Here is a 140,586-nt window from a genome sequence, read left to right as displayed (position 1 = left end):
CAAATGGCGAAACGGTTGGTCTGTTCGAATTTGGAGACGCAACTCGAGGAGATTGGGGTATTGGCTCTCTAGAATTGGGGGCCTTGTCAGTACTTTGAACTTTTAAATGGGTCATCTCTTCCTTCATGCTCGCCATGTCGCGAGTAAGATTTTTCAGCATCTCTTGAATAGCTATCATAGGATCAACTGGGTCAGCCATTGGATGAACCTCCGATAATTCAAATAGCTCAGACAAAGAGAGTAAAGGTATTCTCGATGTAATGAGAGGATCAACTGAGTCTAGATATCGAAGATGATCTAGACCAAGCAGGTTAGGCTAGGATTGTCTTTTGAGGGTGATAGTGACAATTGCTCACCTTAAGAATCCTGAAATTGAGGTTAAAACACTAGGTTAAATGAAAGATAATGGAGATAAAATATCCTCTACAAATAGAGACAAGAATAATCCTAAACATGTTTGGATTACAAAACCGATAAGTCAATCTACGAAGGTCAAAGACAGGTAGGCATTGATAACATGACCTACACCAACAGGATCTCAAGGAATCTTCAATTTATCCCTTTAAGTCTTTTTGAGATATGGCTGCTCTCTTTTGAGGTATGAAAAAGTTAAGAATGATAAACACCCCTAATTCTAAATGAGTTTAGACCTCAGCAATAATCATGCACTTGCGACAGATAGGCAAGATTTAGCCAATCCATCAACGATCATGGTATAAGAAGGGTAAATCCATGACGGAAAATATGAATCAATTATATGCACAAAAGATAAAAAATAAAATAAATAAAAATAAATTATGACAAAAGTCAAGAATCTGATGATAATCCACAAATGGATAAATAGGAATAAACAAAAAGATCACGATACAACAAACTCATGATCTATCCCTGACTTTGAAGAATAGCAGTTACGCTCAAAATGCTCCAGGTAAAATCCGGCAGCATAACGGCTATACAAGAAGATCGAGGTAAGGCAAACTCATGGTTTAACTAACTATAAAGGATAGCGGTCATGCAAAAATATTCTGGACAAAATCCGGAAGCATAACGACTAGACAAGAAAGTCCAAGTAAGGTAAGCTCATGGTTTAACTAACTCTAAAGGATAGCCGTCATGCTTAAAATATTCTGCGAAAAATTCGGCAGCATAACAACTAGACAAGAAAGCCAAGGTAAGGTAAACTCATGGTTTAACTAACTCTAAAGATAGCGGTCATGCTCAAAATATTTTGGACAAAATCCGGCAGCATGACGACGCTAGAAAGGATAGCCACAACTCAACCAAAGTTATATGAATAACGGTGGTAAGATAAGCTCGGAATATGGTTACCAAAGAAAGGTGACCAAATGAAAGACCGACTAACGGTGAGAACATACGACAACGGGTCAAATCCTATAAATAACAGATCGAATGACAGATCATGGCCAAGGTAATGGCAAGCAAAAGCCACTGACTAGATCTAGATCTGAATAAAGAATAGATATAACCAATTGAAAAGAATAAGGAACTCTAACTAAGAGGAGAGCCCTAATACACATAATCAGTATATATATATATATACACACATACATCCTAACCAAGGGCACCAGCCCTAATTCTAATCTAGCGGAGTCAAGGAAGTCTCGACTCAAGACAGACTGATGAGTGTACTGGGACCGTGTTGTAGCCATATAAAATGAGCTACCCTAGTCTACTAATGGGACAAAGTTCCTAACTCTAGGCTCCACATGTGTGAGCAACACATGTTCAACCCCATATGAATGCAATATACATATATAAACACGGGTACTTCCTAGTTGGATTTCACTAAGTCAGTACGTACATACATAATATATAAAACAAAGTAGGGCTCCGGACTCAATCTAATGGGTACTATGCGTATAAAACATACTTAATATGTATAACTCAAGTGCACCGAGTGTTATACATAGTATGCTTCATTGCTCATCGGCTGCTGTAAACACAAGTGCACCGAGTGTTTACGGCTGCAGCGCTGGCGCATAGCTTGGAAATAGATTCAACAGTACCATCAGGATGTAGTAACATCCCAGTCGGGCACGCATTGAATCTATCCCGTGGAGCCAATAATGAAAAACAATAAAAAACAATGAAAGAAATAAGAAATATGACAATGCATGATGTGCAGTGTGTGAATCCCTTGTTTTAATTACACACCTATCTGGTGCCCCTGGATTCTAACGATAAAGTTCCCATTTAAAATGATTTTAGCTCAAATTTCTCCAAAGTTAGTAAAAATGGCATTTTTAACAGAGTTAGGCAATGTTTCAAGAACTCCCCAGCAGAGTCGCCAGCCTGTGGACCCCGATCCTGAGGACGAGCGCCGAGGGACGCGAGATCCCTCCTGCGATCCTCTAAGATCTCCACAACGTGAAGGAGAGCTCTGCCAGGGAACTCTCGAAACGGATGCCACCCTCACAGCATAGCATGAGTGGCGATATAAAAGAAAGAGATACATCATGATCAGGAGCCACAGCTCGAAACCGAGATGTACCTAAAAATAACTCAGAGTCGCCATCCATGGACGCGCCATGGAACCAAAACAAATGCTCTGTTTGCAATGGATAACCAGAGATACAAAAGGTCCGTGCCTGATGACGAATGGAGAAGGTCCGAAGAGCGCCCCCAATTCGCCCGAGTGCGAACACTTGGTCTCTTATGCCATTTTCATTAACTCCAAAGAAGTTTGGGTAAAAATCATGTGAAATGGGAATAATCCTCAGGAGTCGTCTACCTAAGCATGCATTTCCTGAGGATAAAGAATATAAACACACATAAAATAAAATGAAAGATGTGCCACCTAAGCATAGCTAGGTCATGAGTGACAAACCAAATGGGTGTCTAAGTTCTGATGTGCAAACACATGCAAGCTACAGCAAAAGGTATAGGATCAGTACGAGAAAGTAAGAAAACACATCAAAACATATAATAACAACATAATAAATCCTAAGACTCTAAATTATTAGCCCGAGTCCTCGGATGGTCTGGTATTCATCCAAAGAAGCCTACGTATCCCCGCCTCCACGAGAATCAAGGCAACGTAGTTCTTCGCACCTATTCTAAGCTAGGATGCCTAAGACACCTAGACCTCTATCCTAGACTCGATCTAGAAGACCGGACCAATTATTAAAGTTTATTGTACGATTATTTAAATTCCAGTGAATTATGGATTTTAGGACACCCTATATGCCCTAACTAAATGCAGATTAGCCCTAGGCTAATGCAGGTGGTTCCTACAACCTATGTGTAACTAGGCTGTGTTTCTTAAGGAAAACCAAGGGTGGACTAGCGTATCCTACTCTAGTCATCAGTCGGCGATGTGAATCGCCAACTGACCGGACGGAGGCGCTCCTATAACTCTAGGACAAACCCCTAACTCTAAAACAATCACACAACAAGCAAACAAACAAACAACCTATCAAAAGACACAACCTAACTCTAAAACTCTCTATCTAGGAGAAACTCCTAACTCTAGAGGAAGATCTTTTGAAAATGAAGGTTTTAAAAGTTGCTTATTCGAAAAGATTTAAAATGCTATCTACAAAAGTTTGGCTGGACTTGGGATATAAATCCCAAGCTGCACTACGTACCTCGTGGAAGAGGATCAAGCCAACGTAGTTCGAAACGAACTCTCGAACTACGCTTCTAAAAGAAACACTCAACACTTTATATTTTTTTAAGGTTTTTTATATTTTTAAATGTTTTTGATATTTTTAAAGTTTTCAAATGTTTTTGAGTTTTAAATTTCTAATGTTTTTGGATTTTAAAGCTTTTCCAATGCTCAGGACCTTTAAATGTTTTCAATCTTAAAGGGAACACGCAAGTAATACCACAAACTAGGGCAAAGCCCTAAAGCAAAAGGGGAAACCCCGGATAAGCAACTAGCGTCTCAAAGAGACAAACCACAACACGTAAAGAAGTGTCCCAAGAACAGAGAAAACAATCTAAGATCCCAAGCAGGGAAGGCTCTATATGACTGAGTTAGTCTCAAACAAGGATGAATGACAACAAATTTAAAGACGAACTACTAACTAACACACTAAAAAAAAAAAGTACAAATGAGTCAGAGACTCACTAAAAACACCACCAAGAAAGGGGTAAAAAAATGAGTCAAAGACTCGCCAGGAGGAAGGGTTATTCTAACATGAGGCTAGGTAAGCCTCCTAAAGGGGAAACTCTCTACAGGAGACAAGGCTTGTCTCCGAGACACAAATGACGTAAAAAGGAATAAGAGACCCTGTGCATATTTGGCAAAGGTAAAACACCCAACCGGGCCGGACAGCTACCTAGCCCTAGGGTGCAACAAATGTGCGACCCAATACCCATAAGGGTAGGGGTATGAAGCCAAGCCGAGTAGGATGTTCTCCCAAAACCAAACGACGCACAAAGAGGAGGTTTAGCAAGAGAATGAGACCGGGCGGGTCTAAAAGGAATAAGAGACCTTGTGCATATTTGGCAAAGGTGAAACACCCAGCCGGGCCGGACAGCTACCTAGCCGAAGGGTGCAACAAATGTGCAACCCAATACCCATAAGGGTAGGGGTATGCTGCCAAGCCGAGTAGGGTGTTCTCCCAAAACCAAACGACACACAAAGAGGAGGTTAAGCAAGAGAATGAGACTGGACAAGTCTCCTATATACAAAGGAGGGGTATGCTACTTGGACTGAGCAAGTCCCCTAAGGATGGGCTTGGGCTAGCGCCTTCATCGCCCTCGCAATGAGAGGGGATTCTAGTATCTAAAGAAAATTAACAGAAATCTATAAGACTGTGTTAGTCTATCAAAGAGAGAAGAAAAGGCTACCAGATAATCTCAAATTTCCAATCAATTATTATAAGAACAAAACAAATATCCGCAAAGTATGATTTACAACTAAAGAGTGCACAATCTGTAAGAATATCAACCATAAAATGGTAAACAACATTAATTAGTCCAGACCAGCCGCTGGATAGCCTAATAAAGCAAGAAACAACATTAAACACTTCTATGCCCAACCACAAGTACCACTGCCCCAATATGGGGGTGAAATCAGATGATGCTAAAGTAATCATCTGATATCACAAATACACAGGATAATATTTCTAAGCCCGCCTTGAGATCAGACAGTACTCATGTCGATAATATCGAATAGAGTAGTCATCTGATCTCCTTCTTTCCTAAAACAATTTATTTAAATAAAAGACAAGTTTATGAACCTCAAGAGAGTCTCACCTGAGCAGTCCATTTATTATCATCTTCAAAACCTAACTCAAAGATTAGTACAAGAGAAGAATATATATAAAAAAAATATCAAAAGATTATGATAATTCCAATTTATTAAAAATTTCAGTGCATACATGGGACATCAACTTGTGCAGATCCAAGTGTGAAGCGGTGAGCCATAAAACATAAAGACGGGCTCCAAGTAACCTTATCATTGCCCTGAGAAGGGTTCTAACTGGCTAAACACTCTAAGAGGAGAGAATCCCTTAACCTGCGAAAACTCTAAGGCAGGAAGGGAAGAGGTTGGCTCAAGAAACGTTCCATCGTCGCCAAAGCCCGACAAAGTGTTCCCAAAATCGATGGCGATCCTGAACCTCGAAAAGGATCCCCAGGAACGTGCGAAGAAACTTAAGAACCCGAACCCCAAACCCTATTGTTCGAATACTCACACTAGAGATCAAGGTATGAAGTTAAGGACATGGCAATGAACCGAGCCCTAACTCCCTGCCATTGGAATACATACAAACCAAGGTGAAAATGAGACTTAAAATACCATAACCCAGGGATCCAAAAGGATTAACAAAGATTAATACCCAAGCATGATCATGATCCAGTGATTGAGCCCTCTAAAACATAAACTAGACAAGAAACAGGGAGTCAAAATCCATAAGTAGCAGAACAAGTATGAGGTCGAAACGAGAAAATCGTAATAGTTCCGGGATTAAAATATGCAATACTGAGAATGAGATGCACGGCTGCTAAGATGTGCAGACAATTAAGAGAGTGCTAAAAGTTGACATCCCCATTCTAATTGGGAAATATGAAACCAGAACCCAAGACCTAAATGAAAACTTCGAAAACTAAATCCATTAACTGCAAGGTGTAAAGCAAAATGGGCATTGGAGGGAGTCCAAAACCATTCTATACCACCTCAACAGATGACTAAAAAAAAATAACAATCAGGCTCAATAATGAAATCAGATGCCGAAACAACCATCTTAATGGTAAAATCACTTGAAAAATCAAGTGACTCTAAAGCTAATACCCCACATGCACATAGATCACTCTGAAAGAAAACAAGATTGAACCCACCAAAAATTTATCAACCTTATACAGACACACCACTATATGGAATCATTTGCATTTCTCAAGGCATAGAATGAAGGACCTTAATAGGGTTCTAAACCTTCCCAATCACGAAGTTAAAGAGGAAAATCACAAACTACTTCTCGGATTGACACATTAGGTGATTAGATGAAAAGGACAAAAAAAAAGAAAGCAATATGCCACAAGTCTAACATTTGGACAGACATACTGCCTAAGAGAACCTAAGCCATACATCGAATTAACATCACAAGGCCTCTCAGAGTAAGGGGAGCAACTCAGATGAGTTCGATTGGACCTAAAATCAAAGATCTTCCCCCAATTGGGTCGATACCCAGCTTACTGCTCATCCATGTTATCAGGCTTAGCATTTGCATCATAACCTTCATACTTGCTTCACTAGTGCTACCTTAACAAGGGAAATCACAGACAACTGAATAAGGAATTCAATACAATGAGGATACAAGCTAATCTCATACCAACAAATGATGACAGGCCATTGCAAAAGTGAAATAATATTTTTAAACACAATCTCCTTGACCCTATAAAAGTGTTCTTAAAAACTTTGCAAAGGGCTTTTGAATGAAAATTGGCAGAAATCCACAACAACGTAGAAGTCATTGACACAATTTACTCTAATAAACCCAGACTACACCATGCTTGAATTGAAATGAAATGAAGGAAGTGACCTGAGCTTCGACCGAGATATGGTGCGGGAATGGTGCCGAGGGTTTGCAGGTAGAGGAGTCAGGCACCGGCGAGAAAGGGGCCGATGAATCTTGCCGGAAAATATGATGGATCCCCTTTACTCCCTCTGCAATTTTCTCTTTTACACCCCTCTCTATTTGGTTCTCTTTGATTTTGCTAGGGTTTCTTCAGCAGAATCAGCAAGAAATGCACAGAGAGGGAAGGGTCTGTGGGTGAGAAATGCTGGTGGAACGATGAAGAAAATGAAGAAGTGTCTGTTGGGATGGGTTGTATGCTGTTGGGCTGACAGAAGCCAAAGGTAGAAAAGGAGATGGGGAAAATGAGGTTGCTATGGAAGATCGAAAAATGGGTAAAACAGGGGAAATGGGTTTGGCCGGCTCGGCTGGTCGGAGGAGGCTTGGCCGGAATGTTGCCGGAGCTCGACGGAGCTTACCTTTGCAATTTCTCTCCTTCTCCCTCAGTTCTCCCTCTCTGCTCTGTTTCTCTCCGAAAAATGGAGGGTCTGATGGTTGCGATGAAGAGGCTATGGTGGTAGATTTTGGGTTTTTCTCGAAGTGGGTTTTGCTCGAAAATGGGTTTTGCTCGAAAATGGGTTTTGGGTAGATAAAGGGGTGGTGGTCTGTGGTGGATGGTGGCCGGTGGTTGGAGATGGGTTTTGATGGGTTTGGGTTTGGGTTTTTGATGGGAAGATGGCGGCCGGTGGTGGTGGATCCAGTGGTGGCTGGATGGTCGGATTCCGGGCCAGATTTCGGAGAAGATAAAGAAATGGGGGTGGCTGATGGTGGCTGATTTGCAGGTTTGGTGGAGCTGATGGTGGTTTGCAGATGGGGTTTTGATTTGGGTGATGGTGGCTGGTGGTGGTGGTTGATGGTCGAGTGATGAGGGAAATGGGAATGGGGGTTGCAGATGGGGGAGATGATGATGGCGGTTGGTGGTGGAGTAAAGGAGAAGGTCAAAAAAATGGCCGGAGCTCCGGCAGGAATGAAGTCGGAGGTGGGGAGGAAGAAGAAGAAGAAAAGATTGCCGGCCAAAGATGATCGTCGGTGATGGCCTCTCCTCTCCCTCTATATATTCTCCCAAAAATGAAGAGGGAGCTCCCTGCAACTCTCTCTCTCTCTCGTTCTCTTCTCCCTTGCGGCTGTGGGAAGAAAAAAAAAATCCCTCCTCCATAAAAACCCTAACTCGATGGGCTTTTTAGAAGAAAAATGTGATATTTTCTACCCCCCATTTCTTCCCTAGACAGCCATTTGCAAGTGCATTTACAATAACTTTTATACTAGTAGAGGGGGGCCAAGTAAGAAATGGGGGCAAGAAACTTCTCTTCTCTCTCTCTTAATCTAAACCCTTTGATTTGATCTAATGGCCATAAAAGATTGCTTGTAGAGGAAGCAATAGAAATTTCCAAGAATGCCCTCTTGTACGGGAAATGACATATTTCACCTCCGCCCTTCTAAACTTGCACCGCAACACTATCGAGGCTTGCCCACTAGGCGAATCAGCTCAGATCTTGACGGAATTTCACAGGGACCTTGATGGGACCCTAAGCCAGCCCAGGTGCAATTTGGGGTTTTAATACACTGATTTGAAGGGGTTAAGCACAGAACAAGGAGGTGCAGGGCACGGTCAAAATGGGGTGTCTACAGGCGGGCATTGATTCAAGCGGCAAACGTACTTCTCAACGGAGTCGGGCCCGGCGTAGCCCTTGTCAGTTATACAATCCTACAGAAGCAATACAAGCAAAGTGATTCGTGACCAACACACATTCAAAGCTTCCTAAAAAATTATAAAATGAAAGTTTGGGAATGAAAAACGATTTATTCTTACGTAGAGGTAGGTGCTGATGGAAACACAGGCTCTTTCTCCAGGTTTTCTATTCTGTTCATCCCGGACGTTCAGATACTCGCCGTATACGTTCATAAGCTACGTAAGATAACATATAGATATTAGAGACGAATATCACTACTGAAAGAAGTCAGTATTAGAAAAAATAACCAAAACACTTACCGGAGAAGTTAACCACGCTACGGGGTCGTTAAGAATAACCAAGTCTTCCGCACACATGTACTCGTTGTTGATCTGTATGACTCGGTGGCTGCAAAACTTCGAATTGTTTAGCATTTACAAAGGGTAGATAACTATATTACAGAAGAGCTTCAATCCAATTTACCTTTTCGGAAGTGCAAGAAGCGGTCCGAGCAACCGATGGTTTTGCGGCTCTGTCACCGTCTGTTTATTGTTCGTCTTCTTACGCCCAATACCTCTAAACGGCGAACTAGTGTATTTAGAGGCTTTCTTCCTTCTTAAACCCAGCTTCACTACTCTCTCAATACTCCAAACTTTCCGACCCATAGGTTTTACTGGAGTGTCGTGGATGGAAATTACTACCGGCTCTATTCCCTTTCGTCGGTCTTGGCTTCCAAACATGACCAACTGCTGGTCGTCCCCTCCATCCGGACCTTCACCTTCAACCACCTCCGGTGTATCCTGGCTGGGAATGATGACCAACTGTCGGTCATCCCCTCCTTTCATCACCTCCCCCACTCCTTCATCTCCATCCTGGCCTTCGGCCTCCTGCTCCCCTTCAGCCTCCTGGTCCCCTTCAGCCAGCTTCCTCTTCAACTCAGCTACTTCATCTTCCAACTCAGCCACTTGATCTTCAAGTTGTCTTAACCTCCCCACTATGAAATTTAATTCAGCCCTGCTTATAGGCTTCTCTTCTCCATCCACTTTATTCTTTTCCTTATCAGTTTCTTTTTTTGTCCATCTTCTTCTCTTAACAGCTACGTTGCTCTGCAAAACATAAATGTGAAGTTAATAACATATGAAATATATAGTTATTGAAAATGAACTATAAAGACCGTACCAGTAGACTCAGGGACGCTATCGTTTCTTCCTCTGAAATGTGAATGTCTTGGAGACGATCATTGTCTCCAACACCTTTTCTCTTATAAACCTACGAAGATTAAAGAAAATTTAGATAACTTGAATACAATGACCCTATGTAAGCAAGAGAGTGATGTTCCTTACCACTGATATCGGAGTAGAACGTTTTCCGATCAACACATTCTCGACATCTAAGACATCATCTTCTACGACGGACTGCCGCTGTCCCTCTTCTCGAGGAAGAAGAGGATCGTCGAGATTGTCTACATCATCTGCTACGATGGATAAGAGACTCTCTTCTTCAGGAATAGGTAGTAAGCACTTCACAACCTGAAATCGAATAGTTCATTTCGGTTAGAATAAGTGAGACCTAGAGGAGTACAGAAGCTTTATGTCTCACCTCATTCTTCTTTAGCTTCCTATCACGGATCAGGGTAATGAGGGTTGTCTGCTCCTTCATCCGTGTATCGATCCTCGAGGTCCACTTCAATAGGCGTGGACGCGCATCTGGAACTGAAGGTTCCCACAGGGTAGTATGCTCGAATAGCCACACCTGGAATGAAGACGTACGATGATTAGAGAACAAAAATTTAACTTACATATCACTTATATGGTACATACTATATGTACTCTTTACCTGTAGCAGAATAGCACAACCGTTGATATATCCCATCCCCTTCTTCGAATATGAATCCAATGACTCTATGAGGAAGTCATAGACAGGGTATGCCCAACCAATTCTTCTGATGGTCTCTGCTTCTAAGTAGGGGAAAATGCAGGATTTCGTCTTGTGATCCGTGGCGTCGGCATGTGCAAAAAGCACAGAGCAGCAGAGGAGTAGCAAGACATGTCTGACTGTCGCCTGGATCGATAAAATCTCGTCCGACATGGACTCTGCCCTAATAACCTTCGCAATCTCAGCGAATCTTGCCGTTGGACTGCCGAACCTCCAACCTTCGACCTCTTCCGTCGAATGCCAGTCTATCCTTATTCTATCCCCTTTAAGGCTTAGACCTAATGCTAATGCTACATCCTTAACCTCAAAGGGGACTACGATGCCGCCTACTCTAAATGCCCTGGACTTGGGTATCCAGGATCGAACGAGGGTGGTCAAAATTGCCTTGTGCAATTTTACACCTTCTAGGTTAAGCAAGCCTCCAAATGGGCTTCTACTTAGGATATCAGTATGTACATTCCTCAACTGCAGGGACTGGAAGAAGTCGTAAAACTTGGAGGGGCAGCATCTTGACGTAACATAAGACGGCTGGAAAATAAAGCATTATTAGATATATAGCACATTACCAGAAATACAACACTTAAAAGAATAACAGGAGGCATTACCATGATTTCACGAGATGATTACTATATGCAAAAGATGAATATGAATCCAAATAATCAGATGTGGACCTGTTCAAACACAATGTGAGGAAACAAATTAACAAATATCCATTTAATTTCTTAGAAGCCTATTAGGGTGTTGAGCAAATCTCTAAGGAGAATTAAACCCCTAATTTATCTATTAAACCACTGTTAACATGAAAAATTAGGGGTTTAAACACCTGATTGCTCGCAAACTCAAACCCAATATACCACTGAAATGTCTATTCTATTTTTTAATAGCCTAGTAGGGTGCTGACCAAATCACTACGGAGAATAAACCCCTAATTTATCAATTAAATCACTGTTAACATAAAAAAGTAAGGGTTTAAACAACTGATTTGTAACAAATTCAGCCCCTATAGAGCAATGACATGTCCATTCATTTTATTACAAGCCTATTAGGGTGTTGAGCAAATCACTATGGAGAATAAACGCGTCATTTCTCAATTAAACCACTAATTTCTCCTAAATTAGGTTTTTAAACCACCAATAGTTAGTTCAAACACCTTATTTATCAATTAAACGACTGATTTCTCACAAATTAGGTGTTTCAACAAATAATTTCTCAGAAATTAGGAGTTTAAACCACCGATTTCTCAGAAATTAGGTGTTTAAACCACTGCTTTCTAACAAATTAGGGGATTATAACCATCAATAGTTACTTCAAATCCCTCATTTATCAATTAAATCACTGAGATTGGTTTAAACCACTGATTTTTCATAACCCTAACTGAGAAAACGACTAAATCACTGACTTATCAAAACCCTAAATGACAAAACCACATAGAGACTGAAAGGGAGAGAGTGACAGTGAGAGAAATGGGTTACCAACCTGTGAGATTTGCCGCTGAGATTTCCCGCTGAGATTTCCCGCTGAGATTTGCCGCTCAGATTTACCTAGAGAGAGATACAGAGAGGCCGAGAGATAGAGAGAGAGAGAGAGAGAGAGAGAGAGAGAGAGAGAGAGATGGAGAGACTTGCCGGAATTTCTCCGCCGACGCTCGTATTTGCAGCGAGAGAGAGAGAGAGAGAGAGAGAGAGAGAGAGAGAGAGAGAGTAAACAGTGGAAAGTAAAAAGTAAAAAAAAAATCAAGAGAGTAAAAACAGAGGGAGAGAAATAGAGTAAAGTTAAAACCGTGTTTTTTAACTAAGGGTATTTCCGTCCCATGGTCATCCAAACCAGTCAACATCACTTCTGTTTGGTGATTTAGAAAACAGCCCTTTTGAAATGTCATTCTCAGTAGAAACCGCTTCTATTTGGTCATTTTCCCTTTTTTAAATTATAATTTGATTGTGACACATCAAGACTCAAGAGGCAAGACTTACGTATACAAAACTCCTCTTTCTCAAGCTTCGTGGGTAACGGCACTGAATAAGCGTAGAAAACAACGGAATGCAAAATCTGCTACTCTCAGTCATCCTCAATATTGGATTCGCCAGAAAAAATGGAGGAGGCAACCGGCGAGGATAATATGCCGTGGGGTTCAACCAATAGTCTATTAAAAAAAACAGGTTTTTTGGGTTCACCACATAGGAAACTGAAATTTCGGTACAAATTCCGACCGAAATTTCGGACCGAAATAATAAACCGTTTCGGTGTTTAGTGATTTCGGTGTCGGTCTGCACCGAAATCTGAAATTTTGAATTTCAGTCGAAATTTAAAACCATGCTCCACACGCACACAAATAAACCGTTGGTGGAATGGTGGGCCCATCTTTGAACAATGTAGGCCCCGCCCATACCACACCATAGGATAATCCAAACCGTCCATTTGAGAGTGAGAGTGCTAAATACTACTGAATTAAGGAGTGTGCAACAACCCTGCCTCACAAGAAATGAAAGAATGGAGGCACCGAGAATTTTCAGTAACTAGAGGAGAGTAAACATGAACAAAACAGATAAGGTGTTCTGCAATCTCATCACTATCATGGTATCAGAGTCGACGTAAAACCCATAGAGGCTTTTTAGATTCATCAGCACCTAAGGCTCAAAAGCTTGGAGTTTCATGCAATTGTCCCATTCCTTATCAGAACCTATAGTTTCATGAGCTTGTAATTTCTCATGTGATTGTTTCATTGTGTTATGCATAGATTAGTCGTTCTTTGTAGAATGTGTATGTAGAGGAGCCCATTGCTTTCTCACTTGTTTCATTGTGTTATGCATAGATTAGTTGTTCTGGTGCATGAAGTTAGGTGGTTTCATCGATACCCAATTTTAAATGCAGTAAGGATTGCAATATCTATTCAATAATTGAAAACCAATTTGACTCCTCTCAACTCTCAAGTTCTCTCAATTTGAAGTGGCATCAGATTAATATCTATCTTATGGTTTATGCTAGCAAGAGTTGATAAGTTATTCCTTTCCATTTGTGGGTTTTCCCAATAGTTCACATCACAGTTTTGAACCAGTTGCAACGGTGAACCCTGTGGGTCGTCCTAATCAGCTACTGTATTTTTTCATGTTTTTATGCTTTTCGTCACATTTTCAACTTAAATCCTTTAAATAAATATACGGTACCTGCTCTTGATCACGTTGACAATTCAAAAAATTTCTATCATTCATGTAAGTCTAGTCTGTAGAGCAACATATTAACACGTGTCGAACAAAATCTTTTGGCATGATGAAGGCCGGATGTTACCATTGCTGCTTTATGCTTTGCAATTCATCATTACCTTTTTTCCAAAAATAAAAATTAATAACAAAAATTCAATATAAACATCTGTGGTCGATTTACAGTGCAATATGCAACCCTCAGTAAAAAGAATGTTCATATGAAAAATAGAACAATTTCTTTTCTGGAATCTATACTCTCATGACATATTTGCTTCAATCAACAACATCACCGGATATAATCATCAGTACCTTTTTCCCAAGCTCTTGGCCTTATCCTAGAGATAAGATTGTCAAGATATTTCCTTTGATTGCAAGCTTACAAATTACAGAAAGTATATATATAGGTCTCTAAGACAAAGTTTGGATAAATAAAGCTAAGATATGTGATTATGTGCCACACAAGAAAGATCGATAGAAACTTGATAATTTAGCCATCAAGAAAACCAGTATATATAAGTCTATAATACAAAGTTTGACTAAATAAAGCTACAATACGTGTTTAAGTGTCACCCTGGAAAGGTTGATAGAAACTTGATAATTTAGCCATCAAGAAACTCTCTTGTATGGAGATTCTTCTGTACATTGCATCGGGATTGAAAAACAATGAGATTTTCACTTCACCTGCCCATACAGAAGACTAATTCACTCTGGTTCAGAGTCACTACTCTCACTTTCAGCAGGTTTAAAATCTGGGAGGTCAGACTTTGTGGAGAACCTGAGCCATCTCCGTTTTTCAATGTATTTCAGACACGGTTGCAAAACAAGCCCGATCAACACGGCAGCGAGACTTATTCCCATGACCTTGAGAGAAGCAAGATATAAAACCACAACAATCAAAGCAGTGGGAGGAATGCACAGTAAAACAGCACCAACAGTTCCCACAGGTATCTTATAAGGTCGCACGGCTCTAGGGTACTTCATTCTCAACCTTATAAATGCCACAAATTCTAAGATCATCCCAAAACAGTATAGGAAATTCTCGGCGGCAACAATCTCTTGAAAACTCAGCCAAGACAGCAAAACCACACCTGAGGCGGAGAACAAAATCCCCACAAGAGGAGTTCCGTAACGAGACCTTCTGCTAAAGAATTCGGGAAGCATTCCACGTTCCGCCATTCCGAGTAGTTGGAAAGAGTCACTGCTCATTTCAGCCACAAACAGACCCATATTTGACATTGCTGCAGCCCCTTGCACCCACCATCTCAACCAAGTCCCCGCGATCATTTTTGCAACATCTGAAAAGTACCCATCAGTCCACATTTCTCTATCGAGCTTAGTAGCTCCAGTACCAATCAAAAGTGGGAAGAAATACCCGGAAACAACCAAAATCAGAGCATAAAAGAGTGCTTTGGGTAGAGTCTTCTTGGGCTCATGCACCTCCCCCACCAAAGTACTAATTGAGTCCCAATAGTTCAAATTCCAAAACAGTGTGTTCAAGTACAGTCCCCAATCCACATTGTGAATATTCACCACAAACCATCGTGAAGGTTTAAGTTTCGGTATGGAAACGAATCCCATAACTACGAAAGGGAGGAGAGAAAAGACACCGAGAAGAACGGCAACCCATCCGACTATAGTTAAACCCCTAAAGTTCATGTAAGTGAGAGCGACCGTCAATATTAAGATGGCAATAATCCTAGGCCAACCTCCCTCTAGAGCTGGAATTGCTGATTTTAGATAGTCTAGAAACAAAACTGGGTACAGAGCATTATCAATAACACCACTCAGCCATTTCATCCAACCCTGCTGAAAACCCCAATATGAACCCAAAGCAGACGAGACCCAAATGACATAGCCTCCATCCTCTGGGAACATTGTGCCCATCTCTGCAGTTATTAAGGCCTCTGGAATACTCCATATAAAGGGGAAGACTAGAAAGCCCATTAGAGCTAGAAAGGGCCCAGCTGCATTTACAGTATCCTCAACGCCAAAAGGACCGCCTGATACCTCATAGAATATCAGAAAAATTAGGGGTAAAACTGAAACTTTTCTGAAATTCTCCATTCTAGGTGTTCCTCCTTCAAGCCCTTCATAATGTAAACCATTGTTCTCTCCCATCTGAACAGAAGATTGCCCTTCTGATATTTTCCTCACTTTCTGCATTCATTATCACATTCAGAACAAAATAAACATGGGTTTTTTCTTTATTTGTAAAATAAGACCAAGAGCACAAAACTCAAACGCCGAATCAAAATATTTCCTCCATCTCTGCGTACCAAATCATTCATCAATAGAAAAAAGTTGGGGGTTTTCACTTCAAATTGCAATGTAAGAGAAACCCAATACAAGTGCAGATTTCTTCCTTAAATACTGCATTTACATTACGGATTAAAAATTTGTTTTTTTATAGATTGCAGAGAAAAGAAAAAACAAATTAAAACAGGGTTTTTTCTTAATTTGTAATACAAAATAACCATGGGCTTTTTCTTAATTTGTAAAATAATACCAAGAGCACAAAACTCAAAACTGAATCAAAATATTTCCTTCATCTCCGTGTGCCAAATTAAAATATCAATAGATGAAATTTTGCTCTTTCATTGTAAATTGAAATGTGAGAGAAACCCAATACAAGCGCAGATTTCTTACTCAGAATCTGCCTTATTTACATTACGGCTTAAAGATGTGTTTTTTATAGAATGCATAGAAAATAAAATTAGTGTGATTTTTATTGGTTCTTAATTCCTAAATTTAAGCATAGAAAATAATAAATCATAAAATAGAAAACAAGATCTAAATTTTCATCTGGGTCAACCACTTATCCTACAAAAACAATAGATTTGATTTTCCCTACTGTAGCCAGAGTACATAATAATACCTTATCCAGATTTCATCATTATAAAAAACAAAATAAAATAAAGAGTAACGAGAAAAATCAAAGAACTGGAATACAAAACTGACTAACCATTCAAACAAATAAATACTGAATCATTTTTCCCATCAATCAATAGGAGACCCAAAGAAGGAATCTGATAAAATCTTAAAACCCTATCCCTTCCGAAGAACAAGACTTACGTCGTTAAAGGGCAAAACATTAAATAAGGCCAATCTACGCAGGATGCGTAAAAGCTTAATGTACGCATACCTTTTTAAGCTTCTGCTATTTCTTAAAAATCCCAAAAAACAAATAGGAGGAAAGTACTCTTTTCTGGTTTAGAATTCCGAGAAAGAATAGGTGAGATAAAGCCTCGGTGCGCAGGTTAAGACCCTTGAGTGCCGGTGGGCGCAAGTTAGCATCCCAGGGAGTCGTTTGTAAGAAGGTCAGTAGTATAGAACATCTGTTCTGGGGAGGCTATCTAAATTGCGAATGATTGAGTGGTGGAAAAAAAATGGCACGTGGTTATTGGTGCGTATGTTAAGCTCGATAGCATGATGCGTATTATAGCCTCAATTATATCCATTGGATGAATTTCCTCACCTGGGTCTCCTGCGATCCATCGGATTCATGGCCCGGAGAAGAGCGGTTGACAGGTGGTGCTTGTATGGTTGCGTCTTCGGATCCTTTACCGGATTTATCGGACTGTTCTTGGGCCGCGGGTTGCATCTCTTTCTATCTCTTTATTATCTCTCTCGAGAAGAGAGAGACAGAGATGCTTTATGCACTTGGGAATCGGTGCCTAGTGTCTGCACTCTGCAAAAAAGGGGTGGAAAGATTAAAAAAGGGGGCTGCTATTTTGGGAAGCAAGAATGGCGAGTGGTGTCCACACTTCTTCTTCGAACTGAAGGAGATGTTATGATATTCAAATCGTGGTAGAAAAGAACCCTAAATAAAGTTGAATGGGAAGAGACGGCAACCCTGCAGCTTTCCTAGTAGGATTAATGTGCTTTATTTAAATAATACATATGATTTGGAAGCTGATATTTTTTAGGGTGAACTTGGGTCGGGTTGGCTCAACTCAAACCCGATGGGCTCAATCCGATTTTGGCTCGGGTTGGATTGGCATTTCCTTACGTTGGGAAAAGTCAACCGGATTTGATTCTGGGTTGGGTTAGGTCGAGGCCTTGCAAACCTAACCTCCATCCTCTTATTTTTATCTTGATTTTCTTTCGGTTATTGTATTTTTTTATTTGGCCCAATGTGAACCCGAACTAACCCGACCCAATTTCGAGGTAGATGGGTTGGGTTAGGGTTGAGAGATATAGAGGCGGGTTGGATTAGGGTTGACCTCCTCAGCCCGAGGCTCAGGTTGGGCTGGATTAAGGTTGAGGGAATGCTATCACTCCCCATTTTTTACATAGGGCCTGTTTGGTTGCGGGTGGGTCATTCGATTTATTGGGACTCAAAGAACCTAATAGAGTGGTGGTAGGAGGTGTCATTACCACCATATATAGAGAGAGGTCATCATTCACACGAGGCAAAATTTCACCCTTTTTTTGTGATATTGGGCTAGGATATTATAAGGGACAATTGACACATAAGTAAATATGCCATGGTTAACCAGAGACATCCTTGCGGTATTGGCAACCAAACAAGGAGTTTTGGTGATTTGGTACTCAAATGCCAACCAAAACTCCTAAGCCATCCAAGCTTTTGTGCAACCACATTCGCCGATGCTTCAATACAGATGAGTGGGGCAATAAACCATAATTCCTAGTGACTAATTGAGATATATTTTACAAAGGATTAATGTATAAAACTTTGTGGCTATGTGTAGGTACACCTGCATCCAAATGCATAATGGGACCCACATAATTGGACGATCTAAATCATTCAATTATTGGATCCCCCAGCAGATAAGTTGTGCTCGGAAAATCTTTTCTACAGGATGATCTTCGTATGGACAAGATTTTTGGTCCATGGTCTTTCTACAGTGGCCCCAACTAGTTTGGGACAAAGGCTTTGTTGAGTTGAGTTGAGAGTTGGTCTTTCTACAGCGGGGAGGGTGAATCGGTAAATGAATGGTTTAGATCATCCTATTATGTTGGCCGGATGCACTTGTTGGCTATACGTCGCAAACGGGAGGATGGAAAAACTCCACTAGTGAGAGTGGAGGGGTGAGTCGTTTGGGAAATCTACATCTCTTGGCACTTCCACTTTATTATAAACACTTTCGGTTTGGTTGTTGGTACTTTTCACTTTCTGTTGGTTGTTGATAATTTTATTCTACTGTGACAACCTATAATATAAAATTTTAAATAAAGAGAGGAGTTTCATTGATACACAAAATTGTGAATATTAATTTCCATTTCCCTTTTGATATTTTCTTAATTTTACAGATCGACTAGCAAGATCATCTTGTCTTGATAAACGAATACCATACTGATCTAATGGATATAAGTGCGATGTGATATGAACCATTGATCTGATGGGCCATCAAATGAGGACCCAATGCTTCTAAGTTTTATGCCAACCGAGTTCTCATTCACAAGATAAGGCATTAAAAAATGATTGTCTGAAACGGTGAAATACCCAATATTTAGGGGTGCAACTCGGATCGAGTTGGGGAGAAAACATTCCCTCAGCCCTAACTTGACCCAACCCAAGCTTCAGTTTGAGGATGGTCAACCCTAACCCAACCTTCCTCTAAATCTCTCAACCGAAGCCCAACCCATATACCCTAGTTTTTTCCAAGTCGGGTCATGTTGAATCGGGTTGAGTTCGGGTTCACCTCAGACCACAGAAAAATACAGGGAAAAAAATATAACCCTAAGAAAATCATGATAAAATTTGAGGACGGAGGTCATGTTTGGGTTGGGTTGGCTCGGCTTGCCAAGGCCTTCACCTAAAATTAAATTAGATTTGCTTTCCCAACCCATATTGAGGAAATTCCAACCCAACCTGAGCCAAAATCAGCTTGAGACCCACCCCAAGTTGCACCCCTATCAATATTGGGCATTCATGTAGGAAGACAATGACATGATATTAAGGATTTAAAGTTGTGATGGCCAACAATATTCATGGACGTATTCATCCTAAGTTTGTCAAAGTGTTAGTTTACAGGGAAGAATGTTTTTTTCCTAAAACAAGAGGAATGTTAAACGAAAGGGCACCCTTGTAAAAACCCAGCCGGACGTGCTATTGGATCCACATCACCCTGTTGGTGGGTCCAGCCCATGTAGGCCCCACACCCAACCAAGAATTCTATTAAAATAGGATTTCCAAGTTTCCTATTGCTAAAAGGAAACGGGCAGATTTGTTTCCGATTTGGAAAAGGGAAAGTTGCGAGTTGGTGGGGTGTGTGTGAGAGAGAACGAAAAAAAGGAAAAAGAAAAGAAAGAGAGAAAAGGAAAAAGGGAAGAGAAGAAAAAGAAAACTAGGGTTTTCTTGGTGGCTCTTTTGGGGGTTTTGATTGGGAGCGAAACCAAGGTTTTGGATGGGATCAAAACCAAGGTTTTTGAGTGTTCTTCTTGGAGATTTTCACCGCGCCATTAGATCTTCTAATTGCTCGGAAACTTTGTGAGGATTTGGGTTTCTTCGACTTGAAGATCGAAGTGGGTATTTTTTGGTGAGAAAGTGAGTTTTGTTATTCGCAACAAGATAACCCTTTTATCTCTCTTGTTTCTTGTATTGGCTCAAATTTTGGGTGAAAACTTGAGAGAAAGACGTTGTATTACTTATTTTGATTAGTGGATATTTCGTCGGATTTACCCCGTGGTTTTTCCTTCTTCGTTGGTGGGTTTTCCACGTAAATCTTTTGTGTTCTCTTTGTGGTGATTGTTCTCTTGATTATTTGGTTATTTAATCCGCACATATATTTGCTTCGTAATTTTTTGTGGGTTTTCTTCGGCGAAAAACCCAACACACCCTACATCATTAGACCATTCCCTTAATTCTGCATTTTCAGTGCAATTATAAATGCAATTGAGTGACATAGATCCAACTAGGCGCCCTTGTAGCTGGATTTTTGTTAGGGCACCCTTCAATTTAGCATTCCTCCTCAAAACAATGTTCATCCTGAAGCTTTTCTATAAAACATTGAAGATAGATTAGGAAGATGATCTTGTCTTGATAAACCAAAAAACGACCATGACTTACATATCATCCTCAAGATTGAGGCAAGCAAATATCAACGGCTTAAAAGGCATCTTGAGTAATTTTTCCCAGTCTAGAATCATCGTAGCAAAGTGGGACCCAGCGCAATAGGCGGGAAACCATATTCATCAGAACCGTTGATTTGTGGCCTTCTTTATATTTATATATGTCTCTGTTGGGCTCTAACTCGACAAGAGCAGAGCCCTCTGTAAGTTTTCTTTCCTTCATTTTTTTTTCTTTATACAACAGCATTTCCACATGGATGTATGTTATATACTTATTGTTATTGTTCATTTTCCAAATTCTATCAGCCATTGAATCTTATTAATGAAACACACTCAATGGACATGCAGAATCATTGATGTGTGTGTGGGGGTGTTATTCTTGGTGTTTCCTTTGATTTTTTTATGATTTTGTTTTTCTATGATTTTAGCATATTGTTTTTCTATGATTTCAGCACAGGGTTTATGTTCTTCGGGATTGATTTGGGTTTTACTACGGTTTCAACATATGGTTTTCTATCCTCTATTTTAGGGTACTTGTGGTTTTCTCATGAGGTTTGTAATTTTTTTGCTTCGGCTATAAAGGTTCTCTTTTTCAACACATTATTCCTGAAGTATTAGTATAAAATATAGAAAAGAAAGGCATGAGTGTGTATTACATAGTACACGTGGAAAAGAAGAGGTTTTCTGTGAGTCACTACGCTAGAAAGTATCTAAAGGTGTTTGTTTGACAAGGAAATATTTAAATAAGTGGAATCCTTGTTATATAGCTGTATCTACATTGTTTTGCCAAACATATTGAATTAAAACAGTCAAGGTAATGAGAAAATTCTGTTTGGTTAAAAGAATGATATGAATAGAAACACTTGCCAAATTCAACTTCAACTGCGTTTCTACCAGACTCTTCTGATCTGAGAAGATACTCTAATAACCCACCTAGTGTTGGTTATTTCCTTTTGTGTACTCTAATAGCTCACAACAAGCTGATTTATTAAGTGGGGTTTTTTTCTTGGTTTTTAATGTTGCAAAATGATCAATAGATGGGTTCTCAAGGCTGGTTTTTCTAGTTGCCACTTACGAAGAAATTCCCTATAAGGGTATGACAAGAATTTGTGAAACAACCAATTACTCCAAAAGCTTGAGCTGCTATGTGACCCTTCTTTTTTGGGTTGGCCGTACACGTGGCACATGTGGCCCCTCTTTTGGGTTGGCCATACACGTGGCACATGTGACCCCTCTTTTGGGTTGGCCGTTCATGCAGGTTTTTAATATCAAGGAGTTGTTGGGTTTTGAACCCAGGACCTCCCGTGAGGCAATAGCTCTGATACCACGTGAAACACCAGTTACTCCAAAAGCTTAAGCTGCTAGAGTTGGTGTTATTTAATCATTTATACTTCAACAGAATCAAATGCCGCTATATTCATCTCTTATTGATTGTTATTTCTGTACAGTAAATCAGGATTCCATTGTTTATTCATAGTGATTACGTAAGATTCAAAGATAAGTTACTTTTTGAAAGGCATTTGTCTTAGGTGATGTGGATTGCTTATTTTGTTTTAGATCAAGTGCCTCAGGGGCCTATAGTACTGCAGCATTATAAGTTGGGAAGCGTATTTGTAAGCTATGTTTTGTTTCTCTCTTATGTGTTGTGATGCTCTTGTGTCTTGCTGGCAATCATTGTAATAAAGGATGATGTAATTTATAGGATTTATAGACAATCTTAGCAGGGTAAATGCCATCAAAGTATCATTTGGTACCAAAGCATGAGATGTGTGGACCATATATCCCGCCAGGACAACTGGAAAATGCTAGCCACTAGAGAGTTGGGATTTACAGGGTTTAACGTCCAGGACTGAAGATTATTTTGTCATAACTAAGTATTATTTTTTATGATTTTGGTTCATCTAGAGTTGATTTTAAGAATTCATGATATTATGTTGTTTTAGAAACTCTGAAGTTTTTCGTTGCTTGATACTGTCACGTCTCTTCCTTTGGCTTAAAGCATCGTAGCCGGAAACTCCTTGGCCGGGTGGGAAACTCGTTTCTCCTAAAACTCATTTTGGAAACGTTTCCGAAACGTGGTGAAAAAAACAGGGGAAACATTTCTGAATTGTTTCTGAAACACATGCCAAACACGTGGAAAATATATAAGAAACTTATGTGAAACATGTAAGAAACATATGGAAAACTCATAGAAAACGTATTGAAACGTGTGGCAAACATGTGTGAAACTTACGAAAATCGTTTTAGAGAAGAAACACACCAAAAATTTGTGGAATAGATATTAAAAAGGAAAACAAATTAAACAACACATATATTGTAATAAAAAATAAGGCAGAAATAAAAATAAAATAGGACTTGCGACACTGGTTGCTTCTCATAAGCTTCTTGTTACTTTTTTCCTTTTTACTTTACATATCTAAATCTCTTATCAATATTTTTCGGAAAAAAAATTGTAATAAAAAATATAAAAAAGATAAAAAATAAACTTGAAATTAATAAATTTTAAATATACAAAACCATATATTTTGTGTTTTCCTTGTCTTTCGATTGTTTTAATTGATGCTTCAGTCGTTTCTGAAACGTTTCCCAATGCGTTTCTCATACGATTTTCTATCTATGATTTGGACTACACTTCGAATTTATTGTCGACACACGTGTCGTGTCGTGTCATGACACCCGTGTCCTCTCGTGTCGACACTCCTTTAGACTAGACCTGGCAAACGGGTGGGGTCTACCCGCGGGTCATGCGGGTGCGGGTCACGCGGGTTGCGGGTCAAAATGACCCGCATTCCTGCGGGTTAGCAACCAGGTGACCCGTGCCCAGTGCGGGTGGGTCGGGTCGACCCGCGGGTTACCCGCATGTTTTTCCAAAACAGAGTTTTTATTGGGCGGTGATAAAGTCACCCCCTTCTATGTATGAATTCACCCCCTAATTTTCAAAATGGATGGTACAACCTACACCATAGGATGATCCAAGCCGTCCATTTGATGGGCTACAACGTAAATAGATCGTGCCCCAAAAATCATTGCCATAGGACGATCTGAATCGTTCGATCTATAGAAGTTTCCATATTGTCAGTTCGTCTTTAGATCGGAGGGTTAGAATCATCCTATGCTAATGATTTTTTGGGCAAAACCTATTTACATTATGGCCCATCAAATGAGCGGTTTGGATCCCTATGGTGTGGGCTGTACCTTCCAATCCTCCATTTTGAAAAATAGGGAGTGTATTCATGCATAGTAAATTAGTAATGTCCATGAGCTGCTAGAAGTAGGGAGTCTTCAAAAAGTTAGAAGGGCTGATTTCTAGACACAAGTGCACTATTCCAGCTCAAAAAGTGAGATGCTCTTAGCCCTTGATCTCATTTTCTATTTAAAAATAAAAAGTGTTAAAAAAATCCAAAAAATCGCGGGTGCCCACGGGTTGACCCGACCCGACCCGTGTTTTTGTGGGTTGGGTCACCCGCGGATCGGTTTTGGCGGGTCACTAAAACCCTGACCCGTGCTTGGGTCGACCCGCGGGCACGGGTCGCGTTTGCCAGGTCTACTTTAGACACTTTTAGGTGTATTGCTAGAAGTGTTAGCAACTTTATATGTGTATGTATATGAGTGTGACACTATTTATGGGTTTCCATGTCAGGGACCTCGGATCCGTGTCGAAACTTGGTCGAAACTTGGCACACGAATCTCTGTCCACAAATCATGAGTATATGTACTTTTTTTTTTTTTTTTGAATAGTAACAAAATTCATTAAAAGAAGACTGAGAAGGTCTCCCTTCAGAACAAAGACACACATACAAACCAATAGAGGCTATTACACCCCACCCAATAGAGTATATGTACTTTCTATTTTAGCCGTGTCCCCGTTTCAAAATTTTGGAAGTTTGCCGTGTCCATGTCGAAACGCGACACTCGTGTCCGTATCCACAAATCATAATTTTCTATCGTTTTTCTGTTTTTTGTTCCCCCCCCCCTCGGTTTCCGTTTCACGTTTCGCTTCTTGAATTTGTTTCCCGTCCCGGTAACTATGGTTTCAAGTTATGAAGAATTTGTGCTTTCTTAGTCTTGGTGGTTAAGGTAAACTCTGAAGTTTAAACATGCAATATGGTTCTAATCATAAAGCATGCTGAGTGCATTGTCATAAAGCATGTTGAGTGCATTGCATTTCCAATCCCCTGTTGTTCATTTGAAAACTACCTCGTCTTTGTAATAATTCTGAGCTCTCTGTTATACTCACAAGTGACAAAATTCAGTCTTTTATACCTGACGTAATGCAGCAGTGAGATAACAATCAAACTATGAGCTTATTATGAAGCTTCTAACGAATCAATGTCTCCAACGTTCCAATTCTAAGTGAGTATCTCCTCATGCGCAGGAAGGTCTCAATCCAGCGAGTTATCAGCTAAGGTTAAGCTGCTACATAAGAGCCTCTTAGTCCCTCAAGAGAGTAAGAGCTTGAATACTTTGCAAACATCAACAAACATGAGTACTATGAAGTTTTGCCGTGAATGGTATGCATCTTTCATCTTCATCATCATGCATATTTAGATACATGGATACATTCACTCATACACCATCTTATGGTTCCAGCAACAACATTCTCTATCCGAAAGAAGACAAGGAACAAAAAGTCCTCCTCTATGCCTGTCGCAATTGCGATCATCAGGTCTTCTTACTTTCAGTTAATTTATTTTATCCCTCAAATACTTGTTTCTTAAATGATATACTCTTTAGGCATTGCTACTAAAGAGCTAACTGAATTTGTTCATACAAAAGTTTGGGGGCATAAAGATTTTGGGTTTTTCCATTTTTGAATTTTCAGTGGTCGTTTAGGTGTTCGATTCGGTGCTCTTGTAGAGAAATTACATTAGTTAATTAACATGATGGATGGCCAAAGTCTTAAGGATTACAGCTCCAGGATCTTCCCCTTTAAGTGGCTAGATGATACCTATGGTACACCCAAAAATAAGAGGCTTTTAAGCCCAGGCCAAATGAGGAGCATTTCAGCATCCTATTTCTTTTAGCAGTACATCGTCTTATTCCTTTATGTGCAACGTCTTATTTCTGTAAGCAGTTTGTTTTATTAGTTGGAGAACTTTATTATTATTTGGAATTATCATTAGGTTGATAGTTTGAATTGAATAGGAGTCTACTTTGAAAGGCCGTGAAACATCCTTTAGAAAGGCTTGCAAGGCATTATCCTAGACGACAGAAAATATTGAAAGAAAAAAGCTCCTGTTTCGGAGTATTCTGATTTTCTTTTGAAAGATGTGATTCCTTTACATATTGATGGGGATACTCCATCAAGACCCCTTTCTAGAACAGCGCGACACTTTTCTTGTTGGGTCGAGACTCTGCGTTTATTTATTATCTTTGTATTTTCTCTATTCCATTCGATTGTGCTAAATTTAAAACTAATTTTCTGCTATTCTGGTAAGATCTTCTTGTTTTTTGCTAGCCACCCTACATCACAACATTTATAATTTGTTTGGTTGGTCCTATATTACCTCATTTTGTGCTGCTAAACCTCGAGTACCTATTGCAGATGGATCATTTTTTTTATGTGTGGAAAAGTGAGGGGAGAAACAAGATTGTTAGTGGAACGAAGAATAAATGTTGTTATAAATTGACTATTTAACTATGAATATTCTTTCATAAAATTTCTGATTTGGTCTTCACTTCAAGCCCCTCCTGTAAGGGGTTATGACATACGGCTATTGCATCTTATGGGTTTACTTCCAACTCACCTTAAAAATGATGTAAGGCTGCAAATGCAATAACACGTGTAAGCTTATTTTACATACCATTGCGGTGTTGCTCCTTTTCTTGGAGCATTAACTTCCTATTCCTACTAGTGGATAGTTAATACTGTACCGTCCTTGGGTTAAAGTTCTTGCACCATACTAAATGACTGGTCCAGTGGGTTTTCCAACTAGCCCAGATCGGGGCATTTAAACAGAAATTAATAAAAGGGATATTGAAAGAAGGTCAGCATAGTGAATGAAAATCAAATTGGCACGACAATGAACCATCTTGTATTGGTGAGAAGGTTTGAATGGATTATCCTCATCTGTGCGTTTGTAATTGATGCGTTCAAATTTTTTCCATGTTTGCATTACTCTGTTGCTAATTTTGCAGGATTAATACCACATGCCATCTATATATTTATGATGCTACTTACACGTGGTTTAGTGGGGAAAGCTGCATACATGAACATGATTGGGGTATTCTAGGACTTAAATTGGTTTTAATATGGCTTGGAAAAAACATCCCCAGATTTGGTCTTCCATTAACCCTTAGTACTTTAAATGAAATTCTCTGATTGGAGTCCAATAGGTAATCGCAATTCTACGCTGTGAATGTCATATGCCCATTGACGAGTGTTTGGATGGTATGATTTTTTGGATTGCAGATTCAGTGACACAATACATATCGGTCATCCAAAAAATGATATTATCCTATAGTGTGATGTGATGAGTGCATCTAATTTTTGGATCTTCTGTACCGGGGAGTACGCGCGCGCGCACGCACCCACACACACACATATACAAGTGCTAGCTGGTATGTACCATGGTGATATGATCATCATTATATCAGGAGCTTCCCTGAGTCTTTTCTTGGTCAGATCAGTCAACTTTCCTCTCTCTCGTTGATAACCCTCATATGTCTCATTCTTTTAGACCAACATGATCAAACTTAAGCGTGCACATATCAACAAATTTGTTTGCTCTCAACTACATGCACCATCACACTTTTTTTTTTCTTCAATGCAAAATAGTTTCATGTAAATTCGCCAAGGATATGGACCACCAAAATGTTCAATTAAAAAACATCAATGGCAAACATACTGCAACTAAATTACTAACAATATTTTACTGTTTCCGCGATTGCAGTGGATCCTTACCACATATTAGCCATTATTTGTTTGATCTTTCATTGGATAGATTTGCTTATTATTTTTTGGGGCATCTTATGGTGTCCTATTTTTTCCTACCAAAGTAAAAAAAAAATCCATGTAATGAGATGCCAATATAAAAGTTAATCTTATGTTCAAAATCCATGTAATGAGAAGTAGTGTCGCCGAATTGGAATTTTAAGCTAGTCAACATATAGCGTTCATCAAAGTTTATGACATGGGCCTTGTATTTTTTAATACAGGAAGTTGCTGACAATAACTGTGTCTATAGAAATGAGATACATCACTCTGTTGGAGAGCACACTCAAGTCTTACAAGATGTAGCTTCTGATCCGACTCTTCCTCGTACTAAAACGGTCCGATGTGCTCAATGCAATCATGGGGAAGCTGTATTTTTCCAGGTCAGTTCTACTTACCTCTCTTCTACTGCCTTTGGTTTGGGTGTGGATAGTGTAAGCAAACCATGTCCAATTATGAATCGTGGAGAGACGTAAAAATTGATAAGAGAAACCACGCATGAACAAAGCACGTGCAATCCTCTAATTGATCATAGCAATAATGTTCCTAATCTTCTTAATGAAGTTGGAGAGCTGCCAAGGATCGAAAGAACCACCACTCATCCAAGAAATCACATTGGAGGACTTGCCTTCCACTAGCAAGCAATCACATTGAGGCCTTCTACTTTTATAGATCAACCGTACCTTTTTTAATCACTCATCTCATGCAAAAAGAATTTTTTTAATAAATTAGCCTTCCTCAACTAGACATCATAATATATAATGTTTTAGGCCAAATACATTTTCTATTTATAATTAAAAGAAAAGAAGTAATGATAATAGGTACTCTTGGTACATGAAAGTGTGCTCTATCAACAAGTGGCCGTATGATACATAAGAATAATATTTTGAAATATTGAGCATAGCGGTATTGAGTGATACAAATTACCATGCTTTAAGCCTCCCTAAGCATAAAAACCTAGTCTCCACATGTCTGTCACATTGGTTTGCTTATTATGGGTCCTCAAGACCAGCTCTAAGGAAAATGGGCTTGGACAAGGGCAACCTTGGGTTCTTGGTTGATGATGTATATTGACCTCCCAACACCATGGATTTGTAAGTTCCTTTATCCGTGGCTCCAAATCTGTGCCACGAATGCGTCTACAGTTATTTGCTTGTAGTTTCCTGTAAAAGGTATTTTTTAACCTTGTGCTGTGAAGATGCGCAAGTTGCACACACCTATTAGGAACTTAGGTAGACAATGATATGACCTTGGAAAGGGAGAGAGTGAGTGAGAATCTGGAACGGGATTTAATGCTAGAATTTGACATGTATGCCAGGCATGTCTACACGAAGGCACATGGTTCATATGGGACCATGCTTGTTCCTTGCTTTCTCATGCTACCATCTGATTTGGTTTCATTTCCATCTTCCCTACTTATTTGTTTCCTATTTTTCCTGCTTTGATCTTCCTTCCCTAGCGGACTTGCCCACATTCTTTTATTAGCATTTATACCAACAGGGTTTCACCAATTTCATCTGCAGAAAATCTTATACTGGGATGCTTAGTGAAAACAAATCAAATAATTTCATTAATACCTTAGGCCATAGTTGCTTGAATCTTCCACTTGGGTGCCACGTCCAGTTCGTGATCTTGTTCCTCCTAGATCTTCATGTTATAAAATAGCTTATTTTCTATCTGTTGCCACTCCTACATTCTTCAACTTCTCTAAACTACCCCTGGACATTAACTCAAAAGGCACGACTATGATATATATACCATGTCAATAGTAAAACAAAAACGCAAACGAATTCTTTTGTGCATGTAGCTGCTTGGAACTTAATAAGTGTCCTTTTTTATTTCTGGCATTATGTTTCTTCCTGTAGCAAGTTCTCCATTGGTGTTGATCGTCGATATACAATACCGGCCAGTATTGAAGTTATATGCATTCATGGAAATGTAGCTGTTAACTCTTTTTCATGGATTTATTTGCCCATTGAGTTCCTTTTCTGTTACAATGTCAGTTTCATTTGAGGATGTCGCCATTGTATAGCTAATATATCATATTTTGGTGAGAATATGCAGGCGACTTCGAGGGGAGAGGAAGGGATGACTCTGTTCTTTGTTTGCTGCAATCCTAATTGTGGCCATAGATGGAGAGATTGATTCAACAGAGATTCTGGCTTTTGAGAAGATGATATTGGGTTGTTTAAGCCGCTATTATTCACAATCAAGAACAGTTTAGGAACAATAGGAAGCTTTCCATACAGTTCTCTCATCCTATATATATCTGCAAAAAATATATTAAGTTGTTAGGGAATTTGTTATGTTGATGGGGAGCTCTTGTTTTCCCATTAATTAAATGAATTGTCATTTGGTAGTGCCCAGGTCATATTTGATTTTTGCTGTTTGCAGGGTTCTTGTGGATCTCCTATTTGAGTATGCCTGCAAAAGGGTAATGAAATATTCGCCCCATTTTCCACCCCCTTGATAGTGTAAAAAGAGAAGTCACCAGAGGGAGTGGCCCAGGGTAGAAAATGGGGCGAATGTAGCATTTTTTGATGATATAAAAGGTATAAGCAGGGTAAGAGCTCTGGATGGTCCACATAAAGCTCCTTGGTAAGAAAATAGTAGTCGTCTCGTCCAGTCAATGGTTGAAATGAAATTGTTTAATTGCCCTTGGTTTAGGAACAACAAAATTTTGGGCCCCATAAAAAATTCTACTGGTTAGATCAGTGGTCATGCGTAAACTAAACCTTACCATATAATTCATCCATACCAACTTTCAGAAATACATCTGAAGTGTCTGATAAATAATAATTGGAGGGATTGACTGTAGATTGATATTGTCAATTGAAGAGTGAAGAAAGGAAAATTGGTATCAACACCCAACATTCGAGACTTTCAAAATTCAGATTGGGGTTTTGAAGAATTTACTGGGGTATGTTTGCCTTGGATGAATTTTTCTCCCTAGAATATTAGCTTGCTCAATGGTCAGGGTGTGTGAGATACCGACAGTATGAACTATGAAATGTCTGAAAAACAAGGAAACAAAAAACTTCACCGAAACTATGATTGTTTTTTTCTTCTTCTTATTTTTAGCTCGCTTCTCAGCCTCTGCTCATTCATGCCCTCTCAAGTCTTTCCTTCGCACTAGGCTGTCAATGGACCCAGACCGTCTGATGGGCATCCGAATCTGAACTTAAACGGATAGGATATGGACACATTACCCGGATCCATTGACACATTTCGGGACCCTATCATAGGATCCGAAATGATTACCGCTTGGATCCAGACAACCAACAGAAGCCCGTGTGACAGACCTAAATCTAATTTTATTATACAATTTTACTAAATACCCTCTAATTTTTTATAATTAAGTTCTATTGTAGGGATCTTTTAGTAAATGTATGCCACATGCATTTTTTTTTCAAACGATTCTGTTTATTTTTTCATTCATCTCTATCAGGTTGCGAGTCACCCTCTTCTCTGGCCATTTTCAATTCGGGTTGATTTTTCTTAACCTTAACCCAACCTGATTTGCGAAAAGCTTAACCCGACCCAATCCAAATTCGGGTTGAACCCGACCCGAGTTGCACCTGTAACCTCTATAGATCTGAGGGCTAGGATCATTCTATGTAAATGATTTTTTGGGGCACAACCTATTTACGTTGTGTTCGGATTTGGATCATCCTATGATGTTGTCCGTACAGTACTTTTTGATAAACTTGCTAATTGTGCAGTAATAATATGGGGAATGCTAAACTAAAGGGTAACCTTGCAAAAATTCAGAGGGAGAGCACTCCCAGTTGGATCAACGAAGCAAAATCTGCATTTACAAGCATTTATAATTCCTTTAATCATGTGTTCTAGATGGCGTTGTAAATGTGTTTTGGCAATGTGGATCTATTGGGCGCTGGATTTTTGCAAGGGCGCCTTCACTTTAGCAAACGTTTGGGTCGCTGTTACAAGCTTTCAATGAACCAATCCCATTCGGGAAAACTGGCTGTAGACTTCTATTTCTTGACACTATAAACGGAAACCATTTTCCTTGAAAAACAACTTCCTAATTTCGCTACATGCCCAGAAACAAGTGAAGAGAAAATGACCAAAATACGCTCCTAGGGTCAAACAATTCAGAGTACGAGGAAACTCCAGACGACGTCAAAAGGTTGTAGGTGACGGTGTTGCTTGAGATGGCATTTATTTGAACATTTAACTCAAATGGAAGGGTATTTTTGTCATTATACTCTGTTGTCTTAATTTCTCTATTTTCAGCGAAGGAAAGTGTTTTCCAAAACAAAAATATACCAGAGTTTCTATTTTTTCCTAATTATTGATTTCAGGAAACTATACAATGGTATTTCCTAAAATAAAATAAAATAAGGAAATAGAGTTTCTATATTTCCAAATTATTGAGCTTCAACCTACTGATATTAGAAAGCTTCGACATTTAGAAAGTAATCCTTTTTTTTTTTATAGAGAGAAATCAAGTTCCCAATTTCCTTTCATAATCCAACTTAGAAATTTTCTATCTTGTAAGCTCATAAATAAAGAAAGTTTACAGAGTAGAACGTTAAGGGTTATTCATTATCCACTATAAGTAGAATGAGATTAGTTCATTACATGCCCATTAATTTCACAAATTTCTTCTCAATCCATTAATCCATTTAGCCCACTTCTAACTTCTTCCTCAACCCAACAATCCATTTCACCAAATTCTTCTCAATTCCAGTAATCCATTATGAAAGAATCAGCATCCACATTCAATCAGAGGAGTAATCCCTGCAACCATTCTCACTTACTCCTCTAATTCCTCCTCCATCAATGCTTAGAATGGTTATTAGAGGAGTAATCCCTGCAACCATTCTAAGCATTGATGGAGGAGGAATCAGAGGAATAATCCCTGCAACCATTCTCAGTTTTCTAGAGTCACAGCTTCAGGTATAAATTTTCTTTAAAAATCTTATAGTTTCTAGATTGGTTTGGTTTTGATAGCATTTTATGAAAGTATTGTTTCTTTATGTTTAGATTCTAATGGTGTGTAATGGAGCAGGAATTGGATGGGGAGCATGTAAGACTTGCAGATTACTTTGATGTGATTGCAGGAACAAGTACTGGTGGTCTTGTGACTGCCATGTTAACTGCACCCAATGAAAACAATCGTCCCCTATTCTCTGCCAAAGATATCACAGATTTCTATCTTATTCATTGCCCAAAAATCTTCCCACAGCCAATGTAATAGTAATGGATTTTTTTTTTGAACGACGGGGTAATAGCAAATGGATATTAGTAATTGATGTTTTTTTAATGGTTTTTTAGGTAGGTAAAACTGGGATTGGGATTGAACCTCTGAATTTAGGAACAGAGCATTTTACCAATTTATCTGTGGACTCAACTCCTGGTTTTGAAATTGCTGCTTTTTTCCTGGTGTTTCTGAAACAAGCTCTCACAAACTAATTAAATTGGATAATTGCACTAACCTCTGAATGTAGAATGCTAAAACAAAATAAAATCAATTATTTGAAAATTTACTACCATATACTATTATTTTTGCAGAGGCCCTTTTGCTTCAATTCTAAAGACGCTGGGAGAAGTATGGGGGCCCAAATATGATGGCAAGTATCTTCATGGCCTTATCAAGGAAATACTGGGAAACACACGATTGCATCAGGTGTTAACTAACGTGGTTATTCCAACTTTTGACATCAAGCTACTCCATCCCACCATCTTCTCTTCCTATGAGGTAAGCTACTCCAAACCACCATCTTCTCTTCCTCTGAGGTTGTTCCTCAATACTACATCTCTAAGACTCTTATTTCCTTCCAACTTTTCTAGTAATAATTAGTTGATTTAATTACTTACACAGATTAAGCACACTCCATCGTTAGATGCTCTTCTTTCTGACATCTGCATCAGCACATCTGCAGCTCCAACTTACCTTCCTGCACATTACTTTCAAACAGCAGATTCTGAATGTAATGTTACAGAATTCAACCTTATCGATGGTGGTGTTGCTGCTAATAATCCAGTAAGTATTGTTTTAGTTTTTGAATATCGAAAAATTCTGAAATGGGTCAAAGGAGATAATTCTTAACTTTTTTTCTTCAATTTTTCGAACCATGTTTTAGGCATTGGTTGCTATTAGCGAAGTTACTAAGGCTAGCAGAGGAAACCCAGATTTCTCCCCAATTAAACGGCTAGACTATTGTAGATTTTTTTTTCAAACGATTCTGTTTTATTTTTCAGTCATCTCTATCAGGTTGCGAGTCACCCTCTTCTCTGGCCATTTTCAATTCGGGTTGATTTTTCCTAACCCTAACCCAACCTGATTTGCGAAAAGCTTAACCCGACCCAATCCAAATTCGGGTTGAACCCGACCCGAGTTGCACCCGTAACCTCTATAGATCTGAAGGCTAGAATCATCCTATGTAAATGATTTTTTGGGGTACAACCTATTTACGTTGTGCTCCATCAGATGGAGGATTTGGATCAACCTATGATGTGGTCTGTACATTACTTTTTGATAAACTTGCTAATTGTGCAGTAATAATATGGGGAATGCTAAACTAAAGGGTACCCTTGCAAAAATTCAGAGGGAGAGCACTCCCAATTGGATCAACGAAGCAAAAACTGCATTTACAAGCATTTATAATTCCTTTAATTTTGTGTTCTAGATGGCGTTGTAAATGTGTTTTGGCAATGTGGATCTATTGGGCGCTGGATTTTTGCAAGGGCGCCTTCACTTTAGCAAACGTTTGGGTCGCTGTTACAAGCTTTCAATGAACCAATCCCATTCGGGAAAACTGGCTGTAGACTTCTATTTCTTGACACTATAAACGGAAACCATTTTCCTTGAAAAACAACTTCCTAATTTCGCTACATGCCCAGAAACAAGTGAAGAGGAAATGACCAAAATACCCTCCTAGGGTTAAACAATTCAGACGACGTCAAAAGGTTGTAGGTGATGGTGTTGCTTGGGATGGCATTTATTTGAACATTTAACTCAAATGGAAGGGTATTTTTGTCATTATACTCTGTTGTCTTAATTTCTCTATTTTCAGCGAAGGAAAGTGTTTTCCAAAACAAAAATATACCAGAGTTTCTATTTTTTCCTAATTATTGATTTCAGGAAACTATACAATGGTATTTCCTAAAATAAAATAAAATAAGGAAATAGAGTTTCTATATTTCCAAATTATTGAGCTTCAACCTACTGATATTAGAAAGCTTCGACATTTAGAAAGTAATCCTTTTTTTTTTTATAGAGAGAAATCAAGTTCCCAATTTCCTTTCATAATCCAACTTAGAAATTTTCTATCTTGTAAGCTCATAAATAAAGAAAGTTTACAGAGTAGAACGTTAAGGGTTATTCATTATCCACTATAAGTAGAATGAGATTAGTTCATTACATGCCCATTAATTTCACAAATTTCTTCTCAATCCATTAATCCATTTAGCCCACTTCTAACTTCTCCTCAACCCAACAATCCATTTCACCAAATTCTTCTCAATTCCAGTAATCCATTATGAAAGAATCAGCATCCACATTCAATCAGAGGAGTAATCCCTGCAACCATTCTCACTTACTCCTCTAATTCCTCCTCCATCAATGCTTAGAATGGTTATTAGAGGAGTAATCCCTGCAACCATTCTAAGCATTGATGGAGGAGGAATCAGAGGAATAATCCCTGCAACCATTCTCAGTTTTCTAGAGTCACAGCTTCAGGTATAAATTTTCTTTAAAAATCTTATAGTTTCTAGATTGGTTTGGTTTTGATAGCATTTTATGAAAGTATTGTTTCTTTATGTTTAGATTCTAATGGTGTGTAATGGAGCAGGAATTGGATGGGGAGCATGTAAGACTTGCAGATTACTTTGATGTGATTGCAGGAACAAGTACTGGTGGTCTTGTGACTCCCATGTTAACTGCACCCAATGAAAACAATCGTCCCCTATTCTCTGCCAAAGATATCACAGATTTCTATCTTATTCATTGCCCAAAAATCTTCCCACAGCCAATGTAATAGTAATGGATTTTTTTTTGAACGACGGGGTAATAGCAAATGGATATTAGTAATTGATGTTTTTTTAATGGTTTTTTAGGTAGGTAAAACTGGGATTGGGATTGAACCTCTGAATTTAGGAACAGAGCATTTTACCAATTTATCTGTGGACTCAACTCCTGGTTTTGAAATTGCTGCTTTTTTCCTGGTGTTTCTGAAACAAGCTCTCACAAACTAATTAAATTGGATAATTGCACTAACCTCTGAATGTAGAATGCTAAAACAAAATAAAATCAATTATTTGAAAATTTACTACCATATACTATTATTTTTGCAGAGGCCCTTTTGCTTCAATTCTAAAGACGCTGGGAGAAGTATGGGGGCCCAAATATGATGGCAAGTATCTTCATGGCCTTATCAAGGAAATACTGGGAAACACACGATTGCATCAGGTGTTAACTAACGTGGTTATTCCAACTTTTGACATCAAGCTACTCCATCCCACCATCTTCTCTTCCTATGAGGTAAGCTACTCCAAACCACCATCTTCTCTTCCTCTGAGGTTGTTCCTCAATACTACATCTCTAAGACTCTTATTTCCTTCCAACTTTTCTAGTAATAATTAGTTGATTTAATTACTTACACAGATTAAGCACACTCCATCGTTAGATGCTCTTCTTTCTGACATCTGCATCAGCACATCTGCAGCTCCAACTTACCTTCCTGCACATTACTTTCAAACAGCAGATTCTGAATGTAATGTTACAGAATTCAACCTTATCGATGGTGGTGTTGCTGCTAATAATCCAGTAAGTATTGTTTTAGTTTTTGAATATCGAAAAATTCTGAAATGGGTCAAAGGAGATAATTCTTAACTTTTTTTCTTCAATTTTTCGAACCATGTTTTAGGCATTGGTTGCTATTAGCGAAGTTACTAAGGCTAGCAGAGGAAACCCAGATTTCTCCCCAATTAAACGGCTAGACTATTGTAGATTTTTTTTTCAAACGATTCTGTTTTATTTTTCAGTCATCTCTATCAGGTTGCGAGTCACCCTCTTCTCTGGCCATTTTCAATTCGGGTTGATTTTTCCTAACCCTAACCCAACCTGATTTGCGAAAAGCTTAACCCGACCCAATCCAAATTCGGGTTGAACCCGACCCGAGTTGCACCCGTAACCTCTATAGATCTGAAGGCTAGAATCATCCTATGTAAATGATTTTTTGGGGTACAACCTATTTACGTTGTGCTCCATCAGATGGAGGATTTGGATCAACCTATGATGTGGTCTGTACATTACTTTTTGATAAACTTGCTAATTGTGCAGTAATAATATGGGGAATGCTAAACTAAAGGGTACCCTTGCAAAAATTCAGAGGGAGAGCACTCCCAATTGGATCAACGAAGCAAAAACTGCATTTACAAGCATTTATAATTCCTTTAATTTTGTGTTCTAGATGGCGTTGTAAATGTGTTTTGGCAATGTGGATCTATTGGGCGCTGGATTTTTGCAAGGGCGCCTTCACTTTAGCAAACGTTTGGGTCGCTGTTACAAGCTTTCAATGAACCAATCCCATTCGGGAAAACTGGCTGTAGACTTCTATTTCTTGACACTATAAACGGAAACCATTTTCCTTGAAAAACAACTTCCTAATTTCGCTACATGCCCAGAAACAAGTGAAGAGGAAATGACCAAAATACCCTCCTAGGGTTAAACAATTCAGACGACGTCAAAAGGTTGTAGGTGATGGTGTTGCTTGGGATGGCATTTATTTGAACATTTAACTCAAATGGAAGGGTATTTTTGTCATTATACTCTGTTGTCTTAATTTCTCTATTTTCAGCGAAGGAAAGTGTTTTCCAAAACAAAAATATACCAGAGTTTCTATTTTTTCCTAATTATTGATTTCAGGAAACTATACAATGGTATTTCCTAAAATAAAATAAAATAAGGAAATAGAGTTTCTATATTTCCAAATTATTGAGCTTCAACCTACTGATATTAGAAAGCTTCGACATTTAGAAAGTAATCCTTTTTTTTTTTATAGAGAGAAATCAAGTTCCCAATTTCCTTTCATAATCCAACTTAGAAATTTTCTATCTTGTAAGCTCATAAATAAAGAAAGTTTACAGAGTAGAACGTTAAGGGTTATTCATTATCCACTATAAGTAGAATGAGATTAGTTCATTACATGCCCATTAATTTCACAAATTTCTTCTCAATCCATTAATCCATTTAGCCCACTTCTAACTTCTCCTCAACCCAACAATCCATTTCACCAAATTCTTCTCAATTCCAGTAATCCATTATGAAAGAATCAGCATCCACATTCAATCAGAGGAGTAATCCCTGCAACCATTCTCACTTACTCCTCTAATTCCTCCTCCATCAATGCTTAGAATGGTTATTAGAGGAGTAATCCCTGCAACCATTCTAAGCATTGATGGAGGAGGAATCAGAGGAATAATCCCTGCAACCATTCTCAGTTTTCTAGAGTCACAGCTTCAGGTATAAATTTTCTTTAAAAATCTTATAGTTTCTAGATTGGTTTGGTTTTGATAGCATTTTATGAAAGTATTGTTTCTTTATGTTTAGATTCTAATGGTGTGTAATGGAGCAGGAATTGGATGGGGAGCATGTAAGACTTGCAGATTACTTTGATGTGATTGCAGGAACAAGTACTGGTGGTCTTGTGACTGCCATGTTAACTGCACCCAATGAAAACAATCGTCCCCTATTCTCTGCCAAAGATATCACAGATTTCTATCTTATTCATTGCCCAAAAATCTTCCCACAGCCAATGTAATAGTAATGGATTTTTTTTTGAACGACGGGGTAATAGCAAATGGATATTAGTAATTGATGTTTTTTTAATGGTTTTTTAGGGATTGAACCTCTGAATTTAGGAACAGAGCATTTTACCAATTTATCTGTGGACTCAACTCCTGGTTTTGAAATTGCTGCTTTTTTCCTGGTGTTTCTGAAACAAGCTCTCACAAACTAATTAAATTGGATAATTGCACTAACCTCTGAATGTAGAATGCTAAAACAAAATAAAATCAATTATTTGAAAATTTACTACCATATACTATTATTTTTGCAGAGGCCCTTTTGCTTCAATTCTAAAGACGCTGGGAGAAGTATGGGGGCCCAAATATGATGGCAAGTATCTTCATGGCCTTATCAAGGAAATACTGGGAAACACACGATTGCATCAGGTGTTAACTAACGTGGTTATTCCAACTTTTGACATCAAGCTACTCCATCCCACCATCTTCTCTTCCTATGAGGTAAGCTACTCCAAACCACCATCTTCTCTTCCTCTGAGGTTGTTCCTCAATACTACATCTCTAAGACTCTTATTTCCTTCCAACTTTTCTAGTAATAATTAGTTGATTTAATTACTTACACAGATTAAGCACACTCCATCGTTAGATGCTCTTCTTTCTGACATCTGCATCAGCACATCTGCAGCTCCAACTTACCTTCCTGCACATTACTTTCAAACAGCAGATTCTGAATGTAATGTTACAGAATTCAACCTTATCGATGGTGGTGTTGCTGCTAATAATCCAGTAAGTATTGTTTTAGTTTTTGAATATCGAAAAATTCTGAAATGGGTCAAAGGAGATAATTCTTAACTTTTTTTCTTCAATTTTTCGAACCATGTTTTAGGCATTGGTTGCTATTAGCGAAGTTACTAAGGCTAGCAGAGGAAACCCAGATTTCTCCCCAATTAAACGGCTAGACTATTGTAGATTTTTTTTTCAAACGATTCTGTTTTATTTTTCAGTCATCTCTATCAGGTTGCGAGTCACCCTCTTCTCTGGCCATTTTCAATTCGGGTTGATTTTTCCTAACCCTAACCCAACCTGATTTGCGAAAAGCTTAACCCGACCCAATCCAAATTCGGGTTGAACCCGACCCGAGTTGCACCCGTAACCTCTATAGATCTGAAGGCTAGAATCATCCTATGTAAATGATTTTTTGGGGTACAACCTATTTACGTTGTGCTCCATCAGATGGAGGATTTGGATCAACCTATGATGTGGTCTGTACATTACTTTTTGATAAACTTGCTAATTGTGCAGTAATAATATGGGGAATGCTAAACTAAAGGGTACCCTTGCAAAAATTCAGAGGGAGAGCACTCCCAATTGGATCAACGAAGCAAAAACTGCATTTACAAGCATTTATAATTCCTTTAATTTTGTGTTCTAGATGGCGTTGTAAATGTGTTTTGGCAATGTGGATCTATTGGGCGCTGGATTTTTGCAAGGGCGCCTTCACTTTAGCAAACGTTTGGGTCGCTGTTACAAGCTTTCAATGAACCAATCCCATTCGGGAAAACTGGCTGTAGACTTCTATTTCTTGACACTATAAACGGAAACCATTTTCCTTGAAAAACAACTTCCTAATTTCGCTACATGCCCAGAAACAAGTGAAGAGGAAATGACCAAAATACCCTCCTAGGGTTAAACAATTCAGACGACGTCAAAAGGTTGTAGGTGATGGTGTTGCTTGGGATGGCATTTATTTGAACATTTAACTCAAATGGAAGGGTATTTTTGTCATTATACTCTGTTGTCTTAATTTCTCTATTTTCAGCGAAGGAAAGTGTTTTCCAAAACAAAAATATACCAGAGTTTCTATTTTTTCCTAATTATTGATTTCAGGAAACTATACAATGGTATTTCCTAAAATAAAATAAAATAAGGAAATAGAGTTTCTATATTTCCAAATTATTGAGCTTCAACCTACTGATATTAGAAAGCTTCGACATTTAGAAAGTAATCCTTTTTTTTTTTATAGAGAGAAATCAAGTTCCCAATTTCCTTTCATAATCCAACTTAGAAATTTTCTATCTTGTAAGCTCATAAATAAAGAAAGTTTACAGAGTAGAACGTTAAGGGTTATTCATTATCCACTATAAGTAGAATGAGATTAGTTCATTACATGCCCATTAATTTCACAAATTTCTTCTCAATCCATTAATCCATTTAGCCCACTTCTAACTTCTCCTCAACCCAACAATCCATTTCACCAAATTCTTCTCAATTCCAGTAATCCATTATGAAAGAATCAGCATCCACATTCAATCAGAGGAGTAATCCCTGCAACCATTCTCACTTACTCCTCTAATTCCTCCTCCATCAATGCTTAGAATGGTTATTAGAGGAGTAATCCCTGCAACCATTCTAAGCATTGATGGAGGAGGAATCAGAGGAATAATCCCTGCAACCATTCTCAGTTTTCTAGAGTCACAGCTTCAGGTATAAATTTTCTTTAAAAATCTTATAGTTTCTAGATTGGTTTGGTTTTGATAGCATTTTATGAAAGTATTGTTTCTTTATGTTTAGATTCTAATGGTGTGTAATGGAGCAGGAATTGGATGGGGAGCATGTAAGACTTGCAGATTACTTTGATGTGATTGCAGGAACAAGTACTGGTGGTCTTGTGACTGCCATGTTAACTGCACCCAATGAAAACAATCGTCCCCTATTCTCTGCCAAAGATATCACAGATTTCTATCTTATTCATTGCCCAAAAATCTTCCCACAGCCAATGTAATAGTAATGGATTTTTTTTTGAACGACGGGGTAATAGCAAATGGATATTAGTAATTGATGTTTTTTTAATGGTTTTTTAGGTAGGTAAAACTGGGATTGGGATTGAACCTCTGAATTTAGGAACAGAGCATTTTACCAATTTATCTGTGGACTCAACTCCTGGTTTTGAAATTGCTGCTTTTTTCCTGGTGTTTCTGAAACAAGCTCTCACAAACTAATTAAATTGGATAATTGCACTAACCTCTGAATGTAGAATGCTAAAACAAAATAAAATCAATTATTTGAAAATTTACTACCATATACTATTATTTTTGCAGAGGCCCTTTTGCTTCAATTCTAAAGACGCTGGGAGAAGTATGGGGGCCCAAATATGATGGCAAGTATCTTCATGGCCTTATCAAGGAAATACTGGGAAACACACGATTGCATCAGGTGTTAACTAACGTGGTTATTCCAACTTTTGACATCAAGCTACTCCATCCCACCATCTTCTCTTCCTATGAGGTAAGCTACTCCAAACCACCATCTTCTCTTCCTCTGAGGTTGTTCCTCAATACTACATCTCTAAGACTCTTATTTCCTTCCAACTTTTCTAGTAATAATTAGTTGATTTAATTACTTACACAGATTAAGCACACTCCATCGTTAGATGCTCTTCTTTCTGACATCTGCATCAGCACATCTGCAGCTCCAACTTACCTTCCTGCACATTACTTTCAAACAGCAGATTCTGAATGTAATGTTACAGAATTCAACCTTATCGATGGTGGTGTTGCTGCTAATAATCCAGTAAGTATTGTTTTAGTTTTTGAATATCGAAAAATTCTGAAATGGGTCAAAGGAGATAATTCTTAACTTTTTTTCTTCAATTTTTCGAACCATGTTTTAGGCATTGGTTGCTATTAGCGAAGTTACTAAGGCTAGCAGAGGAAACCCAGATTTCTCCCCAATTAAACGGCTAGACTATTGTAGATTTTTTTTTCAAACGATTCTGTTTTATTTTTCAGTCATCTCTATCAGGTTGCGAGTCACCCTCTTCTCTGGCCATTTTCAATTCGGGTTGATTTTTCCTAACCCTAACCCAACCTGATTTGCGAAAAGCTTAACCCGACCCAATCCAAATTCGGGTTGAACCCGACCCGAGTTGCACCCGTAACCTCTATAGATCTGAAGGCTAGAATCATCCTATGTAAATGATTTTTTGGGGTACAACCTATTTACGTTGTGCTCCATCAGATGGAGGATTTGGATCAACCTATGATGTGGTCTGTACATTACTTTTTGATAAACTTGCTAATTGTGCAGTAATAATATGGGGAATGCTAAACTAAAGGGTACCCTTGCAAAAATTCAGAGGGAGAGCACTCCCAATTGGATCAACGAAGCAAAAACTGCATTTACAAGCATTTATAATTCCTTTAATTTTGTGTTCTAGATGGCGTTGTAAATGTGTTTTGGCAATGTGGATCTATTGGGCGCTGGATTTTTGCAAGGGCGCCTTCACTTTAGCAAACGTTTGGGTCGCTGTTACAAGCTTTCAATGAACCAATCCCATTCGGGAAAACTGGCTGTAGACTTCTATTTCTTGACACTATAAACGGAAACCATTTTCCTTGAAAAACAACTTCCTAATTTCGCTACATGCCCAGAAACAAGTGAAGAGGAAATGACCAAAATACCCTCCTAGGGTTAAACAATTCAGACGACGTCAAAAGGTTGTAGGTGATGGTGTTGCTTGAGATGGCATTTATTTGAACATTTAACTCAAATGGAAGGGTATTTTTGTCATTATACTCTGTTGTCTTAATTTCTCTATTTTCAGCGAAGGAAAGTGTTTTCCAAAACAAAAATATACCAGAGTTTCTATTTTTTCCTAATTATTGATTTCAGGAAACTATACAATGGTATTTCCTAAAATAAAATAAAATAAGGAAATAGAGTTTCTATATTTCCAAATTATTGAGCTTCAACCTACTGATATTAGAAAGCTTCGACATTTAGAAAGTAATCCTTTTTTTTTTATAGAGAGAAATCAAGTTCCCAATTTCCTTTCATAATCCAACTTAGAAATTTTCTATCTTGTAAGCTCATAAATAAAGAAAGTTTACAGAGTAGAACGTTAAGGGTTATTCATTATCCACTATAAGTAGAATGAGATTAGTTCATTACATGCCCATTAATTTCACAAATTTCTTCTCAATCCATTAATCCATTTAGCCCACTTCTAACTTCTTCCTCAACCCAACAATCCATTTCACCAAATTCTTCTCAATTCCAGTAATCCATTATGAAAGAATCAGCATTCACATTCAATCAGAGGAGTAATCCCTGCAACCATTCTCACTTACTCCTCTAATTCCTCCTCCATCAATGCTTAGAATGGTTATTAGAGGAGTAATCCCTGCAACCATTCTAAGCATTGATGGAGGAGGAATCAGAGGAATAATCCCTGCAACCATTCTCAGTTTTCTAGAGTCACAGCTTCAGGTATAAATTTTCTTTAAAAATCTTATAGTTTCTAGATTGGTTTGGTTTTGATAGCATTTTATGAAAGTATTGTTTCTTTATGTTTAGATTCTAATGGTGTGTAATGGAGCAGGAATTGGATGGGGAGCATGTAAGACTTGCAGATTACTTTGATGTGATTGCAGGAACAAGTACTGGTGGTCTTGTGACTGCCATGTTAACTGCACCCAATGAAAACAATCGTCCCCTATTCTCTGCCAAAGATATCACAGATTTCTATCTTATTCATTGCCCAAAAATCTTCCCACAGCCAATGTAATAGTAATTGATTTTTTTTTTTGAACGACGGGGTAATAGCAAATGGATATTAGTAATTGATGTTTTTTTAATGGTTTTTTAGGTAGGTAAAACTGGGATTGGGATTGAACCTCTGAATTTAGGAACAGAGCATTTTACCAATTTATCTGTGGACTCAACTCCTGGTTTTGAAATTGCTGCTTTTTTCCTGGTGTTTCTGAAACAAGCTCTCACAAACTAATTAAATTGGATAATTGCACTAACCTCTGAATGTAGAATGCTAAAACAAAATAAAATCAATTATTTGAAAACTTACTACCATATACTATTATTTTTGCAGAGGCCCTTTTGCTTCAATCCTAAAGACGCTGGGAGAAGTATGGGGGCCCAAATATGATGGCAAGTATCTTCATGGCCTTATCAAGGAAATACTGGGAAACACACGATTGCATCAGGTGTTAACTAACGTGGTTATTCCAACTTTTGACATCAAGCTACTCCATCCCACCATCTTCTCTTCCTATGAGGTAAGCTACTCGAAACCACCATTTTCTCTTCCTATGAGGTTGTTCCTCAATACTACATCTCTAAGACTCTTATTTACTTCCAACTTTTCTAGTAATAATTAGTTGATTTAATTACTTACACAGATTAAGCACACTCCATCGTTAGATGCTCTTCTTTCTGACATCTGCATCGGCACATCTGCAGCTCCAACTTACCTTCCTGCACATTACTTTCAAACAGCAGATTCGGAATGTAATGTTACAGAGTTCAACCTCATCGATGGTGGTGTTGCTGCTAATAATCCAGTAAGTATTGTTTTAGTTTTTGAATATCGAAAAATTCTGAAATGGGTCAAAGGAGATAATTCTTAACTTTTTTTCTTCAATTTTTCGAACCATGTTTTAGGCATTGGTTGCTATTAGCGAAGTTACTAAGGCTAGCAGAGGAAACCCAGATTTCTCCCCAATTAAACGGCTAGACCATTGTAAATTTTTAGTCATCTCACTAGGAACTGGTTCGGGTAAAAAGAGTGAGAAATATGATGCCAATAAAGCGAGCAAGTGGGGTGTTTTAAACTGGTTGTTTAGTGGAGGTTCCAGTCCCTTAGTAGATGTGTTCACACAAGCAAGTGCAGAGATGTATGACAGGCTGAGTTCTGGGGCATTTGACGCTCTTCGCTGTGAATCTACCTGCCTTCGGATTCAAGTGAGAATACATTCTTAATTATTTTCTCAGATAAAGACATCATCTCTCTCATATAAAAACTTGTTTATTTACATCTTCTACTGAAAATTTGTTTGAATAAAAAATCAGGATGATGAATTAAGCAGTCTCGCATCATCGGTTGATATTGCTACTAAGGAAAACTTGGAGAATCTTGTAAAAATTGGTGAAAATTTGTTAAAAAAACCGGTTTCAAGGAGGGGCTTAAATACTGGAATCTTGGAACCCGTGGAAAACGGAGGCACTAATGAACAAGCTCTTATAAGGTGAAATATAAATCCTTCCAACTGTGTATTATTATAATTATATTAGTCACTAATCACTGTTTTGCAAAAATATTTTGCAGATTGGCAAAGAAACTATCGCAAGAAAGAAAACTTCGACAGATGAGATCACTCCACACCAGAAACAAATTTAGAAGATAAATGGACCAGGCATCAGATTTATCAAGAAGCAAAGATGTCATTACCCATGTTTACATTGCGTTGAAATTCATTTTATTCTATTCAGTAAATAAGTTCGCACTGAACACTAATTTTTTTTTGGGTTCGATTGAACAGACATTGCACCAGATTTGTCAAGGAACAAGATGCAATTACCATGTTGTAAATTGCATTCAGATTCCATTTATTCTATTCATAAATAATAGTGTTCATTGAACAGATATTGGTTTTCTTATTCTTGTAAATCTCCTGGTTAAGTCCAAGGCATAAATCCGCAGTAAATTTCATTAAGGTCCGTAAAATGGTTGTAAAACAAATATTATCCCCATTTTCCAACTTTAAAATGGGTGTAAAATTTGTTTAACACCCATTTTACATTGGGCAACAAAGTGTGCCTGATTTACATTAGATTAGAATATGATCTTTGTTAGGGAGAGTATGTCCACATGGAAATGATAGAAGTGTGCCTGATTTACATTAGACTAGATTATGATCGTTGTTAGGGAGAGTATGTCCACTTGGAAATGATAGGGGTACACGCATGTGTTAAGGTTGTCCCAAACAACACTTTCAATTTTGCTAAGGCTCTGTTTACTTGCGTTCCCGGGAGACCAAATCCCGGGAAAACACCCCTTTTTTTTCCGAGAAAGCTAAAATTCGAATGTTCACTTGTCTTCACGGGATTTTGAAGGAGCCTAGGTGGAAAATGTCACATCTGACATGTAAATTGGGAAAAATGATGTGGAAATGAGTCTTTTCTCACAAGTGTGAGATTCCTTTTCTCTTTATTTTGGCGGGATTTGCTTTCCCAGAAAAACTAGTGAAAAAGCACGCAAGCAGTTTCTCGAAAAACCTTTTCCTGCACACTTCCTGCGCAAGTGAACAGGTGCGGGAAACCTTATCCTGCACAATTTCCTTGGATTTTTTTCCTAATGCCACGTCAGATTCCCGGGAAACATTTTCTTTTCCTTTCCCGGGAAAACAAGTGAACAGAGCCTAAGTGAACTTAAGGAGGGACATATCTGTCATTTACAAAATGATAGGGGTACTTTTGTGTTGGGTTTTGTTTTGTTTCAGACATCACTTGGGTACAATTTTTCCTAATGGAGATCGACTTCTTAGTTGGACTGGGACTAGGAGCTTAAAGAGAAGGGTTTGATTGAGGGAGAGAAAAAGATGCTTAAGAGTTCTTCAATATGGAATTTGTTTTCTCTATAGTGGAAATCTATTCAGCCAGTTTATGTAAGCATTGTTGGTAATATTTCTAAATCTTGTGTGTGTGATTCTGTATATCTTGTGTGTGATTCTGTATCTTCATCTTTCATTATATTTCTATTACCTTACCCTTCATCTGACCAAATTTGGCCCATCGGATTTTTTATAAAGCGGTATATACAATTTTTCTATTGCTCACGAGATATGGCGTGTAGTTTATTAAGACTTATAGCCACTGAGTGTATCATGTTTGGGCATTCCTGTGAAACTTCACTCCAGTTTCATGGTCACACACTTAAATACAATATGAAACTTAGAGCTGGCCCATTGTTTGCAGCCGTCGTGCTGGTGACGCATTATTCAAATTTCTGTAGGGAAATGATATTCCCCCCTCTGAAATGGATAAAATCCCCCCTTTAACAGTTTCTGTGAGAATGATTTACTGCTTGAGGATAAATTCACCCCCTTTAACATTTCTCTTTGCCTTTAAAACTTAACGAACAATGTTACGGGGGGGAGGGGATTTTATCAGATGGGGGAATATCATTCCCCCTCACTTAACTTTCGATGGTAGGATAGTGGCCTGTCCCAGATAATCAAAAGGGGCGGGTTTATCACTTCCCTTTAGATAATTGCACTAACTCATTTTTGTCTTTTATTATCTAAACAACTGTCAAAGGTTATTACAGTTCCAAAAAGCTCTTAGAACCAATAAAAACAGAAAGGGAAGTGATATATTCACCCCCTTGTCTTCCTTGGGTCAGCCCCTGCTACTGTATCATAAATACACTACAAGAGGGTGTCCTGGGAAGAAATTATTATTTCCCAAAAAGAAAAGACAAGCTGAGTTTGGGCAATTATTAAAACATGGTAGTGCCAATACCAGCAGCCAATAATAAAAGGTTACCAATATTGAAACTAACATGTTTTAATAATTGCACTAAATCATCTTGTCTTTTATTATTTGAACAGCTTTGTTTTTTTTGGTCAGTAAGTTGGGGTTTGGCAGATCCCACAAGCTGCCAAATGTTATTACAGTTCCTACAGAGCTCTCGAGGAAAAAATTAATAAAAGAAAAGACAAGCTGAGTTTGTGCAATTATAAAAACATGTAATGCCAGCATCAGTAACGTGCATCTAACGTGCGCCCTGTAGGGGCTGAGAACCCCAGTGGGAACTCTCATCTTCCTAGTAAGAGGCTTCCACGGTTTGTCCATGAAATCCCTCATGTTCACACCCATCATCCCATCATCATCCTCGTGCCCATTATATCCATACGCATCCTGCGGCCAGAATGCATTCCCGATCCCGTACGTGCCGTTCGTCACGAACAACCAACGGTTGTGATCGAAATCCATGGTGGTCTGGCTTCGCTGTAACAGAGACTGATTTGACTCAACAACATCCGGTTCATCTTTGCCCCTACTCTATCCCCATTATTACCTCCGCTGCCACTCCCGCCATATCCACGCTCCTCTTCCCTTCTGCTTCTCGGCCTATAAGCCACGTCATCAAATAAGAACTGTGAAATCGGATTGGCTACTGATATTGGCACTACCACGCTCTAATAAATGCACAAAGTCAGCTTGTCATTTACTCTTTAATCCGCTTGAGAGCTTCTTGGGGACTGTAATAATCTTAGACAGCACTTTAAATAATAAAAGACAAGCCAAGTTAGTGCAATTATCAAAACATAGTAGTGCTTCATCTCTGGGGTTTCTTTAATCTTTGCGGATTAAAGAGTAAATTCTTCTTTGGGTTTTTATTGGCTTACTCTCCCATACAATTTTGGGCGAGAGGGTTTTTTCGGTTTTGGGTGATCCATTGTATTCCTTGTAAATTGTTTTCTCACAGTGGAAGATCATGTTCTCACTGGTGGATGTAGGCATCTTGACCGAACCACGTAATTTCTCAGTGTTTTTCTTTTTCCTTGTGCTTTTTTATATTACTTTTCCATCAATTTGTGCATGATCGGATCGGATTCACCCGGCAGATTTTCTCAACAGATTACGAACTCAAAATTGATTATCTATTTATAACACAAGGGATTCGCTAGCAACAGGCCATCCACGAAATGTCTTCGGTGATGGATGCTAGCAGATCCCATGACGTAAATACGGCCATGTTTTGGGTATTGGAAGAAATACTAAGGGGTTTTTTCATCTTCTTTTTCTCTTTTTCTTTCCAAGGAAAGCTTTCTGGAATTGAACCTGAGACCCCAAGGTTGAGAAGTAGAGCCTTGACCAAGTGAGCTATAGGTAAACCCCTTTTTTTTTTTTTTTTGATTTCTTACCTTGGAAGAAATACTAATAATACTTCAGCAATTACACCGATGAACCCAAATCCTACTTGTGTACATAAGCTTTCTTTGATTTCTTACATTCGAAGAGATACTGATAATACAACTGCACATACACTGATGAACCAAAATCCTACTTATGTACATGATCATATACTGAATGGGGCTTCAGAGCAAGTTATAGAAAACAAAAAACAGAACAAGTAACAGAAGGGTTCCCAAGCCATAGCCATCCCCATCATAACCATAGCTAGATTTGGCAAACTGTTCACCTCCAGAGAACATCTGCATAGAAGGGAGAAATATACTAAGGAAGTGAATTATCAGTAGCAGTAAAATGGGAACAATGACTACGACGAATGATAATAAGGAAGTCTCTTGCACTACTGAAAGGAGTGACACACTGCCAAGTAGGAACGGGCCGCAGATGACCAGTCCCAAGGCACCGACCATCAGAGAAGGAACTAAGGGCGACGGGCTGGTACCCATGTCCTCTAAGGCCCAAGGGCTTACCTCTAGAACTAGAATTGATCAAAGGGATCTCATTTATGGTATGGGTGGGGTGGAAATAGCCAGAAGTCCTATTGATTCTCTTTTTTGTTAAGGTGACAGCTAATTGGAGTTGTTTATTTATGGTGAAGGTGGGCCCAACCAAGTCTTCTCAATGCTAATCTGAAGATTTGAAAATTGATAATGAGGATGGAAGGCATTAGAAAGTTTGATGTTCTATGTATGCATTCAACAATTAAAATAGATAAGTCCTCATCTGTAAGGTCTTAAACAAGGAGAATAGGTTGTCTGCTTCCTAGGATCTTTATTTATTTGGATGTTTTCAAGGTGGTGTTTGTGTATTAAAAAGTTCATAAAAAATAAGAGTATGAATGTCACCAAACTTGTCTTGGACTATACTTCATTCATGGGACTGAAAAGGGACCATACGCATGGCCAAGAGCTAAGAGATAACAGCAAAATGATGCTTGTTTAATTCAGTCTCTTTTTACATGCTTCAGTGTGCAAATGTTGTTTGGAAGAGGGGTATAGGTGTGTTTGTTGCGATTGTGGTGTTTGTAGCATACCGTATGCTAAGGTCAGATGTGACCGGAGACTCTTAGCCCTACTTACATGGCACCGGGGGAGGGTCTGACCGGCGAAAGGAGGACCAGCTGCGGCTGAAAAATCAATCCAAAATATAACACATATTTTGGATTGGTTTTCTAGGTGAAGAGATTCCCCTTGCATGATGGCATTTATTAAAATATTTAAACGTGAGATTTTGTATGGTGTTTGGTTGTATAGTCCAGAATTTAATTTTCAAAACTTAATATAAGGCCTACTCCATAGGATGATCCAAACCGTCCATTTGTTGGGCACAACATAAAGAAGTTGTGCCCGAAAAATCATTTCAATCGGATGATCCTAGCCCTCTGATCTATGGAGGAACTGCACCTTATGGAATTATGGAAATCAGATACTTTATTACTTAATGCTTGGTTATGTACTTTTTCTATTTTCTCTATTATTGCACTTGTTGTAAGTAAATAACTATTCATTTATATTGATCTTCAACTGTCCAAATAGAAAAATAGAAATGATAGAAGTAATGTTACATCAAGTGAAAAATCTTTGTACTATATGGCGAAAATCTATGAACTATATGGCCACATGTACGCTTTAAAAAAAAAAAAAAAAGGAGGAACCTCATTGAAAATCTAGAAATACCGGACCGACCTGAGAAACTATCTCGGATAGGGCCGTATTTACGAACTGTGAGTTTTCTAAAAAATAACCTGACTCGAGATAGTTTCTCGAGTAGGGTAGGGTATTGGAAAACCCGACCCGCCCAACCTGAGTTGCAACCTGGCCACAACTGGTAAAAGTAGGTGAATTCATCCTTATTGGGGGTGAATTATCACTCTCGATGGAGATAAGTCTCGGATAATCCAAGATCACACTTCTCACGCTTAAGGTTATTTCATTGCTATAAAGTTCTCTTCAATTTTCTTCCTTGGAACCTGCCTTTTCTTTCATCACTAACCTCCCCTTGACATTTCTATTCATTCTTTCGTAAACCTATAAATCCCGTTGTAGCCAGGTTGGTGATGAAAGAAAAGGCAGGTTCCGAGGAAAAAAATAGAAGAGAAATTTATAGCAATGAAATAGCCTTAAGCGTGAGAAGTGTGATCTTGGATTATCCGAGACTTTTCTCCATCGAGAGTGATAATTCACCCCCAATAAGGATGAATTCACCAACTTTTACCTGTTGTGGCCAGGTTGCAACTCGGGTTGGGCGGGCCGGGTTTTTCAATACCCTACCCTACCTGAGAAACAATCTCAGGTCAGGTTATTTTTTAGAAAACCCACATTTCGTAAACACAGCCCTATCCAAGATAGTTTCTCAGGTCGGGTCCTGTATTTTCAGATTTTTGATAAGGTTCATTGATTTTACAAATGTAGAGTCGTACATGTGGCCGTACAGTACATAGATTTTCACAGTATAGTACATAGATTTTTTACTTGATGTAACATTACTTCTTTCATTTCTATTTGGACAGTTGAAGATGAATATAAATGAATAGTTATTTACTTACAACAAGTGCAATAATAGAGAAAATAGAAAAAGTACATAACCAACCATTAAGCAATAAAGTACAAGATATTCAGCAAGTTCCAGTAAAGTTTCCCAGGTTCAAAACTTTGGGAGAAACTTGCAGAAATATACCATACTTATTGACTGTTACCAACAAATAGAAATTATTAAACCAAGACAGAGTTAAGGTTTTCATTCAGTTTCACACTTTTTGAGGACAATTAATGAATTATTTCGTCAAATGAATTAGCTCTTGTCTAAATGTTGCTGCAAATTGAATGGACACGGAAAGGATGCTATTTTTTTTTAAATAATTAATGAGAAAAGTGATTTTTTTTTTTGGAATGGCAACAATTCATTAGGAGAAAAAGAGAGCAAAGGCCAGCGACTGAGTTGGTTAGAATCAAGCCAAAAACAACGAAGAAAAAAAATCTTAAAAAGCATCAAGACAGTAGAAAACCAAAGCTCTCTAACGCTGATCTAGTCACCCCAAATGAGCTAATTGATTAGCATCACTATTTGCCAATGGGAGATGATTTTTTCACCCCCTGTAGGATTATGTGCCCCCCTTTTAAGGTGAAATCTAGCAGACTTTTAACACTTTTTGATGTCAAGTGGGGCGCATAATCCTACAAGGGGTGAAAAAATCATCTCCCTTTGCCAATTCATCAAATATGTTGAATTTTTGTAGAGTGCCCCTCAACCCTATCCAACACCTTGCCAATGATGTCAACAAATCACCAGTGGTAACTTGCCCCTTCTTTCATCCAACGAATAACGTAGTGATGAGGACCATCACCTCTCAGCATCGTACATGCATGGTTCGAAACACCAGCATCCCCAGCAATCTATACAGCGTCATGTCGTTGTCACATCGCGCCCAGGAATATAAAACTTCCACATACAAAAGGGAACCCTCCACTCCACTCCAAAAAGAGAACAACATGACCACTGCTACGGGAGGGAGGGGGTGGGAGCCGTAGCTAGAGGGAGAGAGAAATTCAGAGGGCAAGATCCTCCTTTCCACTGGTAGACCTTACTCTCGGTGCACGTTTTCACCCCCGAGAAACCCGGTAATCTCTCGCTAGTCGCTCGCTCTCTTCATTGTTCAACTCTCCTCCTATTACCTTTGTTTGACTTGAATGTCAAAGCGTTCCCCCGAAGCTCTCACTCTAAGTGTCCTTAGCCTTTTGTCTGTGAACGCAGATCGCATGTATCACGGAGATCCTAACATCGACCTGCCATTGAGACCTAACAAGAAGCGGCACCCATTCCTAGTGCCATGCCAGATTTAAGCAGCAGCAGTATTAATTTAAAAATAATCCTATAAGCCAGCATTGTTTTTCATTTTTCACTCTCGTCTTTTCTTTTCTTTTCTTTTTTTCTTTTTTTTTTTTACAAAATCCAACTAAATTTCTTTTTTCTTTATAACATTCAAATACCCATAACCATGAGTGGTTTTGCCGACAAAAACACTAGAGCCTATAAACACACTCATGCACGCACGCATGCCCACCGCATACATTCCTACTATCATCTTGTTTTCCTTCCAACTATCTTAAACATTACCTTAAGATATTAAGCTCAACTAGTTGTTATTTATTTAAAAAATTGCCTATTTTATGCGAAATTCTTATATGTTTTCTAAATTTATCTCACGCCCGTACACTTGTCGAATTATATGTTTCAGCAATAGCTTAAAATAATAGAGGAAATGAAGTATGTACAGCTACACAGATAAGCTATTTGTGGATGGCAGCACAAACCATAGTGGGGGCCACATTTTTTGGGGATCCAAAGCATTCATTTGGAAGGCCCTTCCATGGATAGGGTGTGTAAAAAAAATCAGCCCTTTAGGATCATCCTAACCATGCCATTTGTGGAGGGAAAAAATGGGCAGAAACAATGTCTGTCCATTTTCCCCTCCAAGATTGGGTTAGGATGATCCTATAGGGCTGATTTTTGGTACACACCCTATCCATGGAAAGGCCTTCCAAATGAACGCTTTGGATCCCCAAAAAATGTGGCCCCCACTATGGTTTGTGCAGCCATGCACAAATAGCTTATCTGTATGGAGCTTGACATACTTCATTTCCTCAAAATAATAAGCTATTTGTTATTTGTTAAAAAAAGGTTGCCTTTTCTATCTGAAAAATAAAATAAAATTAAACCTTGTAAATTGTATTAAATTACTGAATGTACCAAAATAAATATGTAGAAGGAGCAAGGATACAAGATGCTTTAGAAGGGGCTGTCTATAGCTTTGTTTTATATCGACAGGTATACGGGTCTGATAAAATAGAATTAGTTAAATATTGGGGAGTTCAAATTCCCACCCCCACCCCCCCTGTTGGATATTTCCCCCCTTTAACAGAAATCGTTAAGTTTTATACTTCTGGAGTTATCGGTTGCTTCTCCACCCCTTCATAAAAGCTAACGAAAACTGTTAGGGGGGGTGGAATACTCAATCGGAAAAGATTTTGTGAGAGAATAGCATGTTTTGGGAGGTGATTTAGGCTTTTATTGGATTCGGCCATTTGTGGGAAGATATTTTTGGGTTTTTGCAACCAAAAAAAAAAACAAGTTGTTCGTTTGAGAAAGAGATGATGAAGTCGTTTTTAGGGCACAAGGGCAGGAAATTGTAAATCTGTGGTAGTTTTGGGTCATTTGGGTACTTAAAATGAAGGTGACAAGGGTTGTTAATAGCTGGAAGATTCATGGCATTTGGTTTTTAGTTTAAGGGGAGAAAACGGCATATTTTGTCTTATTCATTTAATTCATCTAAGGTGGCTGTTCCCTCATGCAAAAGCCAACCAAGAAATGCCTGTCCGCGAAATCCCCTAGCAGATCTCTTTTTTATATTGTTGAATAGAGAAAGCAAGGATGGTGAGAAGCACACCAAGCATTTCCCAACTTCCCCAACAGAGAAATAACAGCATGGAAAGAGAGTAAAAAGAGCATGAGGGGTCGAGATATGTAGTTGGTAAAAAGCTAAAACCCATGTGAGTGATGTCCCCTTATTTTGACCAGTTTTAAGCAGAAAAATTAAGAAAAATGCACCCCTTCCACCTTGCTTTCTCTCATTCCTTTTATGTGAATGGCCCTAATCAAAACTAACTAATATTGTCTCCAGCAAATCAGGTTACAGGAATACCCTTGACATTGTCTAAATTCCCCAGATACCCCCTATTTGGTGATTTACTAATCCACCATTAGCATTTGAAAATGACGAAAATACCCAGGTAAATTTTTCGTTAGTGGAGCATAATGGACCCATTACTCTAATAATTTGAGGGTAATTTGGTCATTACATCCATAGCTGGGTAGATTGAGAAGTCTTGCCTTTCTATAATAATGAAGAGGGAAAATGAGCAATCCATATCACGCGGAGTGTATCAGAATACGGAAGATTGATGTGGGGACCAAAATGAGAGAATCTCAGTAACAACTTCTCTACTCGGCAAAAGGAGATTGCGAAGATTAGGATTTCTGAATTTCAGTTCCCCCTTGCTCAAACACTAGAAAAGCAGAAAACCTTCCTTTTCGTCGTACAAAAGAAACAAAAAGACCATTTCTCTTCTTTGTTTTCGTCTTCCCTTCCATTAAAGTCTTTGGAGTTCGTTTTGATTAAAAGCAACACCTTGAATTCGATAACTTGAGTATCTTTTTCTTCAACCCAACCCCCCCACCTCCTTCCCACAAAAAAAAAAAATCTTTTTCTTCTTCTTGCTTCCTTTGTTCATCTCTTTACTCTCCCCTTGATTCATCTTATTTCTACATTTAGCCCCCTGGGGTCATGAATCTTGCTAAATTCCATTTGGGTTTTTTCCTGATTCTTGTAATTCTTACTATGCTTCTCATTATCTTCTTGCTTTTCAAGTTCTACTAGGTTTTTACTTGATTTGAACTGTTCAGAAGTTTGGGTTTTGTGGGCTTAATTTCTCTTAGTTCCACAGGTTAGTAACTGTTAAGCTTGTTTCTTTGAGTATATACATCTAAGATTTAGTGTTTTGGGTGCTTGTTATTTCTTTCTTTCATGTGTTTATACCCTATGACTGAATAATTGATTCACAGCTCTTTTGTTCTCAACTGATGCAGACAAAAACCCATAAATCAAGGACAAGCATCACAATCTAGAAGGGAAACAAAAAAAAAAAAAAATGGAAAAAATGTTTGGTGAGTCTCGTTACTTTGATCAAGCCCTTGACGCTCCTCAAACTGCTAGAAACTGCCCAAGCTTAGTACCAACCATGGGAAGCATCAACAACAACAGCTTACAAGGAAGTCTCAAGCTTTCAAATTTTTCCCCTGATGAAATTTCCAACCACAACCATTCCGCAATGGGAATCGACCTCCAAGGCCAACTCGGCTTCGATTTAGAACAGGAGTACCACAGCCATATGGTACAAAACATGTTCCAAGATTCACACCCACCGGCACCGCTCGAACATGGCAATTGGGAGGAATCAAGACTTCACGAGATTGCGCCAGACATGAATTTAAACCATCATCTCAATCAAGACCAACAGAAAATCGCACTACAATGCTTTAATTCCTCTCAATATTCAAACCCCGCTTACGCTCTTCCAGACCTTCATAACTTCCTACACTTGCCAAGCTCTTCATCATCCATCTCTTTCAACGGTCCAAACGAAAACCCCATATATTACCACACTTCATTCGACAACTTTGATGCACTCCCTGCGGACCCACCACTTCAATTGAACCTCCCTCCTCAACCTCCTATTTTCAGGGATCTGTTCAATTCACTACAGCATAACTATAGCTTGCCTTGCTCAAGAGGAGGTTCTTATTTTGGCGGGATAGATGATAGAGAGGCAAATAGTGTTGTTTTCCAAGAGGGGGAGAACTCAGTGTTGCATTTCAGGAGGGAAATGCCAGGATTGGGGAAGGGAGAAATGAAAGGAGCCAATCACTTTACTAGTACTACTGAGAAGCAAAGGAGAGAGCAATTTAATGAGAAGTATACGAAACTCAGGTCCTTGCTCCCAAACCCCACAAAGGTATTTATCTCATAAACCTCCTAAGGGGGGTGATAAATCAACTCCCAAATATTTCAAAGGTACATCCTAATCCTAATTGTAGGAATTTACAAGGTAGAACTCACCCCTAGAAGCTAACCGTTAGAGGGAGAGTGCCCATTCCCTTATAACCCATCCCCATTCACTTCACTTATCCGATGTGGGACTATTTGCTTTTGCGTGGAACCCCAACAATCTCCTCCTCCGTGCGGAAGCAATGTGGACAACCTCGCTCCTCTACGGATTGGCAACGTGGGAACTACGAGATCTTCTCCGAGGGAATTCCACCGCCCTTGGAGGCATACCGGGCTACCGAGATCTTCCCGGGAGTTACCACGCCCTAGCTTTGATACCATTTGTAGGGAACTCAACCCTAAAAGCTAGCCGTTAGAGGGAGGGTGTCCATTCCCTTATAACCCATCCCCATCCACTTCACTTATCCGATGTGGGACTATCTGCTTGTGTGTGGAACCCCAACACTAATCCTAAGTATATTGGTAGTGAAAAAACCTTAGGAGGTTTTATTGAAATATCCTAATCCTATGTTTCAGCTTTATACATGCAAATGCAATGCTCTCTCTCATCGAAACATACTTCTCTCATATTTATCTTTGGGAATATTGGACAGTAGTTGGTGTACTAGACATAGGATGATGTTGTTATGTTCTGCTAAGAAGAAAATTGAGTGAATATTGTGATAATTAACCTTCTTGATTAGGGTCATTAATGCACAGGATATATATGTAATAATATAAAGTATTTGTATAAGAGTACCACTAATATATCTCACTACTTATGTTTTAGATTACAACTCCAATACTTACTACTCAAACTATTGTATTGGTGGATGCAACAGTTTGGAACTAAGCTGACAAAAAATGAGAAGTAGGAAGACCTTTATTCTTTGATTTGTTCGATCTAAAATGTGCGTAAAACAAATTTTATGATAAAGGCTCCATTTCTTTCAATGTGAAAATGGACGTAAAATTTGTTTAATGTTGTGAACTTAAAACAAATTTTACGTCTATTTTTACATTGAAAGAAATAGAGCCTAAGTGAAAAATGGGCGTAAAATTTGTTCTATGCCCATTATACATCGAAAGAAACGGAGCCTTAGTGTAAATGTCTGCATCATTGACACTCGGAACACAGAAAACTCATTTTAATTCCAGCTCTTACCGCATAATTGATGAACAATCAGTTGAGTACACTACTATTTACTGTAAATCCGCCATTATTTGTTGTATATTCATCGTCTCTCTATGTTCTCCAATTAAGTCACTTTCAATGGATTCTTTCATATTCATTTTTTGATTAATTTAAGAACTTTTGTTTCTTTGTTTTTGTTCATTAAGGCTGATAGGGCCTCTATAGTTGGTGATGCAATTGACCACATCAAAGAGCTCTTAAGAACAGTTAATGAGCTGAAAATCCTCGTAGACAAGAAGAGAGGTGGGAGGAAGAGGAGCAAGAAAAATAAGGTTGAGGGTGGCGCAGCAGCTGACATGGAGAGCTCATCCATGAAATCACTTAATACTGTGACCGATAGAGAGCAGTCATTCAACGGATCGTTAAGGTGCTCATGGCTTCTCAGGAAATCCAAAGAGACGGACGTTGATGTACGCATAGTTGATGATGAAGTGACCATCAAGCTCAAACAGCGTAAGAAAATGAATTGCTTGCTCTTGGTAGCAAAAATTCTCCATGAACTCCAGTTGGAGCTCCTTCATGTTTCCGGTGGAAACATCGGAGATTATTACGTATTCATGTTCAATTCCAAGGTCATTATCCATTTCCTTATCAATTTGTATCATCCCTTGATCCTTTTAAGTTGTTCTATTGTAATTAGTTTAATTTTTTAAATATGGGTGGTTTTCTATTTCATTACAGATATGTGAAGGTTCTTCTATATATGCCGGTGCAATTGCCAAGCGGCTCATTGAAGTTCTTGATAGACAATATCCCTCATTTCCTGCCAGTTTTTAGGATTTGAGGTTTGAATTTGAAGGGTTTTGAGTCCTTATCATTTGATTGTCTAAGAAGAAGAGAAGTTGGTTGGTGGAAGGACTTATGGTAGCATTGTGGCAGGTAAGTTTTCAGTTCCTCTTGCTAAAGCTTCCTATATGATTTAACTACTTTTATGTTTTATTTTTTCGCATTTTCAGGAATTTCGACACTAAAATGGTCATTTTATTGTCTATTTAAATTACGGATTAGAACTTCTACTTTATTTTCAGAAATAGGGACTTGATTATCATTATCTATCAGTAAGTTAATTCAGAAAATATTGGGTTGGGCACTTTGTAGCAACATTAAAATGACCACTAAGAAATGTTGAAAAAAATGTTCAGTTATTGCCTCCTAGAATAGCAATGCATGAACATATGGGAGTATGCATAGCAGATATGTGTTGGAGGCATTTGTATGGTTTTAAATCTCCAATAGTGTAGGTAATGCATTTCCTATAGATATGACGAGCAACTTTGTTAGGGGTTTATTCTATGAGGAATGCTCAACTGAAGGGCGCCCATGCGAAAACCAGCTATAAGGGCGCCCCATTGGACCAACCTTCTAAAGTTCATTTATCATGGCACTAAAAAATATTAAACTGAAAGAATAAATTGAATAATAAATGCTATTTGGTGCAGATGCTGCAAGGATGCCCTTCGGTTTAGCATTCCTCATATTTTATTTATACTAGTATTCTGGGCCCATGTTATGCATGGGTGTAAAATGGTGGGCATGGGTTTGTGCGGAGACGTTGGGCTCACCACATCAAAACATGAAGTGTAAAATGGTGGGCCCCAGCCATCATAGTATTAGATGAAATTTGTGGGCCCCACCATATGCATGAGTTTGAGTAGAGATGGTGGGCCCACCCATGCCATGCTTGGGCATAAAATGTTAGGCCCTACCTTATCTAAACAAAACATGAGTTATGAAGAATAAGTTTTTCAATAAAAGCTATTGTGGGAAAAAAATTAAAGCAAATAACATATGCAAAGAAACATGCTTAGTATATATTATAGATAGATATATAGCACTAGACATTCCATGAAAGGATCGTTTAAAGCATAACGTCATTCCTTAACAATAATAGGTCTTTTGCATATAGACTTCGATCCTGGTTGTTTTGCATTTTGAGGACTGATTGTGAGTCCAAAATTGGTTATTGGACTCACAATTGGTTCTCAAAATCTGAAAACATAGCCTTGAGGTCCTAAGATTGTTTGAATTCTACAGCTGTGGATGCAGTGTACATAGCTTAACCAGCTAACTAGAAACATGGTCTAAGCATCATTGAAGTCCTACTTGATCAATGAAGCTCGAGTTCAAAGGCCAATGAGGAACTTGACAAAGGGGAGGACCATGAGTTATAGCCTTTGAGCTCAACCCTATTAACGAATCGAGAGGCTTAAAGGTATAACCATTGGTTTTATCTTTTCTACCCATAGTCGAATGTGATAGCCCATGGTCTTTTCAATGGTCATGATGAAGGGTTTGCTCCAAGGCCAAAAATTAGTGCATTGGTGTTTGGCGGAAAATCAACGACGATTCAAGGTATGCTACGTAGGTCAGGCGGAGTGGATAGCGCTACAAGTCGCACGAAACCATCAAGCGATATGAGCAAGAGACATTCTAAAAGATACCTGAAAGACGTTATGACTGCCCAAACAAAGCATATAATTACATGAAATGTTCAGATTGTTGTAGTTGTAGCTGTAGTGTAGCCTTTAATACCGTCATCGGTGTCCAAGGTATTCATGTATCTTGGTTCGCCCTTATCATTTAATGCAATTCAATTTCATTGTATTCATTTTTATGCTTTCAATAACCGACCGAACATGCTCATTGTGCCCGCCTTCTGATAAAACGGTTGTTCCAGTGACCGTATATTCCAGAGGGGGCTCATAGGAGAGGGAAACCCAGACCTTCGAAATCACACATGATTTGGACAAGTGATCAAACTATTAGCTAACAAACCTCAACTGTTAGTGATCTAACGATTGGTTTGGTGCTTTGGGCCAGGTTGAAATTGGCCGAACTCATTGGACTGCAATTAGTCTTGGCATGCCTGCATACGTGCATCGTCGACCAAAGTGATTGGGGGATACATCCGTAGGCCAACAAATAATTGGTTATATGCGAGAGTTCCTATCTAAAGGGATCATCCTAGAAAAATAAAATATTACTTTAAAGAACGGGGACACTCTGAAAGAAAAATAATGTTTTCCTTTCCTTTTCTCTTCATTTTATTCTCATCAAAATTCTCAAACTCTAACTTTAATGTATGTGAAGAAAATGATTCTCTTAAAAGGTTTGAGCGTTCTAACAGTTAGAGCGCATGGTGGAGAATCTACAGTACTTCTCAAATCATGTGTGTGTGAAAATAGATCCAATAAGGGGGAATATATAGGCTTGGTGGGTGATTTAATGCTAAACCTTCCTCATTTTATACGTGAGTGAACCCAAATCAAGCCTCTTGTAGCATCAATCAAAACAATGGGAATCTCCCCAAATAACTTCTACAAGTAAGACAAGTCATTGTTACGTACCCATCAAAGAAAAAGAAAAAAAGTCATTGTTACGTGAGCTAATGAAATTAGGCACCTCATTCAAGTGTAATTGATAAAGTTGATGATAACTTTTCGTGGGAGAAATGTCCCACTTGGAAGAGACATGAAAATATGGAAATCCCAATAATCTTTCCGTTCTCTCGTGACCTCTCAGTTAATGGCTTTCATGTCGTCGTATCTTTTCGATGTGGCAAACCAATCTAATGGTGTATATGCATTAGACAGTCGTGCCATGCATCATTATCTGACGGTGATTAGATGGAGGAGATCGGCATTCTTAAGTATGTTAACTGACTAAATTAATCACGTACTTTCAAGCGCTTGAGTTAACTAACATTCGCTTCAAAAGAATGCATAGAAGCTAGCGCACCTTACATTACGGTTAGTTTAGATGGTGAGCCCCACCACCTCTACAAATCAAAGGGTAAGGTCCGTCCTATAGATTTTTATTTTTATTTTTTTGAAAATTGACAATTTATTAATCTGTAAGTAAAATAGGACGGGATAAGCAGTCCCTTCCAATTACAGAGAGTGGATCAAAGATCCAGGAATAACTCAAAACGGGTCATCCTATATATTAAGATTTTTGGACCTGACTTATCAATGATAGGGGTGCAACTTGGGCCAGGTTGGTTCGGTTTGAGGCCAAGCCTAGCCCCACCCGAGTTAGCATTCCCTTAACCCTAACCAAAGCCTTGAGTCTTGCGCCTCTAATTTCTCGACCCCTATTGTAACCTGTCTAACTTGATTTTTCCAAATCAGGTCGGTTTGATATAAAAAAAGCGTAGCCCTAATATTTTGAAAATAACGATAAAATTAGAGGACCGTACGTGGTCGATTTCGGGTCATTAATTATTTTAGTCATATTTCTACTTTTTATTTAGGCCGCTTTAGTTAGAAGATTGAGAATAATGGTTAGGCAAGTATTTAGAGTTGTTATTCTTAGGTTTTGGCTCGCTATATAATGTAATGGCATGAGGAAAGAAAGAAATAGATTGAATAAAGTTTATTTTTGGACATCACTTGTGAAGAAAGCATTGGCACTTTTCATCAAACGAGACTCAGAAAGAGTGGCGTTAAAGAGGACTAGGGAATTGACCTAGGAGATTTCGTTTTCCGTCCATTTATAAGAATTTGACCTCGAAAAACCAGTCTCAGTTGAAAGTCCTCTCGGACTAGGACCTAGACCAGGAACCTCTTTCTCTTATGGATTAGGAAAGGTTGGAGGGGTTTGATCCTCGATCTGAGGGAGCATTGGTTCTTCCACGTGTTATATTGGAGTTTTTCTCCAAACCGTGGCATGGGTTTTCATTCAAACCCCCACGAGATTATTTTAGTCGCTTCTTATGTTGATCTCCATCTTGTGTTGCTGCTCCACGCTCCCATGCATCAAAAATTATAGCCGAAACCAAAATTTAAAACCTTGGTCCTAGGCCCTATCCTAGGTGGCAACTCTGTGTTAAAATTTTGATAAGTTATCATTTCTCTAACTTAAACGAAATTAGGGCTATCTCTCATTTCAAGATGAAATAAGAGCTCTCCTCTTCGGGTGTTTGTGCCCACAATATCCACAACTAAAAAAGAACGACCTTGGCTCAAACGATCCCTATTGCCTCCTCCATCCTCATTAGGAGCGAACTAATAATCCCATGAAGTAACATCCTCGTTGCTCTTCTTATCTCGTCTTCTATCTTTGTCTTTCAAAGTAAACAAATAGAAAATAAACTCTCTTCTTGTTCTTTATTCCCTAAGTTTTTCCTTCTTCTAATTTATTTCCTTCAAAAACCATAAGAGTGTTTTTATCATTAAATAAAAATAGCTTTTGTAGGGAATCAAATAATAAAATGGGTGAATGACTAGTTAAAATGGCATACTAACAAAATGGAATATTGGGAATAATAGGAAAAAAAAAACATTTGTGACAATCATTGCTTTTGTTAAAAGAATAATTGTACGAATGTATCCCTTGCCACATGTATTGGTTAGAATATGTTAGATCCATTTAGACCTGACCGTTGGATTGTATGTAGTAGATTAGGTAGTTTGGATAGATTAGGCAATTAAGTTAGATTAAGTATTTAGTATTTCTATCCTTCTCATTTTCCATGGCTATTTTAATTACTTTCTATCTTTGTCTAGTATTTCTATCCTCATCACTTTCCATGGCTATTTTAATCACTTTCTATCTATGTCTAGTATTTCCATCCTTATCACTTTTCATGGCTATTTTCATATCATTCTATCGTTATCCCTTTCAGTTTTATGGCTTGGGGTGTTAATGGACCCAGACAGTCCGATGGATAGTCCGAATCCGAACCTTAATAGACAGGATGACACATTGGAAGGATCCATTGACATATTTTGGATATTCTTCATAAGATCTGAAAATTTTCGGATTTTGATCAAGACATGGCAAAAAAAATCCAATGATAGTCACGATCGAAGGCCTTTTACTATAATACCCTCAAAACATTTCTTATAATAAGTCTAAAAGAGGGGTATTTTCAAAAAACTAAAGTAAATATTGCTTAGCTTTCGACTTTCCTCTTCCCCCCTTTTCCCGACATTTTTTTCTCTTCCTTTCCTCAATCGTTCTTTCTTTCTGTAAACTTGCCGCTCACCCTCAACAAGGATTAGTTACTAGAAAGTTTTATCGTCATGAACCTTTGAACATTGAAGTTGTTTTCAACAATAAAATCCTATTCTTCATCAAAATCATGGGTTGTTATTAGATATAGTGAATAATCCATTTCAGAATTGAGGAAGTTTTGGAGTTCATTTCAAATGAAGAGAGTTGAGATTTTTTGTTATTTTGCAAGTAGGACCTACTAGGACACTCCGATGGATGGCCCGATTTGAAATGAATCGTGACCGGGACACAAGAAGTAGGATCCGAAGAACACTCCGAATCTGATCCGACCGATAAGGGATTTGAAAGGATCATGACTAAGACATAGGTGGATCCGATCCGAAGTTGATCCTTTGACACCCTTATTTATGGTTCATAAATATTGTTGGCCATCATAAATCCGACCTATCACCCTTGGTCACACTCTAATCAGATAATTCTAGATTTTTTTTATCAACCATGGTACAAAGACGTCATCTAAGATTTCTTTATGCTAATATTGTTGATGATAGCCACTTCGTTAGCAGAACAGTGAACATGATGAAAAGACCAAGAATACCAAGCCATCCAATCAAACAACTCGTCGATAGGCGAACAAAACGCCAAGGTGGTTTTTGTGATTTCTCAGGCCACCTGATGACGTTCAGCGAATCTCTTTCTACAACCAGATTATTGACTCGGACTCTAGCTAATAACTTCAAGCCTTGATGGACCCTTTCACTTGGGCCTCCAATGCATCAATAACCTCAATAGGGCCAGCGAAAGCCCACAACACCTCTCCTCCACTATAGATAAGGAGTTTTTATTTTGTACAATCACGTAATCAAGGTGTGACCCTTGATGTTTGATCCAACAACAACACACTTTTTAAGGGGTGTCAATATTAAGGGTGGCACTTTGGTCAAGCCAAATATCGGTTTTTAACGACTTGTTCTTAAAACACATTTTATTGGCTTCACATTTAATACTCCATTTAAAACGTTTACAATAAATTAAGGGCATCGACCCCCAAATATCTTAAATCGACCCCGTATGTCTCTTTCTCCCTCCTCTAGGTTAGAGAGAGAGAGAGGGGAGAGAGAAAGACAGATATGTGGGGGCGATTTATCACTCCCCTAAATTAAACTCCATTTTTTTGGGGGGAGATATTTAAAATGCGTTTTAAACATAACGCATTTTGGCCAACTGTCCAACTTTACCCTGCTATATTTTGTAAATGGCAAAATTTTAAATTTTTTTTTTTGAGTTTCCATTTTTTTTAACTACATTTTTTTGAACCAATACCATATTAAACTCGAATTTTTCTTGTCCTGTTTTTCTGCCGAATCACGTTTTGCAAACTATGCTTTAGACCATCGTGGAAGGCATTTTGCGGATTGGCTGTTGCATGAGAGCAGCCACATAGGATGAATCAAGTGAATAGGACAAAAAAATGGGCCTATGTGGCGGCTATCTTATGCAACAACCCAACCCGTCCGCCTTCTCTGATGGTCCCTAGCAAATTCCCCCGTAAGTTTTAAACTGTCAAGTAACTTGTACCCATCATGCTCGGGCCTAATTTCTAAACGAGCCTTCCCTGATCCGACCCGTTTAGTAGTGGATGTCAAGAAAACCTCCAGGCCCATTAGCAGTAATCCATATTGATATCTTTGTCTACATTTAGATCCGAGTCCGATATTCTCCCGATAAACATAACAACGCCCGAAATGGAAAACCCCGCGTAACGTTCAGAATATACTATTTTTGTCCCCGCATGTAAGCGCGTATATCTCCGTCTTAACTGCGCGTGCGGCGTGCGAAAATACAGGAGCATGCGTATTAATCAATACGCGCGTGCCTGATAAACCTTCGCAAAAGATACGTATCGCGAGAATTTCAACTCAAGTCGCCGAGATATTCACCGCTTCGTTTAAATAAAACCCCTGGTTCACAAACCAGAGAGAGAGAGAGAGACTTCCTCTGCAATTCTGTTGTCCTTGGCCTTCTGTTCTTCGACAGTGAAAAAAGAGAGAGAGAAACAAAAAATTAAGAGCGGGAGAGGAGAATAAGAAGAGATTTTTCTTGATAAATTTTCTCTTTGGAATCTAAAATTCCTTCAGATCCATGTCTATAAATGTAAAAACCTCTGAGGAAAGACAATGAGGCATTTTAAAAACCCTAGAAATGAAACTCTCCTTATTTTGAATGAAAACCCCAACCCTAACCAGGAAGAACCACAAATTGAGCGGATCCCCGAGATATGGAGGTTTCTTGATCCTCTCGCAGCATTTGCTGTAGGATGAGCATGTAGCTATTGATTCTAGGGTTTTACTTTCTTGTTTTTTTTTTTTTTTTTTCTGTTAGGGTTTTTCTTTGTGAGATAAAGAACGAATGGATACTGAAGGGACGATCGTTTGGGTGCGGAGGAGGAATGGATCATGGTGGCCGGGTCGGATTCTCGGACCTAAAGACTTATCGGACTCTCATATCATGTCGCCAAGATCCGGAACCCCGGTTAAGCTTCTTGGAAGAGAAGATGCCAGCGTGTATGTCTTTTTTTTCAGCCCTTTGTTCTTTGATTTGTTCATTTCTTTTTGTTTATCATTTTTTGTTGCATGTAGATTGATAGAATCTGTGTTTTCTGTTTTGTTTGGTGATCTTCCTTGCTTAATGCATGCGTTTTTCTCTTGAACTGTTATTTGTTTTTTGTTAGCAGAATTAGGTTGGTTCCTGTTATGTGCCCTAATTATTTTCAGGACTTATGCAAAGATATAATTTTTCGCTGATCTGATGGATTAAATCAGCATGCTCATATGTCTTGATTCTGTCTTAACTTTTCGCTGATCACATATCGAATGATACTTTGATGTGGGAAAAAAATTGAACTGAACATTTTTTCTCCTATGATTCCATCAGCATTTTTCTGCCATTTGTTGCTGATAAATCATCTATAGTTTGAAATTATTAAGAAAATTAGGGCAAACATGACGTTGGTTTACTTAATTTGATTGTTTTGTATGGTCCCTAGTGCGTGCTTTATCAGGTCATGTCCCATATGACTTATTGACAAGGTAATGCAGCTCTTCTGCAATTGCCATAAAAACGAGGTTTAAATGTTGATCCCTACCCTATGCATGGTTTGAGTAAAAATGGTGGGCCCTAAGACCGCATTAGAACTGATATGTTAGGGCAAAACTGATTTAGTGAGAAAACTGAGTGGATTACATAGTGCAAAAGCTAAAATTCTTTTGTGCATTTCATTATGATTCCACACCTTCAAAAGTTTGCATATTTGAGCCGAACATTTAAATTTTAAGGTCTTTTAAGCCTTAACCACTTTTAATAATGTACATTTTTAAGTTTATGGAAGGATGTGTCAACACTCTTTTTATATTTTCTAGAAGATGAGCATGTAACTATATATTCATTCTAAGATTTTTATCCAGTTTAATAACCAAGTAGTTTGCAGCTCCTTTTAGACCATATGTCCATTTCCCAGTTTATCTATTTCTTTTATATGCAGTAATAGCTGAAACTTCTTCTGCCTGCTACCAAGCCATTTGATCCTTGCATCTGTTATTTCTAGTGCTTGATTAATCAGGTTACAGAGATTACGTGAATGGGAACACTCTTTTCCTTTATCTTAACAGTAGCTTATATAACTTGTTTGCCTGTTTGATTAACTTTTCCCAAACCTTCTCTTCTTTTAAATAAAGTGTTATAATGCTCGAGTGGTTGGGGCTTTGTTCCTTGCCTCAGGGATTGGTACAATTTAGAGAAATCAAAGCGTGTAAAGCCATTTCGGTGTGGGGAGTTTGATGATTGTATTGAAAGGGCTGAATCTTTTCATGGTAATCCTATAAAGAAAAGAGAGAAATATGCACGTCGAGAAGACGCTATTCTTCATGCTCTTGAGCTTGAGAAGCAGCTGATTGAAAGGAAACAGCAGAAAAAAGGCATTCCTTTGAAAAATGTGAGCAATAAAATGCCCGGCACTTCAAAAAAGGAGTTGGATAATTGTTCTCCTTCAGAAAATCACTTGGGGAACAGTGAAACAAGGGACCATTGCAAATTTATAAATCTGAAACCACAGCTGTTTTCCAAGAGGCTAGACTCGTCTCTTGAGGAAGAGGTCATGGGCGATTCTTTATACACTCGGAAGGGAAAACATGCAAAACAGCCAAGCTGGGAAGATGATAATTCTGAAGCCGTACCTCGGATGAGAGGTTTGCAGGACTTTGGGCTTCGGATTGCTCCATCAAAGAGAAAGCTTTCTACATCCATTGGTTGTGAGAATTCCCAGAGGTCTGTCACTCCTACTGGGGTGCATAGCATGGGAGATGCAAATAATGTTAGTACCAGTAAGAGTTCCTCAGCCATCAAAAGGAAAAGATCGCAAGGTGGCCTGCCAGAGGAATCCCTTGTTAAAAGGCGTGATAGGCGCCGGCCTCTTGTTCAAGTATTACAGAGTAGTGCAAAATTACCAACATGCCATTCTTTGCGATCTGACGGTGATGCTGTGTCTATCTCTATGCAAGGAGAGGAGCAGGTGGGTGTTATATGCAGGGCGAAAAGGAGCAAATGTGTCTATCTTCCAGCTGAGGCAAATGATTGTTCGGGCCATGCAGGATTTCATTTAGGGCAGATGGAGATATCACCGTCCCATGTTGGGGCCCATAATTGTGGCAAGGTTGTTTCTTTGACAGAGCAGAATGCATGCTCACGATTGGTTGAAGCAGAGGAGTCTGATTCCTCAGAGAGGGATTACTTGGACCCTGATGTGGAGGAAGAGGCAGTTGTACTTTCAGGTTAAATTTTAGCCTTTCTCGGGAGTCACTATGCATTTATATCTCTTAGTCTTTTCAATTCATCTAAATAGACCACTTTACTGGATTTAAACTCTTAGCTGTCCTATTGCCACTTTAAAAAATTTAGCTGTTCTATTCTGAGGCCCGTTATGTGTTTTTCTCAAGCGGCTGTTGATTTGGGATTTAAGTGATTGCTTCGTGTTTGGGATTTATTATATTTTACTTGGAATATAGGTACCATTTTATCATTCATTTGGAACCTCTTTTGAATTTCATTGTTAAATCATGAATGCTATTGAATTTGATAATCTTGTTATGACTTTGCATATATTATGTTGATTTTATTTCTCATTGTCCTGCAATAAATCTCTTATATGAAAACCTTTTGTATCGTGCACTTCTAAATTGAAGCTAGTTCTTAGATATAATGTCCATGAGTTGCGATAGCCATTCCATAACCGACAGATGTAAGGTTTGCCTCGTGTCTTACACGTAAACTAACACCCTTGCAATTTGCAGTGTGTGTATGTATGTATGTTTGTATGTATGTACGTACCTATGTACGTATGTATGTATGTATGTATGTATATAAAGGTAACTAATAGCAAATTTTGGATTGGGCCCGTAGCTCAATGGTTGAGACTTCGTAGCTCAACCTAGAGGTCGCAGGTTTGATCCCAGCTTACCTACCCAAAAAAAAAAACCCTAATAGCAAATTTAGTTAAAAAAAATAACAGGTGACTGAGATGGTTGTAGAAAGAGAACTGCATCAAAAAACAACAAAATGGAATTCATAAATATACTGATCTAGCGGAGAAAAATATCTTCTAGAGTAATGAGATTCTCCCCGCACCATCTCTAGCCAACGAATCAAACTCGGTATTTGCATCTCCCTTAAAATGGGGAAAGGGACACTGAAATGACTGCACAAGTTCTCAATCCAGTTGGAAATCCATTTAATTATATTACATGAATCCCTTCCGTTTTCCATAGGCCCTAATAAAGACAATATAACCTCACCGTTGGAATCGAGAGTTCTTTTGATGTCTGTAGTGCAGCGAATGCCCAATGCATAGCCGTCAAAGTTTAGTTTGATGCAATCTCTGTTACATGGATTCTTCTGATTGGTGACGTACCTCAGTGTCAGACATGTGTCGGATTCCAATACTTTAGGATTCACCACGACACTTCTATTTCTTTTTCTTTTTTTTGAATGGTTCACCACGACACTTCTAGATCTCTTTAATCTATTTTTTTCTATAAACAACAACAAATTTACAATTATCACATGTTTTATCTAGGGAAATGTTATCATCACTACTGTATTTTGATGATCGCACTACCCACTTTATTACAGTACGGTATGGCCCGCACCATAGGATTATCCAAACCGTCCATTAGATGGGCCACAGCCTAAATAGGTTGTGCTCCAAAATCATTTCCATAGGTTCATCCTAACCCTCGAATCTGTAGAGGATAGATCAGAGGGTTAGGATCAACCTATGGAAATGATTTTTGGGGCACAACCTATTTAGGCTGTGGCCCATCTAATGGACGGTTTGGATCATCCTATGGTGCGGGCCATACCGTACTTCTAATAAAGTGGGGAGTGCGATCATCAAAATACAATATTGCTGATAACATTTCCCTTTATCTATCCCAATAGTAAGGTTTTTTATATGGAAATAAAACATTATATTTACTTAACCTACCAAAATTCCTAATCTATAACCTACCAAAGTAAAAAAGGATGGATTCAGCTAATTTGGCTAATTATAATTCTTTATAACTTACCAAAGTAAAAAAAGATTTAGCTAATTTGGCTAATTATAATTCTTTATAACTTACCAAAGTAGAAAAGGATTCAGCTAGTTTTAATTCTTTAACATGATCGTCATTCTCTACCACTCAAAGAAAAAAAAACTATGATTTGTGGACACGGACACAGCAAACTCTCAAAATTTAGAAACGGGGACACGGCTAAAATAGAAAGTACATAGAATCATGATGTATGGACATAGATTCGTGTGCCAAGTTTCGACACACATATGAGAGGTATCTGACATGGAAACCCCTAAAAATCTAGAAATAATGGCACACTCATGCACGTACATACATATAAAGTTACTGACGCTTCTAGCAGTACACTTAAAGAGTGTCTAAAGGAGTGTGGACACGGGTGTCATGTCGGACACAACACGACACGGGTCACTTGTCAGCAATAAATTCAAAGTGTCGGCCAAATTATAGAAAAAAATGATATTCATTCTCTATCCAGTTTTATCTAGTGTAGAGTCATATTTTGTTCTTTGGGGGTGCCTGCTTTATCACTTGACTCCATTGTTTTGGAGGTTGGCTCATTGCACTCTTCTTTTTATCAACTATGTTATGAGCTAATTTGTGGGTTCGGCTAATTTGGCTAATTATAATTCTTTATAACTTACCAAAGTAGAAAAGGATTCAGCTAATTTTAATTCTTTAACATGATCGTCATTCTCTACCACTCAAAGGAAAAAAAAAAAACTACGATTTGTGGACACGGACACAGAGTGTCGGACACAACAAACTCTCAAAATTTAGAAACGGGGACATGGCTAAAATAGGAAGTACGTAGAATCATGATGTATGGAGTATGGACATAGATTCGTGTGCCAAGTTTCGACACGCATATGAGAGGTATCTGACATGGAAACCCCTAAAAATCTAGAAATAATGGCACACTCATGCACGTACATACATATAAAGTTACTGACGCTTCTAGCAGTACACTTAAAGAGTGTCTAAAGGAGTGTCGACACGTGTGGACACGGGTGTCGTGTCGGACACAACACGACACGGGTCACCCGTCAGCAATAAATTCAAAGTGTCGGCCAAATTATAGAAAAAAATGATATTCATTCTCTATCCAGTTTTATCCAGTATAGTCATATTTTGTTCTTTGGGGGTGCCTGCTTTATCACTTGACTCCGTTGTTTTGGAAGTTGGCTCATTGCACTCTTCTTTTTATCAACTGTGTTATGAGCTAATTTGTGGGTTCAGCTAATTTGGCTAATTATAATTCTTTATAACTTACCAAAGTAGAAAATGATTCAGCTAATTTTAATTCTTTAACATGATATTCATTCTCTACGATTCAAAGAAAACAAAAACTATGATTTGTGGACACGAACACAGAGTGTCGGACACGGCAAACTCCTAAAATTTAGAAACGAGGACACGGCTAAAATAGGAAGTACGTAGAATCATGATGTATGGACATAGATTCTTGTGCTGAGTTTCGACACGCATACAAGGTATCACCTAAAAATCTAGAAATAATGGCACACTCATACACGTACATACATATAAAGTTACTGACACTTCTAGCAGTACACTTAAGAGTGTCTAAAGGAGTGTCAACACGTGTGGACACGGGTGTCATGTCGGGCACGACACGACACATGTGTCAGCAATAAATTCAAAGTGTCGGCCAAATCATAGAAAAAAAAATGATATTCATTCTCTATCCAGTTTTATCCAGTATAGAGTCATATTTTGCTCTTGGGGGTGCCTGCTTTATCACTTGACTCCGTTGTTTTGGAGGTTGGCTCATTGCATTCTTCTTTTTTATCAATTGTGTGATGTTGCGTTGGATTTTCAGGTCCTACCCAGATGCGGAGAGTGCCAGGACCAAGAAACTCAGAAGGATATCTTAGGTGCGGTGGCTCTGATTCTCAAGTTCAAGGGCAACCTGGAAGTACGAGCAATGATGAGCTTGATGGGTTTTCACTTCCTGGTTACATGCCCCATACTCTTCCTCATGAGCATGTATCAGGTATTTCTGCTGATCTGGGGGTTTCCAAATGGCAACTGAAAGGTAAACGTAATATTCGAACTTTAACCAGGAGGCCTTTGGAAGCATTGGATGGCAAAAGTACTGTCATTGATGCTGATAAATGCAATGGATCCACCCTTGGGGCATTTTATGAAGGCAAGGGAAACATTGTAAAGACTGCAAGAATGGAGATACCTAGCCGAAGGGCCCAAGGATTTTACCGTAAAAGTGAGAAGTTAAACTATGCTTATGATGGTGACTTGATTGATAATGATTTGACGAAATCCCAAATGGTAGGATTTGGCAATCGAAGATACCCATTAATGTTACAATCATCTTCTAGAGAACGAGGGAGAAGAAGCAACAATAATATCACCGACTCAGATGAAGACTCGCTCGCGATTTCCCCATCTCTCTGGCAAGACTCAGATGAGTGTTTTGACCCAATTTATGTTGGTCGTCTTGGTAATGGACCGGAATCAATGCTGGTGGATGTTGATTTGAAGGTCCAAGCAAGCTATCAAGGAGAACGCGTGCCTCTGGTTTCTCTGATGAGCAGATTGAATGGGAAAGCAATAATAGGGCACCCAATTCAAATAGAAGAATTACAAGATGGTTCATCTAATATTCTTATTTCTAGAAATGGTTTCACTGAGGAAACCACAGATGATGATGGGAATGCAGCACTCCCACCGGTTTGGCGAACTGGCAGAAGGACAGCCATGCAGCGGGTCCCACGCCCTCATCCATCATCACCATTGGATGGTGAGGAGGCCGACGACCCTTTTCAACATTCAGATTTTGAAACCAAACCTCCATCTAAGAAGTTGTATGATGGTCATCCCAATCATAAGAAGAATAGCTTCTCTCAAATTCGCAGGCCTTTGACTCAGAAGAAGTTTCACAGAAAGCCATTGAAGAAAGTAAGTTTGTCTAGCCAAAAAATGAGAACTCTGTCTTCGATTGCTACCGAACAGATTGGTAGGAAGAACACCAACTCCAAATCTGCTAGCAAGAATGGTGACCTAGATGGGTTGAGCAAACCAGAGACTGCACCTTCAATAACGTGTGTCCCTGTAAAACTGGTATTCAGTAGGATACTGGAAGCGATTGGCAGGCCACCATTAAAGGCAGTAACTCATGGGGTTTTGACAAGTAGTTCAGCAGAAAGGAAACCATTATAGACATAAAAGAATGCATCTCGAGCGATCGATATTAGCTTTCTCGAAGCTCTTGATTTGCGTCACATGTGCAATATAGAACAGCAGGATCTTGGTGCTTAGGTCTGAAGTCTAGTGGAACTGCTCCCCATTTTTTGGGGCCAACAAAGGTGAGTCTCCCTTCTCTGTTAGGTGATTTTATTATACCAACCTCTGAGGAAATTAGAGTATTTAGATAGGCATTGTGCCTGTTGCTCATACTCTGGGTCCTATGATCAACCATTGTAAGTTTTACATAAATGTTATATGTAATTTATTTAAATTCCTTCTTGGAGATTGAGAATATAGGGTGGTTAGGTTCTCATGCAGATGTACCTTTTGAGTGCATATCCTCTCAAAGCAGAATTGACTCCGGCATGGCCAAAACATCAAGCTACATTTGGAGTGATGGGCTGGCTAACTCTTGTAAAATACCTTGCTGCAACTTTTTAATATGTTTCCAGCCATTCGATTAATGCAGAATAAAACTTTCTGAAGAAGGTCGTGTGGAAGACACAGGAATGGGACATCATTTCAATTTCATATTTCCATTCTGTATAATCCCTCAATGAGATGTTCAAGCAAATGTTAGAGAAATACTATGATTTTCACAGGATCATAGCTTGGGAAGAGTACTGTTAAACATATGGATACACTATCATAGTATACTTTATTGTACTTTTTTTAGCCTAACTAGACCTTAAAAGCTAAAAAAATTGGCAACCGAGACAACCCTGGTCTCCTGATACGTAACAGTGGGATTGTAAATTACCTTTTAATCTATGCTCTCATGTCAATTTAAAAGAAAAAAAAAACAGAGAGAGCAAAGACCCACATCCTAGTAATTTTTTTTTCAAATAACTACCAATCTGAACCCGTTGGATTGCTGGGCCTAGATATCGTGCGGTTAAGCCTCGGTCGAGTTTCTCGTGCGCTCCCTTGCTAAGCAGGGTATCATTCCTTCATTTCACTTTCTGTGCAATTGCTGTTGCATTTCCTTTCATGTTTGCTTATTAGGGTGGTTGCTGATCTTAGGGCATCATTAGCCTCTTGGCAAGTTGCAAGCTTTCCTTCTGATTTTTTCCACAACCTTAAAAAATTGTTTTTGAAGTTAAGCCAGGTATAGATGGAGAAAATATAACTTTTGGGTCTTGATGTTATTTGTGTAGACAAAAAATTAATTGCCGCGATTAAAATTGGTAATTTGACAAGAAGCAAGATATAGTTTTGATAAATATAAGAGCCATTCATGTGCCAATCTTAGGGTCGTAATAAACAATTCTTATAAAAAGCACCTTCAATCCACAACTTATCAAATACAACTATGAATCCCCATGCTAAGGTGTCTTCTTCTGCAATGAGCTCTGTCCATACATCACGTTCCAATTTCTCAACTGCAAAATTTGGACGGAAAGAACTCAACATCTAAAGCACCCATGACTTGCATATACGTGAAATTCGCGCAGTCCAATGAGAAAAATAAAATAAAATAAAAATGAATTAGTACCTTTCCAACAGAATCCGATATGGGTGAAAAATCTTGGTTCCTCTTCTTCAGAGATTCCACATGAGCCCTAGTGAGATTGTTTTGTTCTACAACCTGAAACTCAAGGGTTCACGAAACAATTAGGAGCATCCCACAATTTTAACTTAGACAAGTAATCAAAGAAGTGAACTACTGAGGGTCTGTTTCTTTTGATGTAAAATGTGTGTAAAACAAATTTTACGCTCATCTACGTCGAAAGAAAAGGAGCTTAGGCCATGTTTGGCAACCATGAAATTGGCACGAGTGAAGAGAGGTTGAGAAGTGCCTAAAAAATAGAGAAAAAATAAATCGTAATTTGAGCCGAGTTTTGCTTTCCTTGTTTTTCAGTATTTCCTTACCCTCCTCATTGACTCTCAGGTGTTTTCCTCTCGCACCCTCCCTCGCCATTGGGTAAGCTACTATTTCATGGAAAAAAATTCACGGTTGCCAAACATGGCCTAAAAGCAAAAACAAATTATTCATTATATCAAAGAAAATATCAAGGACCAGACTGCAAACACCAAATAATTTCCGGAGGCAATAGCAAGCAAGATCACTGATTAAAGCTGGCATAACTTGCGAATTATGTGCCTCAAAATAACAAAATTTGTTCATGTGAAAAGACTTGGAATCTCAATTTTGAGCACAAAATCTCAAAACCCATTGAAATCAGCACATAATCTGCATACTTGGATATAATCTATAAGATGCTTGGTCCAATGTGTAAACTAATGATATTTGGAAAAAATATGACGCCCATGCATAGAAAAACTCAATTTGCACAATAGTGGCAACCATGTCTTGTAATAGATTTGCCTCACCTTTTCCAACATACTGGTCAAGTAATGGATTTCATCCTTTTTCGCCTCTGACACCTCTTCTTTCACATCTCCTAAATTTGTCCTGCATTTTAGCCATTATACTGTTATATAACAAATCCCCGAATCTTTAATATAGTTCAAGGAATATTTACCAACATACAATTCTCTTGAATGTTTCCTTTTCTTAGTAATGCTTAAGATGGCTTCCCACACATATGAAAGTTGTAATTACTCTTATGTGTTTAAAAATAAATTGGCCAACATCGGTAACATACTGTATAAAAATGTAAACAGGGCCAATCATAATTGTGTCAAGGATGTAACCTTTTCACATTTCTAGTTTGAGTTATTTTACAGCCCAATTATTACACAAATAAAATATAATTGTCTTCTAGATCCCTGGCTTCCAGGGGGGTTTGGTTTTTAGGTTTTGCAACTTCATAATGACAGTGGTTTCATTAGCTGAATCAATAAATTATTCTCAATTTACACTTGCAACAAATTGCACATACTTTTCTGCAGACAGAATATCAAGACTATGCTCTTCCACAAGCTGCTCAATTGTATCAAGAGTGGTGCCAACCTGCAATTAATTAAAAATGGAGATGATAATTAGGAAAATCAAAATCTCTATTTATGAAGAGTGGAATTACAATATATAATTATCCTTAGTCAGTTAACCTTTAGTACTACTTCCCTATTATCATCATATACTGTTAAGGAAAACACTTCCAAAATGGAAAGCTGTTATGAAAATTAATCTTTCCTCTTTATTAGTTTTTTGAATTCCTTTTAACAGACTTAAATGGTATAGACTCATGAGATATACTGCAATGAATGATCTGATATAAGGTGGAAAAAAAATAGGGCAATCGGCACAATTATCCAAGCCATGCCTAGAAAAAATGGCTAAAATGGATTTGTATATCTGCAATTAATTAAAACTGGAGATGATAATTAGGAAAATCAAAAGGCACTATTTGTCAAGTGTGAAACTAATTATCCTTCAGTTATATCAGGTGAAAAAATAGGAAAATAGACACAATTTTCCTAGTCATGCCGAGAAAAAATGGTTAAAATGGGCTTGTTATGGAGACAAAATGCAAAATCATAACATAGATAAAAAGTAAAAATACTAGAGTTTTTGTACATCGTCAATTGCAAAGATGTCTTCTTAATCTTTTCTATTCCACAACACTATGTATACCATGTCATATATTATGAACAGAAATAATAGCGGACCCATACCTGTGTTTCCTCACATATAGAGCCCAATTTCCCCTACAAAAAATTATTTCACATGCAGAGACTTAAAACATAAATTATCAAAAGTCATGATATTTGGTACACTATTGATTTCAAAGAAGGATGCAGTGTAATAAAAATAAACAAGAATGGAACAACACGAGAAATAAACACAAAAAAGGGCATATTACAAAAATCAGCTCTATGACAGATAAAATAACAAATGACAGCAGAACAGGCATATATGAAACCCCGTATTGTTTTGCAATTACAAGTTAGCTCTTATGTTATTCCTTCTAAATGAAAATGTAGTGGGTAAAGAGAAGAAATAAAATTACAAAAGGGTGAAAACTGGCCAATACTTGTGTTCTCCAAAAACTCCTTTGGGAAGAGTGATTGCTACCTCATTTTTTTTCGAATTATAGTAATTGCTACCTCATTAGCCTCACACAAAATGTGAATGGACACTGACTAGCCAAGTCCAAGAACAAAACAATAATGCATGCCTAAGTTGTAAAATCCGTTTCGTTCGCCGTTTCATTTTGGCGACCGGAACGGAACGCTTCGGTGTTTCGACCGTTTTGTTCTGTGTTTTGGTCGAAACTTTTCGTTTTGCTTTCCAGAGGGATTTTTTTTAAATAGTTAAAAATATGAAAAAATGCAAAAAAATCAGAAATTGTTACAAAATTAAAGAAGCTTGAAGAGCTTAAAAGAAGATTAGAATTCAGTAGATTTTAGTTGGTGGGAAAGTGTGTAAATGAAGTTTGTAAGAGAAGGGTGAAAGAGAAGAGTGTGGAAAAACAATGGTTAACGGGGTATATATAGTGGTGTAAATGCTTGTGGATGCGAAAAGACGGAAAATACCTTTCCAGCGGCTATAAAACGGTCATAAACAGTCATAAACAGTCATAAAATGAGGGTAGAATGGTCCAAAAACAGTCCCAACGGCTATAATGGCATTGCCGTAATTTTTTTTAATTTTTCGGCCTTTTCAGACAATTTTGGCCAAAACAGCCGAAACGGAACGAAATCCGAAACGAAACGAATTCCAACTAGATTTTGTTCCGGTTTCCGGTCCGAAACCAAAATTTCAGCCCGTTTCGGCCGAAACGAAACGAGAAAACAGCCGAAATGGACTGAAATGGCCAAAATGGAATGAAATCCGGAACGAAACGAATTCCGACCGGATTTGTTCCGGTTTCCGGTCCGAAACCGAAAGTTCGGCCCGTTTCGGCTTAAACGAAACGAAATATACAATTTAGATGCATGCTAGCCTGCAAGGATCCAAACTCTTTTTTGATACCCATGACATGAAATTTATTTGTCTCACATGGCAAATATATTTCTAGCTAAGCTACTACAGAAAATCTTCAAACTCTACCAACAGTCTGAAGCCTCGACTCTGCTCACATATTTGATCCCTAAGGGTAATTTCACCTCTATTATATCTAGATACACCTACACCAGACAGACTTGAATTGTATGTCAACATCCCATCAAAGTTGAGCTTGAGTATCAACCAGGGGTACTTTATATCTGCCATCATTTTTTCTCTGTGTATCTCCTTCCAATAGTGATGCAAGTCTTGCACAAAAATGTCCCAACATACTCACTATTAGCAAACTGGATAAACGAGATTGTGATACTCTCCCTAGGTTCGACAAGGGGGCAGTCTCCAAATATTCCATTCTGCTTATACCAATAAATTAATGGGATTTTCTTTTGGTTGAGAAGGAACACAAAGACTAAAAAAAAGTTGCAAATTTGTGTACATTTCAACATTTCAATCAAGATTTTCGTACTTCCATAAAAATTAATGGGCAAAACAGCAGTAAAATCAAAAGATGTCTAATAAATGACTAAAGCAAAAGCTGATACAAGTCCACTTAAAAATAATAAAATAAATCGATCACATGACAGCATCTAATTTCGCAATTACCGACTCCCACGATCTAAGGGAAAAGAAAACAAGCAATAGGAAGGAAGACATGCGCCTTAAATAAATGAGTTCACTAGTAAAAATCAGATTCATGGCAAATTTGGGGGCAAAATGAAGATCCAATAGCTTCAGAAAGGAGCCATAAACATGATGCAAGAAATCCACCAAGAATGTTGTTGTTGAGGAAGAGAATGAGAGAAAGAAAATGTGAGTTAGGGAGTCTCCCCCTCATTTATGTCTTTATATAATGAGAAATGTACAAAAGACGGATATGCCCATAAGCATATACATACACTTACACTCCCCCTCAAGCTGGAATGTATATGTCAAACATTCCTAGCTTGCTACAATTATCACTCAATTTAGCTTTGTTCAATGGCTTCGTAAATATATCCACTAATTGGTCCACCGATCTAGTGAACACTGTGCACATTTCTCCTTTTTGAATCCGGTGCCGAATGAAGTGGCAATCAACCTCGATATGTTTAGTTCTCTCATGAAAGACTGGATTTGTGGCAATGTGAATCGCTGCCTTGTTGTCGCAATATAACTGAGAAGGAGATGATGGGGAGAAACCGATCTCTGTCAAGAAAGAACGTAACCAAATGATCTCTCCACTTGTGTGTGTCATAGCTCTATACTCCGCCTCTGCACTAGATTTGGAGATCAACTTGTTTCTTATTCCGCCATGACACAAGGTTACATCCCACAAATGTGCAGTATCCTGTGGTAGATCTCCTATCAGCTGGAGATCCTGCCCAATCTGCATCTGTGTACCCTTCTATCTTCTGATGTTCATGTTTCTTGAATAGCAACCCTCTACCTGGAGCACTTTTTAAATACCGAAGAATCTGAAGAATTGCTGTCCAGTGTGAAGTACGAGGTGAACTCATATGTTGGCTGATAGCACCAACAACAAAGGAGATATCTAGGCGTGTGACTGTAAGGTAGATAAGTTTACCAACCAGCCTCTTGTATCTGCCTGGGTCATCTAACAAGTCTCACTCTTCAGGTAGTAACTTCACATTTGCGTCCATGAGAACTGAAGCAGGTTTCACTCCAAGACAACCTGTCTCCTCAAGCAGGTCTAAGACATAATTCCTCTGTGAGAGAGAAATCCTCTTTCTCGAATATGCAACTTCAATACCCAAGAAGTATCTAAGACTACCCAAATCCTTAGTAGAGAACTCATTTTGCAAGAATGTCTTCAATTTCTGGAACCCAGCTGTATCACTGCCACTGATGATGATGTCATCGACATAGACTATCAAGAGTACACACCCAACTGTAGACTGACGGCTAAAGACATAATGATCAACTGCACACTGCTTCATACCAAAGCGCATAATGGCATCACTGAACCTTCCAAACCATGTTCTAGGAGACTGCTTTAGACCGTAAATGGCTTTCTTTAATTGACACACAGAGGATGACATCTCCCCTGAGCAACATACCCAGGAGGTTGCTCCATGTAAACTTCCTCTGTGAACTCACCATGAAGAAAAGCATTTTTGACATCCAATTGATGTAGAGACCAGCCCTGATTAACAGCAAGAGAAAGTAGAACACACACTGAAGGAATCTTCGCCACAGGAAAAAATGTCTCGCCATAGTCCACCCAAAACGTCTAAGTGTACCCTTTGGCAACCAAGCGCGCCTTAAGGCGCTCAACAGAGCCTTCAGACAAATATTTCACAGTATAGACCCAACGACATCCAACGGGGCGTGCACCAGGAGGCAGTGGAACTAAATCCCAAGTCTGATTTTCCTGAAGGGCATCCATCTCAAGGTCCATAGCAGCGCGCCACCCCGGGTGATCAAGTGCTGCAGCCAAGTATTCTGGCAAAGAAACAGAAGATAGAGAGTACACAAAACTGCGGAAAGCAGGCGTGAGAGCATCATGTGAAACAAAAGACGAAATAGGATGAGCAGTACTATGAGACCGAATGCGGGAGGCAATAGGAGAGTCGATAGATACCTCAGATCTGGAAGGAGGGAGCTCCTGATGGGCTGGCGATGGCGCTGCCAGAGATGGATGAGCTGCAGAGGTATTGGCGGCGTTGATAGGTCTTCTTAATTAATGGAGCCGGGGGCCGAGAAGGTACCTGTAAGGGAGGAAAGGTATTTGGAACAGAAACCACAGAAGGAGAAGATAAGAGAGACGATGGAGATGGACAGACTACCGGGTCAGGAAGAACGAGAATCGGTAGAAGAAGATTTGAAGAATGAGAGAGAGGGGTCGTATCCGGAGAGCTCAAAAAGAAGGGCTCAGTCTCAAAGAATGAAACATCAGCCGAGACATAGAATTGACGCAACTGAGGCTATAACAGCGACAACCTTTCTGGGTGCGTGAGTAGCCGAGGAAAATGCATCGTTCAGATTTAGGATCTAATTTATCCAAACCAGGTCCAAGATTGTGGACAAAGCAAACACACCTGAATACCTGAGGAGGAAGAGGAAATGGTCATGATGAGGAAGTAAAATTGAGAAAGGGGATGAGCTGCATAGAACCAAGATGGAAGCCGATTGGCCAGATAGTTAGTAGTGATAACTGCATCGCCCCAATAAGATTTGGGAACTCGCATCTGGAAGAGAAGAGTCTGAGTTCCATCTAATAATGATCGCATTTTCCGTTCAGCGACACCATTCTGTTGAGAGGTGTGAGCACAGGAAGATTGATGTGGTATACCACATGTGGAAAGAAATTCCTCAAAACCATTGGACTTTGAGAAATATTCCCTGGCATTATCAGTGCGAAGGCATTTGAGAGTGCAATTAAATTGGTTAGTAATTTCTAAATGAAAAGTACAAAAAACAGAGAATACTTCTGAGTGATCTTTCAGTAAATAAAGCCAACACATACGTGATAATCATCAATAAAAATGACAAAATAACGATGTCCAAAAACAGAGGTAGTCCGCGCGGGACCCCATACATCGGAATGCATTAAATCAAAAAGGTGTGAGACCCGACTAACAGGCCTAGACGGGAAGGACATTCTATGGTGTTTCCCAAGTTCACAGGTTTCACACGTAAAGGGGGTAACAGAAGAAGAAACTATAGATGTCCATCGCAAACGATCAAGGCTGGGATGTCCAAGACGGCAGTGCCACTGATATGCATCGTTGGAGCTGTGTAAAATGGCACGAGAAGGGCTACAGTCCAGACGATAAAGCCCATCTATCTCACGGCCTGAGCCAATCGTCCTCCCAGTCAAGAGATCCTGAAACAAGCAGTAAGAGGGATAAAATGAGACAGAACAGTTGAGATTTTTAGTAAGCTAACTAACTGAGAGTAAATTAAAGGGTGACTTAGGTACACAGAACAGAGGACAATGTAAGTCCATCACGAGGAGAAATATCACCAACACTAGAGATAGGAGTGGAGATCCCATCAGCCAGTGTGATGGACTGATAAGAAAGTGGACGAAATGAACGAAGTGTGGAAGAAGTACCCGTCATATGATTGGAGGCTCCAAAATCAATGATCCAGGAGCTGGAGCTAGTAAGAAGAGATGCAGGGGAGCTACCAGGCTGAGCAGAAGTCGCAGTCGGGGAATGGCTAGTAGACTTGAGACGCTGTAACTCATCATGGTCAGCACCAGACATAAAAACACCATCAACCTGAGGCCGAGTACTGAGCGGAACGGAAGCAGATGAGGGGTCAAAAGAATCTGGTGCAACAAGGTGTGCGGAGTGGCCAAAACGAGCCTCAGAGGAAGGACGAAGCTCAGGGTGCAAAACATAACAACTCTCCATATAGTGTCCCTCACGACGAGAATGCGAGCAATATGGACGCGGTCGGCCACCACGCCCTGCAGGAAGATCACGACCACCACGGCCAAAGTCATGGCCACGGCCACGACCAAAGGTGCCTCCACCCCGAGTAGCACGGTCACCTACACCATAGGCAGCAATGACAGTAATATCAACAGAAGGAGCTAACACAGAGTCACCAAGAGTACACTGCTGGGCACGCAAGTAAACCTCCTGAAGAGAGGGAATCGTGCCAGATCCAAATATCTGCTGACGAAAATGCATGTACTCAAGACCCAAAGTATCGAGAAACTGAACGACACGTATCTGATCACGTTGTTGCGCGGTCGTAGTCAAATCAGTGGTAAGAGGCATAAGAACATCTAACTGCTGGCAATGAGAAACAAACTGACTGTAGAAGGTCGAGAGAGGAGTGTCTCCGCGACGAAGGTTCATCCACTGAGAATATGTGGAACAGATTCGAGAGAGGTTGCCTTTCCCGGAGAAGGTAGTAGCAGTATGATCCCAAACTTTGCAAGCAGTAGGAAGGTGTATCATGGTCTCGGAAATCTCAGGGGACATACTCTGCCAAAGGAGAATACGAATAAGGGCATCATCCTGCTCCTACTTATCATAAGTGGGATCACTAGAAGGAGGGGGTTCACGACGAAGCATAGAAATCTTCCCCCTAACAATGAGATAGGTCTCCACAACCACTTTCTAATTCAGGTAATTGAAACCATCAAGCCTAACTGTGGTCATGGGAGGAAAAGAACCATCCATCGAAGAAGATGGAGGGTTATAAGAGGACGAGGATGGGCGAGCCATAGGAACAATAGCCACAGGGGGGCGCCCGAGAGAGGGATCCTCTATAACGGGGCTATCCATGAGAAGAAATCAAAGAGAGAATCAACTGACGAGAAGAAACGATGCCGAGTCGGAGAGCAGAGAAATCAATAATGGAGATCGCGGCTCCAAAGAAAGACAAATGATAAATAGGGCATGAAAGAAACCCTTGCTGACATGATGAAGACACACAGATCTAGGGATATAAGATCGGAGCCGCGAAAAGAAGACGAAAGTAGGTAAAAGAGATTTAAGCCATTAGGAGAAGAAAGACAAAGAGAAAGTGAGGTTGCGGGAGCAGATTTCTAGGGTATAGAAATCTTTTTTTTAGGATACTGTAACGGGTTACTGTAGTGGGTACTGTAGCGGGTATTGTAGCAGGTTACTGTAGCGGGTTACTGTAGCGGGAAGGGGAGGCGGTGGGGTGGGGCCGGGAGTGGAGGACTGGAGGAGTTAGGGGAAAGGGAAGAGGGGCAGTGGGAGGAGGAGGAGAAGGGAAGGGAAAGGAAGAGGGTGGGGGGCGGGGATGTTGGGTTAGGGTTAGAGGAGAAGGGAGGAAAGATGAGGGAGGGTGAGGGGCTGCTATGGGGGTCCCTAGGGAATCAAAACCCTAGGGCTCTGATACCATGTTGAGGAAGAGAATGAGAGCAAGAAAATGTGAGTTAGGGAGTCTCCCCCTCACTTATGTGTTTATATATAATGAGAAATGTACAAAAGACGGATATGCCCATAGGCATATACATACACAAACAGTTGTAAAAATATGCGTTGACATCTTACTAATAACGAAGAAAACCTCAAAAAAGACACTGAATTAAAAGTTTACCTGCCAATGACCCATTGCAAGCCAAGTGGTACCAGATGTTCCATCAATGTATTGAGCACACGTCATAGAGGAAATAATTGACCAACATGAACTCAAAGAGGAACCAGGAATGATATTCACAGTTCTTACAAACATGCATGCTTCTACAAAGTTGGGTGTTATGGATAATTTCCTAAGTATCTGAACTTGGTATTTGACTGACAATGACTCCAAAGTTAATGATAACACAGGTCCTGCTCAACTGAAATATTAGCATGAAATATGAGTAAAATGAAGTGGCATAATTGCAATGATGTTGAGATGCATGTAATTGCCTACACTGCACGCCTTGCATGTAGATGTATCCTATGACAATTTGCATTTCGCATTGAGTTTTGCAAACTATCAACCAAATTACAAAACAAAATTAGTGTAATATACTAAATGGAATTATTTGTATGCCAGTAATTAGCATTAAATATGGACTGGTCCACTGTAAGATAAAGCAGGATGCTTACATCTAAATTGCATTCCAAGTGCCGCAAATCAACTTATTACAATCTTTTAGAGAAGGATATTGAGAAATTAGTGTAATATATTAAATGGAATTATTTGTATGCCAGTAATTAGCATTAAATATGGACTGGTCCACTGTAAGATAAAGCAGGATGCTTACATCTAAATTGCATTCCAAGTGCCGCAAATCAACTTATTACATCTTTTAGAGAAGGATATTGAGAAATAAGCAAACTGCACAGGCTGATGCTCAAATTTGCCTGCTAATATAGCTTTGTAATTTCATAAAACTTCAAATCAAGGAGCTTAAGAAACTAAAATATGAAAATCACTTTTATGGAGCATTTGAAAGTACAATTCATAAAATTACAAAGTATTCATTATTAAATGATCATTCGTATCTTAGTTCCTATGACAATTGATGTAGCAAAGAAGTGATTGCTATCAAGAATTGAAAAGGCATACATACCTCTATGTTTTCATGCAAAGAAGTGATGACCTGCAACATAAGATAGAACAAATGTTAAGCATTGGCTTAGCTGTAGAGAGAAGTTGAAGGAAATTATTTAATGACAGCCAATGAACACACCAATTCTTAAGACTAACTTATTCCTAAACCTTAAATGAGGCAATATGCAAGAAAAATAAAATAAAATCTGGCATAAGCTAGCATATCTAAAACAGTTATCGAGATGTAGCCAAATACCATGGACAAAAAAGAATTACAAGGAAGAGTTTGAGGAGATGGCTGAAATGGGAGATGTACTGGGTATAGATTACAAGGAAGACGTGGAAGAGACAAAAAAGATGTTTTTCGACATTGAGAAAAGGGATGCGGAAGAGAAGAAAGGTAAGACCCCTGGTCATGGGAGCCGAGAGCTCAAAGCTCTCAAGAGATGAAGGGGGGGGCTCTTTCTGTGTAAATACTCTCATTGAATGTTTTTTTGGGGGATGATTGGGAGTTTTTGGAATTTTTGGTGGTTTATGGTAGGCTATGGTAGTCCCTAGATGTTGTAAGGGTTGGGAATGTTGTGTTGGGTTGAAAGCCTATGGTAAAAGTTTTTTGCTGATAAGAATTATGGGAGGTTATTTTGCTTTATCTGTGTGTGCTTCAGGGACAGTATTCGTTCGCTGCTCTGGGGAGATTTTCTCCCCTGGATAACCATTCCTCCCCATGGTGGCTGTTTGAAGTTTTCCTTAGTTACCAAGGTGGGTGAAAAACTGACGTAGATCCTTGATAGCATTTTCAGGCATATAAGCTCCTTGGTTTTCTTCAATTATGTGGCCGATCGTTGGGTTCTATGGTGTTTTTGTGGTTGGATTGTCTGGAAGGTATTGTAGAAGCTTGCTGGGAAGAATTGACGCAGGAGGAAGTTTTAGACGGTGGTGGGAGTCTGATTATAGCTCTTTACGTTTTTTTACTTTTGGTCCTGGAGTATGCTCTTGGACCCTCATACAATGTAAATCTGGTGGGACTACTGGTCTCCATGTATATTCCATGGTATGAATATAATAGTCAATTTCAAAAAAAAATGTAGCCAGATACCATGAGTACCAAAAGTCAAAACATTATTATCTAGAAAGTGATTTCTCTATTTTTCATTCCAATGTTCAAATACACTAATATAGACAGAAATAAAGCACAAACAAATTAAGAATATTCAACCATGTCGAAAAAGCATTATGAACAATTGACAAGAAAAGCCTACCTGAATAAAGAGCCGGTGAAGATGTTCTTGCTCAGCAGAGCCGAATGTAGAGAACATGTTGCAGAATTCCTATCAAATTCACATGAAACAAACAAATAACTCATAGATTTCACAATAAAGAGATCTAGTGTCATAGAAGAATCAATGGTAATGCTTAATAAGAACAAACTGCAACCTAACAAGACCCATATTGGAATTTGACAGTACATCAAAATGCACATTTCACACCCAAATTGCAATTTGAGCCTTTTAGATATAATTTTAGTGCTGTAAAGTGCAAACTGCTTTATAAAAAGGCCCAAATTTCAATTTGGGTGTGTGCCCAAATGTGACCCATATTGCAATTTGACAGTACATCAAAATGCACACTTCACACCCAAATTGCAATTTGGATGCAATTTGAGCCCGTTAGATCTAATTTTAGGCGTATAAAATGCAAAATTCTATATGAAAAAGGCCCAAATTTCAATTTGGGTGTGTGCCCAAATGCACCCATGCATACCCATATTGCAACTTGAGTCTTTTTAGGATCCAATTTACAGACATAAACAGCAAACTAAAAAGGCACAAAATGCAAGTCGGGTATAGACAAAACACAGCCTAAATTTCTCAACAAATACTAGAAAGGTATGGGGGCCAAAATCACATGAAAAATGTAATAGAAAATAAAAATCACCTCCTTAGAACATGTGGTTAACAGAGAGCGTACACCACGCTTAAATGATTTCTTTAGATTTGATTGTCTCAAACCAGAAGGTAGATGGCTCGTATGTGTGTAATCCATCGTATATGCATAAAATAAGAAATAGCCTAACACAGATCAGAAAAAGAGAGTGTATTAGACGAAATGCATATGAGGATTTGAAACACGCATAAACACTCTTACTGTCTGTCAAAACAGAAACAAAAAAAAAAAGAATACTCAGGCCAAAAAAATAAAACCCTGAAACTGCGGATAATTTTAAAAATAAGAAGAAGAAAAAAAATCAAAATCAAAACCCTAAAATGATAGAGCACTGATCTATAAAACTCTAAACCCAAAAAAATCAAAACCGTTCATGGTTGATCTCCTACTCTACTCTAACCTCCCGCGCTTGAAATCCAGTGGCTATCCGTTCTACTGAAATGAGAAGCCCCCTCGGTTCAAACTTCAAACTCTTTATCTTCAAAATTCGCTTTCAATTCCTCACAAAAGCCCGCTCCGCTTCTACACAAATGGGCCCACAAACTTTAACCATCCGAATCCGAACTTAAACATTACTAGGATCCACGGGCACATATCGGGACCATAGCTCTGCATGGTTGCCGGGTTTTTTTTTGTTCCAATGTGGGAGAAAAAAATACCCTCGGAGGTAGGTGGGAAAAAAAAAGTCCTAGAAGTATCCTCGTAAAATAAAAATCCCATGTTTGGTTACGTGGGAGAAAAAAATACCCTGGGAGATATGGTGGGAAAAAAAAAAACCTTTGTTTGGTTGCTTGAACTGTTAGGTAGAAAAAAATTCTTCTCAAGCTTATTTTTGGTTCCTGAGTTTATTTTTGTTCCTGGCGTTATCTTGGGATGGGATGAAAAGGCAATCATTACAAAAGTGGGATTAAAAAATTCACCCACAAGTAATCATTACAAGAGTGGGATTAAAAAAAACCTAGTGCTGAAAGGCAACCAAACATGGGATGGGACCAAAATTTAACTTACTCTCCCACATAACTCCCGGGAACAAAAAAAACTCGGCAACCAAACAGAGTAGTAGTTTTGATCAATGAGGGCGCCCTTTCCCTGATTTTTTGCAGGGCTAGTGTGAGTCTAGCATTCCTCTTATTTTAGAGGTATTTTAGTAAAAAATTAGCCAAATGCATTTTTTTCGAACTATTTAGTATTTTTTTCTTTCATCTCTCTCAAGTCTCAAGAGTCAAGTCTCAAGTCATCACCCTCTTTTCTTCCTTCTCTAACCATCGAAGCTAAGTCTATATCCCAATGTGTTGATGCTTCTGTAGCTCACTCTCGCGGCTACTTGCATTCATCCTCTTTTAAAAAAATGTATGTATAAAATGTAAGTACAATGTACTAGGACACTCCGATGGATGGTCAGATTAGAAATGGATTATGACAACATAGGAAGTAGGATCCGGAGAGCACTCTGAATCCAATCCGACCGATAAGAGATTTGAATCGATTGTGACTAAAACATACGTGGATATGATCCGAAGCGGATCCGTTGACACCCTCGGTGATATATTCGCCCTTATTTATAAAAGCGACTTTCCTTGTCACTCATAAAAAATACCCAATTACACTATATCAATTTTCCTCAATCTAGATACCTGAACAATCCTCGTAAATACCAACCTTAAATTAGTTAAATTAGCCGTGGTTTTAAGTTGTCAAGCAGCATCTTTGTTACAAGCTTAAGCGTTCCATTAGTCATGGGACATTTGCCATATTGGTTAGATATCTAACATTTGGTATCAGAGCTAACAACACATCTTGCAACACATCTTGTATTCGAGTCATGTTAGGGGCCACATGTGAACAAGGGCTACGAAGGACAACCAGAGTAAATGCCCTCATTGAGTGGGCAACCAAGGACATCAGCTGGAGTACGGTGGAATATTATAATCCTAAGTTATATAAGGGCCCGGCTAAGGCGTTCCATTTGTCATAGAGCTTTTCGCATAAGTATGGGACTGAAAATTATATTACTGGAAAGGAAACTCAATTCACAAGATGGGTACTTAGAAGGAAATGTTCTAATAACATAACTAATAATAGCATGTTGGTTAGGGACCTAACAATCTTGCACACACCATCGAGCTCCACAAGTATACATCATGGCTTACGAATGATAACATCACGAATAACATAAGGGCTTAGCCCTTTAAAATAAGGGCTGCATGGAATTTAGACTCCCCACAACTTGGGTACGACACCCATGTTACTTCGTAATGCATGCAGAAAAGTAAAAGCAAACCAAATAAGATAGAGGAACATGGTGGCAAATTAAGGTGGTTGAGCCCCGGAATCCCTAGATGATTTCTTTAGATCAACTCCCACAATCCCATCAACCAGAAATCTGCAATTATTAGTTCTGTAATTAGAACATTTCCTTCAAAGTACCCTTCTTGTGAATTGAGAGTTTTCTTTCCAGTAATGTTTTTCCAGTCCCAGATTTGCAACAATTTCAATCAGCTGCAGTGACAAAAAAAACAAAAAAAAAAAAAAAAGATGATATATTCGGCCCCTTTTTCTTCTACAGGCCATCCTCTTATAGTCTCTTATAGTGTAAAAAGAGTTGAGAAGAAAAGAGGGCAAAGATATCACTTCCCCACAAGTAAATCAGTTCCTACCTAAAGGGGAAAAGGAGCACCCCAGTGTACTGCCCCAACTGGACACTGGGCTCACCCAATCATGGTACATAAATGGTAGAGACACCCTTTTTACCAAAAGCACCAATTCGAATGGAGCCAATCAGGTAATTAGGATCATTCATGATGAAGGCAATATAACCATTGCACTTTCAAGAAAGAACTACGAAACAGTAAGCATATATCATGTCAGACAGTTTCACTATAAGAAATTTGGGGCATCAAAACTATGTTTCCATTCTTTGTTCTCTCGTTCTAATCTTTCAGTTGGAAGCATAGAATAATTCATTTATCCCATCTATTTAGGTGGATCAGCAGCTTCAGTGGTAGTTGCTTCTCGAGGGCATTGTGCCACATATGGCTTCAGCTGTGAACAAAAGAAGGGTATAAATCAGTACCTTATGTGCATCTAATGTGCTTTAGATAACATGTATTCACTCCCATTCAGGAGTTGCTTAGAAAATTCTAATTGTAGGAAAAGAATAATTATAGCCGGCACGGCTACATACAAGATCCGCAATGATAAAATAGCATGAATAGGTCAACATCATCATTCAGAGTTGGCAATGCATGACATTTTTCTTTTCTTTTTTGAATGGTGAAAATTTTAATTAAGGAAAACGAGGAGACTGAGAAGGTCGAAACTCCAAATTACAGAAAAAAGAAACAAAACCAAGAAAAATAATAACATAAAGAACAATTTATGGAGGAAGGAAATCAAACAAATCCAAACTCTCCCACCCTACTCCTTGACGAGCAAGGCCGATCTCCGGATATGATTGAAAATGATAGAAGAGTCGCCAATTTTGTCTTGGATCTCATAAAAAAGGTTAGCAAAGCGCCAAGGAGGAACAGTAATGCCTTTCAACCACCGAATGACGTTCAACAAGTCACCTTCCACAATTGTCTTGTCCAAGAGGTCTCTACTTAAGCTTTTTAAACCCTGATGAGCAGCCCTAACTTCCGCTTCACTAGCATCAGTCGTCCCAACTGGACCCGAGAAAGCCCATATAGTTTCACTGCTAGAAGCCCTCAAGACTCGCCCAATTCCAGCCGGCCCAGGATTGCCCATGCTGGAGCCATCGAAGTTAAGCTTAAACAAACCATCCGACGGAGCAGCAATGCATGACATATATTAGCATAGGTTGGATTGATTGCACAAACAGAAATCACAAGTTCAATCTTTGGGACCTCCTGCAGAGGACTGACATGATCCTCAGTGACACTTGCTACTAACTACTAAGGCCATGTCTGGAAGCAGGATTTTTTTTTCATGATAAGTTGGGACAGGGGCGGAGCTACATGTACCATAAGGGGGGCAGCTGCCCCTCTTGAATTGGGCCAAACTCCTTAATAGGCCCAGCTCAATTGGGCCCACATGCCTTCAAAATTTGAAGCCTGCCCCCCTTATGTATAATCTGCCCCCCTTGTGTATAAATCCTAGCTCCGCCACTGAGTTGGGGTGTCCAAGGTGGTGACGGGTAGGTCAGTGGGAGATGGAGAGAGATTTGAGAGGGCACCATTGAGATGAGCCTAAGAAGTGACTAAAAATCAGGGAAAAAGTCAAGTAGAGTTTTTTTTTTCCTGATTTTTAGCCACTTTTCACAATTGGAGACACTAGTTTCCTGTTTTTTGTTTCCTGTTTTTTGCCACTATTTTTTTTTTTTGAAAGGTAACGATAATTTTTATTCCGTAAATAGAGGGGGACAAGATGTCCCCACAGGTGTTACATCGATCAACAATACACCACTTGTTACATTGATTTTTAGCCACTTCAACCTCATCTCCACCTGGAGACACCGATTTATCATGAAAAAATTCATGGCAGCCAAACGTGCCCTGAAGGATTAAGGTTTTGAAACAAGAAAAAGAAGAAGAGCAAGAAACTTTTGATTGAAAGAAGTTGAGCATGGATGCAACGGAAAAAAGAGAATAAGCATAAAAACTCACGTAGAGTGCCTTGGCTTAATTTTTTTTTTTTTGGGAGAAAATGTAACTTTTTTAATTTCCAAACATTCAATACAACCGATATCAATTCGGTATGGGATACATGATGTCGCCCGTCCCACTTCCAATCAGTGTATAACACTATTTTAGGCCTACAACAACAATACCCGTAACTACACAATGCTTCCCAACATTGCCTCCAGCTCCAACTTGTCTAGTCCTGCTTTGGCAAGTTTATCCTATTCCTCGTTTGCCCATCAGAGAATGTGAGAGAATTTGGGACAAATGGTCTGGCAACAATCTCAAATTTCTGTGACGATGCTTGCCAATTTCCAAGGACTGACTCCCAAGCCGCTTGCCCACCCTATCACATTAGAGGAATCACTATCAACTTCAAATGGTCCAGATAAGTGTGCCTTGAACCATCTTAGACCCCACAATAAGGCTCTAGCCTCCGCTTCGTTGGAGTCGCAGATACCACTTGGACCGAAGTAAGACATCAAGGAGTGAACACTTGAGTATGCAGGTCCCAGTTTTCCTTTGGCATCACCATAGAAGTTAAGTTTTGGCCATCCGATAGGTGGGGGTTTCTACCGAGGGGAGGGACGACTTTTGATGACTCTTTCCCATATGATCAGCCGCCAGTTGCGGATTACATCAGCTATGGAATATGGAGATATAACATCCATCGATTTAGCCCATGCCACCATGTCAGCTTTGATATTAAAAATATTTTGTTAAAGCCTCTTTCTTTGTCTTCGAAAATTCTCCATTTCCACTCTCACCATATATGTCACATTGTCACGTAATTGCATAGGGACGAGATCCCATAAGGAACGGCCCATCTTCCCAAAAGGGCTACTGCTCCACTGCAATATTGTTCGTTTGATGGATTGATGGGTAGCCAAGAGAAACCGAAGCTTCTAATAATGGCTCTCCATATGTTAAAAGAAAAGGGGCACAGAAGTAAATGTGATCGATGGATTCCTCTGCTGCTTGCATAATATGCACCGACTGACAGTAGTGAAAAGCCGTCTTTTGAGCCTGTTGCCCGTGTTGATCCAACGGTTAACCACCGTCGATGCGAAGGCCGCCACGCTAGGGATAGCCGTCGACTGCCATATAAGTGAAAACTTGGTTCCGTCCCCCTTCCTCGTTAACCAATCGCCGGAAAAAGGAGTGCACTGGAAAAGATACTGAAATGTCGGGGATCCATACTCTTTGATCAGCGGTTATTAAATTCCTCAGCGCTTAAAGCAAGATTCGGAACTTTAGTTTAGTTAGGGTCATCGTTTCATCCGCCCTTTCTCTTTCGACAGAGGGTCTTGGTCTGTGTTGGTGTTTCACGGAATCTACAACAACAAACACAGGAAAAACTTCTAGCGTAGCTACTGGCGCCTACTGTGCAAAACGGTGAGCACTAGGAATGAAGAAGAGAGAGAGAGAGAGAGAGAGAGAGAGAGACAGAGAGAGAGACGGGTTAGGACAGCAATCTCTTCGTCCTTTACGTTTCTCCTCAACTTAATGATCTAGTCTATCCTCCCATCCCCTTTTCTTTCCATATAATCGCATACTCTTGCCCCTTTGTCGATCGCTGGTTGGAATAACTATGGGAATGCATTACATAGCCGAGACTCTCCTAGCCGGAGATCCGCCCAGAATCGAACATCCTCCCTCTGCCCACTGATAGTCTGACACATGGTTCAAACAATGATCTCAGAGTACAGATTGACCTCCATGCATCCGAACCTTTTCTTGCTGGCAGATCTTCACACTTCCAATCTGTCCAATCCCTTCCATATTTGCAGCCAACTATAGCATGCATAAGGCCTCCTCCTCTCCGTGCTTCCAAAGCCACTTCCCTCAAAAGAGACATATTATGTGTCTTGATACGGCCAATGCCAACCCCTCCTTGAGGTTTCAATCTACATACCTTCTTCCATCGCATGAGATGATTAAGGTTGTTCTTAACCTCCTTGCCTTCCCATAAGAAGTCTCCCTACAATTTCTCTATTTGCTTTGCCACCTTTGTCGGTATTACACATGAAATATAATTGCAAAGTCTTCATGGCTGCCTTTATCAATGTGATTCGTCTTCCCATAGACAAATATTGTCTTTTCCATGTAGCTAGTTTCTTTTCAATTCTTTCTATCACCAGGTCCCATTGACGAGCTTTAGGCATCCTCATACCCAGCGGCAACCCGAGGTAGATGATAGGCAGGTTTTCACTGCTACAACCTAGAAACGATGTGTGCGTCGCTACGACTTCCTCCACGTGCTACAACCTAGAAACGATGCATGCATCGCTACGACTTCCTCCTCCATCTTCACCCCTACTAGCACACCTTTTTTTTGGCTATTTCTTTTACCAGAGTGGCAGAAATTGATTCCCCCAAATACATCCAAATATCTCGTAAAACCATGGGTGGCATATGCTGCTAACCCCCACACTAAAAAAGTGCCGTAATAAAAATCTTAGTGCATCTGTTCCTGTAGAAACAATGTCATCTATATAACTGCATGTGAAAGTGAGCAGCCACATGCATGTGAACCATCTAGTATATGACCCAGATAATGAAAATAAGAGTTGCTTCAAAATGTTCACATTGAAAGTAGCATCTCTTGAAACAACAGAAGGATAGGTTAAATTTGCAAGAAGTCAGCACCCAACCGGAAGTATCTTATGACCATCATAATGATTGGAAAGAAGTTCTACATTTTGTGTTTCAAAAAGTAACAATCAATTGTGGGCGACGACCCAAACATGTCTAAATTGAAGGTCACTATAGTGTAAATTGAAGTATAGTAATTTTTTTTATCTTAAACACTCAACTACCAATCAGATTAGGGCCATCAAGAAACTATAAAAGTCTAAAGATTCTCACAATATGTTCACTGTGCAGTTGTAAGAATACAATAGTGGCCTAGTGGGTATTAAATCAAAGATGAGAAGCTAACTATTTGGGAAATGACCAACATTGATGGTTAGACTGTCCATGTATCAAATGCACTTCATTTGCATATATCCAACATACCCACCTTGAATGGGCCTCCAAATAAAACACAGCAGCAATGGAATGACAACTCAACTCAACAACTCAACAAAGCAGCCTTTGTCCCAAACTAGTCGGGGTCGGCTAATGAATCCTTTAGAAAAATCTTATGAAGAAGGTGAAAGAATCTACCCTGCTCAAATTGACCAAGTCTAATCCTGACACTAGTTGGGTTCGTCTACATAGAATGACACTAACAGAAAATTGCCCCAGAAAAAGATAATTAAAATATGAACACCTCCCTGTCCATTTCCAGGCGACCACTTGGATGGTTAAGATCACCTGCTTCAGGCGACTATGGTGCAATGACAAAAAAAAGTGGGGGCCATCAGATAGTCTAAATCATTGGTTTGATGATCCATATTTCAGCTAATAACCATTTGCAACATAATATGGTTCACATGAGCACATCGATTTCTATCACATTAATCAATTGTATCCAAGAAAGATAGAGGAGCTTCTTGCGTCTCACAGTTAAGGCCCTATTCATCGAAGATTATGAAAACCGATTGTGAAAGCCAAACCGATTATTGGACTCAAAATTGCGTTTAAATTTGAGTCATATAATCGGTTTAGCACTCACAATTGATTTTCATAATCGTAACTGAACAGGGCCTAAGTAGTAAAATCATTAAGCCAAGCCTATTAAAAGCTACAATTCCAGAAGGAATGGGATACCTTGAAGTCGGACAAATCAGGGACTACATAGCGTGGCAATTTTTCATCCATCACGACATACCCACCTGCACCAAAATGCAATTTCTTACAAACAATCAAAATGACACCCTAAGCATTCTTTTCTTCAGTTTTTCATTCAAATCAAATTTTCAAGGTATGCAAACAATAAAAGTTATAAACTAGAAACCCCGTTTGACTGAAGATTCTAAATCAAAATCCCTATAAATTATTATTAATAATCAAAATCACCCAACATTGGCTTTCAATATTTTTCTCCCAAGTACGTTCTTTGGTAAAATTATCCCGGTGTCTTTAATGCTGATACGGTCATCTCTTTATCAAAATAATAAGACTCAATGCAGGGTGATTTTAGTAATTGGAAATTTTTTGGGGAATTTTGGATCATAAACATTAATTAAGGGGGTTTAGAGTGATTGTCTCATCTGTTTTCCCTTGGAAAATGTTTTTTCCAAGGTTCATTAGGTAAAAATTATTTCAGATCAAAATTTTCTATGGTATTTCCCAGGAAAAGCTTTAGGCGAAATATTTTTACCCCCCCGCCCAAAAAAAAAAAGGTATTAACAAACCTTAGAAAAATCTTTATCCAAGGAAAAACAATTCCGGAAAACATTTTCATGGTTGCCAACCATGCCCTACATGTCATACTTCGTGTCTTGTTCTCTTTGTTTATAGGATTTATCAGTACTGGCATTGGCATTTACCAAATCCATTAAATCCACAAGGAATCAAATTCAGCTAGAGATCATAATTTAGAATTAGTAGGGATTGTCTTACAAAGAAAATCTAGTCCTTAAGGTTCTATGGGCTCACTTTGTGTGTCCCATTCTCATTATTGAAAATTCTTATAAAGACAAGTCATAATGATAAGGTTCAGCTAGAGATCATAATTTAGAATTAGTAGGGATCGTCTTACAAAGAAAATCTAGTCCTTAAGGTTCTATGGGCTCACTTTGTGTGTCCCATTCTCATTATTGAAAATTTTTATAAAGACAAGACATAATGATAAGGGGTCACTATTAAAATTTACTAAAACATCAGACTCATTAAATCTTTAATAATTCAGAAAGATGAAGATCATATATATCTCATCGATGGAGCATAGAAATGACCATTAAAATCACAAACTATACAAATAAAATCCCTTCCTTCTGCGATGACCAGAATTATCACAACTTTCCAACATCCAATGATCAATTCAAAAAAAAATAAAAAAAAATCAAATAAGCAAATAAACAAAGAGGATATCAACAATGAAATAGATCAAACCTTTACGAGTATGAAAACCAGTAGGCTTGCAATTCTTTCCCTTGTAGTAATTCCGCGGAGCCCTTTTCGAAGAGAGAATGTCCAATGATGAAGTACGCTTTCTTCGCATCGCCCTTCCTATCCCTAAAATCAATCCCAAAGGCATTTCCACCTCCTCTGTCAATCAAATAAACAATTCCTTAATCAAATTGTCAAACCCCAGCTTAACTATAAAAAAAAAAAAAAAATCCCTTAAACACTTCTTTCATGTCCCTAAAATCAATCCCAAAGGCATTTCAACCTCCTCTATCAATCAAATAAACCTCACACACAAAAACAGAACTAGCAGTAAGATTACACATGTTTTCCCTAGAACCAGCAGAAAAATCCCTGAAAATGCTCAATGTTTTTCACCCCCAAAGCCCAAAATGTTCGAAAACTAATGATACCACAAAAGACTTAAGATGAAAAGACGAGAATAAATGCAATCAAATTTACAGTAAAAATTAAACGAAAAAAAAAGGCCAAACCCTAGACGGAGAGTTTATGCAAACCAATTTCAAGCCTTCTCTCTCCTGAGATTTCTAAGTAAGATGAATTTCGCTTGCTATTAGCTGCGAACCCTAGAGGGAAGTAAAAACCTAGAAAACAAAAGCCCGGTTCAAAGAAGTGGATGAACAGAAGCATCTGTTATGTGAGCACTACCGTGTTTTGATAATTACACTAACTTATCTTGTCTTTTATTATTTAAATAGCTGGCAATACGTTGTTATAGATAGTTCCCAATAACCATCAGAGGCCAATTGAAATTGAAAAGACAAGCTGAGTTTGTGTAATTATTAAAACATGGTACTGCCCCTATAACCCTCAGTAGCCTTCACTCGCATGTACATGCCTTTTTTTTAGGGGTGCAACCGGAGCCGAAAAAAGTCGGGTTCGGGGGGAGATGATATTTTCACCCCTTTAGTACCCACATAGTTGCAAAACTCCGTTTTAAACTCTCTTTTTTATTAAAAAAACGCATTTTATTAGTGTGCCGTTTAATACTCCGTTTAAAACTTTCACAACGAATAAAACTCCGTTTTTTTTAGGCAAACGTTTTAAACAGGTTTAAAATGCATTTTAAACGTTTTAAACATGTTTTTTTAGGCCAACTTTCCAATTTTACCCGAACCATATTTTGTAAATGACAAAATTCTAAACTCATTTTCTTGTGTTTCCGTTTTTTAGACTATGTTTTTTTGAACTGGTACCGTATTAAACTCGAATATTTGCCATCTCGTTTTTTTGGCCTATCACGTTTTGCTAACTATGAGTACGAATTTGCCCCTTATAAAAAGTGGGCAACTTTACCCCCTCCAAGGGAGATAGGATATTCTTGATTAGGGGTGTCCATTCGGTTTTAACCGAACCGAATAGACCGAACCGAAATAACCGACCTAATTCGGTTAGTTAAAAATGGGAACCGAAACCGAAACCGAATTGCTTCCAACCGAAATAACCGAAACCGAATAAATATTTCGGTTTTTCCGGTTAGTTCGGTAAAAACCGAAAAGTGACTTTGTCATAAAGGTATCAGGCATTCTTTCAGGTTAGGGAAATAGGGTTAAGGTTTCATGTAATCCAAAATTATACATACAAACTTTTCCAAAAAAATCATGCAATCCAAGCAGGGCCTAAAAGAGAATAACAGATTTTAATATAACAAGAGAGATTTCTCAATAAATATCACTGCTATAGAAATAGGGTTGGGTTTCATGAGATCTACAGAAATAGGGTTGGATTTCATGAGATCTATAGAAATAGGGTTGGGTTTCATGAGATCTAAAATTATATATACCATTAAAAAACAAGAAGAAACTGAACTCACCTTTCCCTCTCTGTCGCCCAAGGAAGGAAGAAGATACAGAGGCGCACAAGTTGTTGGGGTAAGATATAGAGGCGCACGAGGGTGATTGAGGTGGCTGATGAAGTTAGGGATGATGTTGGTGGGAAGGAACTAGGAAGCAAAGTGGTGAATAATTGGAGAGAAGAGATGGCCGAAGTTGGGAGGCAAAGCCGAGGAGGCGAGACTCGAGAGAGAGAAACGGCAAAGATGAGAGTAGAAAACCCTAGCTTTCTGTTTTGTGAGATGAAGTGAATAGAAAAGAAAACCCAAGTTTTAGCGTTTAGGTTTAACTCATTCACCCATTTTTTGTTTTTATTATTCAGGACACCCGTTTCACTTATTTTACATTTTTACTCATGAAAGTAAGGGTTTTCATCTAACCCGTTGTTCGGTTATTCGGTTAACCAAAATTTTTTTTGATGGAAACCGAAATTGAAACCGAAACCGATAACCGAAATTTGGGAAGATATGAAACCGAAACCGAACCGATATGTTTTTTAACCAAACCGAAATAACCGATCTAATTCGGTTCGGTCGGTTATTTCAGTTTAAAACGATTAATGCACACCCCTATTCTTGATTAATGCACACCCCTATTCTTGATTTCGGTTTAAACCGATTAATGCACACCCCTTAAAAAATAACCGGTTATTTCAGTTATTTTTTACTAGTGAAGCTACACATATGTGTAGCTAACTTAGCTACACCAACGACTTAAAATATAGTGGGCCCACATTGTTTGGGTGATCCAAACCATTCATTTGATAGACCCTCACATTGATAGGGTGTGCCCAAAAAATCAGCTCCATAGGATCATCCCCACCCTTCAAACGGTGGAGGAAAAAATAGACAGATTTGTGAAGGTTTTTACGCGTCGATTTTTGCCTCCACAAATCGTAGGGTTGGGATGATCCCATAGAGCTGATTTTTCGGGCACACCCTATCTATATAAGGGCCCATCAAATGAATGGTTTGCATCACCCAAACAATGTGGGGCCCACTATATTTTAAGCTGTTGGTGTAGCTAAGTTAGCTACACGTATGTGTAGCTACACTTTTCTCATATATATATGAGGAAAGTGTTGGTGAGCTTAAGCGCCCCAATCACATGGGTCCCACATTTTCTGTGGTGATCTAAACCATTCATTTGCAAGGCCTTATCATAGATAGGGTGTGTACCAAAAATCAGCTCCATAGGATCATCCTAACCCCTCCATTTGTGGAGGAAAAAAATGGGCAGATTTGTGGACAAATAATGTCTGCCCATTTTGACCTCTACAAATGGATGGGTTAGGATGATCCTATGGAGCTGATTTTTGGTACACACCCCATCTATGTAAGGGCCTTTCAAATGAATGCTTTGGATCATCCTAACAAAGTAGGCCCCAATGTGATTGGGCGCTTAAGCTCACTAACACTTTCCTCTATCTCCCTCTCTCTCTCTATATATATATATATATATATACACACACAAATGATGTCCTAAATCTTATTTCTGCATTATCTAAAGCAATGTATAAAGTTGGAGTAGGTAAATATAATTAAGTATAATCTTTACAAGTCAAATGGGATTAAAAAACTCATGCTTCTCGTTTTATGACAAAACAGATAAAGAAGAGTCGGTTATTTTAGTTAATTATTGAAGTTCTCCCCACTGTGAAACCTTCTTAGAACTCGTGCGAAAATGACCGACGAAAAGGATGCGATGTACCGTGAGTATTTTCAATACTTTGGCACTCTCTTATATGGAATATTATATTGTTTCATCCAATAATGTTCATGTGCAATGACTAAAAAGGGCTTAGTGTTTTAGTAATCTAATGCCAACATCCACTGCAAAATATTTAAACGGTGGCATTCTTGTTCAGTGAGGGTATTTACTGTCATCTTACTTGATTATCTGCTTTCTATGACCTCAAGCTCTGTAACGCCGTCTAGTAATTACCATTTACTGAGTGGATACTCCGTCGGTATATTACATCAAATGTAGTACAGCAAGTAACGGCGTTTTTTTTATAGGCATGTATAGACGCCGTTAACTGCCGGTAAACGTTGGTCATATCGTTTCCTCAAACGGAAACGCCGTCCGTTACGGAGTCGGTAGAGGGGGTGTTAGTCAGATAGGGTGTCCGTATAAATAGGGAATGTGGAGCGATCATTCAAACAAACTCAACTGATCGAGAAATAAGGAAAAAGAAAAGCTTTCCAGAGCTCGCTATCCTGTTTTGTTTGATGAATCGCTGTAACAAATCCTGGCCTCTGCAAATTGGCTTCCATGCAATAGAAGTAATCTTATCATCAAATGTAGTACGGCAAGTAACGACATTTTTTTTTATAAGGCATGCGTGGACGCCGGTAAACGTCGGGGTCATACCGTTTCCTCAAACGGAAAGGCCGGGAGTTGGTAGGGAGGGTGTTAGTCAGATAGGGTGGGAATGTGGAGTAATCATTCAAAGAAACTCACGCTACTCTCTTTTCATCTCTCTTTTCTTACAAGAGATTACTTCTGTTGCATGTCAGCCAGTTTGCAAAGGCGAGGATTTGTTACTGTCGGGAAGCGATTCAATGAACAAAACTGGATAGCGAGCTCTCGAATTTGCTGCCGGTATAGTATCTACTGATAGGTAATCTCGGAATCGATCTTTGCCTCTTTTTTTCGTATTTCAAGAAGAAGTGTTTTTGAAGATAAATTTTAGATCATTTTTTGCTTTATTTTGTATGCCTTGAACAGCCGTTGGCTCTGAAGAATCTATAGCTTTTTTTCCCCTCTTTCTAGATCTAGTTTCTGAAGATAAATTTTAGATTATTTTTTTTGCTTATTTTGTATACCTTGGATAATTTAGTCGTTTATTTTTTAGAATCTGTGTCCATTGGTTAATGTTTTACTTATTTTGTCTAATTTTGTTGTTTGATGCTGTGATTAAGGTGAAATCCTCTGAAATACTCCATTCCTTGCTTGTTTATCTCTCTGTGGAATACTCTTGTTTCCTGCGATCTATATTTCAATATTTCTGTGGAGATCTTGTCACGTCTCCTCGTTCACCGGCCATTTTAGCCGCCAATCTGCTTAGGAATGGGAGTCAAGAATATTTCTTTACTCCCTCGCAAGTTCTTTTTTCTTGTGTGTAGCCGCGCACACACGCTTCGATTCGAAAAATAGTTCTTTATTCCTTTGATTCTATTTTCGGTGTGTTGGTTTCCCAAACTGTGTTGCCTAGGAAATTAATTTTCTTGCTGCAATTTTGAGTATCATCTGATTTCTCACGATAATTTACGAAAATCATCACGATATTTTTCATTTTTTTCCTTGCTTTGTAATATATCTGTTAGGGGTAAAATCGGTATACCCGCCACCGACCGTCAGTGTACCCAGCACCGACCCTCCTATCAACCCCAAACACAAGACTTGTCCGAAATAAACTCGTGAAAGGGAACTATCCGTACCGATCCAATTCTCTCATCCGATCCGCGCCACGCAAGCAACCCAGGCAACCTTCTCCAAGATCGGCGCCGACTCTCAGAGAGAACCCGACACGATTGCAGAATTCCCGCCATCAAGCGACTAATTCGGGTAACCGTTACGCCAAATACACCCCACACGAATTCAAAGATTCCCGCTAAGGCCATCACCCCCCATCTCCGCCCAGAATTTCAGGGAATCACGGCGGCCACGATAATCACCGCCGCCCATCACGTCCCACGTGGGCAAAAAACAAAGACACGATTGGCATCGTGGATATCGTGGGTCTCCTACCGTATAAAAGGGCATCTACACACTCAAGCAAAGGGATCAAATTCAATTCCAAACCACCTGTCTGATAACTTGTCTTGGCCCTCCTCCCACTCATTGTTTATTATCTGTGGTGCCCATCTCTGACTTGAGTGTCGAAGTGGCAGCCCGGAGCCACAACTCCAGGCCCACTGGCGCTTTTCTATAAGCGCAGGATCACAGGCTCAGCCCAGCTAGTACGTGCAGTCGGATTTTGGGCACCATTAAATTGGCGCCATCCATTGGACCTCGATGCCAAAGTCAAAAGCCTCGAAGGCTCCTCCTCAAACTCAACCCAACGATACAGTGACAACGAGAACTCAGACAAATCAGACAGAGCACCCCTTGGAAACTGGAGAAATGGTTGTCTTCGGTGATGCTCCAGTCTCCATGACGGCATTCAATCAACTCGCCCACCAGTTTGGAGACGTTGCTAGCGCCCTCCAACAAATGTTACAGAGGCTCCCTCCTCCCACTGCAACCCCACCTCCAACTGCCGCTGCCCATGTTAACAACACCCCTCCCCCTGATGTTGCGGAGGAGCGTGGATCCTCTGAAGGTCGTAACCTTCGGAGTAGGAGATCTCATCGCCGCCGTCAAGGGTCAGCGTCAATCACAAGCCCACCAACGAATCTCCACCTAGTGAACCCTCTGAAAAGACGCGATGAACCGGCGGAGCCAACACTCGTGAACTTCACCCGACAAGAGCATCACCCTCCTGAAAAAACCCCACCTAGGGATGATCGCCGGTTAGAAAACTTAATCATCGTCGCCGACCTTCAACGCCAAGTAAAAGAGCTTCAGCAGCAAATGAAGGTCCCGTGCGACCCGGACCTCCTGGCTGAGTGGGACAGCGAAGTTGCCTCCCCCTTCGTTCACAGTGTCGCCGATGCTACCATCTCTATAAACTTCGACATGCCTCGACTGGATCTCTATGACAGGGCAACCGATCCGCTAGAGTTCCTCCGAACCTACCGACTGGCGATGGTGCTCCGGAACACTACCGACGCAACCATGTTCAAAGCCTTCTCCACACACCTAAAGAAAGATGCGAGCAACTGGTACAGTCGGCTAAAGCCCAACTCCATCGAGACGTTTCATGAACTTGGGAAGGATTTTGTCACCTATTTTGTACACAGTCGGCCCCGACAGAAATCGGCGGACACCCTCTTAGCCCTCAGACAAGGACGTGACGAAACCCTCCGAAGATTCATCGGCCAATTTTGCTCGGAGCTTCACCAAATCAAGGAGCCCAACTTCGATATGGTCCGCGCTGCCCTTTGTCATGCCATCCGGGACCGCGATATGAAGGTTTCCTTGAATGTCAACCCCTCACGCGACCTCCAGAAGCTTATGGCCATTGCTGACCGTTACATCAACAATGAAGAGTCATTCGCCATGGAGAGAGAACTAGAAATCGCTCGAGGGGCAGAAAAACGAAAGGACGAGTCAAGGGCAGGACCAAATCATAAACATGTGAGACACAATGATCGGCCGAGTCACCGGCCACAGGTCCCACACTTCGAAAAAGCCAACTACGCTCCTTTGAACACCGCAGTGTCCAACATTCTGTACGAAATCCGAGACAGGGAGCCCATGCGATGGCCGGAAAAGATGAGGAACACCAAAAAGAAGAACACCAGCAAATACTATCATTACCACCAAGATCATGGCCACACCACCAACAGTTGCTATCATCTCAAAAATGAGATTGAAAAGCTTGTAGGACTCGGCCGAATAGATCGCTACCTCCAAAACCTACCCAGGAGCCGCCAACCCAAATATGAAGTCCGTCGACCCGCAGACGAACAATGCTCCCCTAGTTGCAGAAGCTTTCCTGAGCGTAAAGCGGAGAGCAGTCGCCAAAGATAGCCAGACCAAGGGACTGGAGCGCCAGAAATTGCAAGCAATATCGATACTATTTACGACGGCCTCGCTTCCGGGGGACCGACTGAGAAGGACGTGCAATTTATGTCGGACAGATCAACTCAGTGGAGACCCCGTCCAAAAAACCATGGTCGGAACTAAAAGAGGACTTACCCATCACTTTCACAGAAGCAGATTATGAAAAAAATACAATGCCACCATGATGACGTTGTGGTGGTCCGCCTTGCCATTTGCCAATTTCAACGTGGGAAGAATCTTGGTAGACACTGGAAGCTCTGTCAATGTGCTCTATCAAGATGCCTTTGACAAGATGCATATTGATAAGGACCGCTTGGAACCTGTCGTCTGGTCCATCTTTGGATTTTCCAGGGCGAAATCAAAGTGTGAGGAAAAATCAAGATGCCGGTAACGTTCGAAACCTACCCCGCCTAGAGAACTATCATACAGACGTTCTTGGTCATACGCGTGCCTTCAACCTACAACGCGATCATTGGAAGACCCCCGCTAAACGAACTGGGGGCAGTTGTCTCCACTACCCATTTAAAAATGAAATTGCCAACAAGACGCGGTATCGGGGAAGTCCGAGGCGATCAAGAGAAGGCCCGAGTGTGCTACGCCAACCTGTTAAAAAAGAAGAAGGCCGCCAAAGAAACTTTCTCCATAGGCGGGACCGACCCTTGTATCGAGCTAACGAGGGGAGAACCAACGAGGAACTCTCTAAGATTCCCCTTTTCCCGGGATTGGAAGAACAGACAGTCCAAATCGGATCCCTCCTATCAGGTAAGGCCAGGGCCGATCCTGTAGAGTTTTTGAAGGCTAACTCAGATGTTTTTGCTTGGTCCGCTTCAGACATGCGGGAAATCCCCTCTGATGTTGCAGTTCACAAACTGAATGTGAATCCGAGTTTCAAACCCATCAAACAGAAAAAATGCAATTTCGCCGCAGAAAGACAAGCATATCAAGGAAGAAGTAGACAAACTACTTAGTGCCGGGTTCATCAGGGAAATCTGATACCCGGAATGGCTCGCTAATGTTGTGATGGTCAAGAGATCAAATGGGAAGTGGCGTATCTGTATTGACTCTCGGGGCCCCTGTTGTAGCATTGTATCCTCAGTACCAACCTCAGAAATCAAATGTGGAGCATTGTATCCTCAGTACCAACCTTCCAGCCGGGATCGTAATAAGGCCCCTGTTGAAGGGCCTGCTCTCTCGGAAGAACAACCTTCCGATGGAGAGCTCGGGTACCCTCACAACCCTCAACTAGGATGTGTGTCGGAACCTTTACCGGATTTTTCTCCTTCGGGGACGAGGCCCTCGCCAACTTATGCTTCTTGCTCAGGCTTTTCTCCACCGTTCCCATCTGCCGTTTACCCTTCATGGCAGTATCATGAGATTTGGTTGTGACCGTAGCCTCCTGAGGCTCGACGGTCGGGGCCGCGGCTTTTGCCGCCTTATCAGCCAGCCACTTGGCAACCTTTTTCTGCTTCTCCCGAGCCACTCTCTCGGTCCTCTCCTTTAGGGCCTGCTCCAGTGCCGAGGCTGAAATCGCAGCACCCGATCCTTGTGGAGCCATTTCTGCACCAACAAAACAAATCACCAAGTTAGTGGAAGGCACGATAACAATATAACAAAGGAATGCAAGAAATGGATATGAAAAAGGATCACCATCTTGGTCGCTACCGACCCCCACTGACTCAACATCGTCATCCTCATCATCCTCATCTTTCTCATCATCATCATCCTCATATTCCTCACCTGAATCCAACACCATGTTGCTAAGACCAAACTCTACCAAACTTCGTTCGGACTTAAACTCCCGAACATCGAACTTCACCTTCCCAACCTCTACCCCCTACCCACAACACCATTAAAAACTAAGGTACCGAGCTTCCCGAGAGAGGGGTTTAGCTCTAGTCTACTAGTATCTGCCTTCCTCCAATCGAATGAGAACCTCCAACCTGCTGACTGAGGGGGCTTAACAAAAAAGAATTCGTTTTTCCACCGTTTGATGGAAGACGGAATGTCGACGCCTAGCATCAGCGTCCTCCGTTGATTTACATTCACCCAACAAGCTGTTTGTCGGATGATGAAGCATTTGCATATAACATCAAGGGACATCAGATCCTTTACCATTTTACTCTTGGCCACATAGGCTTAGAGACCTCTCCATCCGTTTGGATAAATTTGGGTCGGAGCTAACCCAAAAAAGTCCTAGAACAATATTACGATCTCCAGAAGAGGAAACCGAATACCAGCCTCCATCACCTCCCATTAAAAGGCTGTCTCCCCCTGTACCTCACTGCAAAAAACTCGCTCATTAGAAATCGGGAGCCGAATGTGATACTCCTTAGGAATATGATATTGGTCCCGGATGCACGCAAGGTAAGAGGGCTTGAGGACCCCGTTCGATTCCATAGCTTCCTTCGGTCGGAACGCTACTCCATGAGGCACATAATGCTCGTGAAGGTCCGCCGATTCCTATGCAAGGCGCCTAGCTTGAACTTCCATCAGTTCCAACCTTGAATCACTCTTATCCACCGTCAAGGCCACCAACACCGGGGGTCACTCGGTACAGGCTCTGTTGCCCCAGGTGGCTCGTGAGGAGGTGTGGCATCCGACCCACCACCCTCCCTTTGCGATTGAGGGCTTGAAGCAATCTTGGGAGTCGGTATCGCCTTCTTGTGGGACGGCACCGACTTTTCTCTAGCAGACCCTATTTTCTTCGGGACAGGGGCGGTCTCCTTATCCTTTTTGGCCATAGTCTTACGCCTCTTCCTAACTGTTGGTACCAGAACACTATCAACTACTACTTCCTCCAGTTAAATATTTGGGGAGGAAGATGACTCTGCCATCCCAATGTGTTCTTCAGATGGGTTTTGGGAATCGGTGTCCTCAGACATGATAGAAAAAATAAGCAATGAAAGGAAATACAGAGTTGAGGAAGAAGACGCACCGGAACAAGTAAGAGATCGTCGGAGAATCCGCCGGAGAAGATGAACCAGCGCTGAAGGAAAGCGAGAAAACTCGCCGAAAATAGTAAAGCTCCTCCCAGCGGCGAATAGCTCCTCCCAACGATGAATGAACTCCTCCGAATAGATAAACACACGATGAAAGCCGATGACAAGAAAAAAGTGAAGAGAGAACAAAGGGAATTGATCGGAGGGGAGAATGTTTTCTCGCCGGAAAACTCAAGAGGTTCGTCGGAAAAAGGAGAGAGAGAGAGAGAGAGAGAGAGAGAGAGAGAGGATAAAAAGTAATGGGAATGATGAGGCCTTTATAGAAGTTTGGGCGGGAAACTAAAAGGTCACGCTCCTCTGACAGAAACTGCCGCGTGGCACCCCTTCACTCGCGCACGTTTATTAAAACCATGAATGTGTCGTTTCATCATTACGACCCGAGCGCCAAACCCCCGTTACGCAAGGATCAAAGCGTCGCGACTCTCCCACATGTCCTTTTGAAAGATCTCCAGATGACACATCAATCCGCACCCAACAATTCACAAGACAAGGTTTCTCCTTGTCCCGACAGTTATCCAACAACAATCAGAAAAGCACCACACACATCGTATTGTTCATTCGGTGCCGCTGATCCGCACACGACACGTTACAAGTCATGAAAGCATTGTCTAAGATTCGGTACCGACTAATAAATGAGAAGAAACACTCTGAGAAAATAGTTGTGCGAACTCTCGCATAGCTCGACACCTAATAATTATACAACTACATCGGAGAACTCACATCACTCGATGTTGACCAACACGAAAATTGCTATTGGAACAATACAAGTTATAGAAAAAAGTCCATTTTCTATTCATTCACGTATGATAAAATCTTTACAAAAGGAGGCCTTCTAGGCCAATTACAAAAGACAAAGGAAGACCTATACGGCTAAGGCTATGTCGAGCTACAAGAAATGATGGACTCTATCCATCGCCATCCCGCTCCATCATGCCATGGCACCCACTTGGCACAATTTTCTTTGCTCCGGAAGGAAGCATGATCCTTGTGGTGCCGTTATCAGGATTGTGGCTGATAACGATGGCATAATCACCCGATTGGATTCTCTTCAGGATCTTCCTCGAGGTCTTCTTCGAGAGCTTCTACAGGGTCTTCTTCCGATGGATCCTCTTCTGGAAAAGAATCCAGGCGATGTTCCGCGGCACCGACCCTTGCTTCGCCTTCGAATTTTCCTTGCAGCAGAATTTTCAGAGCCTCGTTCTCCTTCTCCAGCTCCTCCACTCTTACACGTTGATGGGGGCCTCCGCCCCAAATTGAAGAAGTTGGTCAGCCACACCATATCCCCTCTCCTTTGCGTGGTTCAAAGACCGCTTGTAGTTGGCGGCAAAGCTAGGGATTCTGTTGGGGGAAACGCTACTCTTGGGAACTGGAGAATCCGGAGTGCCCCCGGATTCACCTTCCTCCTCTTCTCACTTCGGGATCCACGCTCCCTCTTCCCTTCTTCGGCCACCAACGGCACCGCCTCCGGAATCGTTTCAAATAGAATTACAATTTCCGGCGAACCAGACCTCATCGCCGGTGCCCTTCTCCCCTTTTGGGATCCTCATGTTCACCTAGCTATCAGTTCTCCGGCGTGAACCTGGTGTTCCCGTCTCTCTCCGACGGAGAGTTCACCTCCACTACCGGAATAAACGCCGCCGGTTGGTTTCCGATGCCTTGGTCTTGAGACATGAACGGTGAAACGAAAAAATTGCAGAGAGGTTAGGCCGGCAATCTCTTCGTCCTTTAGGTTTCTCCGCAACTTAATGATCCAGTCCATCCTCCCATCCCCTTTTCTTTCCATATAATCACATACTCTTGCCCCTTTGCCGATTGCTGGTAGGAATAAATTCGGGAATGCAATACATAGCCGGGACACTTGTAGCCAGAGATCCGCCTGGAACCGAACATCCTGCCCTCTACCCTCTGATAGTCTGACACATGGCTCAAACAATGGTCTCGAAGTACAGATTGACCTCCATGCACCTGAACCTTAGCCTGCCGGCAGATCTTCGCACTTCCAATCTCTCCAATCCCTTCCATATTTGTAGCCGACTATAGCATGCTATAAGGCCTCCTCCTCCTCTCCGTACCTCCAAAGCCACTTTCCCATAAGATATTTATTATGCGCACGGCTAATGCCAACCCCTCCTTGAGGTTTCAATCTACATACCTTCTTCCAATGCATGGGATGTTTAAGGTTGCGCTTAACATCCTTGCCTTCCCAAAAGAAGTCTCCCTGTAATTTCTGTATTAGCTTTGCCACCTTTGTCGGTATTTTGTACAGACACATGAAATATAATTGCATATTCGTCATGTCTGCCTTTATCAATGTGATTCGTCCTCCCACGGACAAATATTTTCTTCTCTATGTAGCTAGTTTCTTTTCAATTGTTTCTATCACCGGGTACCATTGGCGAGCTTTAGGCATCCACATACCCAGTGGCAACCCGAGGTAGATGATAGGCAGGTTTTCGCAGCTACAACCTAGAAACAATGTGTGCGTCGCTACGAGTTCCCCATGCGCTACAACCTAGAAACGATGCGTGAGTCACTACGACTTTCTCATCCATGTTCACCCCTGCTAGCACATATGTTACATTTTTTTACCAAAGTGGCAGAAATTGACCCCCCCACCCCCCAATACATCCAAATATCTCCTAAAACCATGGGTGGCATATGCTGCTAACCCCCACACTAAAAAAAGTGCTGTAATAAAAAATTTAGTGCATCTGTTCTTGTAGAAACAATGTCATCTATATAAGTGCATGTGAAAGTGAGCAGCCGCATGCATGTGAACCGTCAAGTATATGACCCACAAAATGAAAAAAAAAGAGTTGCTTCAAAATGTTCACATTGAAAGTAAGCATCTCTTGAAACAACAGGAGGATAGGTTAAATTTGCAAGAAATCATATATAGCATCCAATTCCTTGGGATGGAATGCCTAACGATGCTAACTGGAAGTATCTTATTGGCCATCATAATAATTGGAAAGCAGTTCTAAATTTTGTGTTTCAAAAGGTAACAATCAATTGTGGGCGACGAGGTTATCCCAAACATGTCTAAATTGAAGGTCACTATAGTGGTAAATTGAAGGTATAGTAATTTTTTTAGGGCAGTGATAAATCAACTCCCCAAATGGATAAATCGACTCCCCATGTGTCTATCTCTCTCCTCTCTCTCTCTCTCTCTCTAACCTAAAGGAGAGAGAAAGACATATGGGAAGTCGATTTATCACTCCCCTTTTCTTTTTTTATCTTAAATGCTTCAACTACCGATCAGATTAGGGCCATCTAGAAACTATAAAAGTCTAAAAGATTCTCACAATATGTTCACTGTGCAGTTGTATTAATACAATAGTGGCCTAGTGGGTATTAAATCAAAGATGAGAAGCTAATTATTTGGGAAATGATCAACATTGATGGTTAGTCTGTCCACATATATCCAACATACCCACCTTGAATGGGCCTCCAAATAAAACACAGCGGCAATGGAATGACACTGACAGAAAATTGGCCCACAAAAAGACAATTAAAATATGAACACCTCCCTGTCCATTTCCAGGCAAACACTTGGATGGTTAAGATCACCTGCTAAAAGTGACTATGGTGCAATGACAATAAAAAAAAGTGGGGGCCATCAGATAGTCTAAATCATTGGTTTGATGATCCATATTTCAGATAATAACCATTTGCAACATAATATGGTTCACATGAGCACATCGATTTCTATCACATTAATCAATTGTATCCAAGAAAGATAGAGGAGCTTCTTATGTCTCACAGTTAAGGCCCTGTTCATTGAAGATTGTGAAAACCGATTGTGAAAGCCAAACCGATTATTGGACTCAAAATTGCGCTTAAATTTTAGTCAAATAATCGGTTTAGCACTCACAACAGGTTTTCATAATCTTAAATGAACAGGGCCTAAGTGGTAAAATCATTAAGCCAGGCCTATTAAAAGCTCCAATTCCAGGAGGAATGGGATACCTTGAAGTCGGTCAAATCAGGGACTACATAGCGTGGCAACTATTCATCCATCACAACCCAAAATGCAATTTCATACAAACAATCAAAATAATACCCTAAGTTTTTTTTTTCTTTGTTTGTTCATTCAAATCAAATTTCAAGGTATGCAAACAATAAAAGTTATAAACTAGAAACCCTTGACTGAAGTTTCTCAACCAAAATCCCTACAAATTATTATTAATAATCAAAATCACCCAACATTGGCTTTCAATATTTTTCTCCCAACCAAAATCCCTACAAATTATTATAAAGACAAGACACAATGATAAGGGGTCACTAATCTAATGTACTAAAACATCAACTCAACTCAACTCAACAAAGCCTTTGTCCCAAATTAGTTGGGGCCGGCTAAATGAATCCTTTAGAAAAATTTCATGAAGAAGGTGAAAGGAATCTATCTGGCTCTAATCCTAGCTCTAGTTGGGTTCATCTTCGTGAAGATCATATATATTTCATCGATGGAGCATATAAATGACCATTAAAATCACAAAACTATACAAGTAAATACCTTCCTTCCGCGAGGACCAGAATTATCGCAATTTTCCAACATCCAATAATCAATTCAAAATTTAAAAAAAATCAAATAAGCAAATAAATAAAGAGGATATCAAATTATCAACAATGAAATAGGTCGAACCTTTACGAGTATGAAAACCAGTAGGTTTGCAATTCTTTCCCTTGTAGTAATTCCGCAGAGCCCTTTTCGAAGAGAGAATGTCCAGTGATGATGTACGCTTTCTTCGCATCGCCCTTCCTATCCCTAAAATCAATCCCATAAGGCATTTCCATCTCCTCTGTCAATCAAATAAACAATTCCTTAATCAAATTGCCAAACCCCAGCTTACCTATCCAAAAAAAAATTCCCTTAATCAATTACTTCCTATCCCTAAAATCAATCCCAACAGCATTTCATCCTCCTCTGTCAATCAAATAAACCTAACCCACAAAAACAGAACTCAGAGAAATCCGTGAAAGTGCTCAATGTTTTTCACCCCCAAAACCCAAAAATGTTCGAAAACTAATGATACCATAAAAGACTTAAAAATGAAAAAGAAGAGCATAGATGCAATCAAAATTACAGTAAAAATTAAAAGGAAAACAAATGCCAAACTCTAGACGGAGAGTTTACACACACCAATGTCAAAGAAGTGGATGAACAAGAGCATACGCTGATGTGAGCACAACCGTGTTGATCTGATGATAAAATATAGGGCGGGATGTCCCCCAAGGGAGATAGGATAATCTTGAATATGATAGAGATGTTTTAACTTCTATATAACTTCTAGTCCCACTCTACCGTACCACACACACAACAGTATTTTTTTTTTTGGATGATACACACAACAGTATTGTTGTCAGCCATACTGCACTGGATCATTCTTCTTGAAATTTTATATAAATAATATGAAAGCCTAGTTTGAGTACCCAGTAAAAGCCGGGAAGGATGACACCCGCCCAAATAACCTGAAACGGGAAAGAGGAATACAAGTGAGGGAGAAGATGGAGAGACTTAGATAACATTAAATAGCAGAGGTGACGACGATAAGGCAATGAATGCCATTTTCATGGATATGTGAGCCATGGCATGAGCTGTATCAAGATGCCACGTGGCATCACCTGATACGATATCCAGGCCAACTGCCAATTAATTAAGTTGTGGGTCAGTTGGAATCTCTAGGTCTTGTAGCTAGCATAGTGACATTATAAAAAGGGAATTGTTATCAGCACTGCTGTATTTTGAGTAGAGAACTCCTCACTTTATTAAAAGTACGGTATGACCCGCACCATAGGATGATCCAAACCGTCCATTAGATGGGCTACAGCCTAAATAGGTTGTGCCCCAAAAATTGTTTCCACGGGTTGATCCTAACCCTCTGATCTATAGAGGGTTAGGATCAACCATCTAACATTCAGATCGGAGGGTTGGGATCAACCTTTGGAAATGATTTTTGGGGCACAACCTATTTAGGCTGTGGTCCATCTAATGGACGGTTTGGATCATCCTATAGTGCGGGCGATACCCTACTTCTACTAAAGTGAGGAGTGCCATAATCAAAATACAGTATGCTGATAACATTTCCCTATAAAAAATACCCTCCGTGTTTTCGTATGTACACAATAAGCATGAAGGGGTTTTTTTTTTTTAAATGATGGAAACTACTAAAAGGAAAGCACAAACCGAGAAGGTTGAGGCAGTAGAAACTAGGGGTGCAAGTTTGGCCTGTGAGCCCGGGCCCGCCCTGAGCTCGAACAGGGTCTGGGCTGGATTTTCCAACCCTGAGGGCGGGCCTGGGTTCACTTTTGCATGCCGGTGCCAAGGTCGGGTCGGACTCGGGGTTGATACTTCAGGACAGCCCGACTCGACCCCAACCCTATTTACACTATATGCCATATTTTGATATTTACACCAACCCGTCTTGTCTTTTAGTACTTGAAAAACTTATTACATTTTCCAAAATGCTCTTACAAGCCAATTAAAGAAGAAAAGACAACTTGGTTTGTCCCGTTATAAAAACTTGGCTATTACAATAACATTTCCTTTGGGTGAATCGTTCTTGGCCAATGAGGTTCACTTCAAATGGATGGCCAAGATCAACTTTTGGGTTAGGATATATATTCACTAGGGTTAATCAGGGCCAGCTCGGCCTGGCCCGGCCCAATAAGGGCGGTCCAGGGCTGGGCTGAGGCTGGCAGGGCGGGCTTGGGTTGAGGTTTTTTAGGCCCTGCTCAAGGTCAGGGCGGGCCAGGGCTAAGATAATGAGATCCAGGTTTGGGCTAGGGTTTTGAAAAGCCTGACCCAACCCAACCTTGTTGCAGCCCTAGTAGAAACTACAAGAAAAGGATGGAAGAGCTAAAAGACAGAGACAAAACAACAAAGAGAGCTTCCGCTACTACGGGGAAGAAGTCAAAGATCTCTATATGCATGAGCTGCTCCCTCTCGGACTGAACGATCTGCTTCTCTATTCACCGATCGCTTGAATGAGTGACCTTCCACTTGATCTAAGATCTCTTCAACACACTCAAAAAATTTCCAAGGAGGGGAAGACCTACCATCTGGCCATCTGTTGATGTTGAGGGAGTCCCCTTTCACTACTAATTTATCCAAATTTTTACCCACCATCAATCTAATACCCTGAAGAACTACTTTGATTTCAACCTCATTTGAATCCTTGAGGTTACCCAAACTGAAACCATCATAATTCAATTGTAGCTATCCAGGATCCCTGGGAGATCATATAGGAGCAACCGTCTCCTTGTGCTCCATGCTCAAGCAAATTTCCTTCCTACAATGCCTAATGTCTAAGGCCGAGTACATACTGACATTGGGTAGGACTTTGACCCATGATATGACCTAAGTATAATATCCTTGAAAAGGAGAGGGAACAGAGGACATCATTCTTAAATGTACGAGCATTCCTCTCCTTCCAAGTCTAGAATTCTAGCCCAAACCTCCTGGCATACCTGCAACATACCTGCAATGAACGGCCATATGGTCCATAGACTCGCCCGCCCCCACACATAAGGCACAGTGATAAATGATGAGCATCTTGCAACAATGAAGATAATCTTTGGTCTGAATCTCGTATTGGAAGGCTGTCCACCCGAATGCACATACTCTAGGGGAAATTGAAATGAACCAAACTTTTGAAAGCTGCGAGGGAGGCGTGGTAGAAGTGAGATAGATGTAGAAAGACTTTACTGAGAAAGCTCCAGATGAATTTAAGATTCAAACCCTTATTGTACCTTCCATGCTTCCCAATGTATTATGATTCTATCATAAGAATGAGATAGGCCAACCTATTCAGTTCTGTTTGAAAAAAATTCCGTCTGAACTCAAATTTCCATGAAACGCTATCTCCATCTCTCACCAGACAATCCTAAGTAAAAGCTTTATCATGTAAGGACGCTCAAAATAGATCAGGAAAATGCACCAAGAGAGGCTCAAGAGAACACTATTTGTCACGCCAAAACTTCACTCTATCCCCTCTATGAACCCAGCATCTGATGGATTTTTGAAATTTAAATTTCAACCTTAATGAGTCCTTCAAAATAGTTAGAGCATTGTGTCTAAGTTTGTCATCTGACAACCAGTGACCAGGCTTGGAACCATACTGAGCTTCGATTATAAAATCCCAGTGGGTCTAGCTGTGTTTGATGTTTATTTGGACCATTGATGTTTTAAACGATATTTCTTTTCACTAAAAATGGATCGCATTGAACACACGATTTACGCTCTAGATGTTTAAGCTTGTAAGTTTCATCCATTCTTGAAACAATATAATAATATTTTCATTCTTGCATTATTATTATCCATTAAATAGCAAATTCCACTTTAAATAATAAATTATAAATAGATATATGGACATTCATGGTAAAATATCATCTCCCCAGATAGTTTTCTCCATCCATGATTTTATTTTTTGATAAAATATGAGCACATATTTTGATTAATGATAATAGAACTACTTGAATTTGCCCATTGTAATCTTATTTAATTAACTTTTTTTCCGAGGAGTATTTTAAGTATGGAAAAAGGAAGCGTGCTACAAGAAACACCAAACAGTGTCCTATTCACCACCACCGTAGCAAAGCCTTGTGGTCAAGTTACAAAGCAATCCATACACATGGCATGATTGGAATCCTTGATTTGGTAGGTCGTCATCAGGCTAGTTTGTCCAAGTTGGTCCCACCTTGAGCGAATGATCCAAACCCTTGATCTGATCACCAAACTCAACATATGTACATGTATATGGAGGGTCATTTTAATAGAACAATTGTAAATTGCAGAACTGGTATCATTTATCTAGTCTAATGCCTTTAAAAAACAAAGAGAAGAAGAAGAAGAAGAAGAGTTGCATAAAGCACTGAATCTAAGCTTGGAATTGCTAAAAATGAGGAAAAACTGTCATAGAAGAAAAGGAAAATAATACGAGAGGACCAAGAAGTAGTCCAAGGGAGAAACCAACAATCAGCATTCCCCACGTGGTTTGGAGCGATAACAAATCTATTCGTTATGGGATTTTTTTTCTAATTTTGTTTGAGATTTCTCATTTAGAAACTGAAAACAGCACCCAATGTTGACTACCTTTTGGTCTCTCAATATTTTGGAAATATTATATAACATACCAACATAAAATCTAGAGGCCACTTCTTAAGACTCCCAATTAACAGAAGAAAATGGGGTCCCCGCCTTGTATTAAATGGAGATGTGATCACCTAGACCGGCACAATAAGGAAAGGATAACGTGCTTATTTGGAGATTGAATATGGCCCAACAAAAAAATTGATAATTGAAAGGAGAGGAATGCTAAAGTCAAGGGCGCCCTATCAAAAAAAATTAGATGAAAGGGCACCCCCATTGGTTGCATGTCACCAAATTGTATTTACAAAGGGAGATGATATTTTCACTCCCCCTGCATTACATGCATGCTCCTCTTATAACGTGATTTGAGTTATAAGGGGGGAGTGAAAATATCATCTCCCTTTATAAAATGTAAAAGTCAAAGAACATTAAAAGCTCTTTGGTGATTGGCAACCAATTGGGCAGCAAAAGGGTGCCCCTAAGTTTAGCATTCCTCGATAGAGAAGGCCGTCCCAGGGAAGAAGGGGGGTGAATATATCACTTCCCTAATTGAAATAGTTTCCTTTAATCAACATGGCTTTACAGGGATGACCCCTCCACTCTCTTGTTTGAACAAGGGCAGTCCACTCTTTTTTTGTACTTTCAATTACCAATTAAAGGCATATGTAAAGTGAGGAACAAATGAATGATAATAATGCTTATTATTTTAATTTTGGGAAAAATATATTTACACCCCCTCTAGTTTCTGACACATACACTTCTAACCCTGACTTCCAAAACGCGACAACTACACACATGAAGTTACAATGGGTTTTTTTAACGTGACGGAGTAGACAGCGAGGTGGAAATGACCAAAATGCCCTCGTCTTCCCCAACTGAAAATGAGATGGATATGGTGGTTACGAAGGTGGGTATTGAATCTTGGATTTGTCGAGCCTTAATATGTGAACTGAAATCAAAATACAGTAACTTGGATCTAAATCAAACGTAACTTGAATCATCTTCAACGAATTATTCAAAACCCCTATCTCAAAAACATGAAACCCATCTCATCTTCAACCTGGATACCTAAAAATATGCTCCAAATATGCGGATCAAAATCCACTTCTTCAACCTGGATACCTAAAAATATGCTCCAAATATGCAGGGCCAAAATCCACTTTGAACAAGCTCCAAGCCCACTTCACTCACCTTCAAAACCATTCATATCCAGATTCAATACCGAACCCATCTCATTTCCAAATTTATTCATGCCCAGGTTCAGTGCCAAACCCATTCAAACCCAGGTTCAATATCCCAGCCCTCTTGAAATACATCTCTCTGAGCCCAATTCGCCCATCTAGAAATCCAGATCGATAGCGGCTAGAACCCAACTTCGAAACCCATTTTGATTCCTTCACACTATCACAGATCTTATTTCAGGTATATTAAAAAGCCCATTCATTTGCCTTCATCCCTGTTTCTTATTTTCTGGTTTTTTTTAAGGTTCATGACCTTTTGCTTTTAGGGTTTTAATTGGGAGTCATAGAACAAGGAAAAGAAATTGTATGAATTCCTTGGAAAGCATATCTCAGAACTAGATCAGGCTGGGACTAACCATGCCACAACGTAAATGGGTTGTGCCGGAGATTGCGGCGGCTGCCGTGATGAAGGAAATGGCATTACCCGGCCTAATCCCTCGGCAAATGGCTTAAAACCAGTAAGGGTATTTTTGTCCTCAAAATCTGAACCCGGTTTATTTTGAACCATTCCGTCTGGTTAAATTAACGGACAGTTGACGGATGGGGTATTCTTATAACAAAATGTAACCTTAGGGAGTGTAGTTGTCATGTTTTGAAAGTCAGAGTTAGAAGTGTATGTGTCAGAAACTAGAGGGGGCGTAAATGTATTTTTCCCTTTAATTTTTAAACCGCAGCTGTCATAACTGCATTCGACAGAAAACTTTGATCATAATTGTCATAAATGGACATTGATCGGGGGTGCTTTTTTACCCGTTTTTTATAAGGGCGCCTGTCAGTCTAGCATCACCCAACATTTCATTGTGAACAAAAGAGTGATAATAATGCTTATTATTTAAACTCAATCCATGCTTATTAATGAGATGAGAAATGCTAGACTCACAGAAGCCCTTGCAAAAAATGTGGGTAAAAGAGCGAGCGTTCCCGTTGGTCAATATCCATTTGATTTTCGGTGCCATCATAAATGGATATTGACCAATGAAGGGGCCCTTTTACCTCTTTTTTTGCAAGGGCTCCTGTGAGTCTAGCATTCCTCATCCCGTAATATTACTGACCTAAATCTTATTTCTGCATTATCTAAATCAATGTATTAAGTTGGACGATAATTAAGTATAATCTTTACACGTCACATGGGATTAAACTACTCATGCTTCACGTTTTATGACAAATCAGATAAAGAAGAGTCGGTTATTTTAGTTAATTATCGAAGTTCTCCCGACTGAGGAACCTTCTTCGAAATTGCGCGAAAATGACCGACGAAAAGGATGCGAAGTACGGTGAGTATTTTCAATACTTTGGTACTCTCTTATATGGAGAATAGAGGAATTCTAGACTGAAGGGAGCCCTTGCAAAAAAGAGGTGAAAGGGCTCGTCCATTGGCTGCACATCACTATCATATTTGACTTTTCAGCGGTTATTAATGCATGATGGTGATGTGTAGCCAATAGGAGAGCCCTTTCACCTTTTTTTTGGGAGGGCTCCCTTCAGTTTAGACTTCCTCTATGTGGTATTATATTGTTTCATCCAATAATGTTCATGTGCAATGACTAAAAAGGGCTTAATGTTTTAGTCAATCTAATGCCAGCATCCAGTGCAAAATATTACACGGTGGCATTCTTGTTTAGCGAGGGTATTACTGTCATTCCACTTAATTGTATGCTGTTCAAAAGAAGTAACGCCGTCAAGTAATTACCATTACTGAGTGGATATTCCGTCGGTATATTATGATCAAATGTAGTACCGCAAGTAACGGCATTTTTTTAAAAATATGCGCGTGTTTTCGGCATGTGTAGACGCCGTTAACAGCCGGTAAACGTCGGTCATACCGTTTCCTCAAACGGAAAGGCCGGCCGATACGGAGTTGGTAGGGAGGGTGTTCCCTATAAATAGAGAATGTGGAGCAATCATTCAAAGAAACTCACACTACTACTCTCTGCATCTTTCTCTTTTTACTGATCAAGAAACAAGGAAAAGTAAAGAAAAGCTTTCTTACCAGACATTACTCCTATTGCATGGCAGCCAATTTGCAAAGGCGAGGATTTGTTACTATCGGGAAGCGATTCGTGAAACGAAACTGGATAGCGAGCCCTCGAGATTCTTCTCCGGCAACTTTGTCGCCGGTTTATACTGACAGGTAATCTCGAAATCTATGAAGTGATCGTTTTCTCTGAAGAATCTTTGGCTTTTTTCTTCTTCTTTTTTTCCTTATTTCTAGATCTAATTTCTGAAGATACCTCGAACAATAAATGATCATTTTCTCTGAAGAATCGGTGGCTTTCTTCTTTTTTTTCCTATTTATAGATCTAGTTTCTGAAGATAAATTTTAGATCTTTTTTTTTTTGTGCTTATTTTATAGATCTTGGATAATTTAGTGGTTGATTATTTAGAATCTGTGTCCATTACTATTAAAGCATGAAAATCGTGAAGAAAATATCGCGAAAATATTTGTTTAATTTCTCGGAGAAATCTCTTCTTTTCTGCTCTTCTCCGATCGACGTGCTTCTCTTTCCATTCCTCCCTGGAAGTGAAATCACTATCTGTACCGTCGGATCAGATCTTGAGGTCTGTGGGTTGCCCACGGAATTGGAGATGGAGTTGCCTGAGCTTTCATAAAATAAAATTATGTTTTGGAAAGTTGTCAATTTTGTCTTATAGAGAAAGCCACGTTTCGACTAATATATTGCACGGAATTCGTACTCCGTATACACCAACTCTAAAATCTGGATTGGTTCATTACATCTACATGACAAGATGAGGGTATTTTAGTAATAAAAACTCTACCCGGGTGTATTTTAGTACCTAACTTTATCCAGGGATACTGATTGCGGTGTTTGCAGGAGGGGTGCGCACCTCTACGTTTACGATAAGAACCCAGACGATCAGCTAGTAACGAGCGTGGTCCCGGACGATGTGATCGAGCCACAGTCCGAAAAGTACTGGGCTCCACATCCCAAGACTGGAGTATTCGGGCCCCCGGCCCATAACGGTATTGCTGGTGGGGATCACCTGACCCAACCCTCGCCCCCTAATGGTTCGGTTCTGGAGCTGACTGCCTGGTTCCGCTCCCTCGAGGACGTCGACAAGCCCCAGCATTAGATAGTAGAAAGGGAGAGGAGCCTTACCTCTGCTCTCTACCTTTTCCTTTCTAATGCAACTGAGCAGAGACTCATACTTAGAGGAACCTATAAACTTGTGATATGGTATGTTTTGCAATCGTCTTTCTGTCTATCTACTACTAATACATATATGGATGTATTCCTTGTTCACTATCTACGTAGAAAAACTTCTGTTTTTCTTGTAAATTGGTCAGGCGTGGTTTTGTGGTAGCAAATAGGAAATAGATTAGATGAACACAACTCTATGATCAATGGCTTCCAAGTGTATAGTAAGAAAAAAATGAGCAATCTTCCAAAGGCCCATTTGGGAACGGTTTCTTAAAGCGTCGGCGATTACCTTTATATTATATATTATATATCACCGACATTTTTCACTAAAAGTGTCGGTGTAAGTTACACCGACATTCATTGGTATATACACCGACGGTGTATGTCCCTTTTCTTGTAGTGCCCCCTCATTCTAGTGTATTTATGGACAAGGAGGAGGCGGTGCATGTTATGAGTCTTCGTCACATCTTATTTTGGGTGCCGTCACGCAAGGGCGCGAGAACCGAGGGACTTGTCTTAGCCTTTCCGCCATAGCGGTGCAGAGAACCCTTCCAAAACGGAAAAATAAAGAAGTGAAAATGACCTCGGATCGATTTGGCCATTTTCACACTGTTTTTTGCATTGGTTGGGGATTTAATCTCTCGTTTGTTTTCTTGTGCACGTTGTCATGATGGAGAAAGCCGTTATTTTTTACGGAAACAACACGTTTGGTTACCATGATTTTTTTTCCTGATATACTGCTACTATCTCCAAGTGGTGAGAGAAGGTAGGGTTTGTGAAGTAGCTAAAAATCAGGAAACAAAAAACCCCGATCAGATTACCATGATCTTTTTATGGGAAGATGGGGATTGGAGGGATCCCGATCAGATTATTTGATAAAAAGAGAAAAAAGATACATACATGGGCACAACACCCCCATCCCTAAGACCCTAACTCAAAATACATGAGGAAGGGAGATCCTTAACTCCGGAAAGAGGAACTCTAAACCAAGGAAATCGAACTGCTCAGTGGTGGCTAAAAATTAGGAAACAAAAAACCCAACTCAAAATAGGATTGACTTTTTTCCTTAGTTTTAGCCAATTCTCACCCTCATCTCAATCGTGCCCTCTCTAGTCTCTCTCCTCCCCCCCCCCCCCCCCCCCCGCCGCCGCCCTATCCTCTCTCACCACTTGGTGACACTAATTTATAATGAAAATAAAACCCTTGGCTGCCAAACATGGCCAAAACGAAATTCATTTTTGCAGCCCTCTTAAAAAAGAAACTGCTGGAAAAACGAGTTCCCATTATGCTAATATAAGGGCAGTCGTTAAGGTGGAGTACTGCTATGGAGACTGATTTGGGGACCTAGAGTGGAACTGAACAAATCCCTACATGCCACATGGCAAGGGAGAAATATGTGAAACGAAGTTTCTCGTTAGTAAAACCCAATTTTATTTTATTTTTTTAAAAAAGAGTGGTCAAAGGTGCTAAATCCCAAGAGTATAGCAAAAAAATTCCTTTTTTTTCAAGTTGCTTGGTTGGGGACAAAAGTCATTCCATCTGAGCAGACAAGCCATGGACAAGGCAAGTAGTCCCCGAGTAGTTGTAAACTTGTAATATAAAACAATCAACCAAACATCACTTGTAGATGATGTGGCAAAACAAAACTGACCAAAACACTTGGTTAGCCCCATAAAATGTGCAACCAAATGGACCCTAAAGTAAAGTATCAGCCTAAGGAGGAATGCTTCATAGGGTGCGACATCATCGTAATATAACTAAGGCGGGGCTACAATAGTATAGTGGGTTTCACATTTGAATGATCTAAACCGTCCATTCGATAGGCCGTGCTTTGAAAATTTGGAATGATCTCCAATTACTGAAAAGTGCATTTAATGTACACTTCGAGCTGCACTGGCAAAAATCAATGTGGCCTACCCTAACTAACTATGACAAAATTTATAGGTTATTTGGATGATCTATCTCGCATTTTTGCTGATAACTTCGGAATAATTTTACAATGATAAACTGTTTAGCAATAGTTCTGTTCGATGCCGGATTATCTACCTTATGGCCGACTATAGCATGCCATAAGGCCTCTTTCTCCTCTCCGTACCTCCAAAGCCACTTCCCCAATTATGCGTCTTGATACGGCCAGTGCCAACTCCTCCCTGAGGTTTCAATCTATATACCTGTTTCAATCTATATACCTTCTTCCATCGCATGAGATATTTAAGGTTGATCTTAACCTTCTTGCCTTTTCATAAGAAGTCTCCCTGTAATTTCTCTATTTGCTTTGCCACCTTTGTCAGTATTTTGTATGGACACATGAAATATAATCGCATATTCGTCATGGCTGCCTTTATCAATGTGATTCGTCCTCTCATAGACAAATATTGTCTTTTCCATGTAGCTAGTTTCTTTTCAATTCTCTCTGTCACCAGGTCCCATTGACGAGCTTTTGGCATCCCCATACCCAGTGGCAACTCAAGGTAGATGATAGGCAGGTTTTCACTGCTACAACCTAGAAACGATGTGTCCGTCGCTACAACTTCCTCCATCTGCTACAACCTAGAAACGATGCATGCGTCATTACGACATCCTCCTCCATGTTCACCCCTACTAGCACACCTTTTTTTTTTTTTGCTATGTTTCATTTCTTTTACCACAGTGGCAGAAATTGATTCCCCAAAATACAATCAAATATCTCCTAAAACCATGGGTGGCATATGCTGCTAACCCCCACACTAAAAAAGTGCCGTAATGAAAATTTTAGTGCAGCTGTTCTTGTAGAAACAATGTCATCTATATAACTGCATGTGAAAGTGAGCAGCCACATGCATGTGAACCGTCAAGTGTATGATCCAGATAATGAAAATAAGAGTTGCTTCAAAATGTTCACATTGAAAGTAAGCATCTCTTGAAACAACAGAAGGATAGGTTAAATTTGCAAGAAATCATAGCATCCAACTCCTCGGGATGGAGTGTCTCATGATGCTAACTGGAAGTATCTTATTGACCATCATAATAATTGGAAAGCAGTTCTAAATTTTGTGTTTCAAAAAGTAACAATCAATTGTGTTGTGGGCGACGACTAGGGCTGCAACAGGGTAGGGTTGGGTCGGGTTTTTCAAAACCCTAGCCCAACCTTGGATCCCATTATCTCGGCCCTGACCCGCCCTGACCTTGAGTCAGGGCCAAAAAACCTCAACCCATTGCCCGCCCTACAGGGCTCAGTGCTGGCCCTGGCCTGCCCTGATTGGCCCTGATTGGGCAGGGCCGGCCCGGCCCTAATTGACCCTAGTGCAAATACCTATTAAGAGTGCCAAAAATAAAGCAACCACTTATCATATAGAACAAAATGATCAATAAACAGAGAAAGGGAACAAAATAAGACAATATGAATTAATAATAATAATCTAAAGAAACATCAATCCAAGATAATAGAAAACATTAGCAAAAGAAACATGCACAGATGATTCAATTCTATAATAGAAAACTTAGGGTCGAGCCGGGTCGGGGTACCCGAAGCTTTAACCCAGAACCCGACCCGACCTGAGTCAAGGTCTAAAAAAATGAACCCTGATCCGCCCTCAGGATTGGAAAATCCAGCCTTTACCCTGTCGGGCTCAGGGCGGGTCAGGGCTGTCAAGGCCAAACTTGCACCCCTAGCGACGACATTATCCCAAACATCTCTAAATTGAAGGTCATGGTAAATTGAAGGTATAGTAATTTTTTTAGCTTAAATGCTTCAACTACCGATGAGATTAGGACCATCAAGAAACTATAAAAGTCTAAAGATTCTCACAATATGTTCATTGTGCAGTTGTATGAATACAATAGTCGCGGGGCATTGAATCAAAGATGAGAAGCTAATTATTTGGGAAATTGCCAACATTGATGGTTAGACTGTCCATGTATCAAATGAACCTCAATTGCATATATCCAACATACCCACCTTGAATGGGCCTCCAAAGAAAACACAGCGGCAATGGAATGACACTAATAGAAAATTGGCCCACAAAAAGACAATTGAAATATGCACACCTCCCTGCCCGTTTCCAAGCGACCACTTGGATGGTTAAGACTTAAGATCACCTGTTTCAAGTGACTGGTGCATTGACAATAAAAAAGTGGGGGCCATCAGATAGTCTAAATCTTTCCAAGTTTATCGGATGTCTGTCTCCGATATTGGTCTAAATCATTGGTTTGGTGATCCATATTTCGATAATAACCATTTGCAACAAAATATGGTTCACATGAGCACATCGATTTCTATCACATTAATCAATTGTATCCAAGAAAGATAGAGGAGCTTCTTGCGTCTCACAGTTAAGGCCCTGGTTCATTGAAGATTATGAAAACCGATTGTGAAAGACAAACTGATTATTTGACTCAAAATTGCATTTAAATTTGAGTCAAATAATCGGTTTAGAACTCACAACCGGTTTTCATAATCTTAAATAAACAGGGCCTAAGTAGTAAAATCATTAAGCCAAGCCTATTAAAAGCCAATTCGAGGAGGAATGGGATACCTTGAAGTCAGTCAAATCAGGGACTACATAGCATGGCAATTTTTCATCCATCACGACATACCCCCACCTGCACCAAAATGCAATTTCTTACAAACAATCAAAATGATTCCGTAAGCTTCTTTTCTTTATTTTTTCATTCAAAACAAATTTTCAAGGTATGCAAACAATAAAAATTATAAACTAGAAACCCACCTTGATTGAAGTTTCTAAACCAAAATCCCTATAAATTATTATTAATAATCAAAATCACCCAACATTGGCTTTCAATATTTTTCTCCCAAGTACGTTCTTTGGTAAAATTATCCCAGTGTCTTTAATGTTGATCCGGTAATCTCTTTATCAAAATAAATATTAGGGAGGGAAAAGAGAAGACTAGATCAATGCAGGATGAATTTAGTAATTGGAAAATTTTTGGGGGATTTTGAATGATAAACATCAATGAAGGAGGTTTACAGTGATTTTCTCATTTGCTTTCCCTTGGAAAGCATTTTTTCCAAGGTTCATTAGGTAAAAATTATTTCAGATCAAAAATTTTCTACGGGATTTTCCAGAAAATGTTTTAGGTGAAATATATTTGTTTGCCCGTAAGGGGCGTAAATATCACTTCCCTAGTTTTATTGTCAATAGGGGAAAGTGGGAATAGGAAACGTCTATGATTGGAAAGCGTTCCAATAGGAAATTAGCTGTATTTAATATGTTTGAAAATATGGCTCTTTTAAAGGCAATAATTTTGCCACGTCTAAAAAATCATTACGGAAAGAGGGGATACGAATTGTTTGGGGAACTGTCCACGTAGATATTATTGTAGTAAATATATGATAAGACGAACGGAAATCTCGAGAGAGAAAGAGAGAGAGAAAATATCATGAGAAAATCTTGAAAATATAGGGGAGATTTTCTCTCTCTAGGTAAGACGAAAGGGGGGCTGACACGTAAGCAAAGTTGATTTAAAACGTACAAAAATATATTGTTAGACGAAATGGGACGCTGACACGTAAGCATGAATGAACAGTAAAATAGGCGTTCCTCTTTATTGAGAAATGATATTTACGCCCCTTTTATCACCAGGGACACCCATTTGCCAGTGTACTTTGCAATCAGAGCCACTGATTTTTCTGACATAAAGTACATTAGCCCCCTTTTTGCCATTGATACACTGACGCTGGGTGTCCTGGTAATCAAAAGGGGCGTAAATATCACTTCCCTAGTTTTATTGGCAATAGGGGAAAGTGGGAATAGGAAACGTCTATGATTGGAAAACGTTCCAACAGGAAATTAGCTGTATTTAATACGTTTGAACATATGGCTCTTTTAAAGGCAATAATTTTGCCACGTCTAAAAAATCATTACGGAAAGAGGGGATAAGAATCATTTGGGGAACTGTCCACGTAGATATTATCGTAGTAAATATATGATAAGACGAACGAAAATCGAGAGAGAGAGAGAGAGAGAGAGAGAATATCGTGAGAAAATCTCAAAAATATCGGGGAGATTTTCTTGCTCTAGGTAAGACGAAAGGGGGGCTGACACGTAAGCAAAGTTGATTTAAAACGTAGAAAAATATATGGTTAGACGAAATGGGACGCTGACATGTAAGCATGAATGACAGTAAAATAGGCATTCCTTTGAAATTCCAAGGGTAGGCCCGAGTACTATTCTAATGGCAACTTATGAGGAGGAAAAATTAGGTTTCTAACAAGTTTTAAGCTTTTGAAAACTCTAACACAATTTTGAAGATTTAGGAGATCAAAAAGGCAATTAAGCATACAAGTTAAATCCTAAGTGCAATGCAAATGTAAAGCAAGAGATAAGAGAGAGTGCACCCGAGATTTAAAGTTGTTCGATCCTCAAAACGCGAGGCCTACTCTACTCCACCAACCAAACCCGTTGATGGCTTCACTATGTTGATCTTCTTAACTTCGGCGAAGATCGGTGCCAATTACAATCCAATTGCCTTTAACCTCTGTGGCAATCCTCATCGCGGAGAGTGGGCTTCGCTTCTCCGAACACTCGCCCGAATACAATCGTTTGAATAAGAAAGAAAAAACAAAAAATCCCTCTCAAGGGTTTACAAGGTTTGTAGAAGATGTACAAATTTGAGCCTAATGATCCAAATCCTAATTCTAGAGGATGAGAGGCATAAACAAACTTGATTCATTCTTAGGATGTTCAAATAGAGTTTTTGAGTGTTAGGATTCATCATTGGGAAGTTTAGAATACCCATATATATAGAAAAATCCAAATATGACCGTTTGGGGGCATAGTCGTAATTCTGGCAAAGTTCCTCAACGGATATATTTTTTCCTGTTATAGTGTTCTCGGAGTTCCGAGAAATTCTCTTTGAGTTCCGAGAATTAAAACAAAAGATGGAAAATGTTACTGGACCAAATCTCGGAGCTCCGAGAAATTCTCTCAGAGTTCCGAGCTCAGAGCTCCGAGAATTCTCTCGGACTTCCGAGAAGCCTATTTGTAGCAGATTTTCAATTCTTGTTTCTTATTTGTTTTGGGCTTCCAAATCTTCACCAAGTGGGATTGTTATGAGGGTTTCAAATTGTTGGAACACCACAAGGACAACCACTTAAGCATTTAGGCTGTGTGGATACTTATTTATGTCTCTTAAACTTAAGCTAGGATTGGATCAATAAAAACTAAAAAAGACTTAAAATAGTCTTCACTTGCAATACTTCAAGTCTTCTAGAGTCTTGGATTTCCGACGACTTTGGCCTTCCGAATGTGGTCAAATAAGTGCTTCTTTGCCTCAATCCAAGCAATCTTGTCTTAACACAATCATGATCTACAACTTAGACATTCAAACACATTAATGATATAAAATCACTTGTGCATTGAAATCATCAAAAGAAGATGGGAACCATTGGGCTTACATCCTCTTTATTGGGAATTGATATTTACGCCCCTTTTATCACCAGGGACACCCATTTGCCAGTGTGCTCTGCAATCAAAGCCACGAATTTTTCTGACATAAAGTACATTAGACCCCTTTTTGCCATTGATACACCGACGTTGGGTGTCCTGGTGATCAAAAGGGGCATAAATATCACTTCCCTAGTTTTATTGGCAATAGGGGAAATTGGGAATAGGAAACGTCTATGATTGGAAAACGTTCCAATAGGAAATTAGCTGTATTTAATACGTTTGAAAATATGGCTCTTTTAAAGACAATAATTTTGCCACGTCTAAAAAATCATTATGGAAAGAGGGGATACGAATCGTTTGGGAACTATCCACTTAGATATTATCGTAGTAAATATATGATAAGAAGAACGGAAATCTCGAGAGAGAAAGAGAGAGAGAAAATTTCATGAGAAAATCTCAAAAATATCAAGGACATTTTCTCTCTCTAGGTAAGACGAAAGGGGAGCTGACACGTAAGCAAAGTTGATTTAAAACATAGAAAAATATATGGTTAGACGAAATTCGACGTTGACACGTAAGCATTCCAAAATAGGTGTTCCTCTTTATTGGGAAATGATATTTACGCCCCTTTTATCACCAGGGACACCCATTTGCCAGTGTACTTTGCAATCTAAGCCACGGATTTTTCGAACATAAAGTACATTAGCCCCCTTTTTGCCATTGGTACACTGACGCTGGGTGTCCTGGTGATCAAAAGGGGCGTAAATATCACTTCCCTAGTTTTATTGGCAATAGGGGAAAGTGGGAATAGGAAACGTCTATGATTGGAAAACATTCCAATAGGAAATTAGTTGTATTTAATATGTTTGAAAATATGGCTCTTTTAAAGGCAATAATTTTGCCACGTCTAAAAAATCATTACGGAAAGAGGTCATATGAATCGTTTGGGGAACTGTCCACGTAGATATTATCGTAGTAAATATATGATAAGACGAACTGAGAGAGAGAGAGAGAGAGAGAGAGAGAGAGAGAGAGAAAATATCGGGGTGATTTTCTCGCTCTAGGTAAGACGAAAGGGGGGCTGACACGTAAGCAAAGTTGATTTAAAACGTAGAAACATATATGGTCAGACGAAATGGGACGCTGACATGTAAGCATGAATGACAGTAAAATAGGCGTTCCTTTTTATTGGGAAATGATATTTACGCCGCTTTTGTCACCAGGGACACCCATTTGCCAGTGTACTTTGCAATCAAGGCCACGGATTTTTCTGACATAAAGTACATTAGCCCCCTTTTGCCCATTGATACACTGACGTTGGGTGTCCTGGTGATCAAAAGGGGCGTAAATATCACTTCCCTAGTTTTATTGGCAATAGGGGAAAGTGGGAATAGGAAACGTCTATGATTGGAAAACGTTCCAATAGGAAATTAGCTGTAATTAATACGTTTGAAAATATGGCTCTTTTAAAGGCAATAATTGTGCTACGTCTAAAAATCATTACGGAAAGAGGGGATACGAATCGTTTGGGGAACTGTCCACGTAGATATTATCGTAGTAAATATATGATAAGACGAATGCAAATCTCGAGAGAGAAAGTATCATGCATGAGAAAATCTCAAAAATATCGGGGAGATTTCCTCTCTAGGTAAGACGAAAGGGGGGCTGACACGTAAGCAAAGTTGATTTAAAACGTAGAAAAATATATGGTTAGACGAAATAGGACGTTGACACGTAAGCTTGAATGAACAGTAAAATAGGCGTTCCTCTTTATTGGGAAATGATATTTACGCCCCTTTTATCACCAGGGACACCCATTTGCCAATATACTTTGCAATCAAAGCCACGGATTTTTCAGACATAAAGTACATTAGCCCCCTTTTTGCCATTGATACACTGACGTTGGGTGTCCTGGTGATCAAAAGGGGCGTAAATATCACTTCCCTAGTTTTATTGGCAATAGGGGAAAGTGGCAATAGGAAACGTCTATGATTGGAAAACGTTCCAATAGGAAATTAGTTGTATTTAATACGTTTGAAAATATGGCTCTTTTAAAGGCAATAATTTTGCCACGTCTAAAAAATCATTACGGAAAGAGGGGATATGAATCGTTTGGGGAAGTGTCCCCGTAGATATTATCGTAGAAAATATATGATAAGAGGAACCGAAATATATATATATATATATATATATATATATATATATATATATAGAGAGAGAGAGAGAGAGAGAGAGAGAGAGAGAAAATCTCGTGAGAAAATATCGGGGAGATTTTCTCGCTCTAGGTAAGACAAAAGGGGGGTTGACACATAAGCAAAGCTGATTTAAAACGTAGAAAAATATATGGTCAGACGAAATGGGACGCTGACATGTAAGCATGAATGACAGTAAAATAGGCATTCCTCTTTATTGGGAAATGATATTTACACCCCTTTTATCACCAGGGACACCCATTTGCCAGTGTACTTTGCAATCAAGGCCACGGATTTTTCTGACATAAAGTACATTAGCCCCCTTTTTGCCATTGATACACTGACGTTGGGTGTCCTGGTGATCAAAAGGGGTGTAAATAGCACTTCCCTAGTTTTATTGGTAATAGGGGAAAGTGGGAATAGGAAACGTCAATGATTGGAAAACGTTCCAATAGGAAATTAGTTGTATTTAATACGTTTGGAAATATGGCTCTTTTAAAGGCAATAATTTTGCGACCTCTAAAAAATCATTACGGAAAGAGGGGATACGAATCGTTTGGGGAACTGTCCACGTAGATATTATCGTAGTAAATATATGATAAGACAAACGAAAATCTCGAGAGAGAAAGAGAGAGAGAAGATATCATGTGAAAATCTCAAAAATATCGGGGAGATTTTCTCTCTCTAGGTAAGACGAAAGGGGGGCAGACACGTAAGCAAAGTTGATTTAAAACGTAGAAAAATATATGGTCAAACGAAATGGGATGCTGACACGTAAGCATGAATGAACAGTAAAATAGGCGTTCCTCTTTATTATATATATATATATATATATATATATATATATATATATATATATATAGAGAGAGAGAGAGAGAGAGAGAGAGAATAGAGTTCCTGAGGTTAACCTCATATAAGCTTATATGAGGTGGCGCTCACAAAACATAAGACACCCACTTCGTTTGAATGATCCAAACCATTCATTTGCAAGGCCCCATCATAGATAGGGTGTGTACCAAAAATCAGCTCTATTGGATCATCCTAATCCCTCCAAAAGTGGAGGAAAAAATGGGCAGATTTGTGGACAAAAAGTGTCTATCCATTTTGCCCTTGACTTTTGGATGGGTTAGGATGATCCAATGGAGCTGATTTTTTGTACACACCCTATCTATGATGGGGCCTTTCAAATGAATGCTTTGGATCATCCTAACAATGTGGGCCCCTTATGTTTTGTGAGCGCCACCTCATATATGCTATATGATGTTAACCTCATGGACCCTTTTCTCATATATATATATGAGAAAATGGTTTCTACACACAGGTGTAGATATGTTATCTACACACTAGCTTAAAATACGGTGGGGCCCCATATTGTTTGGGTGATCCAAAGCATTCATTTGATGGGCCCTCACATAGATAGGGTGTGCCCAAAAAATCAGCTTCATAGGATCATCCTGCCCCTTCAAACCCTGGAGGCAAAAAATGGACAGATTTGTGAAGGTATTTACACGTTCATTTTACCTCCACAAATCGTAGGGTTGGGATGATCCTATGGAGCTGATTTTTTGTGGACACCCTATCTATGTGAGGGCCAATCAAATGAATGGTTTGGATCACCCAAACAATGTGGGCCCCCACTGTATTTTAAGCTAGTGTATAGATAACTTATCTACACAAGTGTGTAGAAACCGTCTTCTTATATATATATATATATATATATATATATATATATATATATATATATATATATATATATATATATAGAGAGAGAGAGAGAGAGAGAGAGAGAGAGAGAGTAGAGTTCCTGAGGGTGCCCTCATCTAAGCTTATATGAGGTGGCTCTCGCAAAACATAAGGGGCCCACATTGTTAGGATGATCCGAAGCATTCATTTGAAAGGCCCCATCATAGATTGGTTGTGTACAAAAAATCAGCTCCATTGGATCATCCTAACCCCTCCAAAAGTGGGGGAAAAAATGGGCAGATTTGTGGACAAAACGTGTCTATCCATTCCCCCCCCCCCACTTTTGGAGGGGTTAGGATGATCTAACTGTAATCCATTGTAGGACTTAAGAATTGAAGAAAATGCTCAAAAGAAAGTTAGCTTTTAGGCCACTGCAATGCAGTACCATGTTTTGATAATTGCACTAATCCACCTCGTCTTTTCTTTTTTAATTGGCTTTCAGTGCATTTTGGGAATTGTAATAACCTTTAATAGCTAGTTAAGTAATAAAACACAACGTCAGTTAGTGAAATTATCAAAATATGGTACATGACTTTTTCACCCTGTTTTTTTAAGCGGATGAATCTTTGATTATAGAAGTGATGAGGTAATTTTTCCATAAATATTAGATGTGCTACTTGGGGATGCCATTTCACAATTTTCAATTTCTAATTGGGAAATATTCCATAGATTATGGATTTATACGCTAAAATCCTGTTAGATCACCCAAACAATGTGGGCCCCACTGTTTTTAGCTCGACCGAGTAGGTAAGCTTATCTACTCGACAGTTTCCGATGTTATAAATTATATTATATATATTATATTACCAACACCTAAATTAATGTTCGGGAATGCATTTTATTCCATTTTTAATATAGTATCATTCAATGAGTAGCATAAACTAACAGGGCACTGAGAATATAAAAGCAATTCACCGTGATCTGATGATAAAATTGATGGCGGTGATGACTGGGGTTTGGCCCCTCCAAGGGAGATAGGATAATCTTGAATATGATAGAGATGTTTTTACTTCTATATAACTTCTAGTCCCACTCTACCATACCACACACATAACAGTATTTTTTATTTTTTGAATGATATGCACAACAGTATTGTTGTCAGCCACACTGTACTGGATCATTCTTCTTGAAAATTTTATATAAATAATATGAAAGCCTAGTTTGAGTAAAAGCCTGGAAGGATGAAACCCGCCCAAATAACCTGAAACGGGAAAGAGAAATACAAGTAAGGGAGAAGATGGAGAGACTTGGTCACTTAGACAACATTAAGTATATAGCAGGTGACGTTAAGGCCATGAATGCCATTTCCATGGCGTGAGCAATTAGACTCTATGTATCAAGATGTCACATGGCATCATCTGATAGGATATCCATGCCAAGTAATTTCTAGAGCTATCAATGGGCATGGCGTGGGGTAGGATGGGGTGAGGTGGGGTGCGGCAAAGGATGCAAAGCATAAGCAGAAAAGAAACCTGATTGAACGGGACATAAACACAAGTTTGGGGTCAGTTGGAGTATCTAGGCAGGGGCGGAACCAGGAATTTACATCTGGTGCGGGGACTAATAATAAAAAAACATGCTTGGTTTATATATATGAGGAAAGGTTCTTTAGTCCGCCGACCAAAAACACAGTGGGCTCATGTTGTTTGGATGATCCAAATCATTCATTTGATGGGCCCTGACATAGATACGGTGTGCCCAAAAAATCCTCTCCGTAGGATCATCCTAACCCTTAGATAATTAGATTTGTGGAGGTTAAAATGGACGCGTATAAACCCTATAGATAGGGTGTTCCCAAAAACACAGTGGTCCCACATTTTTTTGGATGATCCATGTCATTTATTTGATAACCTTAGATTTGATGGGCCCTCAATTTACGTCAAAAGGGATGCGAATTATACTACAGGGGGTTTGAATATATCATCGCCCAATGAAAAAAGTCAAATTTTTGCCCATATGGCACATTCCCCTCCAGTCTCTCCTTCTCTCACCCTCATTACCCCTCTGGCTCTCTCTCACCACATTATAAACTATTTTTCATGAAAAAAAAATCCATGCTGCCAAACATGATGTTAATGTTCCAGAGTCCAGACCCCTCTAACTTCAACCCTCATCTCAATCGGCTCTCTCAAGGCTCAAATCTCTCTCCTTCTCCCTCTCAAAATAAATAAATAAAAAGGAAATCAGAAGAGGAAAAGAACTCTAGAAAAAACAGAAGCATAAATTGATAAACCCTAGAAAAAATGAAATAAAAAGAATAGAAAATAATTAGAAACCTTAGAAATACAGGGGCAAAAGAAAAGAAATACAGGCTCAAATTTCTCTTTCTTCTTTTTCTTCTTCTTCTTGTGTGATGGAGATTGAAGCAACTCAAGCAATTTTTAAGTAGAAACCCTTCTTGAGCGCTCAAGGAAAAGGGGAGCCTAAGAGTTCCAAAAAAAATATAGAAACCCTAAAAATATGAATTCAATTAGCAAAAGAAAATAGAAGTTTTATTCGTTAAGTTTTAAAGGCAAAGAGAAATGTAAAGGGGGTGAATTTATCCTCGAGCAGTTAACCTTTCACATAGACGTTATAAACTTAAAGGGGGTGAATTTATCCTCGATAGTAGTTAACCTTTCTCACAGAAACGTTGGGGGGGATTTTATCCGTCTAATGGGGAAATATCACTGCCCTTTAATAAAAATCCCTATATTATAGCAATAGAATTGCGAGTTAACCTTTCTCAGAAACGTTAGAAAGCTAAAGGGGGTGAATTTATCCTCAAGAGCAGTTAACCTTTCTCATAGAAACGTTAGGAGGGGGGGGGGGGGGGGGGGGATTATATCCGTATGGGGAAATATCACAACCCTTTAATAAAATCCCTATTTTATAGAGATAAATTTGCAATTTTTAAAATTCTATCCGAAATTATAGGTATTAAAGTTAGCGATGGTATAAAACTTCAATCTTCTTGTGCGATGGAGATTGAAGCAACTCAAGCAATTTTTTAGTAGAAACCCTTCTTGAGCGCTCAAGGAAAAGGGGAGCCAAAGAGTTCCAAAAAAAATATAGAAACCCTAAAAATACGAATTCAATTAGCAAAGGAAAATAGAAGTTTTATTCGTTAATTTTAAAGGCAAAGAGAAACATAAAGGGGGTGAATTTATCCTCGAGCAGTTAACCTTTCACACAGACGTTAGAAACTTAAAGGGGGTGAATTTATCCTCGATACTAGTTAACCTTTCTCACAGAAACGTTAGGGGGGGATTTTATCCGTCAGATGGGAAAATATCACTGCCCTTTAATAAAATCTCTATTTTATAGTGATAGAATTGCAAGTTAACCTTTCTCAGAAACGTTAGAAAGGTAAAGGGGGTAAATTTATCCTCAAGAGCAGTTAACCTTTCTCATAGAAACGTTAGGGGGGGATTTTATCCGTATGGGGAAATATCACTCCCCTTTAATAAAATCCCTATTTTATAGCGATAAAATTGCGATTTTTAAAATTCTATCCGAAATTATAGGTATTAAAGTTAGCGATTTTGCAAATCTTGGGGGGCATCCCCCCCCCCGCTATACGTAGTTCCGCCCACGTATCTAGGTCTTATAGCTAGGATAGTGACAAATTATAAAAAATACGCTCCATGTTTTCGTATGTACAAAATAAGCATGGAGGGTATTTTTTTTTGGGTGTTGTTAACGAGTGCCCCTAAGGTGCATTGGGAACATGTTTTAACTCATGTTACGAGAATGTTTTGAGATTTTCATACTAGTCTTAAGACTTTTTAGTTGGAAATAAATGTGAAAACATGTTCCCAATGCACCTTAACGAGGGTTTTTTTCTTGAAATGATGGAAATTATTAAAAGGAAAGCACACAACCCATAAGGTTGACGCAAAAGAAACTACAAGAAAAAGATGGAAGAACTGAAACATAGACAGAACCAACACAAGGAGCTCCCGCTGCTATGGGGAAGAAGTGAAAGATCTCTAAATCCGCACGAGACACTCCCTCTCTGGCTAGGTAATCCGCTTGTCTATTAGCTGAGAGTGACCTTCCACTCGATCTAAGATTAATACGTGCAAGACCATGTTCTGAAGGCCTCTTGTATCAAGCATGTTAGTTGAGTCTGTTCAAGTGTTTTGCATAATCATGTGGTAGTGTGTGTAGTTAGTAAGTAGTGGTGTTAGTTGTATCAGAAAGTGGAGTTGTGTTGACGGGTGTACTGTAAGTCAGTTATGGTGGTTATTAGCATGTATTGAAGCGGTAGTTAGTTAGCGTGGTTTCTGCAGTAGTGTGCCAAGTGGCTTCTTTTTGTATATAAAATACTATTATCTAATGAAATGGAGGGAGAAGAGGAAACTTTGTAGGAGAGTCATGGTTTCTCTCGAATCGAGCCATTAGGAGGTCCGGTTGCCTCGAATCAACCATCCCCCTCTCTATTATCTCTTTTATTTTGTCAATTTGTGTTACTGCCGATTAGGCACGTAACAAATTGGTATAAGAGCCATCGATCTTGCGCCATGGCTGCGCGTTCGGAGTTCTAAGAATCGATACGTGGAGATCTGTAGGAAATTAAAGCAATGCTTTTGGATATGATGGAAGGACAAAAACGATTTGCTAAGGGCTTAGAAGAAATCAGCAAAGCGATTAAGGAGATACGAAAAGAAGATCAAAAGTTGAAACTTGAGAAAGCTAATGCTCGGGTAGAGAAAAGTTTGAGAATTGATAGCGACAAAGATAGTTTTGCTGAACGCTCTACCAAGAATCTTCATGATTTTTTCCAGCCATTTGATCATTTCATTATTTCAATGTGGTGTCATAAAAGATCATATCTCTTTTATAGTTTGATTGCATCAACTTTTGAAAGTGGAGTTCAAAAGATCGCGACCATCATGATTTGGGACCCAGGTGGACTAAAGTGTTTATTTTCCAATAATTCGATCTTAAGGGCGAGGTCGTTTCCAAGGGGAGAGGAATGATACGTGCAAGACCATGTTCTGAAGGCCTCTTGTCTCAAGCATGTTAGTTGAGTCTGTTCAAGTGTTTTGCATAATCATGTGGTAGTGTGTGTAGTTAGTAAGTAGTGTTAGTTGTATGAGAAAGTGGAGTTGTGTTGACTGGTGTAATGTAAGTCAGTTCTGGTGATTATTAGCATATATTGAAGTAGTAGTTAGTTAGGGTGGTTTCCGCAGTAGTGTGTCAAGTGGCTTGTTTTTGTATATAAAATACTATTATCTAATGAAATGGAGGGAGAAGAGAATTTTACAGCAAATGAAACTTTGTAGGAGAGTCATGGTTCCTCTCGAATCGAGCCATTAGGAGGTCCGGTTACCTCGAATCAACCATCCCCCTCTCTATACTCTCTTTTACTTTTGTCAATTTGTTTTACTGCTGATTAGGCACGTAACAAAGTTCTCTTCAACAAACTTAGAAAATCTCCAAGGAGGGGTGACCTACCATCTAGACATCTGATGACATTGAGGGAATCTCATTCCACTACTAGTTTATCCAATTTTTTACCCGCCATCAATCTAATACCTTGAAGAACTGCTTTGATTTTAGCCTCATTAGAATCCTTGATGCCAACCAGAGAAAGACCGCCTTGTCTGGTCTTCTTCGTCCCTAAGAAGCCCTCCAATTCTTGCCTAGCCCGGGTTTTCGAAACTGAAACCATCATAATTCTATTTTAATTATCCATGATCCTAGGGAGATCATCTAGGAGCAATTGTCTCCTTGTGCTCCATTCTCAAGAAAATTTCCTTCCAACAATATCTAATGTTTGAGGCCGAGTACATACTGACACTGGGTATGACTTTGACCCATCATACGACTAAGGATAATATCCTTGAAAAGAAGAGGGAACTGAGGACAACATTCTTAAATGTACGAGCATTCCTCTCCTTCCAAATCTAGAATTTTGGCCCAAACCTACTGCCGTACCTGCAATGAATGGACATATGGTCCATAGACTCGCCCACTCCCACACATAAGGCATGCACAATGATAGATGATGGCACCTTACAACAACGAAGATAATCTTTGGGGTGAATCTCACATTGGAAGGCCGTTCACTCGAATGCACATACTCTAGGGGGGACTGAAATGAGCCAAAATTTTGAAAGCTGGAGGGAGGAGAGGAGGAAACGAAATAGTTGTAGAAAGACTTTACCGAGAAAGATCAAGAGGAATCTAAGATCCAAACCCTTATTGTACCTTCCGTGCTTCCCAATGTATTATGATTCTACCATAAGAATTAGTGAGGCCACTCTATTCACTTCTCTTTCAAAAAACTTCCATCTGAACTCTAATTTCCAAGAAACCCTATATCCATCTCTCACCAGACAATCCTAAATAAAAGGTTCACCACGGGGCGAAACCGACGAAATATCCACTAATCAAATAAGTAATACAACGTCTTTCTCTCAAGTTTTCACCCAAAACTTGAGCCAATACAAGAAATAAGAGAGATAAAGGGTTACCTCGTTGCGAACAACAAAATCCACTTTCTCACCAAAAATTACCCACTTTGATCTTCAAGTCGAAGAAATCCAAATCCTCACGAAGTCTCCGTGCAACAAGAGGATCCAACGGCGCGGTGAAAATCTCCAAGAAGAAACGCTCCAAACGTTAGGTTTTGATTCCACACAAAACCCCCAAAAGAGCTACAAAGAAAAAACCCTTGCTTTTCTTCTCCTTCTTCTCTTTCTTTTTTTCTTTTCCTTTTTTTTTCTTCTCTTACTATTCTCTCTACTATTAACGTTTTCACGTTTGTTGTTTTCCAAAAAAAAAACCTCACGCACACACCCACGACACCACTTTCCTTTATCAAATAGGAAAGGTCAAATATTTCCTATTTTAATAGGATACTTGTATAGTGGGTGTGGGATGTGGGACCTACATGGGCTGGACCCACCAACAATCTCCCCCTCGAGGCCCATGAAGAGGAGACACCAACCTTAACTCTCACTTGGAGTCCATGCCAGCTATGCCTATGCATAGCTCAAGCTTTCCTTTGGGGACAATCTTCATATTAGACAGATTCTCATCACTATGAATCTTCTTCAACTGCACTAATCGTGTTTCGATCACATCATGGATCCATCGATTCCTGTCCATTCCAGCTATGCCTATGCATAGCTCAAGCTTTCCTTTGGGGACAATCTTCATATTAGACAGATTCTCATCACTATGAATCTTCTTCAACTGCACTAATCGTGTCTCGATCACATCATGGATCCATCGATTCCTGAAATCCAACTCTACTACTGCCAAATATTCTTTGCCTATATGAGATTGTATCTTCTGAAACCTTTTTGGCTACCCCTCACTAGCAACCAATAAATCTTAGGTAGGATATCTCGTTGATGGTCGACGCTCTCTAGTCGATCTTCTAACCTGAGATTCCACTATCTCTGTTTGTGGGGGCTGCTCTCCCTGCTCATGATCTATCACAATATCATGACCACCTGTATCTGATCCATGATCACTACCATTTTCTTGCACTTCTCCCCCATGTGTAACATGCTCGAATGGAGAACGAATAGATGTAAGATCAATAATACCATCAACCACACTTTTACCTTTAGGGTCTTCAAGCCACTTATGCCACAAGCTAGGAGAACTCTCTTTGGTAACATTTACCACTTCCTTGTACACTTTTGCATAAGTCTTATATAATGTGCAACAAACCTTCCCCTTTGCAACAACGAGTGAACCTTTGGTAAGCTTCCATGTTCCCTTACCAAAGTAGCTTTCACAACCTTGCCTATCCATGGCTATCCCAGAAATCAGATTAAGGCGCAAATC

At 39.5% G+C, this 140,586-nt stretch overlaps 14 protein-coding genes and 1 pseudogene across 23 annotated transcripts; 9 read left to right on the top strand and 6 right to left on the bottom strand.

The window, feature by feature from the left end:
• Positions 1-8,781: 8,781 nt before the first annotated feature.
• On the bottom strand, positions 8,782-10,246 carry LOC143887237 (uncharacterized). The gene is made up of 4 exons (XM_077391351.1): positions 9,893-10,246; positions 9,197-9,819; positions 9,034-9,121; positions 8,782-8,949 (listed from the first exon to the last, which is right to left on the bottom strand). The coding sequence occupies exons 2-4, from the start codon at positions 9,556-9,558 to the stop codon at positions 8,803-8,805; spliced, it is 597 nt and encodes a 198-aa protein (XP_077247466.1). The 5' UTR covers positions 9,559-9,819; positions 9,893-10,246; the 3' UTR covers positions 8,782-8,802.
• Positions 10,247-14,315: 4,069 nt separating this feature from the next.
• Positions 14,316-17,715, bottom strand: LOC143879505 (putative polyamine transporter At1g31830). Of its 2 annotated transcripts, none has more exons than XM_077381933.1 (2): positions 17,321-17,715; positions 14,316-16,002 (listed from the first exon to the last, which is right to left on the bottom strand). In XM_077381933.1, the coding sequence occupies exons 1-2, from the start codon at positions 17,444-17,446 to the stop codon at positions 14,548-14,550; spliced, it is 1,581 nt and encodes a 526-aa protein (XP_077238048.1). In that variant the 5' UTR covers positions 17,447-17,715; the 3' UTR covers positions 14,316-14,547. The 2 variants fall into 2 exon arrangements, with proteins under 2 accessions (XP_077238048.1, XP_077238056.1); XM_077381941.1 differs by lacking the exon at positions 17,321-17,715 and adding an exon at positions 16,988-17,294.
• A 2,295-nt stretch (positions 17,716-20,010) lies between these two features.
• Positions 20,011-30,185, top strand: LOC143879479 (DNA-directed RNA polymerases II, IV and V subunit 9B). 5 transcript variants are annotated; one of them, XM_077381913.1, is made up of 5 exons: positions 20,011-20,348; positions 25,260-25,391; positions 25,471-25,561; positions 28,039-28,197; positions 29,879-30,185. In XM_077381913.1, exons 2-5 carry the CDS (start codon positions 25,363-25,365, stop codon positions 29,957-29,959), a joined length of 360 nt encoding a protein of 119 aa, XP_077238028.1. In that variant the 5' UTR covers positions 20,011-20,348; positions 25,260-25,362; the 3' UTR covers positions 29,960-30,185. The 5 variants fall into 5 exon arrangements, with proteins under 5 accessions (XP_077238028.1, XP_077238010.1, XP_077238018.1 ...); XM_077381895.1 differs by having other exon boundaries at positions 25,256-25,391; XM_077381903.1 differs by having other exon boundaries at positions 20,011-20,356.
• Positions 30,186-32,629: 2,444 nt separating this feature from the next.
• Positions 32,630-34,470, top strand: LOC143845373 (patatin-like protein 2). The gene is made up of 6 exons (XM_077353690.1): positions 32,630-32,737; positions 32,850-33,031; positions 33,353-33,539; positions 33,663-33,824; positions 33,925-34,055; positions 34,341-34,470. Exons 1-6 carry the CDS (start codon positions 32,630-32,632, stop codon positions 34,468-34,470), a joined length of 900 nt encoding a protein of 299 aa, XP_077209805.1.
• Positions 34,471-35,414: 944 nt separating this feature from the next.
• On the top strand, positions 35,415-37,254 carry LOC143845366 (patatin-like protein 2). Its single transcript, XM_077353679.1, has 6 exons — positions 35,415-35,522; positions 35,635-35,816; positions 36,137-36,323; positions 36,447-36,608; positions 36,709-36,839; positions 37,125-37,254. Exons 1-6 carry the CDS (start codon positions 35,415-35,417, stop codon positions 37,252-37,254), a joined length of 900 nt encoding a protein of 299 aa, XP_077209794.1.
• Positions 37,255-38,198: 944 nt separating this feature from the next.
• Positions 38,199-40,019, top strand: LOC143845356 (patatin-like protein 2). The gene is made up of 6 exons (XM_077353669.1): positions 38,199-38,306; positions 38,419-38,600; positions 38,902-39,088; positions 39,212-39,373; positions 39,474-39,604; positions 39,890-40,019. Exons 1-6 carry the CDS (start codon positions 38,199-38,201, stop codon positions 40,017-40,019), a joined length of 900 nt encoding a protein of 299 aa, XP_077209784.1.
• Positions 40,020-40,963: 944 nt separating this feature from the next.
• Positions 40,964-42,803, top strand: LOC143845347 (patatin-like protein 2). The gene is made up of 6 exons (XM_077353658.1): positions 40,964-41,071; positions 41,184-41,365; positions 41,686-41,872; positions 41,996-42,157; positions 42,258-42,388; positions 42,674-42,803. The coding sequence occupies exons 1-6, from the start codon at positions 40,964-40,966 to the stop codon at positions 42,801-42,803; spliced, it is 900 nt and encodes a 299-aa protein (XP_077209773.1).
• A 944-nt stretch (positions 42,804-43,747) lies between these two features.
• LOC143845345 (patatin-like protein 2) lies at positions 43,748-45,786 on the top strand. Its single transcript, XM_077353654.1, has 7 exons — positions 43,748-43,855; positions 43,968-44,149; positions 44,472-44,658; positions 44,782-44,943; positions 45,044-45,343; positions 45,452-45,627; positions 45,708-45,786. The coding sequence occupies exons 1-7, from the start codon at positions 43,748-43,750 to the stop codon at positions 45,784-45,786; spliced, it is 1,194 nt and encodes a 397-aa protein (XP_077209769.1).
• Positions 45,787-55,282: 9,496 nt separating this feature from the next.
• On the top strand, positions 55,283-60,721 carry LOC143887224 (transcription factor EAT1-like). Of its 2 annotated transcripts, XR_013254099.1 has the most exons (5): positions 55,283-55,860; positions 56,003-56,928; positions 58,302-58,727; positions 58,837-59,034; positions 60,190-60,715. XR_013254099.1 is itself a non-coding variant. In XM_077391338.1 (4 exons), the coding sequence occupies exons 2-4, from the start codon at positions 56,065-56,067 to the stop codon at positions 58,930-58,932; spliced, it is 1,386 nt and encodes a 461-aa protein (XP_077247453.1). In that variant the 5' UTR covers positions 55,283-55,860; positions 56,003-56,064; the 3' UTR covers positions 58,933-60,721. The 2 variants fall into 2 exon arrangements, 1 of the variants encoding a protein (XP_077247453.1); XM_077391338.1 differs by having other exon boundaries at positions 58,837-60,721.
• A 5,362-nt stretch (positions 60,722-66,083) lies between these two features.
• Positions 66,084-74,582, top strand: LOC143879471 (uncharacterized protein At1g51745-like). The gene is made up of 3 exons (XM_077381876.1): positions 66,084-66,677; positions 67,891-68,939; positions 72,580-74,582. Exons 1-3 carry the CDS (start codon positions 66,523-66,525, stop codon positions 73,935-73,937), a joined length of 2,562 nt encoding a protein of 853 aa, XP_077237991.1. The 5' UTR covers positions 66,084-66,522; the 3' UTR covers positions 73,938-74,582.
• A 575-nt stretch (positions 74,583-75,157) lies between these two features.
• On the bottom strand, positions 75,158-88,387 carry EMB3006 (embryo defective 3006). Of its 3 annotated transcripts, XR_013251298.1 has the most exons (10): positions 88,199-88,387; positions 87,790-87,923; positions 87,114-87,182; positions 85,874-85,903; positions 77,547-77,579; positions 76,811-76,881; positions 76,299-76,380; positions 75,837-75,935; positions 75,460-75,552; positions 75,313-75,346 (listed from the first exon to the last, which is right to left on the bottom strand). XR_013251298.1 is itself a non-coding variant. In XM_077381861.1 (9 exons), exons 2-9 carry the CDS (start codon positions 87,895-87,897, stop codon positions 75,290-75,292), a joined length of 543 nt encoding a protein of 180 aa, XP_077237976.1. In that variant the 5' UTR covers positions 87,898-87,923; positions 88,188-88,384; the 3' UTR covers positions 75,158-75,289. The 3 variants fall into 3 exon arrangements, 2 of the variants coding, with proteins under 2 accessions (XP_077237976.1, XP_077237967.1); XM_077381861.1 differs by lacking the exon at positions 75,837-75,935 and having other exon boundaries at positions 75,158-75,346; positions 88,188-88,384; XM_077381852.1 differs by lacking the exon at positions 75,837-75,935 and having other exon boundaries at positions 75,158-75,346; positions 88,199-88,380.
• On the bottom strand, positions 78,440-85,863 carry LOC143879451 (uncharacterized). The gene is made up of 2 exons (XM_077381840.1): positions 82,937-85,863; positions 78,440-82,705 (listed from the first exon to the last, which is right to left on the bottom strand). Exons 1-2 carry the CDS (start codon positions 83,817-83,819, stop codon positions 82,668-82,670), a joined length of 921 nt encoding a protein of 306 aa, XP_077237955.1. The 5' UTR covers positions 83,820-85,863; the 3' UTR covers positions 78,440-82,667.
• Positions 88,388-90,597: 2,210 nt separating the features above from the next.
• LOC143887207 (uncharacterized) lies at positions 90,598-98,130 on the bottom strand. Of its 2 annotated transcripts, none has more exons than XM_077391318.1 (4): positions 97,973-98,130; positions 97,440-97,595; positions 96,153-96,217; positions 90,598-90,840 (listed from the first exon to the last, which is right to left on the bottom strand). In XM_077391318.1, exons 1-4 carry the CDS (start codon positions 98,103-98,105, stop codon positions 90,772-90,774), a joined length of 423 nt encoding a protein of 140 aa, XP_077247433.1. In that variant the 5' UTR covers positions 98,106-98,130; the 3' UTR covers positions 90,598-90,771. The 2 variants fall into 2 exon arrangements, with proteins under 2 accessions (XP_077247433.1, XP_077247441.1); XM_077391326.1 differs by having other exon boundaries at positions 97,949-98,103.
• A 7,093-nt stretch (positions 98,131-105,223) lies between these two features.
• On the bottom strand, positions 105,224-113,505 carry LOC143887200 (uncharacterized). Its single transcript, XM_077391306.1, has 3 exons — positions 113,123-113,505; positions 112,625-112,781; positions 105,224-106,537 (listed from the first exon to the last, which is right to left on the bottom strand). The coding sequence occupies exons 2-3, from the start codon at positions 112,761-112,763 to the stop codon at positions 106,092-106,094; spliced, it is 585 nt and encodes a 194-aa protein (XP_077247421.1). The 5' UTR covers positions 112,764-112,781; positions 113,123-113,505; the 3' UTR covers positions 105,224-106,091.
• A 6,815-nt stretch (positions 113,506-120,320) lies between these two features.
• LOC143893144 (late embryogenesis abundant protein At5g17165 pseudogene) lies at positions 120,321-121,404 on the top strand (annotated as a pseudogene).
• Positions 121,405-140,586: the final 19,182 nt, after the last annotated feature.

This window comes from Tasmannia lanceolata, unplaced genomic scaffold (genome assembly GCF_043159265.1).
Source record: "Tasmannia lanceolata isolate RefF3 unplaced genomic scaffold, GAP_Taslan_0.1 ptg000002l, whole genome shotgun sequence".
Classification (NCBI taxonomy): Eukaryota; Viridiplantae; Streptophyta; class Magnoliopsida; order Canellales; family Winteraceae; genus Tasmannia; species Tasmannia lanceolata.
Note: the sequence above shows the minus strand (reverse complement) of the source record. Positions and strands in the feature narration are given on the sequence as shown.

Excerpts from the sequence above, each read along its gene's own strand:
- LOC143887237 (XM_077391351.1), bottom strand. The coding sequence starts at position 9,558 with ATGAAAGGAGGGGATGACCGACAGTTGGTCATCATTCCCAGCCAGGAT. Across the intron at positions 9,122-9,196 it reads CTTCTTGCACTTCCGAAAAG|CCACCGAGTCATACAGATCA; the intron begins GTAAATTGGATT and ends GAAGTTTTGCAG. Across the intron at positions 8,950-9,033 it reads TAGCGTGGTTAACTTCTCCG|CTTATGAACGTATACGGCGA; the intron begins GTAAGTGTTTTG and ends TATCTTACGTAG.
- LOC143879505 (XM_077381933.1), bottom strand. The coding sequence starts at position 17,446 with ATGCAACCCGCGGCCCAAGAACAGTCCGATAAATCCGGTAAAGGATCC. Across the intron at positions 16,003-17,320 it reads ATGGATCGCAGGAGACCCAG|AAAGTGAGGAAAATATCAGA; the intron begins GTGAGGAAATTC and ends TAATGAATGCAG.
- LOC143879479 (XM_077381913.1), top strand. The coding sequence starts at position 25,363 with ATGAGTACTATGAAGTTTTGCCGTGAATG. Across the intron at positions 25,392-25,470 it reads ATGAAGTTTTGCCGTGAATG|CAACAACATTCTCTATCCGA; the intron begins GTATGCATCTTT and ends TTATGGTTCCAG. Across the intron at positions 25,562-28,038 it reads ATCAGGTCTTCTTACTTTCA|GAAGTTGCTGACAATAACTG; the intron begins GTTAATTTATTT and ends TTTTTAATACAG.
- LOC143845373 (XM_077353690.1), top strand. The coding sequence starts at position 32,630 with ATGGTTATTAGAGGAGTAATCCCTGCAACCATTCTAAGCATTGATGGA. Across the intron at positions 33,032-33,352 it reads AAAATCTTCCCACAGCCAAT|AGGCCCTTTTGCTTCAATTC; the intron begins GTAATAGTAATG and ends TTATTTTTGCAG. Across the intron at positions 33,540-33,662 it reads CCATCTTCTCTTCCTATGAG|ATTAAGCACACTCCATCGTT; the intron begins GTAAGCTACTCC and ends TTACTTACACAG.
- LOC143845366 (XM_077353679.1), top strand. The coding sequence starts at position 35,415 with ATGGTTATTAGAGGAGTAATCCCTGCAACCATTCTAAGCATTGATGGA. Across the intron at positions 36,609-36,708 it reads GTGTTGCTGCTAATAATCCA|GCATTGGTTGCTATTAGCGA; the intron begins GTAAGTATTGTT and ends ACCATGTTTTAG. Across the intron at positions 36,840-37,124 it reads TTTTCAGTCATCTCTATCAG|TAATAATATGGGGAATGCTA; the intron begins GTTGCGAGTCAC and ends CTAATTGTGCAG.
- LOC143845356 (XM_077353669.1), top strand. The coding sequence starts at position 38,199 with ATGGTTATTAGAGGAGTAATCCCTGCAACCATTCTAAGCATTGATGGA. Across the intron at positions 39,089-39,211 it reads CCATCTTCTCTTCCTATGAG|ATTAAGCACACTCCATCGTT; the intron begins GTAAGCTACTCC and ends TTACTTACACAG. Across the intron at positions 39,605-39,889 it reads TTTTCAGTCATCTCTATCAG|TAATAATATGGGGAATGCTA; the intron begins GTTGCGAGTCAC and ends CTAATTGTGCAG.
- LOC143845347 (XM_077353658.1), top strand. The coding sequence starts at position 40,964 with ATGGTTATTAGAGGAGTAATCCCTGCAACCATTCTAAGCATTGATGGA. Across the intron at positions 41,366-41,685 it reads AAAATCTTCCCACAGCCAAT|AGGCCCTTTTGCTTCAATTC; the intron begins GTAATAGTAATG and ends TTATTTTTGCAG. Across the intron at positions 41,873-41,995 it reads CCATCTTCTCTTCCTATGAG|ATTAAGCACACTCCATCGTT; the intron begins GTAAGCTACTCC and ends TTACTTACACAG.
- LOC143845345 (XM_077353654.1), top strand. The coding sequence starts at position 43,748 with ATGGTTATTAGAGGAGTAATCCCTGCAACCATTCTAAGCATTGATGGA. Across the intron at positions 44,150-44,471 it reads AAAATCTTCCCACAGCCAAT|AGGCCCTTTTGCTTCAATCC; the intron begins GTAATAGTAATT and ends TTATTTTTGCAG. Across the intron at positions 45,628-45,707 it reads AATGAACAAGCTCTTATAAG|ATTGGCAAAGAAACTATCGC; the intron begins GTGAAATATAAA and ends AATATTTTGCAG.
- LOC143887224 (XM_077391338.1), top strand. The coding sequence starts at position 56,065 with ATGGAAAAAATGTTTGGTGAGTCTCGTTACTTTGATCAAGCCCTTGAC. Across the intron at positions 56,929-58,301 it reads TGCTCCCAAACCCCACAAAG|GCTGATAGGGCCTCTATAGT; the intron begins GTATTTATCTCA and ends TTGTTCATTAAG. Across the intron at positions 58,728-58,836 it reads TATTCATGTTCAATTCCAAG|ATATGTGAAGGTTCTTCTAT; the intron begins GTCATTATCCAT and ends ATTTCATTACAG.
- LOC143879471 (XM_077381876.1), top strand. The coding sequence starts at position 66,523 with ATGGATACTGAAGGGACGATCGTTTGGGTGCGGAGGAGGAATGGATCA. Across the intron at positions 66,678-67,890 it reads GGAAGAGAAGATGCCAGCGT|GGATTGGTACAATTTAGAGA; the intron begins GTATGTCTTTTT and ends TCCTTGCCTCAG. Across the intron at positions 68,940-72,579 it reads AGAGGCAGTTGTACTTTCAG|GTCCTACCCAGATGCGGAGA; the intron begins GTTAAATTTTAG and ends TTGGATTTTCAG.
- LOC143879451 (XM_077381840.1), bottom strand. The coding sequence starts at position 83,819 with ATGTCCCCTGAGATTTCCGAGACCATGATACACCTTCCTACTGCTTGC. Across the intron at positions 82,706-82,936 it reads AGCCTCCAATCATATGACGG|GATCTCTTGACTGGGAGGAC; the intron begins GTACTTCTTCCA and ends TGCTTGTTTCAG.
- EMB3006 (XM_077381861.1), bottom strand. The coding sequence starts at position 87,897 with ATGGATTACACACATACGAGCCATCTACCTTCTGGTTTGAGACAATCA. Across the intron at positions 85,904-87,113 it reads TTCACCGGCTCTTTATTCAG|GTCATCACTTCTTTGCATGA; the intron begins GTAGGCTTTTCT and ends CTTATGTTGCAG. Across the intron at positions 76,882-77,546 it reads CTATATGTGAGGAAACACAG|GTTGGCACCACTCTTGATAC; the intron begins GTATGGGTCCGC and ends AATTAATTGCAG.
- LOC143887207 (XM_077391318.1), bottom strand. The coding sequence starts at position 98,105 with ATGCTTCTGTTCATCCACTTCTTTGAACCGGGCTTTTGTTTTCTAGGT. Across the intron at positions 97,596-97,972 it reads AGAGAGAAGGCTTGAAATTG|AGGAGGTGGAAATGCCTTTG; the intron begins GTTTGCATAAAC and ends TTTGATTGACAG. Across the intron at positions 90,841-96,152 it reads CTGATTTGTCCGACTTCAAG|CTGAAGCCATATGTGGCACA; the intron begins GTATCCCATTCC and ends TTTTGTTCACAG.
- LOC143887200 (XM_077391306.1), bottom strand. The coding sequence starts at position 112,763 with ATGGGATTGATTTTAGGGATAGGAAGGGCGATGCGAAGAAAGCGTACA. Across the intron at positions 106,538-112,624 it reads TGGTTTTCATACTCGTAAAG|AAATGGCTCCACAAGGATCG; the intron begins GTTCGACCTATT and ends TTGTTGGTGCAG.